This window comes from Metopolophium dirhodum, chromosome 1, assembly GCF_019925205.1.
Source record: "Metopolophium dirhodum isolate CAU chromosome 1, ASM1992520v1, whole genome shotgun sequence".
In the NCBI taxonomy this organism is placed as follows: domain Eukaryota; kingdom Metazoa; phylum Arthropoda; class Insecta; order Hemiptera; family Aphididae; genus Metopolophium; species Metopolophium dirhodum.
In genome coordinates this window covers 57,875,940-58,014,080 of record NC_083560.1, presented here as the reverse complement: position 1 = coordinate 58,014,080, position 138,141 = coordinate 57,875,940, and the positions used below count along the sequence as shown (strand labels likewise).

General features: G+C 28.9%; 3 protein-coding genes, 1 long non-coding RNA gene and 6 other non-coding genes across 13 annotated transcripts; 4 read left to right on the top strand and 6 right to left on the bottom strand.

The window, feature by feature from the left end:
• Positions 1 to 4,477: 4,477 nt before the first annotated feature.
• Positions 4,478 to 13,172, bottom strand: LOC132934102 (chitin deacetylase 1). 2 transcript variants are annotated; one of them, XM_061000377.1, is made up of 9 exons: positions 13,013 to 13,172; positions 10,451 to 10,589; positions 9,534 to 9,664; positions 7,000 to 7,149; positions 6,798 to 6,913; positions 6,207 to 6,508; positions 5,815 to 6,104; positions 5,503 to 5,726; positions 4,478 to 5,180 (listed from the first exon to the last, which is right to left on the bottom strand). In XM_061000377.1, exons 1-9 carry the CDS (start codon positions 13,074 to 13,076, stop codon positions 4,893 to 4,895), a joined length of 1,704 nt encoding a protein of 567 aa, XP_060856360.1. In that variant the 5' UTR covers positions 13,077 to 13,172; the 3' UTR covers positions 4,478 to 4,892. The 2 variants fall into 2 exon arrangements, with proteins under 2 accessions (XP_060856360.1, XP_060856361.1); XM_061000378.1 differs by lacking the exon at positions 9,534 to 9,664 and adding an exon at positions 8,927 to 9,039.
• Positions 13,173 to 42,371: 29,199 nt separating this feature from the next.
• Positions 42,372 to 42,443, top strand: Trnad-guc (transfer RNA aspartic acid (anticodon GUC)). The gene has a single exon. It is a non-coding gene; the product is annotated as a tRNA-Asp (tRNA).
• Positions 42,444 to 44,233: 1,790 nt separating this feature from the next.
• Positions 44,234 to 44,305, bottom strand: Trnad-guc (transfer RNA aspartic acid (anticodon GUC)). Its single transcript has one exon. It is a non-coding gene; the product is annotated as a tRNA-Asp (tRNA).
• A 1,620-nt stretch (positions 44,306 to 45,925) lies between these two features.
• Positions 45,926 to 45,997, bottom strand: Trnad-guc (transfer RNA aspartic acid (anticodon GUC)). The gene has a single exon. It is a non-coding gene; the product is annotated as a tRNA-Asp (tRNA).
• Positions 45,998 to 49,147: 3,150 nt separating this feature from the next.
• On the top strand, positions 49,148 to 53,242 carry LOC132937335 (uncharacterized). Of its 3 annotated transcripts, none has more exons than XR_009663654.1 (5): positions 49,148 to 49,406; positions 51,536 to 51,652; positions 51,757 to 51,999; positions 52,977 to 53,065; positions 53,130 to 53,242. It is a non-coding gene; the product is annotated as an uncharacterized LOC132937335 (long non-coding RNA). The 3 variants fall into 3 exon arrangements; XR_009663653.1 differs by having other exon boundaries at positions 51,536 to 51,686; XR_009663652.1 differs by having other exon boundaries at positions 51,536 to 51,999.
• A 10,848-nt stretch (positions 53,243 to 64,090) lies between these two features.
• On the bottom strand, positions 64,091 to 77,953 carry LOC132934065 (chitin deacetylase 1). Its single transcript, XM_061000341.1, has 7 exons — positions 77,652 to 77,953; positions 73,094 to 73,269; positions 72,143 to 72,292; positions 71,186 to 71,285; positions 69,872 to 70,193; positions 66,018 to 66,284; positions 64,091 to 65,159 (listed from the first exon to the last, which is right to left on the bottom strand). The coding sequence occupies exons 1-7, from the start codon at positions 77,710 to 77,712 to the stop codon at positions 64,598 to 64,600; spliced, it is 1,638 nt and encodes a 545-aa protein (XP_060856324.1). The 5' UTR covers positions 77,713 to 77,953; the 3' UTR covers positions 64,091 to 64,597.
• Positions 77,954 to 82,677: 4,724 nt separating this feature from the next.
• On the bottom strand, positions 82,678 to 82,749 carry Trnad-guc (transfer RNA aspartic acid (anticodon GUC)). The gene has a single exon. It is a non-coding gene; the product is annotated as a tRNA-Asp (tRNA).
• Positions 82,750 to 88,345: 5,596 nt separating this feature from the next.
• On the top strand, positions 88,346 to 88,417 carry Trnad-guc (transfer RNA aspartic acid (anticodon GUC)). The gene has a single exon. It is a non-coding gene; the product is annotated as a tRNA-Asp (tRNA).
• A 29,157-nt stretch (positions 88,418 to 117,574) lies between these two features.
• LOC132940333 (zinc finger BED domain-containing protein 5-like) lies at positions 117,575 to 118,578 on the top strand. The gene is made up of 3 exons (XM_061007864.1): positions 117,575 to 117,647; positions 117,746 to 117,920; positions 118,047 to 118,578. Exons 1-3 carry the CDS (start codon positions 117,575 to 117,577, stop codon positions 118,576 to 118,578), a joined length of 780 nt encoding a protein of 259 aa, XP_060863847.1.
• A 10,605-nt stretch (positions 118,579 to 129,183) lies between these two features.
• Trnad-guc (transfer RNA aspartic acid (anticodon GUC)) lies at positions 129,184 to 129,255 on the bottom strand. The gene has a single exon. It is a non-coding gene; the product is annotated as a tRNA-Asp (tRNA).
• Between the last annotated feature and the right edge of the window lie 8,886 nt (positions 129,256 to 138,141).

The following is a 138,141-nucleotide window of genomic DNA, read 5'->3' as shown; positions in this document are numbered from 1 at the left end:
TAATTAAAGGTTCAAATAATATTACTCTTGGCACCCAAGATATTTATTTGATGTATAGAAAAGAATAATAATTTGACCCCATCTATTTTAAATTCATTCTTAAACGCACCAAATTCATTAATTTTTTTTTTTACATTTATTTGAGGTATAGAAAAGAATAATAATTTGACCCCATCTATTTTAAATTCATTCTTAAACACACCAAATTCATTAATTTTTTTTTTTACATTTAAGTGTTAATAAACTGAACCAGAACAATGAATTTAAAAACTCATAACTCATAAGTAATATGTAAGCAAAATAAAATATTGTTAAGCATTAATAATTAGTATTAGTTTGGACATATTTTTTCTAAATCTAGACTTCTTATATTTTCTTTTACTACAGAACAAATAAAAATATATTATTAAAAATAAATAATTTATAATGACTTAATGAGAATAAAATAAAAATAAATGTCATTAGTTCCATCTGAAAATTCTTCAGAACTTTTTGTTAACATTTTAATCACAGATACAAAGTCCGTGTTAAATTCTTGACAAAGTTATTCACATGATATATTTGTACAAAATGTAACATTTTTTATAGATATTTTTTATTGAAAAATTATAGGTACTGTTTTTAAATGATTTTAAAGTTTGGATATTTTTTACTTTGATTAAAATTAAAATAATAATCTTAGTATTATTTGACATAAAAAATTTGATGTAAAAAATTGTTTTGCCTTTATTGTTGTTTCTATGATAATTTTGTAATTTTTTAATCCTCGCTAACATAGACAAATAAGCTCTAATTTATTTTGAAAATTTAGGTGCATACAAATCATAATTTATTAATTAATAAACTGTATAAGAATTATTTAAATTTCTACAATTCTATGTTGTAATAATGACTTTTTTCATTTTGACTTAATGTACCCAATTTATAATTGCGTTTGTAATTATCATTATTCATTATATTCATAATTTATGATTTATAATTTATATAATTTAGCCAAATAGCCATATACCTATTAGTTAAGAATAATAAACGAAGAAATAAATGAATAGTGAATAAATAAATGAACACTATAAAAGTAAAAAAGTACCTAACTATTACAGAATATACATTACATAGACTGAGTCATTAATAATATTTTATTGGATATAACTAATGTATAATATTATGCACCAATAATACATCAATTGATTATAATAGAGATTTGTCATCACTCCATAGATCAATGGTAAAATATTGTTGTTATGAACTAGGTACCTACTTATTAGCAAGTTACTATAGTTAAAATACCCAATGGCTAATATTAATATTTTTAATGGCAAGAAAGTTAATAAAAAAATACACTTGAGTTAGTAAAGTTAAGTCAATGTTCTGAACATTCAAAGGTTGACATTTGGTTGAATTATTAGGGGGGCTAGAATAATACAAAGTAAAGTGACCCGCAGTGTCTATACCCCCTCTCCGGCACATTACTATCATACACTGCTAATACAAATAATATGAGTATTGAGTATAGTAAGACATTTAATGACATTAAATAATAGTTAGTATATTGATTATTTTATCCTTATTCCTTATTATTATTTTAATAATAACGTTTCAACTGAACAGCAACTATAGACCTTACTTATTTAGATTTTTAAAGATTTTAAGCGTCGTTTGCTGGCTAAATATTTTACAATTTGGAAATAGGTTATAATATTATAATGGATAGACAATGATTAAAATTTAAAATTTGACCACCAGTGGGAACTCTAAGTTTTAAGTCGTTAAATTTAAAATGATATATTTAACTCTAAAAGTTTAAACTTCATATAAATAAAAGTATTAAGTGAAACTTGTTAAAAAAAAAAATATAGGTAGGTTGGTACATTTTAATCATATAATTTTAACCTAGATACCTTACTAAGATTGTTAAAATTGACTGAAAATGCCATGCTATTACAACGAACAGCTAATCTAGTTAAGGAATACAGTTGATTAGAGAATAAACTAATTACCTAGTTAAGTTGAAAAGTTTAAAAAAAATTATCTTTTCATTTTGAAGTTTATAGGTAGGTTATTTGTCTATTGACAATTTAGAATTGAACATATTTTGTTGAAATAAATAGAACTTGGACTTAAGATGATACTAAAAAATGTAATACAAGATTATTCATAAGTTTGTCTACCTTTATAAAAAAAAAAAATGTCTTCAAGTAAATCAAATTAAATTTTTATAAGCGTTTGAAGTTCATATTTTTACAATATTGGATATTCACTCAATTTCTCATGTAGCGGTTTTGTTATTTTATTGTTATTCAAAAACGAATAATTGTAGAATGTAGATACATGAAAATTGTTACTAAATGTTTATATTTTCATTTCCTATACACCATCAAATTTTGAAAATATTTTGACTCTTTTTGAGCTGTTTACGGCTATTGCCAGTTTTAAATTGTTTTAGTTTTTTTTCTATAAATATCAATAAAATTTTGTTTGTTGGGTTAAAAAGTGTGAAAATTTAATGCAAGGCTCCTGATATATTTTTACAATAGTGGTTGAAAAATATTAAAAATACATGGGCACAATTTTTTTTTTATGAATATTTAAAGTTCAAATGTTGACAAAATTTAATAATTATTTTGTATAGACAATAATTTATAAAATGTTCAATTTTTGTAGCTAAGGATTGAAAATTTAAAACAAGGCTCCCACGTAAACAGGTTATATATAAATTACTTTATTCTCAATAATATCATCAAATATACTTGGTAATATCATAGGCTGACTGACTCAGAATCGTTTTTCTTATGCAATGATATCACATCATTGAATTCAAATTTAACACCATCCATTACAGTGACCCACTTGTAACCTACTGTACAGCAGAGCGACATACTCTTACCCAATTTTTAATTTTGAATACCCCTACCTACTAAGAGTTTTAAAATGTAAGGGATTTGTATTCAAGTAATTTTTACGACGAATTTAAACAATATGTTCTCAGACATTTTATCGGATAAATAGGTTAGTTTATAACTTAAAACAAACAATTAGTAATAGATTGATACTTAAGACAAAATAATTAATGTTCGTATAGTGACAGCATGATATTTACATGTACGCGAGTGCTAAAGTGCTTCATCATTTCTTTTACACTACAGTCGCACACACTTGATTGCTTACCATGCACACTTTTACACGGTACGTATGCAAGTGCTTGGACAATTGCCTATATTGAACTCCTTAAATAGGTCGGTATTGAATCCTTTTAAGAGGACGCTACTCGGACATTTATTGTCTCCGTCTTACAAGTGCGTAACATACCAAATTTACGCTCAGAAGATCACGTTAAACTCCGTTAGTTTAAAAATTAGAGTGAATCGACCTGTTATGAAACTTGATGATAAGAACATGTTACGCACTTGTAAGACGGAGACAACACATGTCCGTGTAGCGTCCTATTAAAGTTTAAAGTCGTATCTTTATCTAATCTGTGAAAGTTGCTTGTGGACACTTTTTGTTTTTTATTTAGATTTAAATTAATAATAATAATAATAATAATAGATGGATGTATATAAGAATAGGTACTTACGAATTACGTTGTATTTCAGTCAAATGATATAATGTAAGTATATAAGTAGCTATATCTTGTTATTTATTATTACTATTTATAAATTGATCATCATTTTCGAAGCATTCTTAATAAGTGTTCAGTAGTCATCGAATTCGAAAAAATTGAGCAACACAACATTTAATAATTTTTTTTTAACATACCTAGGCAAATTATTGATGGTTATACGTTGTTGATTTAGTTTTTCGTCACGTAGGTATAAGGAAACTGTTCTAACAATAGCAGATTACTCTTATCTATTAAAAGTTGCAAATAGTTAATAGACTAGATTTCCAATCTATAATGGACTATATAGGTCAAGGCAAGGTTACATGTACTTATAACCTTTGTTTCCAGAAAAATAATCAACGTCAAACTAAATGTACCTATGAATTATACGTTACACGTTTCCTTAGACGGGAATAGGACATCGGGTCCAATATTATTGAAAGGGTTAACATTTAAAAATATCTAAATCGGTTGAAATTTTCATCAAATACTTATATTAGTATTTTCTATTCCCTATAGGTATGATTTTCATACTCTACTCAAAGGATAAAATGAAGGTATAGATGCATGTTGTACGCATTTCAGAAGCTAATTATTATTAGCAATAAAAAGTAAGTAGGTGTTCCTATAACTACAAACATGTACAATTTTTCATTGTCTTGAGGTAAATATAAATTAATAATTATTATGAATTATATCAATATTTAGGTATCCATTATTAAATAATTTATTTTACATTTGTTGGTGAAATGTTGTGATATTTATACTATTACACTATTATATTAGTTGACTCAGTTGATTCAGTTACAGTTACCAATCTAATAGTTTACCAATAATTAGGCGTGTTTGTTAATAAAATATTTTCAAAACATAAAAGTAAAAACAAAAATAATAGTTTATTGACACTTCTAAAATTAATTATACAATATATATAAAAAAAGTGCAATGATTTTTTTCAAATTGCTCGAATGCTACTGTATTTTACAAGGTATTTTTTCCTACAATTATATTAATTTTCATTAAATGAAACCATATAATTTATCAAACACATACAACAAATTTGTTCAAATGAGCAAAATTAAATGTAAAAATACAAAATTAGAAAAAAAATGAATATAATAATTTAAGTAAACTTATAATAATATTGTACTCATAATAATTATTAGAATATTATTTTTACATTCAAATTTACTTTCTAACGAATATAAACAATGAAATGTAGAGCACGAAACAGAAAAAAAATCACAAATTATATGTCTTTATTTTAACTGACATTGGAATTGAATTGTGACTAGGCGTAGTGATTTTTGTTTTTAAAGTTCAAGTGAATGTTCCGCTTTCTCCTCGTTGAAAATCCGTCACCAGTAGGATCTAAAATCCATGGGTAATAATTGGGGCATTCCATGCAGGTGAACAGTCTGATCGTCTCTCCTGGGAGTTCTCTGGTGGTCAATGGACAAGGATTTGATAGCGAGCAGAAGGGCTGTCCTTTGACATCGCATTTGCTGTTTTCGTCTTTCCATTCAGTGAAATCTCTCATATTGTCCAATTCAGTTGGGGTTTGCATCCATTGAATAACCTTTAAAGCAAGATACCATTAGGAATAAATATTTTTTTACCACAAAAATTTGTGTAACATTTTTTATTTTATTTTCATAGGTAGGTACTCAAAAAATTATCACTTGTATAGTTGTATAATTGTATATACAACGTGTTGTATTTAGTGAAAACTTTTAGGTAGGTAGGCTTAAAGTTATTACTTATTACTGTAGGCATATTATTACCCTAATTCCTTAGTTTATGTCACCATATCCAATTATTATTTTCAGTTAGGTATCTCACTATACTTATTATATGTCACATTATACGTCACATTATACAGGTATAAAACGGGTACTTACTTGCAACATGTTAACGAAATACACGTCGTTTCTCTTCAACATTTCTTCGATGAACTTGATCAGTTCATCTTTAAATTCTCGTTTGCTCTTAAGCCATGAAGCGTGGAAGTGTAATCCCAACGGGGCACGGTTGGTAGAGAAATGACGATTGAAGTTGTGTCTGAGTAAGCGTCCGAACTGTTCACCAGTTTGGATGTTCGAACAGGAATCGACCATGTGACAACCTATAATAACGCAATACGTACGGGTTGAAGTAAGTGAACCGCTTTTCTAAATACATTCGGGTTTTTTCCACCGAATCTAGTCACAAACCTGGCAGAGACTCGTCGAAAGTTGGGTCGTCACGTCTGTCTAGCTCGTTCATGACCATTTCCCATACCGGATGGCTTCGGCTAGGACAGTTCTGGGCGTTACCGTTACACTTGTGTGGCATCCTGAAGAACAGTGTGTATGGCCAGATAGGAACTCGGCCCAAGGAGGCAGTAATGGAAGCGTCGTAAACGAAGAACTGGTGTTCCATCATCTGGAACTGTTTGTTGCCACCGACTCTCAGGTACGGTGCACGGATTCCGACGATCGAACCGTCAGAGATGTTTGCGAATCTGTTTAAATACGGATTAAGATTTTTAAATTAAAAAACTTCAATGCATTAACACGCATTAATAAGACTTAATATTATATTAACACGGCAAGTATAGTATTACCTTTCTGTAATGAGTCTGGCTCCGGCCATCTCGGCTAACCAATCGTCGTAAGATCCACCGGTCCAGTATTTCGGATCATCTTTGTGTGTCAATGAGAATACGGCGATCTCGTGTCCTTTGCGGTGCAATTCTTGTATGAATGCATAATTGCTGTATTTGTGCGACACGAAGAACGTTCCTTTGATGGAACAACCGTTGGGGTTCATTCGGTTTGGCAAAGAGTTATTGAAAATCTCTTCGTACAAATCCATGTTGTCAACATTCACGGCACCGTTGAATGTAATAGTGATCAACTGAGGTACCTATATACAATTATGTAAAACGTTTATTAAAATCCAATTCGTTATTGAAATTAGCTAAAGACAATTATAATTGCCTATTAATTTGCTTAAAAAAAATAAGAATGTCTGTATAGTAGACTCCAATTAGTTAAAAAAAAAAGTTTTAATATTGATAATATTTTGTTAAAATAGTCTTAAATCCTGTGTGTTGGATATTAAAACGTTTTCCAAAAAAAAGGTTGAGAAAATAAATTCAAAATTGATTTAAGCATTTCGTTAACAATATTGTAATATACTTATATAGTTATACCTGACTAGGTTCCAATCCACCGGGTATTCTGGTACCGTCGGCCGAGCAGAAGCAATCAGGCAACACACATTGGTTCGGATCACAATCTGGCGCACGGTTCGGGTCAGTTTCCACGCCTAAAGTCACGAATATAAATTGTAAATGGTAATCGATCACGTTACAGTTCACCAGTTGCATAATTACTACAACCGATAACACTTACTGCAAGCGTTTTCATCAGACTCGTCCTTGCAGTCGGGTCTGTCATTACAGAAAAGATCTTTGTTTATACATTCACCGTTACCACATTGTAGTTGGTCCTTTGGACACACTGGTTCGTCTGTTTTCAAATTAGGTAAAGCTTTTCTGGGTTCTGAAAATAGTTTAGGTTATAGATTTTCAAACTTCATTTTATTTATGTTATATAATAATATTCAACGCCGATATGAATATTGTTAGGTACTATTTATAAGCGTTGGTTTCATCATTTAAAATTGTTCTTTAAATAAATATTTTGAAACATATTTTAACAACGATCTTGGTAAACTATGATCAATTTTTAATTTGATATATTCTTCAACTCCACGATAAAACATTTTATGGCGTTGAATATTATTATAACTGTAGGTACCTTGTAGTTATAAGGTAGGTACCTACTTAGTAATTACTAAAATTTCTAATTAAGAAAAAGCGATGGAAATAATTATAAGAAGTGTAGTAATATAGATAAATGATTACGCAAGAACGTTTTATAATGACTAAAAGCAATTTTTTAATTTTATGAAATGGAAGTTTTTACTATATAGTACCTAACTGAATATTTTACAAAAGGTACACACCACCAACTAATCCAACGATACAAATCTAATTTTATTTTCTACAGAATATTATAGTATATATTGTATAGTTTTTAAATAAATGTGTTATTATCATATGCATTTTCATACCAATCTTAATTTGGTAGTTAATATTTTTAAAAAAGGTACCGAAGAAAGTAACTATATATTCTTAGTCTGGAACTTATTGCTGTTAAATTTAATATTAATCTGTTTTGTAAACAGGAATACTGAAAGTGATTAAGTATTTTTTTAACCCATTGAAGAATATAATGTTCTTTTATGCAATTTACAGACCGGTTGGTCTGTTGCCATACCTTCGTGCTGTTAATAATTATCGTTTCGAAGAATATATAATAATATATTCTCATAATATCAAACACCAATGTCTAAAAAAACCAGAAATCGATGCACACTTTAAATCGTTCAGTCAATTCGATGATTCAAGTTTTGTTTTATTTTGAAAACTCGTTTTTAATATAATTATGTTTTTCTCTAGGCGACTAAATGAAACTGGATTGTATGTGATTACGTACCTGCCTGTATGTTGCATAAAAATATAAGTCACGTTCAAGCATGTACAAGATTCGTAATTTGATTGAATATCGTGATCTTAAGATATCTAAAGAATCTTTAGTCGTTTATTATGCGTTTGAAAAAAAAATCGAAACTCGTATTTATATACGTCAATAATTATTAATGGGTGAACTTTTTATTTTTTTTTGGTGCTGATAAATAACCTATAAATTGATATCAACATTTATTTAAAAAAAGTAAAACCTAATCTTGTAAAAATAAATTTAAACAATGAATTATCTAATTGAGTAACGTTTTGACAGTTTTATATAATATAGTCTAGTACTATAGTTAATTATTAATCATGATTCATGATGCAAGCTGTAAGCATGTTAGCGTTAGTCTTATTTCCTTTACAGAAAAAATTGTTAAAATAATAATAATAATAATAAAGCGCATGCAAAGTCAATAAGTAATAAAAATGATTTTATAATCGTTTTTAAACTAAAAAAAATTGGATAAATGATACCTATATAATATACTAAAGCTACATGCATCTTCTAAAAAAGAAAGAAAAACACGATTCCGGGATTAATTCTAAAAAAAGCCTACCTGTGTTTGGCGCACAGGTCTTTCAAAACTACTCAACTAATTTTCTTTGGTATAATAACACAAACATCCACATAGAATAATAGACATAACATATTATAATATGTTAATTTTTTTTTGTTTTTTTTTTTTGCAATGTACAGTTCACACTCTCGTCCTTCACCTCTAAACAGTGATATCACCACTTACTGTCCAAACGGTTACAGTTGGTGACTTTACCCTTCCAATCACACGTCTGCTTATCTACGTCGAATGCCAAACCAGATGGGCAAGTGATTTGTTTTATACCGGCTTTAGTGCACCTGAAGGAAAAAATGCGTTCATGCTATTTTTATGTTAAAAAAAAGACATTATCAAATTTAACTTAATTTCACTTTTTTATGACGTTCAATCGATGGTATGCTGAAAATTAATTTATTTTAGCCAAAACAAACAGATGCAATGCATGTAAGGTTCATATAAATAAGACACCGTTAAATATATATTTATAATATATATATAAAAAAAATATATACCTATCGACTTTATATTTTAATGGTTATGTTAGGTATTGTTAGTAAAAACAACGAACACGGGCAAAGGCATATTTATGATATTCGAGGCGATTATAATACTATGTAGTAGTGTCCTTAGTATGTGTATATAGTATGGATGTGTATTTCGAGCTGCGCAGACTTAAGATTAGAACCAGGGCCCATTGGATTTTTTTTTTATATTGATTCAAATAACAACAGTAGTGATGCGTATGTCGCTTAAAGCCCGTAGACCACCTTCTCCGGCCGTTCGTCGTACTTACTATCTAATTTGTCACAATTTTTCACACGAGTTTTCCAATCGCAAGTCTGACGATCAATGTCAAAAGCTAATCCTTGAGGGCATCGGACGCCCGCGAGACGGGTAATGCCGTTCTCGCCTGCTTGGTCGCACCTATTGTGGGCATCAATCATACCAATAAAACAAATACAAAGTTTTCGGACATGCACTGAATCGACCTACGCGTAATGTACAACTAATGTTTGGTAGGATTTACAATAAAAAATAAAAAAATGTATACCAAAAACTATTAATTGTTTGATTTAGGTAAGAATTATATTATATATTATAATATATAGTATTATAGTCATATAGTTGAAGTGCCTTACTAAGTATATATTTACGTTTTGATAAAACGTACACAATTGTCGCAGTGAAAATATTTTGTAAAAACAAAGCTAAATGTAAAAAATTGGTTTAAAATTTGTATATGTGATTATAGTGTGGGTAGGTATTATTTATTAGGGTCTGTATTATAGTTATTGGAATTTCTAATACCTTGGCATATTACTGTTTGTTTTATTATTAATTATTATTAAACATATATATTTAATTTTCTCTAACGACTTGCATTAAGTTAAAAGCAAAACGTGTATGCTGTATAAACTAAAAGATATTTTCAAAAATCTGATAGTATATTTGTCGCTATCTTGAGGTTAATCGATTGTAAAAACGACGTCATGGTAAAGTTTACGTTCGCTGTGCACGGCTATACGATGATGTAACGGAATGAATAATTATTATTCAATGTTTTCAACATTACACATAAAGTTATAACTTATAAGTGATTGACACGTCTATATATTACAAAAATATATTTGTTTATAAATAATATTATTATTTATTAGACACGAGTTTGATGTATTTATACGTATTTTGTTCATAGTCTTAAATATTTACCTTACGACGTCTCTACAGTCACCTTCGGTGGACAAACGAAAGTACTCATCAGCTGGTCGGTTTTTACACAGTTCATCTACTGATTGTTCGTCACCTTCGTCAGCTTGACGTTTCTCTCTTGGTGTCATAAACCCATTGCCTGCATAAAACGAAATTCAATGTTTCTATTATAATTTTATTTTATTTTATTATTAATGAAATTGATTTATACTAATCTTCAAACAAAAAGAGATTTTATTTAATATACGTCACCCCCAATAAAATAAAATATCACAATGTTCCACCAATTCAGAACTCCAGGTCATCCAGGTTTATTCGCAGTGCTAACGGTATGATTATACTATAAAATATGAATTACCTATTTTGTGTTTGTTGTACTGAAATGTTGCACTGTTGCAGGTATCTTATATTATTATACGATACAATATGAGCTGTTTTTAAACTTCGTAGGTGCACCCTCTCACACGGCTCACGCACAATGATGCACGGCCTGCAGTCGGGTCAGTATATTTATTGCGAAACTCAAAAACTAAGATCTCTGTACATTCATTCAGGTATAGTCGTATAAAGACACTTTTATACACAGTGTTTAAAGTAAAAAAGACTAACAAGAAAACAATTGATCAAGTCGCGACTGATCAAGGTTGGTGGCCGTTGGCGTCAGTGCCAATAACACGCGGTGAATAGATAACACAATAATAAATTCTAGAATATATCATAAAGGTACATACCGACAAATCGTCGATTATTATACCTATACTTTACAATATACCATATAGGTACCTACGTGAACATTATATTATGCGTATGTATTAATAATGTGTGTGTGCGTGTCGTGTAGGTACTCGTGTGTGGGTGTGTTTGACATATTATTTTCTATTCTGTATCAGCAGTTTTATACACACGAGTGTCGCTGTATTTCTCAGTACAAAACACTATAATAATAGTATAATAATAATACAGTTCTATATGTCTGCAGGTTGGGCTCATTGAACGTGTAGCGGCCAAGTCACGTAGCATGGCCGTGGTGCCCATTGTTCGGGCAACGCGCGAGTAAAAGGCGTTGGAAATCGTCGATATTACACAGGTGTATATTATGTGGTTCGAGTGGTGACGAAAAGAGAAAATAATCGGTCGAATCGCGCGTCATAAACACATCATATGCTCCCAGATAGACCCACTCAAATGTGTGTATATATACCTGCTACAGTATAATATTGAATATAATAATATGATATATTATCTCGTCATGTTCGATACATAAATAAATTAAATTAATACGTTTGACTTGAACCACTTTCTCGAACGACGAGGCGAATAAACCTGATATAGGTTTGCACCGAGACTCCCTCACAAATTAATTGCAAACGACGTCAATGGAAAAATGATTTATAATATTAATATCTGTACAAAATTAGTAATTACTCTCTGATTATTTTCTTACACGAGAAGAGCGTCGGTGTTTAATTTATTCAATTCGTTACGAAAAAAAATAATGAAATTCCAACAGAAGTCAATAATATACAATATCCAAAGTCATTCCGAGAATTTAAGTGATCACGATTACCGATGATTCGATCCAAGAAAACGTGACAATCGAATACGGGACACGCGGGCAACATAATGTTTTAATATAATATGGAATGTAGGACTTAATATTTATATCGAGAAAACATATAAAAATGATACCGTTAAATAGGCGAATAGCACAAAAAATACTGTTTATCAATGATGCAAATACGATAAAATGATAAATAATGTCGAAATAGTTTGAATACCTCTGCAGTACCTGCCTTCGTTTCATGTACCTACCTATACCTACCTATTTGATAATAACGGAGGTGTATAAATCGCAATTGTGCAACAAACAAACGAGAGCAACGAACTCGACTACTCTTATTTCACTCAGGAGTTGCTTTCTTTTTTAAACACACTTTACTGATACGCAAAATTTAAAATTTTCTTTAATACAGGTCATCTCAATATATAATTATCGGGCTATCTAGTGATTTTGTTCGTTGTGAATCGAAATCGATAATATGTTTAATACAACATTAATACAAACATTCGCTATCTGGGGGGGGGGGGGGTCGACGACGGCAAGTTTTATATTTAATCCTGCTGCACAATTCGCATGCACGATCTCCCTATTCTCTCTTTCTATACATATAATATATGATGTCTATCAGAAAGTCTCTCAGAAAGTACTCAAAATGTGTGTTTTGTGCTCGAAAAAAATGTCCGACAGAAAGAACGAGCTGGAGAGTAACGGACAGCCATTTGAACTCGTTTGGAGTGTACGATTATAATATACATAGGTATAGTCCACTATATTATTATAGTAAGTACCTATATACCAATACTACAGTGGCGAATGGTAGGTACCTATATCCACGAGGACTCTGTGGATTGCGATCGCAAAAAATCGAACATTGTAACGTCGTGTGCATATAGGTAGGTATCGCATTATTATTGCCATATATACAGTCGTCGTCTTATAATATTATATTTATAACAATATACATAAATATATATATGTTTGTGTGCATATTATATACTTACAGTTGTCAATGGCCTGCGACAGGCACATCAGGAGCGCGACGGCCAGAGCAGCTTTTCCCGTCATCGCTACTGCGTGTGGGTTCGTGTAATGAGCGACGCGGACCAACACTGTCGGTGTATAGGTAGATATCCTCGGTCCCGTCACGTTCTCTGCTAGCCGTCTCCCCTATCGAAACGCAACGTAAAATACCATAAGAACAAATACACGGGCGGAAGGCTGGTGGGGAAGCAGCTCGGTGGTCGATTTTCCTCCTGACGGGAGGTCTTTTTCGCCTCCCCCGCCACAACCGCTCCCGCGAATACGCCACACGTTTCGCACGCTGTCTCTGCCGCGCATGCGCCGCCAGCACGCGCACACTTTCACCACGGCAGCGACGACGCCTTGACCACTGTACAATGTTATTATTAGGTATATTATTATACGATCGCGCGGAGGCGCCTGCTTCGACGTATGGAGGGCTATAGCAGTTGCTGTAGTTGCTACTGCGGTTGACGCGATGTATAAGAGTATACTTATCTCATAGAGCTACATAATACAAACGACCGATGTTGGGCTGTAGTAAACCACAATAATGTAATTATTATGTATTTCAGTATTAGGTACTTTCCGAGTATGTATGGAGCGACTTGTTTTCAGAGTACAGTCATCGGGACTTATAAAAATATAATAATATGACCATGAGCTAAAAAAAAAATTATGTATTTTTCGAATAAAATAAAAATACGGTTTAAAAACGTTTAGCTACCAAACAGCATTTTGTAATGATAATAGTATTATAATAGTATTATAATAACGTTATTATATTAATATTATTCTTTATTATAATGTTATAATAATATTATTAAACAAAAAATTTCTGTCTGGGAGGTTATTTTGATATAATAGGTACTTGAATCATTGAAATATGACAAATTCAAATTTCAGTACTTATACAGACTTACCTACTGTACAGCGTACCTACTTTGAAAAGTATATTATTTAATATTTAAATCTGACACGTCTCTTATTGTATCTAACTTTGCCATTTTGTGGTTCTTTCGGTACCACCCGTATACAGATATTGAGATATGCGAATATATGTTACAACTCGAACACTATTATTTATAATAGCTACTTACTATACTATACCTAACGCAGTTACACACTTAGGAGTTATGAGTTACACACTCGGTGATTTTTTAATATAACGCAACATATAAGTCACAGTAGTTACACACAACATCAGTGAATACATATAACTTCCCACACAGCATAAAAATATATCCCAACTATGGTAAAAATATATTTTAAGGAAAATAATATAGTTGTCAAAATATTTAAGTTATATTCTTTGGCTAAGAAGTTAATATTTTTGAAAATATTTTATAAAAACATTTAAAAAACATTATAATCATATATTTTCAAAACATTTTTTTTTTGAAACTATATAAAAATATTAAGTCAACATTTTTATGCAACATGATAGTAAAATATTTCGTTATTATGAGAACAAAATATTTATACAATATTATTAGTCAAATATTCATAATTCAATCACTTTAAAATATTCACAAAATATTATTATTTACTGAAAGCTGTGTGGGATATTAATACCCAACATATAGGCAAGTTAATGATAATTTTCAATTGAGTTAAATAAAGAAGTTAAATTGATAAAAAAAATTTTAAAAATCTTAAAGCTAATGGGTATCAAATTTGTTTAACTTAGTTAAGTCAAAAGTTATACGGAAACTTACAATTAACTTATTTACTTAAGTTACCTAAGTTATTTGCATTTTTATTTGTTATTATATAAACAGCCATTTACCTATACATATACGGTTTCAAATAATAAAAAGTAAATGTTAATGTACCTAATATGCATTATCAATAATAATTGTATAATATTTATTATTTAATTATTTAATAATTAACTATTGCAGGCTAATAACCCTTGTGTTTGAAGCCTCAATAATACAAATAATTATAATAATTAGGTATAACAGGTACCTACGTAATATTCAAATAAAATAGATTACATATTGGATGTCTTAATCTAATTATGTATAATTGTATAAACATGTAGGTACTGGTCGAATACAATTAACCGATATATATATATATATATTAATATAACAATTATATATATATATATATATATATATAGCCTATAGGCTGATTTTATTCAGCATACCTACCTAAACTAAAAAAGACAAGGAAATAAAAAATCTCTAAAATTGAACTTAATGTGTACTGTATTATTTTTTTATAACCAGATGTAATACTTTAATGTGTTAGATTTTTGGATATAAGAATAAAAAATTAAGAAGTTATTATGTAAGTATTCTGGTGTTCGGTATTAATTTCTTTATTTTTTAGTTAGAAACTTAAGAATTAGTTAGGTACTTTTAAAAACCTATACTTGTTTACTATATAATATATTTATACGAGCAAACCTACAGCAGTACAGCATAATACCTATATGAATACCAGTATTTCTGGTAAATAAACCGTTGACGACTGGTACATATTATAGGTGTGCACACGGGGTATGCCGTATGCAGAGTATGCCGCTACATACTTCACGACTCTGAGAAAGGGTCCATTTATATCCTTCAAGGCACTTTTTTGTTCAATGAATACAATTTAAACTTATTTATAATTTAAAAAAATCTATTTTCAAAAACTTGACCCGGACGACGGAAATAGATATTAAAGAAGTTATATAATAGGTATAAACTTCAAAATGTTATAAATATTTTTTTTTAGAAGGAATAAGAGCTCAATATTTTGTTTTGTATACTCCGAAAATGAAGCCTGTGGACTGGGTACCTAATACCAATGTGCAGCAGGTAAGTGAAATCTAGGTAGGGAATACCTACTAAATAGTTCGTATAATATGCCTTGTGCAGCTCCACCTAGATAACTAGTGCCAATCGAAGATATTAAAAAACTTTCAGCGAATCACGATTGGGCATTTTTACCTGTTTACTCCAATGTTTGGAACTCGGTATATTATGGTATGTTCCTAAAATGATACCACGTTTGGGCATTGAATAATAAAAGAATTGTATAAGCCATATATGGCATATATGGCATATTATATAAATATGTTATAGCATACTAATTATGAGGTACCTACTAAAATAATACTTATAATAATTCTAAAAATGTGTAAATTGTGTTACGTCAAATTCGTATAACAATTAATAAATAGTAATCAATAAAAATATAAAATAATAATACAATTTATAATAAATAAAATATTGAAAATGTTGTGAAGTTGCAGATTGATTTTTGATATTGTCTGTGATATTACACTTTATCACTGTCCACTATAACTATCGTAGTCCCGCTGGCCGTTTCACGCGTGGTAGGTAGGTATATGGTTAGTTTTTGATTTACATTGTTAAAGTTCGTAAGTAGGTTTTATAGGTATATGTGACGTGAGACGTCGGTATAATAATACGCTTACGGCTTCATTATCATGACTGTTTAGTTTTGATTCGTGTTCATAATCATAATATATGATTTCTCAGATTTCTAACTTATTCTTATGCATAACTTACATAAAAAGGGTATATACTTGATGTACATATAATATTATATATATTTATTATAGACTATAGTGCATTAGTGCCCAAACGTGTTACGACTTCGGGGAAAAATAGTGTACAAACGTATTATGATTTTGTGCGCAAACGTTTTGTAGGACAAAACGTAACCTATATTTTACGATACCTATCGTCGATAGTCGAAACCGGCCATTGTACTGTAGGAACGTGGTACCTATAGTATACCTACTTAATATATAAGCACACGCTCGTTTTCATATTCATTTTCGGTGTTTCCTTAAAATATGTTAGTAGTAGGTATACAAAACACAGAGGTGAAATAAACGATAATCATTAGTGCATTAAGTGTACCTCGAAATTTTTTTTTATGATTTCAAACGGTTTGATTCGTGAAAACAGAAAAAAAAATGTTCGACAGCCATTAACTATTGTTTTTATACGCTTATAACTTGTCAGCTTGTCATGGTTTTTGTTTTTTTATTAAATTGCATTTTTATATTTTTCTCACAAAGCAGCGCGCGTTAATATATGTGATGGGCGAAACCAGTAGTGTGGATTTTATAATATTGCCTCTATCGTTTAATACAAACATGTACACCGTACATGACAATGAATAGGTATATAGTGAGTTATAGGTAAGTGGTAAGATTGTTTCCTGGTAGATGTATGCCCTTTTATCAAGTATCAACTAATAATAATATGTATATATATAAGTGCTACTAGTAACTACTAGTATATCTATGGTAATAACTAATATTTATGTGTTATGTCTTTACTTACTACCATGAATACTAGTCATGCAGGAATAGATACAAATATATAATAATATATATAATACACATATTACGCAGGGTGTGGTGAAAAGTGGAATAAAGCATCCATCTAAAAATTATGAATAAATTTGTTTTATAATAATTACATTTATGTAAATATGTAACTATTATCAATTTATAATTAATAATTAATATACAGAATGTTAATTGTTATTGACGTACTTACACAAAAGTGAAAATTACCAAATAATACCATACGAATTCCCTCAAATATCAGCTAATAACCTACTAAATTAATATTTTATGCAAATAATCTGTAGAATTCACAAATAAGAATGTACCTAAAAAAGTTGATTTTTTTCAGTCATATGATTTTTACAACCTAAATTAAATTTCCAAATACATAAATCAATAATTTGATATTTATACTTTTTTTTAATAAATGTAGGTAGGTATTTGTACATAATATTATATGGCTATATTTAGTCATTAGTCAATGAACATTAAGCTAATATACTTATCATACTTAATTTACTAACCTAACAATAAAATAATAAAATAAAATATTTGTGTTAAATATTGTTTACAAGTCAAGTCATTTAGTCATTATAATGTGAATCGTACAATTTATGTCAAACAACAAACACGTGTTTATATTTGAATATAATATATTACATCATTGTTATTATTTTAAGGTATTTTAGGTATCTATATATTTTTATACAAATACCGGCAACCTAAGAGTATAATACCTTAAATACCTACTCTACAGCGGAGTCGTGTAGAAGGGATTAGTATGGCATTATGTTAACATCAATTAAGTAAAATAAGTTAAATCAATAATTCAAATATTTTAAAATTAATTTTGATGTAGGGAAATTGAAAGTAGAACATCAGAAATTATGTACGTACATTTAAAAAATAAGCTAATGTATTATTTATACCAATCTGTATAGTTATTTTAAATTAATATAATTTAAAATTAAAAATAAGGAAGTGTTAAAAATAAGAATTACCAATATAGTTGCCAATTGAAATACAAAAAAAAAAACACGAAAAATTAGCACAAGTGTATAGGTAATTTTAGTCATCTCGTGTGTCATGCAATTAAATGTTAAGGTTAAAAGCTGAAATCGTAACAATTTAAAATATTTGTTAAATTTTCTGAAAAGGTTTCGAATGCGTCATGAAAATACCACTCAGCCACTCAGGGTCATTTAACTGCACGCTGCTGTATAAAAAAAAATCCCGTGATTTGTTGCAATAGACTATACAATATAGCTTTGCATGTTGTTAAGCAATTATAAAATGCACTTTCGCATTTGAACGACGGTTAAAGGGCGAAGGTAATATTTTTCGAGAGATAGTCTTCGTCATCAAATACCTACAGACCATGTGAAACGCATAAACATTATAAATTGTGTCAAATTATTATAATGCGCATAGCGCATTGATTACCCCAAAATATTAGCGAGTTCAAATCAACTTAACTACATAGATAAAAGATGAATATTATAAATAATATTTGAATTCATTTGAAGTATTAAGTCTTAAAGCAAAATGTAATCCATAGACGATTTGGTGATTGTGTTACAACATATTAATATCAGTAGAATATATTATATTATAACTATGTTACGTTAATTGTTTTATACTTTCATAGTCAATCGTCAATGTCTGTATCCAAATTTGTGTATTTTATTTTACTTTCACCCACAATTTTATACATAGTTTTACCAATTTTATCTACTTTCGTTTACTACCATAGTGCTTACCATACAGATACTTTCACATTCATTAATAATTTAGCTTATACGGTTTATTGATAACTAAAGTTGTAACTATAGGTATGTTTAATATTCGATTTGAAATTCGTAATAATATTAGTTGAAAATTTTTTTTACTAATTATGGGCGTGTTGTGTTGTACCCAATTACCTATTATATTCTATAATTTCAAAAGGTTAATTTCAAATAAAATACGCAAATAAAATATTAAAAGTATTAAAAATTTAATATACTGTTAATTTCATGGATGAAAACGTGTTTATAACCTTGGACAATAGGATTGTTTTTGGGCCATATTCAAATTACAACCATATATATATATTATACATAAGCGTTAGGGTATTTGTCGCGTGCATATCGTAAAAAAAGTGTGATTTAATCAAGTTTTTATAACACGTTTGGTGGTTTTTAGTTGAGATCGAAAAAAAAAAATCTATTAGATAACCGCGTAAAGTGTAAGATGTTAAAAAAAAACAGGATTATCATTATTATTATTATGCACAATATAACATAATATACATATATATATTTATAGGACAGGTATATAATATATATATATATATATATATATATAGGTAGTAACTATACTGTTGTTTGCATAAACACGTCGTCGCTCATTACCCGTGCACCTTAGTGCCATAGTGCTATATACTTATACATAATATGTGTTGCCCGCAAAAAGATATATTTTATTCGTTTAAGTTATCTCATGCACAATGGCAGTGAAAATGTAAGATATACATATAGGTAGGAACGTTCATATAACAGCGGCGGCATAATAATATTATAGTGGCGGCGGCGGCGGTGGCGACAATATCGGTCGGTTGCGCCCACGTGGTATAGGCCACAACGATTATGACGGTTGTCCAATATACAATAATGTTATTATAATATGCATAATGTACAGTATGTATATTGTATTATTATAGGTATATAATATATGTAGTACGCCCGTGTATTGTGATATGGCCGGCACTATTGTAGAAATCCTGGTCTCGACTTGATATTATGTCGTTTATATCCGTGCGTGCGGTCGTAGGTATTCATCAACATAATAATATTTTGTACGTATCTACCCACCTTTACGAAAATAATACGCGCGGTGGCTGCTGTGCATAGTGTTTCGAAAACGAGAGAAATGAAGAAAGAAAGAACGAAAGAAAGGAAAGAAGGCATAAAATGATAATGTATGAAATCATTATTTATAGTCGTGAATTTTTTTTTCGGAATTTTTTTTTTAGTACACACCATAATAATATTATTATATTATTATCATGGGCGTAAGGCCACCGTCGAGCGTCGTCATCATCGTTGACGCGATAAAGAATAATAACGCATGGCCTCCGACCTTGACAGGAAGATGACGAGCGAAATCATACAACCCAAACGAGAACTTTTGACGCGACCAGACGATTGCCCAACGAGCGTATTGCTTTTAATTCGATTCTCTCTTATATAGGTACACGACGAAACTCACTTTATATTATACGATACCAGCTATGTTACGTTTGATGTAAATTTATTATAATATTTCCATCGAATCGAGTGAAATTAATTAGACATACGCATATGGTTAAATATATATTTAACTCGTAATATTTATTTAATTTCGACAAAACGGGCTAGCCCAATATTCAGCATAATAATATTACAAGCACAGCCATAGTGTTTATTGAGAAACTGTACGTACTCTAATTTGCATTAAACAATAACCGCTTACATTTTCGTAATGTGCATATATGGATGAAATTTTTTTTAAATATTTACATATTTCTGATAGGTATTACTAGAAATTATTCAAATCAACTTTTGCAGACACGTATACTGTATACTGTATATTACATGTACTTACAACCTACTTACTGCCAAGTCAGTATGTCACGTAGACGTAATTCAGTTTAAATTTATCAGTTTAGTCAAGATTTTTATTGCATATCATTTACAAAAAAAAATTTAATTTGAATGATAATGTACCTTTAGCGTCACGTTCTGATTAGTACCTACATAATATATATTCTACCTATATTTAATTCAATAGAAAACGGAAAGAACATTTACTCATTAAGTATTTTTTCCGAATCAATAGTAACATTGATCTAGAAAGCATATTATTTATGGTACCTATACAGCTAGATCAGTAGATCACTTTATTTTATTGTCTACATTATAATAGAGCACAATGAAATTGCTAAAAGTAAGCATAAACATTAAACTGCCTGTATAATAGGTACATTGTTGAAGAATACAGCAAAATTTGAAATTGTGGCGATTAGACCAAGACAAATATATAAGTATATTTTGATGATGTTGCTTCGTCGATTAAAATTTAAGAGAATGTAAAATCGCATGTCACGCGTGTGGTGAAGATCATTTCTCATCACGATAAGAGTCAAGCGTGTAGAATTAGAAAAATCATCAAGCATAAAAATAAATAGAATTGCTTTGAATTCGTCACTTCGAGTAAGTATCGTATATATACCTACCGGCTGCTTCACTATCACTGTAAACAATTTTAAATCTCTGTTAACTTCACCATATAAATGTATACATAAGGTACTTATGGTATTGTAAGATTACCTAGTTTATGCTAGAATATTTGGTAAATTGTATTTTAAATTTCAATTTAGAAGTAATATATATAACACTGAATTAGAAAATAAAAAAGAACTTTGAATTGGCCAACTCTTGCCAATTGCCATATCGGACACATTTATAATAAAATTGGTCTTTATGGCTTATAATAATGCTATCGTGTTCAGAATATTTTATACAATACCTATGCGAGTATAAGGACATAAGGTGTATCTCATTACGTGGTCGATCGTCATGTCAATAAACTCCCTGAAACGAACATGTTTAAATCAAACTTGATACGTTATTTATACATATATATAATTAAATATAAAATAAATAACGCTCGATTACTAATTATAATTTTTACTCAATTATATCACATCATATCACGATGTAATTATATTAAAAAACCTATATAGTATTGTTTTATTTTTAAGCATGGCTGCTTAATATTTACAAACTATTTTTACATTTTTCGAAACACTGCAGCAGTTTGACAAAATATGTGGGGTAATTTTTTTTAACAACACACAACTAAACATAACATTTAATAAAAATATCTATAATTATTGCATCATGACAATTTTTTTTTTTTGATTTATATTGTTGCCCAAAAATCCCAATCCTCTAGTTATTGAGACTCCTAAATCACGAGTACCCAGTCATGTCTGTCGAAATTTCATCCAAACATACTGATAACGTGTTAACTTATACAAAAAGTATATCCTGTTTTCATGTATATAGTGCATATACTGTATAATATGAACTACATATACGATAGGTTTTGGTTATAATATACTGTGTACAATGAAATGTACCTATATACTATCATCTTAATATTAACGTTTTCGTGGTGTGTTTATTCACTAAAAGAACTACTTAAACAGCTGTGCAGACACAGAACACAGCGCGCGATGTTGGTAGTTTATGATCAATCGACTTTCGCCCGCTTCACCGAAAGTGACCGCGGCGGGCCGCAGAGAAACGGCGCGCGGTTTATCGGGGTTAACGTACGCTTTCTACGGGTTTTCGGGGCTCTCGGTCGGGTTAATCCGCCGCCGCTGGGCCCGTGCCTTGCTGTCGGATTGCTCCACTGTGTCGGGCGACCATACCTATAACAATACATTGATTATACCGGCATTTTATTATTTATTAATATAGAACCAGTCAACGAGTTTCAGTTTTATTTCTAAAAAAATTTAAAAATTTAAAAAAATAGTTTCCCTCCCCCCCTCCCCCAACCGGATTGTTCAACAGTATATTATATTATAGTTTAGAAGATTCAAAAATCACTGTTATATAATCTGAGAAAATATGTATATGTTTAATGCTATATTTCAAAATGTTCGACTTATAAAAGTGAAAGTCTTAAACGAAACCTTGATAGGTATAGATATATTATATGAGTAAAGAGGGAAGCACCAAAATAGCGTTTTAGTCTCATACACCTCTCAACTGTATATATTTAATCTAACGTATAGGTATACTTCTTAATACAAATTATGATCTCATAGCAGTAATTTATGATATTAGTAATAATAATAAAATTAAGTAGACATATATGACATAGGTGTATACTATATTATATACATAGATATGTGTTTATGTTGGGGTATGAGCAAGTTTACCTATATAGGTATATATATTTTATTGTATATCATGTTGCGGGCAAAGTGTTCATTCCGGCATTCTCTATAAAATACGTAGTACCTAAATACCTTCTATATCTATAGAATACCAACAATTATTAGGAAAAGTATAATAATATATTATATAAAATGACTAGATATTCTAGAATGCCAAACCTTAAGTTCCAACTTCAATGGAAGTGTTTAAAATTGATAAAAAATTGTACATAACAAACATGGTCAGATAAAAAACTCGTAGAAGTTGGCACTATACGATTCGAGTTCCAGTAGCCGGTGTATACAGAGGTCACGAAGACGATCGAAATGTATTAACTGTCTACTGTTGTTATAGAGGTAAACATAAAATAATACATAGGTAGTTAATAAATCATTCATATTTTATTATTTATTGACATTTTAATATTATTTTAGGGAACAGTTGAATAGTTAATGTATATTATCGTTCAGGAACTAGGGAAAGCTTTTTAAAGTCTTTATACTCAAGCCTCGAGGACTCAATTTGCAATATGTCATACAAATTTAGAAACGATGATTGACGAAGTTCCAATAGAAAATAAATTTGCTTTTTACCGACAATAGTAACCCAACAGTTTATGGGAACTGTCAACTGGACAAGGTATTTCGTCAAATGCACAATGTCAAAAGTCAAAATGTCAAACCAAAAAATGTTTTTATAAAAGAATTAATATTTTATGTAGTTTGAAAATGGCATGCATCAACACGCGACATAGGTACTGTTTGCTAAATAGATATATACATAATATAATTAAATAACATACATATTTCCAAATAAATTAAAATAATAAACATATTTCGATTAAGCACTATTCAACACTTCACATACTTTACAAAGCTAACATAGCATTGGAACTCTATATAAATACTAGTATAGTGTATTGAATGTCTAGACATAATTTAAAATAACATTAACATTTAAAACATTGCCCAATAGTAAATGAGATTCCATAGAATGCCTAGTATTTCTGCAGAAAGTCTATATTCAACACTTTGCCGATAACAAATAGGTATATAATATTTTCTAAATTATTATTTATTTAGTCAATACAATAATATATTACTTAAGTACCTATTGATTTATGTTTTAATTTTATTTCATTATTGAAGCGTCTAACAGCGTTTAGTCTTTACAGTCCACTTCATATATTATAATGCCATTTAAAAATATCAAAATATCAATTACCTAGATGATATTTATTTATAAATGAATTGTTGGGTTGGAACTCAGCGTCAAATATAGTTAAGTTTTTAATTACTATAGTTACTACTTACTACCATGGTCCATGGACCATGGCTGATTTATTATAATCGATTCAAATATTTAAGACTATATTATAATATATATGTATAAATGTATTATGGTATAATATAGGTAGATATTGCGGAATAGGTACAACAAACTGAACAAACATTTGAACCGTTAAAAATATTTTAGCAAAATAATAAAAATAGTAAGTAGTTGCATCATTTTTAACGCATCATTAATATAATAATATATGTTTATCAAGCAGAATATACCTACACCTATATCCTGCAGATAACCTTCAAGATTTAAATACAATTAGAACCTAATTATCAATAATTTTGTCGGGTAAAATATTGTCAAAAAACGAAAATATCGCCTGAATCCGCAAATCACGTACAGCCAGAAGGGTTATGGACTGTATACGTGGATGGTATAGGTATCTGCGCCTGTACATTTACCTATACCCATTTACTATTTTACTAAAAATAAATTAGCGTATACCCTGTAAAAATAGTAGAGCCGTAGAGGTACGCGCATTTGTATACCTGCACATAACCTATTTAAAAGTAATTAAAAACTAATGTGAAAAAGAATATAATATGTTTTTTAACCATGCCCTTAAACGGTTAAAATGAATGCTCATTTAGGGTTAGGAATTTCTGCAACAATCATACAATATGAACATATAAATAATAGTGTAATATTACTATAACATCAAAAAATCAAAAATGTATTTCACTTTTTGTCGAAAATAAAGTATTTTTTGTAACGCGATAAAATAAAAAAAAAACGTTTTGGCTTCCGACGAATAATTAGACTAGTCAAGTTGACGATAAAAATTGTACCAAAACAGAATCCAATTAGTATATACAACAATAACAAATCGTTCCTGTACCATGGTATTTGTGCACAAAAATTTACATAGTATTATATTCGTCAGACATGACATTTTTTAGGGGCCCGCGGTTTGGAAATTTTTTAAAAGCCATCACCTCGCTTATAAGGTAGTGGCGTTCGATTGAACATAATATTTTCTTTATAATTCCGTAGTGTATTTACCTATATCTAAATGGCTATAAATAATATAATGTACTATTATCGATGAGACGCGTGAACCTATACTATCGAACACTCTCCGTTGGAGCTTAAACTTTTTTGTGGATCGTATATATATTATATATAAACGAATATAATGACTATAATATATTATAATATGACAATACGCTTGTACAATATACTATATTATATTATAATATTATCATATACCGCACGATCTGTTGAAAACGAGAGTTGGCCAAGTGTATTATTACCGGGCAGACGAATCGATTTTCGGTTGCCTCGCGGGCGTTATGCTAATCTCACAATACTTATAAGTTATAATATATGTATGTGTGTGTGTGCGTTTATAGGTGTATAGAGAAGAAGTACAATATATATATATATATATATAATAATATTATAATGGCATGGACACGATTGACGCGGAGAATTATGTAGGAACGAAAACACAACCCGCCAGTCACCACCTCGGCCGCCCTTCGTCGTATTATATATTATTATAATATATACCTACCTACCTATAATGTTCGGGTTTTCGGGCGCGCACGAGTGTAAAATATAAGAGCTGGCCGACGCGTCGTCCGGAGACGATTGTGTGAGGTAATTTATTTTACCCGCAATATCGCGCGCATATCTCGGCCGCACGAAATCCGCCGCCGCCGCCGCCGCCGCCGTCGAGTGGGCGCCACGACCCGTACCAGGAGGCGATATCGGCGGCACGCAAGCACGTCGCGAAGACCGGTCGAGAGCGACCGTTCCTCGCTCTTACCCTTGATGATGATAATAATAATAATAATAATAATAATATAGTAAATATATATATATTATACGAAACAGCGCGGAGATACATACAAGTATACAACGAGGTAGGTACAGCCCGCTGTAGAGAGAACGTGTTGTGCGAGTTTTCACTTTCTCTTATTTTATGTACAATGTATATAAATAATATACATAGATATACACAATGGGTGTTTTATATAGCTACACGGGCAAGTACATAGGTATATACTATATACTATATGTACCTACAGGTGGGTAGGTGTACTCATAGTCTGTATTTCTCTCTCTCTCTCTCTCTCTATTTCTCTCTCTACGCGCATGTATATATTATCTTTTACTAATTCGAGTGCTCCTATCCGATCATCGTCGTGCATAGGTTTTGATCGATAAGACATAAAACACTCGACAACAAGTGTGCTACCTTTATAAATATAAATCGTAGAAGGCGCAGACGCGATTTCTTCATGCTATTAGACTTAGAAACTTCGCCGATGTATTATAATATTTAATACGTTGTTTGCAGTGTACAAATGAGCGATGCAAAACGAAAATAATAATAATTTGGTAGATATTATACAATTGAAGGTAAAACAATATTAACCCTAAATTAAGATAATGATATTATATACCTATATAGATACGCGACACGTCAAGTAAATTTTGAGTAGAGTTCAAATACCGCAACCAGGAAAGGAATATTTCGAAACCATATTATATATTGAACACAATAACAACTATTATTGATAATAACCACAGAAAAAATGTTATTAGGTACTCAACAGTATGTCGGTTATAAAACAAATTTTTTTCTAAAATATTTTAGGTAGGCAGTAGGTATACCTCCTATTCTGAAATATGTGCTATAATGTTCTAAGTATAGTATGTTAAGTGCACTATTGAAATTTTTATTAATTATTGTAGAATTCATCTTTCAAATTTTCAATTCATTTCATCATTTTTTTTATTTACTTATAATATAATATATTTTCTTTTTTCTTCTTCTTCTTACTGCAGGTTTCGCTGGTTTCGGCTTTCAATATCGGCCCTCAAAAATATTTTCCGCCATTGGTAATTACGTCCCGTACAAAAGTGTATACCTAAATTATATTACATTTGATCTGATTACATCCTATTTGATTTTGAGACTAAAATGTTATGAACACATAAAAGGCATGAAAATAAAAATATTTTATTTTTACCAATCTATGCGTATAATTATGTTATCAGCTCTTCGGGGCTGCAGCTCAGACGAGTCGAAACTTATTTTCAATGACGATTGACCGGGCATATTTTATTTTTCAGAACATAAACTCTTAATTTATTTTATTGATCAAAATACAAGTTTTGCTTCATAGGCCAATAGCTTTTTAAAATTTTAACTTCGACATATTATTTTTAAATAACATTACACAATTTATTTTTTAAAGATTTATTTTGTTGCAGCGCTGCATCTAAAATTTTAATTAAATAGGTACCTAATTAAATTATAATACAATATTTAAATTCAAAACCAAGAAATACTTTATTAAAAACATTGTATATAATAAGAGCTACCAAAATCTAATGTCATGACATTTAACTTAAGTTTATACTTAATTTTCGATTGTTAATTAAGTTTTGAAATAAATAAGTTTCATAAATCTATTCGTTTTTAATGGACGAAGATAATTTTAATATGATATACTAACTAAATATATGATTAATTTATTCAACTACCTACTTAATATAATATGCATGCGTTAGGTAATGCGTATTAGATAATTCACCAAATGTATAATCGGCATTAATCACGATTCATTGTTAAATTTCTTGAAAAAATCTCAAGTTTATGTTTTTCAATCGAACCTATGATGATGCAATAGAGGTTTGTTCTCAACCAGCGGCCCGCGGGCCACATTTGGCCCGCGAAGGAATTTTATTTGGCCCGCTACAAATTTAAAAAAAATATTAAAAAAAATTATGAACATATTTCTCATGATATCTAAAATATAAGAAAACAAGTCCAATAATTTGTTCCTACATACGGTGATAAAACAAATTATATTTATTGTATAGGTAATAGGTAGTATAGACTATAGGTACATCGTGGTATGCATACAAAATTGTGGTTTTTCGTATTTTTATATTTGGTATGGCCCGCCCAACGATATTTGTTTATCAAAGTGTCCCACCAAAAATGGTTGGGCATTACTAGAGCATTATAATTCAATTTTCAAACATCTTGTAGGTATATAAACTATAAGCATGTTGGTGGGCACGGATATCCATGTACATATCATATATGGATGCTGCATTATGATAAAAATCGGGAAGTCGATCTGCTAGTATAGTAGGTTATTAGCTTAACTCGTTATTGAGTAGGTCATTGAAATGAATATGTTAATTTTGGGTTAAATGATAATCAAATCGTTTAATATGAAAAACGATTTTAATATATATTTGAGAATATTTCATAATTTAATTATATCAGGTAGGTTTTTTGTGTTTTAGTAGTTATACCTAATGGGCAATGGTTGAACTAATTTTTGTTAAAAACATCGCATATTATATTACATTTATACGTTTATAATATATTAGAGAGTCAATACCTAGTATTGAAAATAATAACATTTATCGTTATACAGAATTAAAACGTTATACAAGTTTTGCGTTTATCGTTATTTAAAATAGTGTTAATCTTAATACCTATTAAATTTAAAAATAATAACTAATGCTGGTAGGTAATGGCCCGGATACGGAATATAATAATATAATCAATTCTTAGATTAGTTGCATGAAATAAATGTTTCTACGAAACCAATAGACCTTTTAAATAAATAGATTTTAAAATAGTTCGTTTTACGTTATTTTTCGTTTAATGATATTCTATAAATTACGTTTTGTTCAATGATATATAATATATTTTGTTAATCGTTATGTTTTGTTTTGCGGTATTTAATTATTTTTGATTATCACTTTCCGTTATAATAACGTTTACAAATTTCAATCGTTTTTCGTCAAATATAACGTTATAATTATAACGTTATTATAACGTTTGCAAGCCCTGAATTCAATACCACTGTAAGATTAACTGTACAAACTAATGTATAAAATAAACTATTGAAATGGACCAGATTTCTCACGTGTTTGTATAAAATTATAAATAATTAGAAAGAATAAGTAGATAAGTCAATTTTAGATTTTCGAGCAGAGCGTTAGGGATGTACTCGTTTACATATAATATATTATTGTTTGATTTTACTACGATGTGTGTCGAGTGATTTTTTTATTGCAGATGAAATTAATGAATAATCTTTAGTGTCAAGAGGTATGGTATAGAAAATTAGATCTAGTTTGTAAAAAAAAAATTTCTTGTTCTAAATTTTCATAAAAAGAATTTAAAAAAGGTGGATAAGTGGATGTCGCTCTGCTATCCAGTAGGTTACAAGTGGGTCACTGTAATGGATGGTGTTAAATTTGAATTCAATGATATAATATCATTGTATAAGAAAAACGATTCTGAGCGAAAACGGTCAGTCAGCCTATGATTTTACCAAGTATATTTGATGATATTATTGTGAATAAAGTAATTTATATATAACCTATTTACGTGGAGCCTTGTTTTAAATTTTAAATCCTTAGCCATAAAAGTTAAAAATTTATAAATTTTTAACTACAAAATAATTAATAAATTATAAATTTGATAAATGTTGTCAAAATTTGAACTTTAAATGCTTATAAAAAAAAATTGTGCCTATGTATTTTTAATATTTTTCAACTGCTATTAGAACGATATATCAGGAGCCTTATATTAAATTTTCACGCTTTTTTACCCAACAAATAAAAATTTATTGATATTTATAGAAAAAAAACTAAAAAAATTGAAAACTGACAATGGCCGTAAACAGCTCAAAAAGAGTCAAAATATTTTGTAAATTTTATGGTGTATAAAAAATGCTAATATAAACATTCAGTCAAAATTTCATGTCCCTACGGTCATTTGTTTTAGAGTTACACCAAAAACCAAAATCGATTTTCTCGAAAACAGATTTTGCGTAAAAATTCCCGTTTTTCCTTAATTTTTCTTTTGTTTTTCACGTCGCTTGTGAAAATTACTGGGAAATTTTTACTTTTGACCCCCCAAAGTACCAACTAGATCCACTTTCCTATCAGAAAAGTTACTATTGAAGAAAATCCAAGCACTTTTACTGTCCTAAAAGGTGATGACAGATACAAAAATAAAAAAAAAAAAAAATAAAAAAATAAAAAAAAATAAAAAAAAAAACACACATCATTGTAGAATCAATACATTCATCGCTTCGCTCAGAATCTAAAACACACATCATTGTAAAATCAATACATTCATCGCTTCGCTCAGAATCTAAAATTACGAAAAAACTGGAATATTTACCTGAAGGTATTTATATTTTTGATTATGGTTAGTCGATTTTTTTTTTATTGGAATTCAAAAATATACTTAGAGGTTTAATATTTTCATTAAATATTTATATTAGCATTTTTTAAACATGCGATGATAATTCAAAATATTTTGGCTCTTTTCTTAAACATACGTCATTATAGAACCACTTAAAACAATAAATGCATTGCTCCGCTTAGAAACTAAAACGATAATAATTATGTCTTCATACATACACTATTATATCTATAAATAGCACCTCTAAGTACCGCCTTCGGATGAATTACACACGCCTTATTGAGCAGATATAATTTCACACAGCAAAAATAAATTATATATATATATATACGAACTGTATATTATTATATATTATATACTCTTATACACTTTATTAACATAGGTGTTAACCTAGGGCCAATTGCGTCTATCTATATATATATATAATGAATATGTCTGTGACGGACTAAATCGTATTATTCAAATAATGTAATATATTTTTCTCAAATATAGTACCTATGTTGCGTAAACCCAACGACGGCGACGTCGCGGTTGTCGTCGGCGGACGGCGGCGGTAACCGATGAAACGCACATTATATACATTTTTTACTCCTTAAAATAATAATGATAATAATAATAATAATAACAATAACAATAGACGAAATGAATACGACGTGTCAGAGCACGTGTGTGTTGTGATAGGTAGGTACCTACTACGAGCGATGAGCAATTCGACGTGTTACCGGGGGCGGTAAACCTTGACAGCCGCCTCGGAGAAAGTACGATGTTATTGTGTACACGCGTATTATAATAATAGATATTAATACATTTATAATATATCACCGCCATTAGACGAGTGACGCGGCTTTTCGTTTTTCACCGTCGGTATAACGACCCCTCGCAGGCAAAGTGAATCATAAACATATATATATATATAATACGTAATATCAGTACCTACACATAGATATAAGTAACATTATTATTATATATGTTTATAGTCATAACGCCACGGAATTATAATATATAAATATATTATATAGTATATACATATACAGTGGCGTAAGTGGGTAAAAATCTAGGGGGGATAAAGCCCGATTTAGATATTTTTAAGCCCAGGGGCTTAAGTTTTAAATGAGGCCCATGTACAAAAAAAAATAATAATGTACCTATATATTATTGTACCTATTATAATAAATATATGTATAGATATATCGTACATAGCAATAAATAATGAATCACTTTATTTATAAATTATAATCTACAAGCTGTTTTCTTCGCTTTTGTTTGACAAAATCCTTTGATAATTATTTCGTTATTTATTGTTTGAAGAATATCGTTTTCAGTATCATAAGCGAAGTCAAATTTTCTTGGTTTAAGGTTGATCTATAATCTGTAATATTGTTCTTGACTCTTTTGAGTTTTGAAAAAGCTCTTTCGTCTGAACAGTTTGAACTTGGCTATAGTTAAATACATTTTAAGTACAATATTTAATTGGGAAATATATCAATATTAATTAATTTTCATTAAACCTTTTCCAACTATCAAGTATACTAAAATGTCAGTCTTTAATTGATGGCCTGCATAACAAAAAATACTCTTGAAACTGTTTATTTCATTTTTTTTTTTTGTAAATAATAAATATCTTCATCTTCTTTATATGTCAATATAAACTATAAAGTTCTTAATACTTTGTTCGATATCCTTTTCTTTACAAATTGTATCAACAATTGGAACACACAACTTTCTTTGTAACAAATAAAATATTGTCTGAAACAAACTTGTAAGCCTCAATTCGTTTGTCTAGTTCAGAGCAAAATTTATCGATAGTTATTATGTTGTGGGTTTCAATTCTAAACTTATTCACCATTTCACCACCATAATATTATGTGTGTACAATATTCGGGTAAATAATGTACACATTACATTTATAGTACTGTATACTGCATATTATTACGAATTATAATAAGAGGTTTATTTGACTTAATTGACTCTATGCCTGTATAATACGAAGTACTATTATACTAGTCTATTTATAGGTAGGTATGCACTATGTGGTTACAATTTATAACTATATTAAATTGTGACAAAATATATGGTCAGCAATAATCATCGATATTTTTTTTAGGTGATTTATGCAATGTTATAGCTTATAACGAAAAAAGTAATGGACAAATCTGAGGCCCCTAAATACATTCCAACTATCGAGGCCGGGGAGCTATCCGCCCCCCATTTTTACGCCGGGGTTGGGAGGGGGCAAAATTACTTATTTACCAATATCGAAACCATAGCATGGTTGTTTGTTTTTACACAAGTCTTAAAGCTCATTTTTTGGATTTGAAATAAATCACATGTAACTATAGGCTTATTATAGCCATATCGTTTAATAACAATAGGTGGGTATACCTAATGAGTGTACATTAAAAAATAAGGTGCTATAAAATATCTGGAAAAATGTTATGATAATCCTGTGTCAGGCTGTATTCATAATTCATTAAATGAAATTATTGAGTTATTTTTGTAACTGAGATTGTGTTATGTGATAACGTTGACAATACGTCAGCATATTATACAACAGGAGAAACGCGAGGTAATCAATGTACTATTATATATGCAATAATTAAAATAAAAAAATAAACATTAAAACATTCTTTCTTTGAAGATATTTATTGTTCCTATACATATATAGTTTCCCCCTTAATAATACCTTTGCCGCCTTCTAAAATGTTGGGGCCCACTGGGTCCTTCTCCCTTGCCACCCCAAAGTTACGTCACTGTACATACACGCACGTGGGCCCTGTGGCTTTCAAAAGTAAAGTCTCGAACGTTTAAATATATATTTTTGTAAAATTCCTTTTTTTTTTTACATAATTTTAAGTCATTGCAAAACCATAAAAAGTATAGCTCATAATTCTTTATGATCATAATTTTATACCTATGATTTTACATAATATTATTTTTTTGTAGCTACAATTTATAAGTTTAAACAGTTTGATTTTCGTTAGACCATTAATTTTATGAGTTATGTCTTATGTGATGTTACCATATAATTAAGTTTATTTTTATAATGTACCTACCTAGCATTGAAGACTCGAATTTTAAATCCAATGGGATTTAAGATAGGTGTGATATATTGTATGTAGTGACTATAGATAGGTACTAAATTTTGAAATATTATCGATATACCTATACAATTTTATTATATTATTAAATATTTTTCTATTTAATACAAATAATATATAATATATGACATTAATACTAAATAATATTATGTAAGTTATAGACTATAATAGCTTTGTAGTATTAAAATAGTAAAAAGTAGCCTTGGATCTTAGGATGTAATTTATTAGTCATATAATATTAATAATACCATTAAATCTACCAAATAACTTTCCTCTAAAAAAAAGTCTGTTCCGTAAGAATTGTTACAGAATAAGGCAAATTATTATCTTACATTGTAATAAAAAATTATACTTATATACTATATATAGGTATCTACTTAATAAGATTACTTTTTTTTAAAAAAAATGACTCATAATAATGATTTTATAAATCATAAAGATTAGCAATAATAACCATATTTAGAGGTCATAAATTTTGACTTCCTTTTTTTTTTATTCCTGCAGTCCTACGTAATATCATGGGGATTGAATTTATGGTAAATTGTAAATGCTAGTTGTTTAGATTGGTAATAAAAAAAATAATTAGTTTTAAAATTCGATTATTCATTTTTATAGAAATTAGTATTTGGTACTAATAATAAATAATAATCGACAAAACCACTTATTTATTAATTATATTATTGTATTAGATAGAAATATTATATTTATTATTTTGAATAATAAACTCTTGTCCAAGCAATTATTTTAATAATTTATTTTGATACATACTTATAGGTAGTTGCTACAATTCGATGAAAAATGATATAAAATGATTTGAGAGTTTGAGACCAACTATAAAGGGAATAATACAATAAGGGGAATATAATAAAAAAAATGATAAATAGGTACTATGTACAACATACATTATTATTAAATATTATATTAGGCCTATTTATATCATAAATCAAAATATTGTGGATTTTTTTCACGACTTTTTTACTTGTGTTTATTCGTGAATCAGTTTACATACACGTGACTTAATTGTTATAAGGTTATAGAAATCGATAGATCATTTAAAATAAAAAGTTAGAAAGAAATTTGCTAATATTGCATGACTTTTATAATGTACCAAATCAGATAATAATCAACTGATCGCTGTAATAATGTAATATTATTATATCACTACGTTTTTGCACAAGTGCGTTATGCAATTGAAACTAAGTAAAGTATAACCAGTCTATACATAATTAAATGGCACTATGGAACGGTGTTATTATTGTTTCGCGCTTTATTGTTTAATAATTATTAATTATTATTATTATAATAACATACCGCGAGGACCAGTGAATATTAACCCGCGGACCAGACAATAAAGACGTCTGTTCCGACCTAATCGTTGCATTAAAATATTAAGTTACATATATACATATATTATAGAAGTTCCGGTCCAATAACGTTCCGATATAGGTACGCAATTAAAACATATTTACACCGTTCATATAATATCCGGTAGGTAATATTTTTCGTTGCTACACGCGCAGACTCCGGCGAACAAAACACATGTACCTGGAAGCAGTCTGCATATACGTATAATATTATACCGGACTACCATAGGGCCCCGTGTGGGTATACCCATTACCCGGCTGCATATAATATATACCTATACAATAATCAGTCAAACGTCTTGCAGCTATCCGGTTTATAATAATAATATAATAACATGGTGTTTTTTTTTTTTTTTTTTTAGTGACTAGTATTGGGAATGAAAACGACTGAGGTTAAAAGTAAAAGCAGCCGGACGATGAAATCAACTCCGCGGTCTGTTCAACTCTCATTTTCACCCGCCAACCCGTCGGAATGTTTTACGTTCGGTTTATATACGTAAATACATTATATATTATTATTATGCTGTTGTTCATTATATATATATATATACACAACACGCAGTATGTATGTATGAAAAACATATTTTTCTTCCTGATCGTATAATAAACTGGATCATTGTGTACGTGTTTTAGACGAGACAACGAGTCTATTTTTCCCCTTCGACGAAATGTCGTTGTTTAACGGATCGTTTGATCCGGACTGCTAAATTTCAGTACAGCCGTGGCAGTTTCACAGATACCTACTCGATCGTATAATAATAATAATAATAATAATAATACGATAATATGTATCACACGTTTTGGGCACGTGAAAGAAAAATGTGTTACACACATGAAAACGCGTGGGTATTGTTAGATTTATTTTTCTAAGACGTACAATCACGTATACGCACTGTATATAATATTTATAGCTGGTGTTATAAAAGTGTCACAATGCTTAATATAATATTATATTCTAGTGAAATTTTTTGGGTACAATATATATAATATCATATCGTACCTACATTGTGCATTATTATACAAATAGGCGTATAGCAATTCTATAAAGACCGTAAACGAAATATAAAAAAAAATTATGGCACTATATTATTATTAGAATTACTAAAAACAATTAATATCACTTTGCGAATATTTTAAAAATAAACGTACGATATATTTTTTTAGTATAATGTGGTCATTTAGTAATGAATAATCTATAAAGATCCATAGAAAATGGTGTTGATTGAAATACAACAATTAATTCTTATTCAAAGCACTAGATTTATATAGGTCAGTTTATAAATGTGGGTAAGTCCTTAAGTATTGGAAACGATTTGATCACTTATTCTGCCCAAAAAGTATCTAAAACTATCTATACCGGGCAGGCTGACAATACCAACTCAAAATTGTATAATGTTTCAAATTCTTGTTAGAATGAATTGTTTGATAAGTTATTATTTCATCAGTTTATGCATGAAAAGAAAAATTATGTAATTTTAAACATATGTAAAAATATAAATAAATAAATAAATATTATACATATTAATATTTATATTATAAATAACCCGTGTTCTGTGAAGTCGCTAAACTTTATCATTGACTATTGAGTAGGTCACTTTGGTGCTAAATTTTAATTTAATAACTCATTGCATATTTGATATTTGCATACGAAAAACGATTCTGAGCAGAGTAATGTGTCAGCAACTATTACTAACGACTAACGATATTTAATAATTCATACATATATATTATATATAAGTAATTTAATCTTTCTATAACTAATAGGTACCTAGGTTAGCTAAATGTTTACAAAAACATTCAAAGGTATTTACCTACAAATTACAATGTACATCCTGTATATTATTATCCTATTAATTATTAAAATATTATATTATCTATTTATTAATGCTATTAACTTATATAAGTCAATACTCGGGCTTAAAGTTGCATAAAATGGAAAAGATGATCCCTATACTATTTTGAAAAATATTTTAAAACCAATACATTCATTGCTCCACTTAGAATCTAAAACATTTTGAGAAACAATTTTTGTAATAATGTAATTAATAATAATTATTGAGATATATTTTTTTTTAGATTCCTTAATAATATGTGCATAACCTTTAAGTTTTATTACATATTTATATATTTAGTATAAAGAATTGAAAACTAACATAATTTATTCAAATACATAAAAAATTTTTATGGAAATACTTTATTGAAAAAAGGTAAAAATATTAGATAATTATAAGCCATTAGTATGATATTTTTTAATCAAATAAATTGGTGAAAATGTCAAGTCTGCCTTGGATTATTTCCTGAATATTCTGAAATAATAGATGAATAAGTAAAATCGATGATGAAACGTTTTATTGTAAAAACTAGGTACTGCATTTTTAAAAATGTCTTGTTAATTTGTCTTTACGGAAGTAAAAAAATTACAATTCATAGTAAAACACTAAAATTAATATAAATATGCTTTTACTACACTCAAAATCGAATAATATTATGCTTAAAAAGATAAATAGAGTTTAGATTAAGTTTATTGTATGAAAAACTAAAATATAAAAAATTACTAAAAATGTCGGTATTTATATAGTTGTTATTTTTTAGTGACTGGAATAAATAATTTATAAACATAAAACTATGTCTACAATTTAAAAATATAATATAAATACTTAGAAACATTCATGAAGAGGATATAGTTAACTTTTTAACTCCAATAAAAATCCGGTAATGAAAAAATATATTCCGGTACAGATCATAATTTCAATTTTAAACGTAATAACTAGACTTAGACTTCGCCCATGCATGATGCATATTGCATATTATATGATGCACACACATAATGTAATAATAATATACTAATATACAATCCCTCTATCATTAATATGATGTGGTTTTATTGAGAATAATTTTATTCATGGTCATGTTTATTGAAACATTACAGTATACAAAATTACGTCAACGTATTTTCCATAAGATCAGATATTATATTAAATAACGATTGCTAATATCTAGTCATACCTCCATGTGCTTTTGTCGTTTTTACTAATTTGGGGGTATAGTTCATGACATAATATAATGATTAATAAATAATAAAACATCAATATCCATGGAGCACTGAGATGAGAGAATTGGGATCAAGGCCCAAGTTCCGTTCTCTGTATCCTGTTTGGCTAGTTTTTCTTGCAGTGTCTTCTGGTTGAAATTTTATAAGTTTCGTTTATTTATGTTCATTGAACTTTATTCGCCTACCTAGCTACTACAGAAGTTTGGTGATGATCATAATAATTTTATTTTGATAATAAAAACATTCTTGACATACCTATAGCTGAAAATAGTACAAACAAATAGTTCGACAGTTAGTCAATTACATATAGATACCTCGTACCCATATCATATATATATACTATATAGTGATGTATAGATGGTAGATTATATAGGTGAATTTAATATTTCAGAACATAACAATATTACCTAATACCAATTATATGTAAATTATAAAATACAATGGAAAAAATATCTTTTTCAATTAATGGATGCGATGAGTACCTACGATGTATTTATACATAAAACTTAGAAACACCCTCTGATGATGAAACGTCTCTCCAATCCCCACACAGAAATTTGATTGGCAAAACCTATGTCAAAAGTTTCCGAGTAGGGGAGATAAAATTCAAACTAATTACGTTGTTATACTAATTAATATAGGTACCTACAAAAAAAAATTTGGGAAAAGTTGTTGATGGAGGGGTGTCTGGGGAAACGTAGGTACATTTTAAACAAATAGTTTGGACTATTTTATAGTTGTATAAGGATAATCTTTCTTGTTTGTATTTATAAATTCAAAATACTTCAGCACAAAATATAGTTGAATAAGTTTTCTAATTATTTAATTTTGTATACAACGAAAATTAAGATTTAAGTCTAATGCCTAAGCGTTTTCGTCTTTCATCAGCAATACTCCCGTTCTATTTTTGTATACGCATAGAAAAGTTTGTATTATTATTATTATCTTATAATGTAAATTCTAATCGCTGGTGCCTGGTAAGTGGTAGGACACCTACTGTGTCTTATGTTGCAACCTAAACGGCAATATAGGTGAGGGATAAGTGAAATACAGGCTACAGTTTTTCTCTGAAGCGAATGTATCATATTTTCATTTAGGGTTAAAATAGAATAATAAATAATTACATTTCAAGTATTTAGAAAAAAAAAAATTGAGGTTGGTGTTGGTTACCTTGATGGATTCTGAGATCGTGATGAATAGAAGTTTATGCCATAAATAACTATAAAATTATTGCGCTTCATTTGAATACTACACAAATATTATTTGGGATAACCTATACTGTGTCTCATGTTGTAATCCAAACGGAAATGTAGACGAGAGGGTTAAACTGACCTACAGTTTTTCTCTGGAATGAATGCATCATGTTTTCATTTTAGGTTAAAACTTAAAATTAGAATAATTAATCAAATTCTCTGTATTTAGAGCTAAAATTGTGTTTGGTGATGGTCACCTTGGTGGATTCTGAGATCGTGATGAATACGTCATGTTCATTCCATTAATATCTTTAAAATTATTGCCCTTCATTTGAATACGAAACAAATATTTGGGGTAACGTAATAATTATTTTAAAAGAGTAGTAATATAATTTTAGTATATAATTACAGTAAAATATTACCGGCAATATGGTTGTGTGACTTGTGAATCATTAAACGTTTTTAAAGCGATTATAAAATATCATAGCGTCTGCGTTTTATATCATAAATCATAGGTATAATAATATGTTGGATAATATCAACATGATATTATAATTTCTAATATACATACTATATTGTAATTTAATATATATTATATTTAATGACAGTGCAATACTACAACGATAACAACTTTAGTGTTATGAATAATATAAAGTTAAGTGGTATATTCAACCGAAAAGTACGAACAGTAGCTACCTATATTTAATATTGATTATTTTACCCATTAAATATATAATTGTGTTATATAATGTAGCCATCGACTGCTCAACAAAAATTATACATAATATAATAAAATAAAAACTAAATATTGAGTAAAATGAGTACTTACATGGACTGATTTGTTATGAACGTATGTAAATTATATAATTTATTATCATTATTAAATTAATAATTTGATTTCCTATTATTTCTATAATTTATAAGAATTCATTAAACATAATTATACACGTCTGCATTTTCATTTCGGTACACTATATCATAAATTACTTAATAATGTATAAATTATGTAAGGGAAATAATTAACTATACGATTTTAAAATCTTTTAATGATGTGGACATTTTTTTAAGTATTCCAGACCTTGATAGTCTATAAGTTTCCTGAGTCACAATATTGTATCTTTAGGCGATTATAGTATTTTTTTCTTTTGGAAAACAATCTATACGACAAAAGTGGATCAGACAACGCCCTTTACCCTTGAATTCAATTTTTATTATACTTAAAATAAAAATGACTTCCTTGTGCTTAAAATATTAATAGCTTGTTCTTATTTTATACGTATGAACTAATTTTAAAAGGAAAAGTTATCCTGGATAACGCCAAAAAATAAAAATTAAATAAGCATATATGTGTACAGTCATTTTCGAACAAAAGTCAATTTTCAATTTGAATATCACTATCCATTATAATGTTGATTAATTATATAAAATGAACTATCTAAGTGAAAATAGAAAATTTTCTGCAATCCTCATTTTATAGTTTGTCTGGGTTAAACAAACAATGTATGTTTTTCAAACATGTATTTAATTCATTTTATCTGTCCATTTACATTATGAATCTTAAATATGATATTATTGGTTATTAAAACAGTTAAGATTTAGTGATTTTATCAAAAATGTTTTTATTGGTTAAATAAAAAAAAAGCGGAAAAGTGGGTGTCGCTCTGCTGTACGGTAGGTTACAAGTGGGTCACTGTAATGGATGATGTTAAATTTTAATTCAATGATATAATATCATTGTATAATGTATACCGTGTACGAAAAACGATTCTGAACGGAGACGGTTGGTCAGCCTAGGATATTATTTTATATAATATTTATATTGTTATTATTAATGTTTTTATTATTAATATTTATATTAATATTATTATTGTTATTATATACGGTATCCGGTAGGTTAAATCAACATAATATTATTTGCATATTATCATATTTAAATATTTGTATGTGTATAATATACTTGAGAACTTCCCGTTTGCCTTAATTTTGTTTTTCCTGGTGCTTTTGAAAACTATTGGGAATTTGAACAAGATACTGCTGAAGAAAATCAAAGAAGTTTTACTGCCCTAAAAGGTGATGACAGACACACAAAACACACACATCATTGTAAAAATTGCTCTGCTCAGAATCTAAACGATTACAGTCAAATTTAGAAAAAGTGGGCAAGTGAATAACGATCTGCAGTACATTAGGTGTCTAGAAGTATTATTTAGTGTAGTATATTACCTATGTAGTCTATGGAGGTACCTACAAGGTACCTACTGAAGTTTTTAAACCATAAAAAATGTATAGCCACCATATCTGCATAGTTCAAACTATTATCATTGATTTTAAATAGGTGCCTACTACTTACTAGTAATTAAAACAGTGGCGTAATTAGGAATTTGTCCTGGGAGGGGATATACATTTTTTACACACGAAATATTAAATTTTCAAGTACATTGGTATAATATAATATATAATATTATGAAGGCTCTGGGGGGGGTCTATCCCCCTCATCACCCCCTTAATTACGCCCCTGAATTAAAACCAATGCTATTATTATAGCAATAATCCATAATAGGTTTAGGGGCATTTACTATTAGGTTTTATAATTCGAAATTATAATTTAACCGAACCATATTAATTTTATGTGTTGGTTTTAAAAAAAATGTTAAGCTATTTTTATTATATTATTTAACAATTAATGGCACATTAGTGTCATTAGTGACATAGTACTTAGGTACATATTATCTAAAGTATATAACTAATAATGAAGATCTTATATGAAAAGCCATTTAATTCACAGTAATCTTCATAGTCCTCGGTAGTATAGTGGTAAGTATCCCCGCCTGTCACGCGGGAGACCGGGGTTCGATTCCCCGCCGGGGAGGAAAATTTTTTGCATTTTTTTTTATTTATTCTTATTTTAACTTTATTCTTAGTTGATGAAATTTGATATAATATTATCACAGTTATTGAATCAGATTTATTTTATTACACCATAATGATTACCTATCGTAAACTACAGTGTTACTTTTTCAAGTTCTAACTGATAAGTAGAGTAAATTGTTTTGTGCAAACGCCAGTTAATTATTTCGTGTTATAAAAAACCAACATTTCAAGTTGACAATTTTTGCAGTATAAGGTTTTTCTTTTTGAGGTATATTGAATTTGTACTTACTTTTTTAATAACATTTATCAAAACGACAATCAGTTCTTAAACTACTTTATTACTTGAAAGCGTCTACAGTTCACACACCGCTACGGTAGTTGCGGATGGATTGAGTGTATTTGCTCGTACCGACGATATTTACTGTTTATCGTTATTATTGTTTTATTAAGCGAATCTGTTAATACAAATTTCTTTTAGTGCATAACGATCGTTTTTTCTGAAAATGATTTTCTTATAAAAATATGTTCTGTGGCCAGCCTTGGTGTATTTTTTCATTTTTGAAAAAAAACAATAAAAACCGTATTTTTTGTTTTAAACAGTTTATTTAAAATAACTTAATTTTAATTTAATATGTAATTTACCTATATGCCAATGTGCCGTGTACTAGTATATGTTCCACTGTTTATTTATTACTTATTTTAAATTTTAAAAGTATTTTATATTTATTTTAAATATTTTCTAAATGGATGTTTTGTGTGGACAAATATGTATCATATGTTTACATATATGATTTATGTATTATTTATATATAATGCATGACTATTACCCAAGGAAAAAAATTTTAAATTAAATAAAATTAAAAAAATAAATAAAATTATGGTAATAGATATAATTATTTAATACTTTAACTTAAATTCTGACTATTCTACTATTATTTATTATTAATAATAAACAAAAAAAAATATATATATTTACTTGGATTTTACACTGTTTTAAACATTGTTTTATTCGTTTTAAACAATGAACAAAACATGTTTTAAACATAATTAAAACATTGTAAAATCCAAGTAAATTGATAAATAATTAATAGTTAATGCTGTACACCTAACCGATTAATCAATTGGTATATAGTCTTGTGCAAAGGCGGAAATCCATTAATTTTTTTTTTTTTTTTTGGGGGGGGTGGACTAAATTAACTAAAAAATAACCTTATTCAAATAATATGATAGAAATTGAAACATAAACCTCATTGCGTCGCATATTTAATTCAATTGAATCATAACGCATTTTAACATATTATAAATACAACAACAAAAGGCCGTTAAAATACTATAATTTATTAAAGTTAAAATTGTTCTAATTTTTTTTCAAATTTATTTACCATGCAGTCATTGTCAGTATGTTTTACAATATCTTTTTCAATATTAACATTTTTTTTAATAATGATGTAATATACTATATAATTATAGTGAATCTATATCATATATTTTCACATAAAACACGACATAATTTTGTGGGCTATTACAATATTTCGGGGGCTAAGTCCCCCCCAAGCCCCCCACCTATTTCCGACTATATGGTCTTATGTTATAACTTATAACTATTAAACAATAACAACGAATAGTAAAAATAGATAGACGGATAATGATGGACGATGGTGATAGTAGGTACCTAGACATGCTCTGTATATCCGGTTACTGTAGAATTTGAATATAGAAACATAAAAATTAAAAGTAATAATTTATAAAAAAAATATTACTTTCCATAAAAAAGTGCAAAATATTTTCCTCCCCGGCGGGGAATCGAACCCCGGTCTCCCGCGTGACAGGCGGGGATACTTACCACTATACTACCGAGGATTATGTTAAACCTTTGAATTAAATGTCTTTTCTTCATTTTGTGACATAACAATATTATACAATGTTGTTCGTTGGTGTAACATAATATTTTGTTATCTACTTAGTACTTAGTACAACTTTAGTAGTTAGTACCTAATTAATAGGTAATAATGGCTGAACTATAGTACCAAAAACATCGTAAATATAATATTATAAACAATCAAAATGGTTATATTTCGTTAATTCGTTTAAATATCAAATTTAGAACTCCAATTTATTAATGTCTATAAAAAAATCGTGCATATGATGATCACCTATAATTGATATTTTTAGAATACTATGGGATCATCTTATGACCTTGTATTACTTAAATGTTCAAGTTTCTTGACTAAGTAGTAAAACATGTATTATCATTATTTATATATCTGATGATAACATAATATTATATTATTATAGAATATAATGTAATATAATATATGTATTGATTAAGGATTTTATACGAAATCAATACATATTTTATCGCTCTGCGTAGAATCTAAAATAAAAAATTTTCTTTCTGTATATAAAACGGCCTATCAAAAATTGATTTTCTTTAACTTTTTGTTAGTTTTTTCTAAAAATTACTGGGAATATTCCAACTTAAGAACGTATACCACCTAAGTACAAACTAGATCAAATTTGTCACTAGAAACATTATTTAGATGTATTATAATAATATTATGTACCTACATAATTTTATATTTTTTTTTATATTATGAAAATATAATATGATTTGGTTTTAAATCCCTCCCAAAAATGTATTCCAGCTGCGGCCTTGCATACGAAAAATGTTTATCGGCAACGATTAACTCATCTTACTAAGTAAGTACATAAGTATATTTTTACTACCTATACATTACTATTATATTTCTGATATTTTAGAAATTTTTTTTGCTTTGCGTATAATATGCTATCTCTTATTAGTAACTTATAAATAAATAAATTTTTACCGAAAACATCGCGTTTATTAGAATATTATAATAGTATATTTATATAATTTATTTATGTCATTAGCTTTTGAGTTAATTTTGACACACGAAAATGACTTTTTTTTCATAAAATTATGTTCTGTAGCTATTGGCGGATTGTACATATAGTTACGACTTACGAGTTAAGTACCTACATATGAAAATATTCAATTATTTAGTATATATATGAATAATAATATAACAGTATAACTTAAAAGTACTGGTACAGACGTACAGTTGTTTTTAATTTTCGAAAAGTATTAATTTTGGACTTGCCACATTTATAAATAATTGATTTATTTCATTATTTCGATTCATTATTAAATGCTTTCATATGTTATGCTATTTTGGGCTGTACTTAACCTCACTCCTACTAATAAGTAATAATAAAGCATAATATATTATACAACCGATTTATTAATTGGTATAAAAGTGGTACATAATAATATTTATATTGACTATAAAGCAAATAAGTAAAAAATATACAAACAGTTGAACAACGATGGTGATAGCTGGTACTTAGGCATGCTGTGTACATCCGGTTACCGCGAATAGAAATATAAAAATTGAAAGTAATAATATTATTATGTAAAATAAAATATTATAATTTATTAAAAAAGTGCAAAAATTTTTCCTCCCCGGCGGGGAATCGAACCCCGGTCTCCCGCGTGACAGGCGGGGATACTTACCACTATACTACCGAGGATTATGCCTAAACCTTTGAATTAAATGTCTTTTCTTTATTTTGTGACATAATAATATTATACAATGTTGGTCGTTGGTGTAACATAATATTTTGTTATCTACTTAGTACAACTTTAGTAGTTAGTACCTAATTAATAGGTAATAATGGCCGAACCATAACCCTTTTAGATTTTGTAAGCAGTATTATTCGATAGGCGAAATAATCGTACTTAACTAATGAATATTTGAATAGGAAGAACGATCATGAGTTAGATTATATTACGAAGGATATTTTATATTTTTTTTATGTTACGAATTGTTTGTCAAAAACATCGCATATTATTTATAATATGCGAATATAATAAGTAATAACTTATAACTAACATATATTTGTTAGTTGTTATTTAACTGTTATTAATGAGTAACCGCGTACAATGTGATTTGTCGTAGTAAATATAGGTAGTGGTATATTACTAATATACCTAAATAGATAAAAAATTAGTCTAAATATTTTAATATTTGTAAAAGTTCAAGAGTTGTGTTGTTCATTCAAATAGTAATTGTCGTTAGAAGAAAAATTATTATTTTTTGTAAAATACATATTTAATATTCAAATTTCGTCAAACTTCAAATGTCTATAAAAAATAATTGTGCTAATGAATTATCGATATTTATTTAGAATAGTATAAGATTCCCTTATGAAAAAATGTGTGTTGCATTAGCTTAAGCTATTAAAATGGAATGAATTCATTTTAATGAATTTTTAACTACAAAATATTTTTTTGTGATTTATACAAATAATTACGCTAAAATTTGAACTTTGGATGCTTATAAAAAAATTGTGTCCATTTTCGATATTTTTATATTGATATAAAATTATAAACACAATTTAAAAAGAACGTTGTATTAAAATCTCCAGCTTTTTGAAAAACAAAAATGTTATAATTATTTATAACTACAATTAATTTAAAAAAAATCAAAAATTTCATATGTCAATAATAACATAATAAGCACCAACAATATTATGTATAATTGGTTGTAGTGATTTGTAATAATGTGTGTTTTTTTTCCAAATGAGCTAAAATATTTTGACAATTTTACCATGTTTAGAAATGGATGTTTAAATATTCGGTCTAAATGTCAGTCTCTACGGTTATACAGTTTTTGTCGTAAATATTCTCGTTGTTCCGTAATTTGTGTTTGTTTATACCGGTAACATTGAAAAGTATTGGACATTTTTACTTATGATTCATCCAAAGTACCAATTGGATTAGATTAGCTACCAGAAACCACCCTCAAGGTTGAAGATTACAGCATTTATATTTTTTACTGCTATATACTAAAGGTGACGTCAGTGTCAGTAAGACACACATGACATAGACATACTGCACAAGAAACGCATCTTTGTAAAACCAATACATCAGTCTTCTCAGAATGGCTGTTCTCATTTGAAAAATCAAAAAATAAGTTTGTATTGCTTCGTGTCACTTCTTATAAGATAAATTTCACAATAAATGATAATAAATATTATGGTTTTAAAATATAGGCATATACATATACCAACTTAAAATACCAAAAAATTAAAATTATTAGAATAAATCGGTAGTTAGGATGTTTGGTGCGAATTAATCTGTTTACTACTTTATTTAAATGTAGCATAATATATTTTATAGACATACTAAAGAATTATTTTTTGATTACCTACTTTGTTTTTAAGTTAATAAAATAAAGGATAATACCAAAAAGTATTGACAAACTTTCTCTGTTCGGACTCGTTTTTGGTTTTTTCAATACTTATGATTTGTACGTGATGTGGTTATTTAATAATTTCTATATTATTCATTTTCATGTCATACAGTTATATGAATACTATCACGAGTATCGCGGAAGTTATTCAAGGCTGGTTCATATACATTCAATACAAGAATGGTAATGTGATTTTATAAAAATATAATATAATATAATACTGACAGTATTTTCTAAGAAGATAATATTAGTGATGTCTATAGTGGGGGAAAAAAATGTTTCTATTAAGTAGAATTTGATTTAACTTATCTATAATGTATACCTTATTATCTATAAGATAAAAAGATTTGGTTTTAACACTATTGAAATTCATAAAAAAAATGAATTGTTAGTATACTAAACAAAATGTTAAGCTATAGAACAATTTAAATAATTATAAAATCAATTATTTAATCAATATAATATAATGTATTCCAGTTTAAATGTAATAGTAATTTTATTCATAAAACTAAATAAAATGTTAATGCTAATTTATTGCTGTATTAATTCTATCGTAACAATAACATTCTTATGATATATTATTTATACATAGATAGGTACATGATATTATAATAATATTTCAATATGGGTAGCAATAATTTTCAGGTGACTTATATTATTAACTTCTTATCTATTTTTTATTGTACAATAGTGTATTATATACTTTCTCGTGAGAATCACAAGTTTAATTTACTCCCTGAAGCAATTGCATGACCTCACATCATTGCAACGATTGAGTAACTATTGCATTTTAAATAATTGTACTAGATAGACTATAGATCACTATGTTATGTTGTGGGTGTGTCTTTTATAATATGAATTTGTAATCAGTAAATTATATTCGATAAATCTGTTTAAAATATTTCAACAAAAGAAAATAAAAGACCCACTGTTTTTCTTTTGATTTGATATACCTAATACAGTACAATGTGTTATATATTGTGACCTGTAAATTATTATTATTATTATATAATATGATGAAATCAAAGTGTAGGACTATATTATAATATAATTTCAGTTAAAAAAAGGTTTAAATAGTTTTATTCGTAACCGAAGTACGCAGCAACAATTCTGACCCTTGCCTATAACAACATTCACACATATTATTATACTATCAGGTACTAGAGTAGTCGAATAATAATTCAAATAAACCGATAGGCATATAGTTATCTCTATAAATTAATATAATCACGTGTTCATAGACGAGACCAACTTTTCGGCTTGCCTATTACGAAAATTCCGTTTCTGATCGAGAGAAAAATATTATTACTCAACACAGTACTCCTCCTTGTTGCGTCTAATGGATTTGCCACGGCCGTATTAAAAAATAAAAATGCATTATATAATCTCGGGGTCAGTGTTCATCTCATCGCGTGGCGCACAACGATCGAACAATGCACGCAATAGAACTTGTAATTATAATTAGGTATCGTATCACGATAAAAAATGTTTTATTATCGTGGAACGGCAAAACAACCTAACCGTGCAGACGTATCTAATAATCGACGATAATAGACGCGCGGCGGTCAAATCAAACAGTAAATATTAATGTATGCGAGAAAGTTTATTTGCACGGAGAAATATACGCGACGATTCGATGATTTGTACTTGGTTTGATGTGTCTATATTATACTGCGGATATAAAGGTAGCTATAATATTGAACCAGATACGAGCTATTATGGCTCAGTTGGTATCAGTTATTACGGATGTAATTTATTGTAATTTGTTAGTGATTTGGCTGAAATAAATAATTAAATATTGCATTAAACGTACGAAACGATATTATGTGATTTAAATGGAATAAACAGTCAAAACGCAAACAAAAAATAATTATTATAATATTTTGTACGTAAAGCAGTTACCTATGGTTCATTGCTCATCTCCCAATAATAAGCAATTTATTGTTTGCTATAATATAATATTGTATTACCTACTTAAGTAGTTCGAGTCTCGCGATCGAATTTTAATAGCGCATATATGTTAAAATAATATAAGGTCCGTCAGATAGTAGCATACTATCATTTTATAACACTTATAAACTATAGTTTCCAGTAATAAAAAAATATCGTTTAAAAATATAATGATTGGAGTTCAATATGCTGCAAAGTGCTTTATTTGTTGGTTGCTCTAAATTCTATTATAGAATGCATTCCAAGTACATAATTTGTTTTGTGTAGAAGTTACTTTAAAGGTGAAACTGTTATTTGGCATTTTAAGTGCATTTTTAGTGCATATATTTTTAACACATTAAATTAGTGTTAGTGTAAATTAGAAAATACAAAATATTATGTCAAGAAATACCTGTGGTTTTCATAATATTTGGTTTAATAGTTTTTAGGTATTTACCATCCATACCAAATGTCAATCGTTTTATATACGAATATGATAACGTCTTTATATATATCCATTGATTATCCGATGTGGTCAATATTTTTTCAAATGATTGGGACTCAAACAAATAATAATTAATTGGTCATTTGAAGATACATCGCTATCGCATTGTACGGATAGGCACGGTTTATTTATTGTGCGTGCCTAAGTTTAATATTTTGTTTTTATTTATTAATTTATTATTAACCTACTAGTTTAGTTAAGATAAAAAAGTGTTAAACATTTTAAATTATTAATGCTGAAAGTTAAAAAACTATCGTTTTTTTATCGCTCGCGTAGTTGCGAGCTTAAATTCTCATACTCACGTGTTCTTCGATCTGGAGCCAATAAGTAAAAATCAAAATAAAATTACGTAAAAAAAATTGAAAAATAGTTAAAATAGTTTTATAAACGTGTAAATTCAACAACATAACATAAAAAATTGAAAAAAATCCAAAAATTGCAAAAAAATTCACTTAAAAATTTAGATTTAAATTTGTACTCATATGAAATGCATTTAAAACGTGCTTAGCAATAAATAGGAACAGTTGCAGAAAAATTACTAATGTAAGAACATCCATGCCCTAGTTTTGATTTTTGTTTATTTTATTAGAGCATTTTTGATATTTTTTAGGTCATTCAATAATAATTTTATATATTGTCATAATATCTCTTAACAATATAAAATATAATATAGCAGATTGATATACCTAAACATTATATCTATACAATAGACTTCATACATATATATATATCGATGCGTTATAATATGCATAAGCGATAAGCCACTCAGTCGAGTAACAAACAAAAATGTATCTAAAACGACCGTTGCACACCCACACACACACAAGCTGACTATTATGTAGGTATATTAAATGCGTAATATGCGTATACATATTTTACAAGAGAGAGAAACAGAGAGAGAGAGAGTGAGAGAGAGAGGAGAGTAAAAAAAGGTAGGTCACTATAATATTATAATACACTATATATAGGTACGGTAAGTATATTCATGATCAATTGCGTGTGCTGAAAATGCGTCCGGAAAAAAATTAACAATAATATATAATATGCGGCGAGTATACCTGTCCTGTACCTATTATATATATATAGAAACGAGCATAACGTATATACATATAACGCGTGTATTATAATATAATATCATTATATTATATTATGTGTCTCGTATTATCTTGTCCTGGGCGCCACGTGAACTTGGCATTCGGCCGCCGCCGTCGCCATCCGTGGACCCGGCCGCCCACGACACGCGCGACTCGTCCGACCCGTTTGACCGCCGCCGTTTAGCTTTCTAATTATAATACGCACCTATATATGTATACATAATATACACTATACATATTATAATAATAACAATATTATTATTATTATTATTATTATTATCATTAGGTATTATAATATATATTTACGATCGGATGGAAGCGAAAACCTCCGGTGCAGACGCGGATTTCTATTTCTCCGGCCGAGAGGCGCAACACGTATTATATACCTACATGCATGATTAAGGTATATGCGGAGTCCGCGGGCCATACAACCGAAAGTGCGCGTGTGTTTTATATATACTTGTATATATGTTTTTTATACATATACAATATCACATGTGCACACAGGTACTTACGCCGCCGCCGCCATTGGCGAGCCCGTCGGCCCGGAGTCAAACCGCATTCCGCCGAGCTGAGCCCGGACGCGCGTGTAAGACGAACATTTTTTATTTTTTTTTTTCCAAACTTCTCGACACGACTTCAGCGGTGGCGGTGCTGCAGATATTCCGCTGGGGACGACGACGTTTCCACCGAACTATCTGCAGTCGGAATATTCGTTTTCGACGATTATTTCGTATTCAAACGAGTAACGTAATATATACCTACCTAATGTATTCGTATATTATAGAATCCATTATAGAAACATTGTAATACTATACATATAGCTGTATTACCCGCGACTTTGCCCCGGGTTAAAATTAATCTATCTTTCCATCGTTTTCGTATCCATATACCTTATATATGTGTCTACCTACACAAAAAATATGCCCAGAAATTAAGAAAGCAAATCATGATGGAAAATCATAAAAGTAATATCATTGTAATATTGGCGTGTTCATGAGTTTTTGATCTTAAGTTTATAACATAAATATGTTTTTGGGTTGGGTACAGAAATTTTTATTTTCTAACCGATTTTGTGTAACGCTTTGTTTATCACCATAGAAACGTAACTAGGTAATAATATAATATACAATTACATTTTACAATTACATTATACATATTTATGGTTCATACATTTTCTTCAAAGTAGAAATTATCGAGTAGCGTGCAGCTACATTTTTTTTCATCATCGTTCTTAACTCGTTGAAATACATAATATTATGTGTTTTAAAATAAAAAATAAAATAAAACGCGTGGCAACTAAAGTTAATTTGTTCTAATAACAATATTATATAGTAATTAATACAACTAATAAATTTAAATACTTTATTCTTGTAATTTAATTTAAAGTAAGTAAAATTACATGCTGGTTAAAAATGCCATTGATCCATTGCCATAAGTAATGTTTTTTAGTATAATATATTTGCAAACATTTTTACATGCCATAATATCTTTACTAATAATAGTAGTAATATAATATCATATTATATTACTACTATATTATTAATATGTAATTGATGGAAACATTGGGAACCATTTAAATAAACAAAAAAAATATTCGATTTCCGTGAACCTACTAAATGCACGTGTGAGCAACCCTACAGCAACCGCAATGGTTGAAAAAAAGCTATAAAAACTCCTAGAGTTTCAAGGAATTTCTATTGATATAACTATTTTATTGAAAATAGTCCTATAGGAGTCTATAGAGGACATACATAATGAAGAGTTTAACGGAAAATTCACCAAAAATTAAAAACAAATACAATGTTTACTACAAGTTAGTATAATAAACAAAACTTTTTTGAAATATAAAAAATTAAAAAAAATATTTTTTATTTTAGGTTATACAAAATTACAGAAAAACGTATCCAGAATGCTCGAAAAAATCCACGAAGATTCAATTTCCATAACTTAAATGTATCTTTTATATATATTGTATATATTTATGTAAGACATATAATTGTATTCTTATATAATTAAAAAATATAATAAAATAACCGTAATAAAATCAATATAAAATCAATTTTACCTAATGAATTAAATAAATTATATTTTCCAATTTTCGTGCAAAAATACTAGATTTACAAGAAATTTTAATATATACTTTTTTATAGAAAGTAATTAAGGCTATAATAAATGTTCAATAGTTTTCGAGAGGTTCGTTACACTAGCACCACAACCTAAACTATTTTCTTCAAATTTGGTTCCATACTTTAGTAACCGATTAGTAACCATTCGTAACCGAAAATTTGGAATTCGTAACCTAAACCAAGTACCAGGAAAACCGGTTTTCCCAACCGGATGCTGGCGTAACGTTACACCAGCATCCACACATTGAAATATCCTACTTAGGAAGTTCAAAACCAAACTAGGTTTTAGTAACCGAGTAACCATTTGTAACCGAAAATTTGGAATTCGTAACAACATTTATTTATATATTTTTGTTTTATATTCAGTAAGAAAATTAAAAAATAAAAAATATATATAAAAATATACTAATTTAAAATTATGAAAAAAATAAAGCTAAAAAATAAAAATATTTTATATATTCATGTTAAAAAAACTATCCAAAATACTTTTGATCAAGGATATGCTTGTATATACTTGATAAAAATATATTCAAAGAGTATATTATGGACTATAATATCAGCACCCCGTTGGGAGAAACGGTTTTCCTGGTACTTGGTTTAGGTTACGAATTCCAAATTTTTGGTTACGAATGGTTACTAATCGGTTACTATAACCTAGTTTGGTTTTGAACTTCCTAAGTAGGATATTTCAATGTGCTGGTGCTGGTGTAACGTTACGCCAGCACCCGGTTGGGAAAAATGGTTTTCCTGGTACTTGGTTTAGGTTACGAATTCCAAATTTTCGGTTACGAATGGTTACTAATCGGTTACTAAAGTATGAAACCAAATTCGAAGAAAATAGTTTAGGTTGTGGTGCTAGTGTAATGTACCTGTTTTCAAGTTAAATTGGAAAAACCACAAAACTACCCTCTTTGATCATTTTTCATCCCTCTTGCGGCACGGGAAGGAGATAAGTTATCATAACCAAACTCACCAAAAATTATTTTCTCATAACACTTAAAAAAATAGGAGGGTCCTGCATCAACATTTTTAATTTAAAAAATAAGGACCACCCTAATGCATATGTATAATGTATATGGATTATAATAGTTATTTTATTTTATGTAACGAATGCGACCTTAAACACAAAAAAAAATATTCGTTTTTCCGATTTACAAATCCCAGCATAAGGCGCTGTTTAAAAATATACAAAATTAAAAAAAAATGTCTTCTAGGTGCATATCCTCGTGTATAGGATTATACCTATGTACCTACCAAATTTGAAAACCACGAGTGCGATAGATTTGGCTGTGTATCGCTTACACACACGAACATAGCCTTATATTAACATAGATATATTTTATATTAGACAACCGACGTGGTGTTATGGACATGGTGTTATGTTTCAAGATGGCCGAAAATATTAGATAATTTTTAAAACCGTTTGGACTAATAATTTATAGACAACGAATCATCCAATAATAATTGCATTCTTCCATTTAGTGCGGCTGCAATTTGCAAAGAAGTCCTGAACTCTTAAAACAATAAATATTATAAATGCATCATGTTACACTCACATAGGTACATGACACAATAATACGAGCCATAAAAATGCATGTAGTACATGTTACTTACCTACCTATATAGTTTATATTTTTACCATACATGTTAACTTCTGGTTGTAGCATCTGCCATAACCTTCAAAATGTATTGCACAATATAAGTAAATAAGTGACTGTACCTATATGTACATTCAACCAAATGTGCTCTTTTAGTAATCATTTTTGTGTAATGAGTAATGACAATATTTTATGAAGGATTTGGAGAATTTTTTTAAAATACAAATTATATTATTATTATATTATATAAATCATTTAACTATACTGAATAATTCACGTGCAGTCTACAGTAACAGTGGTTGGCAAACATTGTAACTCTATATTATGTATGCCAAAATTATTATCACATTATTACATATAATATAAGCTATTAAATAACAGTTTAAATACGATTTGAATGTAAAAGTAGTAAGTATATAAAATTGTCATAATTTTATTAATTTCTATCTATTTGTTTGCATTTACTGTGATAATATCATAATACAACATCAATACTATTATTAAGACCACGATTGCTAATAATATTTAAATAAAATCGATTCTTGTCCTAGTTTTCCCTTACACTTAAATAAACTTTGGGATTTGAGAAAATTAAAAATAACATATTAAAAGATACCTAAGTATTTATCGATTTTCTATCATAAAATGTGGTACATACAATTTATTGTTAATGCACTCCTATAATTCCTACTATACCCAATACAATGTTTACGAAATACAGATAAGTGATTACAGATAATAAGAAAATCTAAAAAAACAATTGCTAAACCATCATCCCATCGCTTAAAATTTAAAATAGTTTTCAACAGTTTTCACATTTTAACTTTCTATATATACCAGCGGTTCTCACCCTTTTTATATTCGAATACCACCTACACAGTTTGAACATTTTCATGTACTTATACCACTTGTCCGAATAACTTTTTTTTTTAATTATCAAAAATGAATTCGTTATTTTACATGTTTCATCGGAGACTGAAAAATTATGATAATATAAGCATTTAATGTATAAAAAGAAAATTAAATTTGTACAATTGTTACTAATATTATTATTAATATCAAATAAACTAAATAATATTTATTGTGATAATGATCCATTTTTTTTTATAAAGAAAAATGCTCTTAGCTTACCACCTACGATCTTTCCGAGTACCTCTAGTGGTACGCTTACCACAGGTTGAGAAACGCTGGTCTATACTGTCTGACTTTATCGTGTACAAAAACAGAACTTACAAATTTTGGTCTTCAAATTATAGGTACCTAACTTCCTTGAGAGTTGCGGCTTACGTGTATATGTGTATTGTGTAGGTATAGATATATACATATTTTTATATTAAAATATGTTCAAACAAAAAATATTTTTCCAAAATTTGTTTAAACAAAGACACAGAATAGAAGTTTTCTGTTATTTTTTTAGTTTAATTATTATAAAAACAACCTCACAGGTTCAACTAAAGACTTATGTACAGCTCGTCTGGTTTAATCATATGAGCTACTTATTGAATTTTGAAGTACTTACCGTCAGCTTATATTTCGAATCTGCGAGTGGAGTGATGGATTCTTTATGAAACTTTTGTACTATTTTTTTAACATTATCACCAAAAAGATCATTTTTTATTAAAAAAACATACACACACACGCCGCTGCAAAATCATGTAATATGGTATTGTTATTAATTTTGTATTAACTAATTTTTTTAATTGTTAACATTGGAAACGAATAATAACTATTATCATAAACTGGTTATTCGAATACCATAGATTTTTTATAAATGTATTATAACTTATGAGATAATACAACTATATCGTAATGAATGTAACATTTACTTGTTGCCAATTTTATTTTACTGCACGTGTTATTTAAATACCTACCAGCTATAATATATTATATGGAAATATTCAATATACAGAAATATATGGTCAGTGACGTACTTTACAGTTTATATTATGTTAGACAGAAGAGACTGGATAAATATACTAATGTCAGACTCTAGTCTCTAAGTGAGGTTATTTTCTGTGTAAGTGCGAACAATTTAAAATATCCAACATTTTGTATAAATTTGTACTAACATCTGCAGGTCGTCGATTACTGATTAGACAACCACTGATACACACGTTGTACTTGGTAGATACATAAGTCTTAAATACTAACATATTTGTAAAATGATATAATCACTTAGGTACATATCCACTATATTTCGATCAAATATAGTTTGGCAAACGTAACACGTCTTATTAATAGTATTCCTTTATTATTGAATTGCATTGGTGAATGTGAAAATAATAGTTTTTAATAAGGCAATAATACAATATCGTCGATATTGTATTTTAGTCGGTTCATTGACATTTGTTTGAATAGGTACAGCTGGTCGTGACGTGACGACTACAAATGGGTGGTCAGCAAGTGGATCAAGAAGAAATAAATAAATATCAACAGGTGCAAGTATGGTTTGGAATAGTAATTATTTAATACAAAAATATGACAACGGCGTTGTAGCTTAATCACGTATTTAGAATACAAATTTTTTTTAGATCGAAAAAATACGCATTTGTTTTATCAGCAGATCAAATTTTTTTATTAACATCAGTTGTCTGTGTAAAATACGTTTTGATTTATGATTGCTATGATATCAAACGATGTTTGATAAACATTAAGATTTGAGATAACATTGTTTTCAAATATAATAATAATTATTGATGGTTTAAACAATGTAGAAACCGAATGTATATAATATTTTCAATATGTACCTATACCAAAATAATTATAAAATATGTTTTAAATGCACGAGGGAAAAAATACTGGTGTGAAAAGTTAATTGTTATGTACCTTACAACATTAACTAAATGTTAGTATAATCATTGATTAATACTATGACCAATTATAGTATAATAATGTATTGAAAACAAAAATGTATATTTATTTAAATATATTAGGTATAAAAATATAATATAGAACAAAATATATAATATACTTATGTAGTTATTTAGTATCGTAAAATACAATTGCAATAAACAATTGTAAAAATACAATTTGTATGTTCTTTAAAAATAAATACATATTATGTTCTGCATCGCCTTCGTGACGTTATTGTACTATAAAAAATTTATTACTATTCCTAACAACACGCGCACTTGGGTGATATTGACCTGTAGATATTTTCCCTTGATCCACTTGCTGACCATAATTTGTAGTCGTCTCAAGCTATATATATTTTGGCCAAAGTCAATGAACCGACTAAATCTAATAGTCTATGCAGTGGTAATAATTAAATAAATAAACTACAATTCAAACTTTTATTCTTTATAATTAGATACCTATGCGGATATGCAAATTAATGACATTATTTTATTATCACTTATAATAAAATTAAAATAAATACGCGCCGAACAGGATAGAATGTGTAAGTAGGGACGTATCTATTATATAAGTACTCGTATGTGTCCATTGAAAAAAACTAGTTGCAAATATTAATACGATAATAACATTTTAATTCAAGGCTTGCAAAAGTTATAATAACGTTATGATTATAACGTTATATTTGACAAAAAAAAACGATTGAAATTTGTAAACGTTATCATAACGAAAAGCGATAATCAAAAATAATTAAATACCGCAAAACAAAACATAACGATTAGCCAAATATATTATATATCATTAAACAAAACATAGCTCAAAACCTAATTAATTATAGAATATCATTAAACGAAAAATAACGTAAAATGTAATTTATAGAATAATATCATTGAACGTAAAATAACGCGAAACTAAATATTTTTAAATCTATTTATTTAAAAGGTCTAAATTGGTTTCGTAGAAACATTTATGTCAACAATCTAAGAATTGATTATATTATATTCTGTATCCGGGCCATTACCTACCCGAATTAGTTATTATTTTTAAATTTAATAGGTATTAACACTATTCTAAATAACGATAAACGCAAAACTTGGATAACGTTTTACTTCTAAATAACGATAAACGCAGAAATTGTGTAACGTTATAATTGTAAATAACATAAAACGGAATTTTTTTTTCAAATGCAAGCCCTGTCTTAATTACATAATATAGGTAGGTACGTCATGTAGAGTTTGGCATAAGCATTGTTTCTTTGTTAACGTTTACTGTTTTACACTTGTACCTATACACTTGTACAGTGCTATTTTATAGTAAATCCTTCATTAGAATTTAGTGCATTTGTTTATAAATAAATTAAATTATATTTAATTTTTAATTTTTAATTTTAACTAACCAAAACAATTTAAATATCCACTAAATAACGAGAACAATATTTTAGAACATTTCATGTTCTCCTAACGTAGGTATAGCGACTACAAGTACACGATTATATTTGACATTACTATTGTAACGATTATATATTTTTAAGTGTTGATGGGAATAACTAATATTCAATTAGGTATTCAAATAAAACGAAAACAGTTAAAATATAATTTAATGATAATAATATAGTTTTTTTCGGTTGATACATCATACATCCATACTTAATTATTTATTTTAAAATATCGGAGTGTTTGGAAAAAAAAAATTCTACGCCAATGTAGTGAACTTTATTGTTATTACTTATTCAGCGTTTAAGGTTTTAATCGTTAATTCATTCATTATCATATTCAAACACTTGATTTTACAAATATTTCTAACATAATATATATTATTATTATTATTACTTTTTTTATCTTTATAAATGATTATAAAAACGTATAAAACGAACAGATTAATTTAGCACCCGTTTACTGAATAACATTTTTGCATTATTTCGTACGTGTGTTCAAACGGAACGTTTTTATTTTTACGAAATACACGTCTAATTAATTAATAATATGTTACCGAAATTCACTAACCAAGTGAGTCACGTAAGTATAATATAAGAATAATATGTGATATCAGCAGACGGCAAAAAAAAAACGATTAAGTCACTTTGCTGTATAGTATGGAGTATGCATACTATTGCATACTATATTTTACACGTCAGATGTAAATGTGCGTTATTCAGAGCGAAGAAGATCCTGCAGTCATCCTATGTATCTATATAACTATCTGGGGAAATTTTATTTTATATTTATATTGTGTCGTATACGTCGATCACGGACGTGCACAAATAAACAAACGAATATTATTATAAGCACTTTATTGCACTCGGATGTCCAGTGGTAATCGAGTCACACGATCACCACACTCTGACCCCTTTTCTGTTCTAACATGTTCCTTATATCTTAAACTTAAAATCGAATAAATATCGAATAATATCGATTGACCTATGATTAAGTTATACTTAATTGTTATTATATTACATAATAATTGTTGTCTTAACCTAGTTACATGTAACAAGTTTAATGTTTATAGAATTTGAATTGTTTTGGTATTTTACTTGTTACCTATAATTATTTTCTTAACCTAGTTTTCATGTACTAACATTTCTTATTACTACATACTTTTAACTAATACCTGTATTAAACGCTTAATACAACAATAAAATTGTAATCAATATTTTTTTCCCTATTAGTGATAGGTACAGTAATATAAGATAAGTAAATAAGTTTAACTTCATTTCTTGTCATGTAATATTTATACAGCTGAAAAATTACTTATCTATCTATATTGTAAAAACTAATGCTTCTTTCTTTCTTTATCCGATATAGACGAAAAAACTACTGAACCGTTTTCAATAAATGACAAATGTTATATCAAAAGATTCCTTGAGATTGGGTGAGGAATGAGGATATTATTGTAGCTTCGTATTTCGTCCCATATAGGTCCATATACATTAGGGTACCCCACGCATGAATTTTGCTTCGGCTCACAAAAATCGAAAATTTTTGGTTATATATTATATAGGGTTGCCATTGGTTATACGAATAATAAAATAGTAATTATTATGTTTGGATGTAATTTTCTGTATTGTATTATATTATTTTGTTTGTGCTATTATTCTATATGAAAGTAAAATTGAGTATCACTTATTGGCTATTATACATACAAATTGTATAATATTAATGGTTATTGGTATATTGTATATTCATATATTCATATATTCATATATATTATATATGGTTATTTATGTATGAGATTTATATAAGTACTAAAAAACTACTTGACTGATTTTGACAAAAAACATTTAAAAATATTTCAACCGAATCAAAACAGAAATTATGTATAGTCGTATAGATAGATTATATAATAGACGGTTGGCTAATAAAGATATATAATTGTCGGGTTATATCTAAACAACGCATATGCACATCCACATGGACATTGGCAAGACATTTTTCACACATTTTATTTGGAACCCCGGATGTGTAAGAGTGTTAAAATAGAATCCAGGAAGCTTATAGATGTTAAATTTAACGCCAATGTACTTAAGGGTGGCTTACTGGCTTATCCACTATTAATAGTATTAATTCATAACTGCATATTCTTGTAATTCTTCTTGCAATTAGTAATACACATAAGAAAAAAAGTTACTTTTTACTATTCACCAGATGGATTGCCCTTATCTGGATTTCATTTATCCAATTGGCCACGCGTCTTGTCTTAAAAGTTCAATGTTTAAGTCCTAGCTGGTAACTATATTAAAATTAAAAATTGTTTAAACAAAATAAATAATACGTTTTCGAGATTTTAACGATTTTAAATAAATAAATTTAAATTTAAATTTAAATTAAATTAAATTTTCAACCTTGTTAACAAAACACAACAATTTTTTTCAAAAAATAGAAAAACTAAAAAAGTTGAAAATTCTATATTATGCTTTTAAATAGTTAGAAAGAGAGCTGTAGTTTTCAAGTATTTTGAAAAATATACTATGTCTATTATCTAGAAAACGCTAATATAAATATTTGATGACATTTTCAAGTATTTACGCCTTACAGTTATTTGTTTTTGAATCACAACAAAATAAAAATACCCATCGATTTTGTCGAAAAAATGGTACCTATTCAACAAAAATATTTCGTTTTTCATATATTTTTTTAGTTATTCCCGGATATTATAAAAAGTATACTACCAGAAACAGTCAAACCTCCATTGAAGTTGAAGATAGAAGAATTTTTTCTTCTATAAAGAGACGCAACACTTTACAAAAGAAAGTCGATTAATTTTGAATTTTGAAATGTCAGTGAAAAAGCACCGGAAATTCCCCAAGAAATTAGCTAAAGACATATAATTGTTAGGACATTTTAAAAACGCTCCCATTAAGTGTAGGTACTCAGAAAAAAACATTAAGGGGTTAATGTAAATGTTAATATCCACGAAAATGAGTTTTTATTTACCGCAAAAACGCCACAAATCGAAATAAGGTAGTCTTGAATTTTGATGTCGGTTATTATAATTGGATAACTCAAATAACATGTACTGTCATAATATAAAGTAAATATAACTCTGTAGCTTTAAAATGTATCTAAAAATTGAATGATTCAACACTGACACAGTGACCCGTCTTTTTGGTACTAAATGGCAAAATGAAAAATGATATTATTGAATTCTATAGAGCGACATTTTTACTATTCGAAAGTAGAAAATGAATGCATTTTGAGTATAGTGGCCGTTTTGTTCTAGAGGTTCGTTATATAGGTACAGTCTTCGCCACCGTATTATAACTATATTAATATTATTGCACTCATTATAATATTGATTTACCTATCTATATAAAAAAAACAATTATTTATCGTATGATAACTTTGTACTTAGGAACTCCGGTCTCCGACAGTCCGACGTGTCTTTTTAAATCCAACCAGACATATAAATAAAAAGAAGAAAGTATGAAATAATAATGTTCATTATTTTTCAGAAGTCACAACTCCGCCGACACTCGACCCACTTATTGATTATAATTATACCGACGAGCTGAATATCATGATGTTTGAAGTATTATTTGTCGTGTTAAGAACAACTTTTTCATAATCGAGATTAATGTTTTTGTTTTCACTTCGGAAATGTCGTATACGGTCCCCGTCGAGAAAAAGCTAGTCCTCGCACGTCAAGGTTACGCGTAATAAAACAATAGGTACATGCCACGTAATAATATATAATATATAATATAATATATTATCTAGACGAGTATAATATATACCTCACAGGTCACAAGCAATACTTACATTATTAATAATTATTATGCTACGCTTCCTCGTCCGTGTTTGCCGAGAATACTCACTATCATACTATACCCACAGTACTCGTGTATAGAGCAATAAACCGCAATTTTTTTTTGACAATTTTCGATCGATTGAAAGTCAATCTAAATATTGTGCATGACGTTTACGTGTGTCTAAGTATGTGTCACTCGTATTATTCTCGAGAAAGATAATTAATAATACTTAATAATAATTAATTAATAAACCCTTTGAAATAAGACGTATAGGATCGATGCATGTGCATACTTATGATGCATTGTTTTACATCATACGCACAGGATGAGGGTATACGATTGTTTAAAAATATAATATACTCCAGAGACAATTGATTCAATAACACTTTTATTGTCAATTGTTCGTAACATTTCGCCGTGAATTCCTATGAATATTATAACTAGAAAAACTAAACACGCGTGCTAAACACAAAATCGATTTCGTAAAAGAGAATGTTTTAATAGATATGTTCTTTTCGAGAAGAAAAATCTCATATTATATTTTTTGAAACGATGACTCATGCTCGTGAATCAATATCATTGATACACGTATAATTTCTTATGAGAAAAAATTAAAAAAAAACCATTTAGGTATAGAAGTAATATTTTGCAGAAGACGGTTAAAATTCAAAATTACGTATTAAACATCGTTTTATACTTCATTTACCTACAATATAATACTTAAAATGTTTAAATATTTTTGAGATTTGAGGCACTTTTAATCGTTTTAATTCGTGCGTATTATTCGTATCATGTTACATACCTGCATGGCTGCATGCAGAGTTAATTGTTTGATATTTTGCACGTACGTACCTATAATAGTCCTGTACATATTATAATATAAAATATGTGCCTGTAAAGGCGTTAAGTCATAGGACACTCAGACTTACCTGCATTATTTCATGTAATTTGTAGGTAGGACGCCTATAGAATGAAAACAAAATAAGTATAGCTTTGCAAAGAAAATCACGAAACAATTAAATATTAATATAATTTATTTACTATCTATAGATACAACGTTTCATTAATTTTTACAAAAGTACCTAACTGTTTTTTTTTCTTGAAAAAAGTTCTTACAATCAAAGTAAAAAAAAATTAATTAATATCGATGTTTGACGATTATTACAATATAAAATAAGTAACACGCGTTATGCCGCCGCATAATGCTGACGATGTAGTGTGGTTATGAACGACGACGACGACGTCGTAAACAACAACAATCACAGTTAATTGAGAAACCCGATACACATAATGAACCTATAGAATTTTGTTGATGAAATAATTTTGTTTGGGATAAGAATGACAGAGATGCTTTGTCTCGACAGCCAGATAAAAAAAAAAAACAAAAAAAGAATAATAAGTAAAACAAAAATAAAAGCAATAATAAAAATTCCAAAAAAAAAAAATAAAATATATGTTGGATTGTAAAAAAATTCGATTAATGAGTGTGGGTGTGTGAGATCGGGGAACAATGTGCGTGTGACTTAGAAGAAACCGTCTCCGGTGGGGTCGTTGAGCCACGGGTAGTTGTTGGGGCACCTGACGCACGTTTGCAAGTTGATGGTCTCCCCGGGAACCTCTTTACTGGTCAGCTTGCACGAGTGCGGTACCAAACAGGCTTGTGGTCCTTCGACCACACACTTTTCCCTCCATGGTTCGAAGTTCTTCACCTCGTTGATGATCCTTGGTTTTTGGATCCATTGGATTACCTGCGTCATGGTGACGAAGTATACGTCGTTGTGGTTGGCCAGCACTTCATCGATCCAGAACAGGAACGCGTCCAAGTACTCCGGGTTGTTCTTCAGCCAGGCGGCGTGGAAGTACAGGCCCATGGGTGCGCGATTTTGATCGTAATGCCGGTCGAAGTTGTGGTTCAAAAAGTTGTAGAACTGATCGCCGGACAGGATGTTGGAACACGAGTCTACCATGGCACAACCGGGCAAGTATTCGTCAAAGCTAGGGTCCTCTCGCCTGTCCAGTTCGTTCATCACCATTTCCCATACGGCGTGACTACGAGTCGGACAGTGTTGCAAGTTTCCGTGACATCTATGAGAATCAAACATTGTGGCTGTGAATAAAACTAATTCCGCACGGACAAACTACAATCGATGCGCTTTCATTTTTATAGATCGAGTTGGTAAAGAATGCTCGTAATTGTAATAGTATTGTGATAGAGTGATAACCTTAAGCAATGTGATCGGGATAACATTATAATAGGTCGTGTGGATTGACCGTTAAAATTTGATTTCAAATAGTCTAAAAATACTCGAATGAATAATAAAATCTGATCCTAAATATTTATTCATTCATAAAAAAAAAAATGTTAGGTATGTTATTATAGAGCTGTTTTAAACCCATATACAGAATACGCCCGCTAGTCCTTGAAACTAGACAACTTTCGCTGATTGAATAACATCTTGTACACTTGCAGTATAATCAATATAGTTGACTAGAAATTTAACATTCCATTCTACTTCCTACTACCTAAATTGAAATATAGATTGTTCTAAATCCCGATACTCTAACAAGCCGAATCTTGTATCCGGGAAGCCAGTTCATATTTAAATATTTTATATTATATTACGCAATATTAATAGAAAACTAAAAGCTGATCATAATGGCTTAACATGTTATTCTAGTTCTAATACCACTGTTTTAAGCGTCGGAAAGTTATTATCAGGATAATAATATATACCTATTTGTTACCTGTTTACGACATTACAGTAGGTACAATTTATCAAGCCGAGACGTTTACGAATTTATCGAACACAAAATAAGCTCGGAGGTAAGTCAAAAATAATTATATGACTATTCTATTATAAGTAGCGACGGAGTTGCTATGAATCTTCATAATATAAACATATGCGTACTATATGTAATATTATTATTGTGTACACATCTCACCTGTGGGGCATGCGGAAGTACATGGTGTACGGCCAGAGGGGTGGGTTGGACAGGGGTGCAGTGATGGACGAATCGTACAAGAAAGCCTGTTCTTCCATCATGGTGAATTGGTTGTTGCCTCCCACGCGCAAATAAGGCGATCTCAAACCGACAACGCTGTTGTCTGTAAGATTAGCGTACTTTTCGGTGATTATGCGCATACCAGCCATTTCCTTGGCCCAGTCCTCGACGGTGGCGTTGCTCCAGAACTGTTCGTCGTCGTTGTGCCTGTAACACGCCAATATAACGATCGTTTAGGACGAATGTGCTAAAATGTGCTATTTACACATCATATAATAATATTATATATACGACAGCGGTCGTGAGCAGGAAAATTATTTTTGTATCCACACTAAATAGTCATATCAGTCCCATAGGATCAACCCCGTGAGCAGAAATTACAACTGATTCGTCGGGATATTGCTATAATACGGGGATCTCCGTAATATTATCGTAATATTTTATTAGAATTATATCGCATTATAATATATAGTTTTTATATATAAACATGATTTTGATTGTTATAAACTCATAACCAATACAAAACATGAATACCTATAATAGATTAGTTTGCTGATACAGCCATACAATAGGTACTTAGGTAAGTTGATTGTTCTAAGTCTTAAAGTATGTTTCTGAATAAAATGGAAATATTTACAGCCATATCCCTTCACATATAATATGATAGTTTATGCTTGTTCTGTAGTCAACTATACTTCAGACTGTATCTAGAATTCTAGAGCCAAATAAAACAAGTTACAACTGTAACAAAGTTTAGTTTCAGTATTATTTGTTAAATTAATTTAAAAAATACTTCAAATTTTCATAACCTAACCTAACCTAACTAAATGTAAGAGGTTTTTTAAATTTTAAATTATGTTTTTTCATTTGGTGGTACATTTTATGACGCTTCGACCACAAAACCAGAATAACCACAAATTAACGAGTTATGACGTGATCAATGAAAATAAAAGTTACTTATTATACTTTGCATTTTGCTTATTATGTCAGTGACCTAATAAACCTCGATCTTCCGTCTTTCACCAAATGTATTTTTTTTTAGTAAATTTACAAATGGTAGAATTTATTATATATTAATGTTTTAAAAATAATTTTTGTGTATTTAATCCTTAAATATAATGATTATAGATTTTGAATGTAATAATGCTCACTAATTTATCATCACATGTATAACAAAAGTAATCCATCAGTTCAACAAATTAGAACTATCGGTAATAAGTTTATAAAAAATTGTATAATAATTATATATTTTTAAATAATTGTAATATAAAAATAATTCCGTGAAAGTTATATTGTACACCTAATCACTGTTTCATTTCCTAAACATTTTCGAGAAAAAGACCAGATACAAATAATAGTTATTTATGTATCAATGTAAGTATAAATAATCTAAAATGACTTGTATTACGTTTTTTTTTTTATTTGACAGTGAAAATTGTATTATACGAATTGTCGTAGCCTTGAAAGGTGTCACATGTTGTTGTCAATGTGTTCCAATGTTATTTAAAGTCTCTACTTAAAAAAATGGATGTATATTCTATTATGCTATTGACTTCAGGTTGATTGATCGATCAATAACCTGCAGTAATCAAGGTTTATTAGTTATCTGATTGTATACGTCATTAAGTTATTACCTATTATATTATTATATTATAATTTCCGTGGCTTATCCACCGGAAAAAAAGTTTTATTAAAATAAAAATGAAGAAGTGGGTAATTTGTCTACCGACGTAAAGTTTATAGATACTTTAAAAGTACAAGTTCAATAATAGTTATACAAATTACAATAATCATCAAAAAATAGTTGTTCGACACATTAACGCAGTATAAAGTGAAATTATTAGTTGTATTATATTACGGAGAGTAGCGACATCTTAAATACAGTTTTGAACTCTTTAAAGTATAAATAACTAATAAGCCATATTAGAATGTATTATTGTTAACTTTAAATCAAATCTCCGATAGCTCAAATTGTTTTAACGAAGTCTCCCGTTCGGATTCCAACTGTCGTACATTGACTTGAGTTCACCACACACAAACACACACACGCGCGATTCTCCACATTATACTACGTAGTTAACACAAACGAATTTCAAAGAGTTGTGGTTTTGAATGTAATAGCAATAATAATAGGTATAAATAATAGGTACCTGCGCGTCATACGTTTCAGGAAAAAATTAAAAAGTGTTATTCTTTTCGTGTTATACAACTTATACGACAACCGAAAAATGTGCATATTAAATCGTGTTGATTTCACGGAAAAGGGGAAATATAAAAATGTATTACTCCAAACCGTCAACGGATGCCGCGTAGTTTAATATCGAATAGATCCTCTCGAATGTGTTGTGCACTTGTGCAATACATTCCTCGCGTCCAAGTCGTACAGGTTTGAAAGATACAAGTATATAATATAAAATCAAATAGGAGATATACATATACATTTTTTTTTTTTTGACACTTACGTCCGAACCATTAACATTGGATTAGCAGAAACGAGAAAATAGACCGCTAAAAAGAACTTGTCTGACATGTTCATACCGGTTTTCACACGAACACATTACCGTCAGTATTATTTCAATATAATATGCAAACGGATACCACATTTTCTCGGCATTCTTGCGACCGGCAGACACATCGATCGGAATGCTATTACATATTATCAGTATCGTGTACATAATATAATTTCTCGTGCACTTGGATTACGCAACTGAAACTGCCGGCGAGAAGGTGTCCTTGGTGAACATTTGTCGTAAATTAAGTTTTAAAAAAAAAAGTGAATTTCATCGGTCTTTTAATCGAAATTTTATGAAAATATTTAAATATTGTGACTGCAGGTATCGTGCCCGGCCGCGTAACACGTCCCTCCACAATTAAATGCATAATGGCATGAGGTTATAAATAGTGTGCTTTACACCTATAATACATACGACGATACTTAATTATTGAAAACTTATTAATTCAAATTTGAAATTTTACTCGCCGATTAAAAATGTATTATAAAAATAAAAATGAAGATGTTTCATTGCATTGATACAATATAATAATACTATTATATAATATAATTTAATTAATTTTGATTATTATTCATATTGGTATTATTATAATAATTTATAAATAATGATTTTTCACCGAATCAATTCCATTCTCTTTAGTTGCATTAATTATGGTTAGGTACCTAACCTACCGGATTATTACATGATGGTTTTTACTTTCCAGTTTATCTGTTATAGTACTTACTTTCACGGCTGTTCAAAAATATTAACTATATTGCTATCGCGTAAAATATTGTATCGGTTAGTTAGTGTTAGTGCCGGAGAGACAATATAATATTATAATATATTCGACTGGAAAGGGAAACGAATAAATGTATTCCGAATCGTATAATAGGTTTATGGATATGACGTTATGATACTTGTACAACAATAATTTGAATTTTAATATTTGATCAAAAGACATAGGTATAACGAACGTCTGAAAAAAACTGTCGTCCCGAGAACCGGATTTTTAGGTACCCATGTGGCCATGTAGGTAGGTATTTCACATAATTTAATGATATATTATCATTACTATTATGCCGTGTTTCTATCCGGACTTATTCGCAGCTTGTGTTTCACAATAATATTATTTAACCGGAACAGAAACACGTTCGTGCGACTCGGACAAATGTATATAATGATAATAATAATATGACGTATGTTTGATTTCGAAAAAATCTCTCGTGAAAACAAAATAATATATAGGCATATATTATTATTATTATTATTATAGGTAGGCATTATGGGTTAGGTACGTACGTTATCGAGTGCACTGCGATTTCGTGTCCTTTCCTGTGGGTTTCTTGCACCGCCGAGTAGTTGGTGTACTTGTGCGACACGAAGAAAGTGGCTTTGATGTCACACCCGTTGGGGTTCCTGCGTTTGCCATTGAATATTTCCTTGTACAGTTCGATGTTGTTGTTGTTGATAGCATCGTCAAAGGTGATCGTAATCATCTGAGGGACTTCCTTGGCCGGCAAGTCGTTTGGTATTCCGGTGCCGTCTTCGGAGCAGAAGCAGTCGGGTAAAACGCACACGGCTGGATCGCAAGGCGGCGCGCGATTAGGATCATTATCGTTATCTGTGGGGAAAAAAAATAATGAATTAATTAGGTGCTGCCGTCCATTATCATAGAGCTTATTGAACCGAATATCAATTTTTGAATAATCTCCAGCAAGGCTGTGCCATGATATTATTCACAGCTTGTTGTACAATAAATTATATTATAGTTTTATGTAAAATAAAAAAAAAACGTGATAAGTGCAACACTATAATGTATTATAATATTATGCGTTGATAACATTTTTAATAAAGTTCGTGTCTATAATAATTGTATATTTTTTTCAACTATCTCAGGCAATCAGTATTTTTTGTGTTGGAATGTTTTTTAAAGATAGATAATTTCACATACTATGAGAAGTTTAAAACTAAGTATGATTGTCAGAAAAATGTACTAGCGTGCCATTTAAAATCTAATATTATAAATGTATGAGATAAATCATTCGGCTATTAGGTTTATCAAGTTCTTACACCAGAAAAAAATGATTGTAGTATAGTTGAACATTGGAATATATTTGAAGGTTAACACTATTCGAAAAATAACTTCGAAAAAATTTTTATATTGATATACAAACAAATTAATATATTTCCTCAAATAACTACGGATAAATAATTTATGTTATGTACAAAACATTTTCCGACTTCTATGATTTGGGATAATTGATAGCGATCAATATATTATATTAATCATTAGTGTTTATAATGTCAGATGGAAATTTATGATTTATACGTTCAAAATAAGTTGTTAAATTTTTAGTTTTGTCAAACTATAAATTAAAGATTTAGAAATATTTTAGGGTCTAAGATCAGTAATAAAAGCCAATGATAAAATCACAAAGACTTAATAAACCTATAAAGGTATACCTTCCAACATAGTATACACCTAATAAATTTTTAATAACTAAATCATATGATAGGTACATGGTGTATTAATTATTATTTGTAAATTTGAAATTAACTATGATTTTACAGGTAACTCATTTCGTGTAATAGTAATTATTAATTCATACGAACCACAAGAATTTTCATCTGAACCATCGGGGCAATTCTTTTCACCATTACAAAATAGTCCTCGTTCAATACAAGACTTATCACCACAAGACAATTCTCCGTCCTATAGTAATGGGAAATATAAACGTATATTAAAATGTGTATACATGTGTTGTACGTAAGTGTATATTGTATTCTCTATGTAAAATAATATATAATATGATAAAGAGATAATCATATTCGATTATCAAAAGGCAAATATATTAATGATATCATATGTATATGCTTTTAGAACCCAAGTGCGTTACGGTGATAGATTGTTTCAAATGTTTTATTATTTTATAAAAATAAATCGATGAAAATTTGAAATCACAAAGATTATTATTTTCTATACTATAACAAGACAACCAAAACAAAATGTACTAAAACGGACTCAGTTTAAATTTCCCTATTTACGTGTACCTAGGTTAGGTATTTTCAGTTAGTGTTGATAAATACCGGAGAAACTACCGAAAATGAGCACCTCAATCGATTATTAGGTCTCCTTTTTAAGTATTCAAATTTTTGAAATTTTAATAGGATGTTTCTTGGAATTATCTCACATGCAGATATTTTAGCGTGTTAATATCTACCTATGATAAATGTAAATAATATTGAAAGGAGCTACTATTAATTATTGTTGTTGAAATGTATGTACAAATTTCCATTGATATTTAGCTGTGCGTATCGAATACTACCTAGTTGTATCATTATAAAACGTGTTTAGATTTAATTTGAACTCTGAAAACCGAGTTGAAAAACTACTCGAGGATTAATCACTGAAAGACCTTCAACATCAATGCAGAACTGAAATAATAGTTTGGATTATAATTATCTAACGTATCATCATTATCTATAATAATATGTAATCGTAAATCGCATGTGTACAACAATGATATAAGCACTATAAATCTATACAAAAAATAATCCTTTATCTAATACCTGACACAATGGTTCGTCTGTGAACAATAAAGGTTTGACTTTGCGCTCTTTATTCTTCAACTTGCAATTCTTTACTGCGGCCTTCCAGTCACATGTTTGTTTTTCGATATCGAAATACAAACCGGCAGGACAACGAATGGCTTGCAATCCCTGTAAAATGTAAATAAACGCATTGATATAATATTATTTTGCCGGAATCCGTATAATATACAAGTACATTATGTCGTGATTTACTATATTTATTATTTATAAATAAAAGTTTGCGCCCAGTAGTCAAAATGAATAGGTGAAAATATTCTGATGTATTTTATCATCTCACGTTTAGGTATTTTTTTTTTATTGAACGCTACAAGTTTTTAATAAATTTATATCAAAAGGTACACTAATAATTATTGGTGAACCATAAACATTTAAAATAGAAAATATATTTTATTAATCTATAAAACATCAGGTACATGTAAACTGTATTACTAACCATTGTATCATAGGAATACTAAAAATGCTTATGTGCTTTCTCAGTCAATAAGTATTTATAAATTATTTTTTTACAAGAACAGAAAAACAGAAGTGACAATCACTAATGAATAAAGATTAGGTTATGCAAACACTGGACCAAAATATTAAATACCTATAATACGTCATATAATACAACCTGTTAATTTTTTCAATTTTCAAAAATAATAATGAATAACTGAGTTGTATAGTTTATTGTATATAACCGACTTACAGTTTATATGATTTAAGTAATCATAATACCTATCTACAAATTTTTAATTAAATGTGTGGGTCACTGAAATTCTGAAATTATAATATATATATATATTTATATTCATATATTTTTTTGAATTATTTACGAATTAAATACAATTTTTATTTGAATAAACTCAATGGATCTATGTCAGTTTTATACAAAAAAATAGACATTTTTAAATGCAATTCCGTTTTACTTACCGATGATGTGCACTGGATGACGTCACGGCAACTGTCACCATCTTGTGCAGTTAACCGAAACCATTCTCCTGCGTCTTTGTCTTTACATATTTCGATCTCAAAACTTTCCTCTTTTTTCGGTTCACTTGTTGACGCTTGTTGACGTTTAATTCGTGACAATAACGAATCACAAGATCCTGCGAAAAAAAAATAACAAATTTGCTAATTAGTTAAAACATAGGCATTTTCTAACTAAGGTCTAACCCGTCAGAACATCAAAACAAACTTAATGTTTAGAACAGACTGAGTTATATATTTTAATTGTAACTAAATAATATTCCTATTTCATATATTATGAAGTAGTTTCATTATAGGTACGTTACCTATACTAAATAGTTTATCGTTTGATTAAATAACACACAAACCAAAATATATTTTGTTTCTTGTTTTGTTTTATAATCTTTATTAATCTTACCTACATCACAATATATTACAATATACAAAACCAATAACTGTCATAAAAATGTTTTCATATTATTAAACTATTTCAATATTAACACATTTATGTAAGTATTATAACATGAAGATATATTTTATGATATTATTAATAATTTAGTTATATACTTTCATAGATATGTGGTTAACCCATAATCGTAAATTTAATGGTCTGTGAATACTAATTAATTAATTTCAAAATTGTGTAATAAATGTATTTTATACGTACTGCCAACATTTGGCAAGCAAATAGTTGCTATAAAAACTAATAATAAAATAACTTATACTCCGAACATATTTTTATAGATTCTGAATTCAGTATGAAAAACAAATTTTAGTAATTTTATGTTATTTATTAAGACATAGAAAAAATTATTTAAAAAGGCAACTTAACTTTAACTTTTAATGTATATTTTTATTATTTTGATAACTTTAAACTTACATTAAGTAAATCGGTAAATTATGTTTTTGAATATTATACTTAGACATTATAAATCATTATCTACCTAATCATAATAATCAATAATTTGTTAATAGGTTTTCCAAAAATATTTCACTTCAGTGTATTGTCAATATTATTATGAACGTTTAATGTATGTTAATATCAACTTGTTTAATACTGTATAAAGCAGCACAAATATTTACGCTTTAATTGTTATATGTTTACTACACTGATGATTATATATTATACATTTTAGAATATTAATTCGTATTACGTATTTTATTGTACAAATGCTCAGTGTATATAATATTATGTTTAAGATATCAAAAGTTGTGTTGGTGGTGGTAGATGGTGGTTATGGAAAATGCAGTATTGCCTCACTACCAAAACTGCAGCGTGAGACTCGTGAACATAAATAATTATAAATCAACGAAAAATTATTTGGACGTCATACTATTACGCGTTACACACTTACACGAAAACAAGATGGATCTTAAATCAAACTGAGATGTTAGATAGGCGCCTATACACGCGTTGCCTCGTTCCAAAACGATTACCTATATTTTTCTCGTTTGGCGAGGCTAATATTTCATAATCATCGAATCGAAAACACCGACGAGCGTAATAATAATAATAATAATAATAATAATAATAAGCCTTCGATAAGAACAACTGCTGCGTGTTAGGTTAGTCGTTCGTGTCCGTAACGTTATACCTCCATATAATGTGCAGTAGCCATATAGGTATTACGTAGGTACACGTTTTGCAGTCCGTCGCAGACAAGAAGCTTTGACTATAGGCAAATGGAACATTTTAAACGCATTTGTTGTGAACCGTTAACTATCCTGGTCGGATACGCGTGTGGGGTCGGAACTATATGGAATATATAGGCACGTGAATGGTTTTCGGATCGTTTCATATAATATAAGTGCCTATGTCGTATATATATTATAATATAATATGCCTTCCGGTGTCGGCTCGACCGCGTAATGTTGATGAACTTGGAACGTGCACGCACGACCTCGTTTACTCGCACGTCATAATATTATCTACGACAACACTGTGCGTTACCTTGCACATATTCTGCAGGCATATACCCTATCTATGCCGGCCACAACACTGCCGCCGTACGTGCGGATCACAAATTATTACGAAGTATTGGCGGGTAGGTATACTGTTGTTGTTATTGCACTATACGATATATTATAATGTATTCCACTTTCACGCGACCGGGTCGGACGAAATTTGAAAACGGCACGCGTGCGCGCCGAGTCTGTCGACACACGACGTAGGTATATATAATGTATGTTATTTTGCGCTCGGTCCTGTCATAATATTTTATCGTCGGACAGGGCGGAAGGAAGGAAGGAAGGAAGGAAGGAAGTGTGAACGGGGAGAAAAAGCTCTAGGACTGCGTGCGCGTTCTACTTTCTATAATAATGTACCTATATTACGCGCGTGTCCGATCTTAACGCGACGACGTGACACTTTGTTGTTCGGCGGACGCTTGCGAGAGGACCCTTTCCATACATGGGCAATATGGATAATACGTGTTGTGATAAAGAGAGGAAATAATTATAACGACCAGGCGAATGTCGGCCATAATAATATAATATAGACGAATCCGAGTTCGTGTCCCGATCGCGGACGCGACTCGTAAATAATAATAGGTAGGTAGGTAGGTAGTTAGGTAGGTATGATATCGAGAAAACAAATTGGCGGTGGTATGTACATGGAAATTGTAAAAATCAAAACCGATCGGATATCAACCGAAGTCGCGCAGTTTTTGATGAGTTTCAGAAAATGTTGTTTCGATACGATGGGGTTGGGGTGAAGTAGGAGAGTCCACCGGGGACACTATAATATTATAATATATTTAAATATTGCCCGTGTCGTCGATCGCTCGTGGGCTCGCTAGTATACGTTTTCGACGCACAAGGGAAAACCACACGCTTATCTAAAGAAAAGCGACGAAAACCTACGCGGGGTAACATCCGGGTATCGCGATAATAGTATTCCTGTGTGCAGCACACCTATTTTGCCACGGGAATTCGAGTGAAATCTTTTTTAGACACGGTTGTCGCCCACGGGCCATTATCATTATCCATCAGCCAATACCTACTGTCGCGCGAGCAATATAATAATATATAATAAATATAATATAATGTTTAGATCGTAACTCAAATTGCTATTATAAATTGTATTGTATACGTCCACTGGGGCGATGACATACGTTTAGAGTTTAGACTATATTATATTATATTCATTCGATGGACGCACACATACACACACCTGTATTATGTTTATATATTATGTAAATGTTACGTGCCATGCAGCGACAATGGAGTTCAATTTTAGCGAGTTAATTTTTTCTAAGATTTCAGTTGATTTATAAATTTTTATTCAGTGGGCGTCACGACTACGCACATCATCATCTGTACTATATACCTACTCGTTGAACTAATATAGGCGGCCATTTTTTTTAATATTTTGGTATTATTATATGCCTACGTATATTTCTCGTTAAGCAGTTAAGTAACTTCAAACATTGCGTTATCCGTGTCATCGTAATATGATTCAACTATTTGCAACCTATATAGTCTTTGTATTTGTGTGTGCATCTTGGTAATAATAACATTACATATTGTATGTCGTTTGAACTTCCTAATTACATGTAGTTAATATAGACATGTAATCATTGCTTGCATGTGAACATTTTTATTTTTATTTGAAACAAACAATCTATACATTATTGTATGCACAATAAGCTTATGTGGTAAGAGTATTACAATGACTTGAATTTTTGAGTTAAGAAGCCACCCATTGACGACACTTAGCGCATGTGAGCATAAAAATAATTTACTGTTGACTAGTTTTCAAATATTGCACACACACATATTGGTAGGTAATATAAGTTACAACTAGAATATACATAAAGCTTGCTGTTTGTGAAGTTATACGAAATTTTTAATTTTCTCGTAACTAAATTTACTTATTACTGTAAAAATTATAAGTCAATTAGTGAATAGTGATTAAAAATTCCAAATAAACTCTCTTCCGAACGACTATATTATGATTTATTATTATTATATATATTTTTAAAATGTTATAATATTAAAAATTATATAATACAATATTATAATATTATGAACAGAACGCATATTTTATCTTTTAGAAGAAAGTACAATTAATTTAATTACAAATATATCTTTTTTATAGATAGATTATAGAAGGAACAACCGTGTTTGAGAAAAAAAATGCCCTATACTTCAGCAGTGCACATGCCTTTCAAAAACGCAGTTGTGTACATCCTTTTATACGGCACTGCTGAGTGTTATTATTTTCAAAAAACCCTCGACAAAGATTGTACCGTTCCTACTATGTATGGCACCCGACACATAACAAAACATCCTATAATCGGGTTAACGAGAGACTTAAACGCTTTTTTTTTTTCAAGAATCATTTGACCATTGTCCAATACCTGTGTGCACAATATTATATAGTTATGTTTGTTTAACGAATTCACCGGAAAGATCTCCAATACCTGATGATGACGGCGTTACACAGGTGAGTGTTATATTATAATATATAGGTATACATAATTTGTGATAGAGAATTAATGATTAAACTCTAGTTACTTACCCAATGTGATGAGACATGCGATCGCCAGGAGCCTGAGTGAGATTGACATGGTAGTCCTCATGACAGACTGATGCGAGCGCACAAGCACTTTCGTACAAACAAACTGCACACGACCGTGTGCGTATGTTTGTGTGTTGCCGGACAGATACTAATTAAACGAAATAATGATTATAATACTACCAATGAACTATAAAAATTTGATATTTTTTTCTATCTGTCTCTCGAAAATCAACGTTTACGACTGTCCGCAACAGTGACGGACGGAACAAGACTCGGTTTCACACTTGGCTGCGGCGCGTCAATTTATTGTCTTATATACGCCGGGACGCATTTCACCGGGGCGTTACACTCGTCGCCGTACCGACAGGTAGAGCCACTGATCGAGCAACAGTCGTGAAAGTCTTGCTGCGTCCTATACGCGTATATTATAATATCGACGTGCGAACGATAATGTGGCACTGAATAATATAATGTCGATATTAGGAACACTATATCAAACATTATTATAGAAAAACATTTTTTTTTTTTTTTGCTAAAAACGTTTTTAGGCAGTTTTTTTCGAACATATCATTATAAGTGCAGCTGCAGGCAAATAAAATATAGTATTATGAAATGCATCACAGAAATGTACGCTCGAATAGGCACTCACAAGATTGCTTCAATGAAAACGTAATTATAATTTTACACGCGTGTATAATATTTAAATTGAAAATTACTATGTTACCTATACTATGTACAGCTATGTATAATATGTTCTTAGTTCTTCAATCTAGCCAATTTAGTTATACACTAAGTCTATTTTTTTAATATTAGCCGTAGACATTTTAGATTCTGAGAGGAGTGAGAAGAGCATTGGTTTTTTTAATTTTTACAATGATGCGTGTTTTTTTTTTCGTCTTTGTATAATGATTATGTTTTATAGTAGATAAATTAATTTGATACTCATCATCTCCGAAGGGGGTTTCTTGCAGAAAAAATGTATCTAATTGGTACTTTGAGTGGGTTAAAAGGAAAATGTCCAAGTACTTTTCAAAATAATCGTCGAAATTACTAACATTGTAAAATTGTTATGCAGTTAAAAATGTATAAAAATTTCAATTTTAATAACCAAGTAATAAGTATTGAACATTTCACATTATCTGGTTCCTCATAAGTTGTTCTTACAAAACTTAAATGTCTCAAACAAAACAAAATATGAACAAAGCTATTGAATATTAAGACGAAAATTGTAGTTGTATAATTTTATACAATTTTATTGAAATTCAAAAAATATTATTCGTATAGGGACTTGAAATTTTTACTTTTCGTCATCAGGTACATGCCTATTATTATTGAATAGTGAGTAATGACTATACACAAGGAATTTTTCAAAATATTTCGATAGGCAATTACTAATTTTATTATAATAGCTATTTGTACATTTGCCATGAACCTATTCACATCGTTACGTTCGTCGGTATTGACTTAAAAATTATGAAAAATTATAGCAGCTAGTAATATTATATTCAAATAATTGTATAATAATAATTTTAATATTATATAAAATAATCAGAGCAATTGGGTTTTTTTAAAATTGAATTGCGCATTGAAATATAATATAACTATAGTATAGTAGCTAATCTATAAGTACACGACTGTTGAACCATTAATTTTTCTTTTTCCACTTCATACTCTGCAGTTGTATGTGTTGAGGAGGCGAAAGTACCTATCGTTCGGCCTCCCCAGTCCCCTCGAATTATTTCAAGGGCAATTTCACCCCCTTGCCATTCAATTGCCACCTATACGTCAGAATATATATATATATATACATAATATAGCTATTACAATATTAATACATTTACACGTCTATAATAATATTATAATATAGCTTTTAGCCTTTTCGTGTAAGGTGTCTACATTCCCAGCGTGATATATATACTTGGGCAGGAAAACGTCGATTCGTTATCACTGGATATAAATTCGTTCATAGTAATATAAGCTAGCTATTACGACGGGGTTACAGTTTCACGGGTCTGCAGTAAGTCAGCATAGATAACGCATGGGGGTAATATCATAATATTATAGTTTCGAGGTGACGTGTTTTCCATTTTCAAAAAAATGTTGCCAGACGTTATAATGTGCGGCTGCAGTTAACGTCCACGCACTGTTTGTAGACTTGATGAATTAATATATTATCGTATCTGCAGAAAAAAATTGTTTTCTCCGAACTCGGATACGTGTTGTAGGTGTATAATAATAATAGTATGTATAGGCGGTACTCGACTATTGTTCGATATGTTTTCGGCATTTTAACACTCGCGACACGAAAATATTATTATAATAATATACCTACAACGAATGAAACACGACACTGTGAGCATACGAGAATTTTAATCCGTGATGCGTATAAACACGCACTGATTTCATTGTATACAGAAAGTGTATGTATGTCGCATTAAGTTTATATTATTGCTTAATTTACAGAAAAAAAAAATAGCTAGGTACGAATCTGTCCATCTACATCCACTGTTCACGCCTAGATATGATGATTGTCATCGATAACTGCGACAGGTTTGTTAAACATTATCGAACCTGGATAGATATTTTGTCTTTTTACCCAAATAAGTCGTGCGACGAACCGTGAACAAATATATTATTAAAATTTGTGAAATTTTGCGCTATACAAGTTCGTATTTTTACAATATAAATGTGTGTCTTTCCGCATAGAGATCACTATAGAAGGGAAAATGCGAAACTCTGCAATATATTCGGAAAAATCAATATCCATTATAGAGAAATGACAAAGAATCGAATGGAGTGGTAAAATTTTCTTGGATTGCACAATTTCCCGTGTTAAAAGTCCTTCAAAGTTTAATGCGCAAGACGCACCATTTCCTTCGACAAAATCAAGTCAAAACGTAATTTCCATATTACATCAAATGTAATTCATCACATGGCCCTGTATCCAATAAGCTATTCAGTGTAACTCACACAACGAATAAAGCAATAAATACATCTCTAGTTCCAAAGTATTTTATAGAACTTGCTGTTTCCAGATTGAAGCAAAGCGTACTATTTCCACGAAGGTACCTATAACAAATCTACTTTAGTCCTTATTATTATTTTTAGTAACTGTTTATTATTTAATTTTTCTCTGGCTCGTTATTTTATTTTATATACTAGACACTATTTATATATTATTACAACTGATAAAACACGACTTTCGTTCCTGCAACCTTCCTGGCATTATATCGACAACAACATTCGCGCCAAAAGTGCGTAATAGGTTTTTACGTGCATTCTCAGAAATGAATACCAATAAGTCGTAACCTATTTTTCTTTTTTAATATTTTCAGATATCTTAAAAATATTTAAGCTGGTAAAGCTGAAAAATGCTGGTAAGTTAATAACCGCTATGCAGAACAGTAGGTGTATTTGTATCTCGTCATTCAGTAGGTCACTGTAATGGATTTGTTGAATTTGAATTCAATGATAAATCGTTGTACCAACATGAAAGACGATTCTGTGCGGTGACCGTCTGTCAGCCAATATTTTGAAGGATAGCTTATATTCATTACTTACTTTTATTTACTATGAATAATTTATTCTAGTGGTTTTTTCCAAAAACATCGTAAATATAATATTATAAACAATCAAAATGGTTATTTTTCGTTTAAATATCAAATTTAGAATTTCAATTTATTAATGTCTATAAAAAAAATCGTGCATATGATGATCACCTATAATTGATATTTTTAGAATACTATGGGATCATCTTATGACCTTGTGTTACTTAAATGTTCAAGTTTCTTGACTAAGTAGTAAAACATGTATTATCATTATTTATATATCTGATGATAACATAATATTATAGACTATAATGTAATAAAATATATGTATTGATTAAGGATTTTATACGAAATCAATACATATTTTATCGCTCTGCGTAGAATCTAAATTAAAAATTTTCTTTTTGTATATAAAACACCCTATCAAAAATTTTTGTTAGTTTTTTCTAAAAATTAATGGGAATATTCTAACTTAAGTACGTATACCACCAAAGTACAAACTAGATCAAATTTGTTACTAGAAACATTATTTAGATGTATTATAATAATATTATATACCTACATCTTTTTTTAAGATATTTTTTTTTATATTATGAAAATATAATATGATTTGGTTTTAAATCCCTCCCAAAAATGTATTCCAGCTGCGGCCTTGCATACGAAAAATGTTTATCGGCAACGATTAACTCATCTTACTAAGTACATAAGTATATTATTTTTATTACCTATACATTACTATTATATTTCTGATATTTTAGAAATTTTTTTTGCTTTGCGTATAATATGCTATCTCTTATTAGTAACTTATAAATAAATAAATTTTTACCGAAAACATCGCGTTTATTAGAATATTATAATAGTATATTTATATAATTTATTTATGTCATTAGCTTTTGAGTTAATTTTGACACACGAAAATGACTTTTTTTTCATAAAATTATGTTCTGTAGCTATTGGCGGATTGTACATATAGTTACGACTTACGAGTTAAGTACCTACATATGAAAATATTCAATTATTTAGTGTATATATGAATAATACTATAACAGTATAAATTAAAAGTACTGGTACAGACGTACAGTTGTTTTTAATTTTCGAAAAGTATTAATTTTGGACTTGCCACATTTATAAATAATTGATTTATTTCATTATTTCGATTCATTATTAAATGCTTTCATATGTTATGCTATTTTGGGCTGTACTTAACCTCACTCCTACTAATAAGTAATAATAAAGCATAATATATTATACAACCGATTTATTAATTGGTATAAAAGTGGTACATAATAATATTTATATTGACTATAAAGCAAATAAGTAAAAAATATACAAACAGTTGAACAACGATGGTGATAGCTGGTACTTAGGCATGCTGTGTACATCCGGTTACCGCGAATAGAAATATAAAAATTGAAAGTAATAATATTATTATGTAAAAAAAAATATTATAATTTATAAAAAAAGTGCAAAAATTTTTCCTCCCCGGCGGGGAATCGAACCCCGGTCTCCCGCGTGACAGGCGGGGATACTTACCACTATACTACCGAGGATTGTGACAAATTGAGCGAATTTACTGTCTTTTCATTATCATTTTGTAACATAATATTTATAATAAGAATTGATAGTACCTACGTACCTTTTTACTATGAAAAATACGGAAAATGTAGAATGTCTGTCATAATATAACCGTCGACCTTCCTATTCTTTATACTCATTATGCGTAATATTAAAATAAGTACTGTTTTTATTTATTTCTATTAATGGCATTCGTACCTATTAAAAGTGTGGTAGGTAGGTATGGACGCGTATTGCAAGACACCGCTATTTTCTCTGTGCAATTTTATTTTATTAATTTACCACGACTTTTAAAATTGATAGTCTGTAACTCTGAAACTACTTGTTAGAAAAATTTCAAGGGCGATATCTATACCGGAATTAAATTTATACTGTAGAATCAGCTAAACAACAGTAAACTGCTTGTAATATTAAACATATGTTTTCGTTGACGAAAAATCGTAGATATATTACGAGAACAAATAATAAGTTTTTAGGACATATTATAATTATACCTACTCAATCGTTGAAGTAAATGTACAATAATATGTCCGTGCTGAATATGATGGTACTTAAAAGACGACAAGAGCGATAACTATTAGATTTTATACTCCACATAGATGTACCCGGTGCTCGACTTGGCAGAATAAAGTAGAAGGACTCTGTTAACTTTTAAAAAAGAGCGCCCCCATCACTTGTTAAACGTTATTGAGCCGTGGGGCATACCCCCCCCCCCCTATCCCCTAATTATCCCTCTTACATAAACATCCCTCTATCATAAACAAAATCAATTTAAAAAAAAAAAATACAAGTTAATATACATAACGTTATACTATTACATAATATAAGTAACTATTATAATTTATAAATCCACGGTTATGAATTATTTCGTAAGAGAGATTATGATGGTATCTCCCACATTTTGATAAAAATACAGAATGATAAAGCGTCCTGTGCGTTCCCCTCAAAAATAATAGTTGGGGTACCTACTCTAAAATTTCTGAAAAATTAGTTGGGGTACTCCGTCCATTTGCACCCCCCCCCCCCCCTACCAAGTCGAGCACAGCTGTACATACAATACTTTTATCATAAGGTTTATTGGATCTGAAAGTAATAAATAATATACAAATTAGGTATATTATAGTATAGACTATAAAGGTATTATATTATCCAATACATCTTATACAACTATTTGGTCTGCTCGAGACCGTTCGGAGATGCAGGAGAGACACACGGTGAACCGTTGACGATAAATTAATTTACAAACAGACGCTGACGACAACAATAATGATAATATTATATTATTTTATTAAGTTACCGTAACCACGATTAGGGGACCCGAGCGATTAGACGACAAGCACACAAGTAAACTGAGTTGTCTATCAATGAAATTCGCAGGCGTTGCACGGCAGTTCGAAAAAAATAATATAATAATTGTTTGCTTATTTTAGCAGTAGACCTGAAAAATAATATCAGACGTTACGCTGGAGCGTATTTTAAGGAGTAATATTTAGGCATTTCATACGGCGTACTTATAAATTCTTTTGACTGTGAAATAAACGAATTTATTTAGTATGTGCATTGATTTTATATTTGTATAATATGTATAATCAATAGTACGTAATCAATATGAAGTGTGTAAATCCGTTAAGGCGCCAAAATACGAGTATGATAATAAATTATACTTGTATAATACAATTTTTTGTACGGAAGTCTTATATAATACATAAACTTATTTACGCGCTATAATACTTATGTAAGACGCTATAAATATTTAATACTTATAAAATACTATTTAAATTATTTCACAAAAATGGATGAGTATACTCATGGATAGTCGAATTATGTAATTTCAAAAGGTATTACATATTATATTCTTTTAGAAAAAAACCATCTTCTTAATATTAAGTACCTATTTTATTTTATTGTACCATAGAATATGAACTTTTATGTTTAAACGAAAGCATATTTTAAGTTATACTAAAAGTCATATAGGTAAGGCCAACACCTAACGGAAATCAATGAATAATTACAGAACATATTATTTTTCTAGAAAATGAATTCTTAGAATCGGACTATTATCTAAATATTTTAAATAATACAAAATTGTTATAAAAAAATTGTTTTTGATAACAATAAAAACGTTATTAGTAGAGCCTTTTAGCAATTTACAATTTAGTGCCTTGAATAGTATCCATATATGCATAATACTTTTGTTACAAATATATTAAAACATAAACAAAAAAATAGGTGTTATTTATAATTGTATATTAGAATAAAATAAAATAATGTATAAACAACTTTGAATCAAATTTTAAAAAAAACTCACTTAATTTTGTCCTAATACCTAGAGAAATATAAAATTACGTTTTTGTAAATATTTGGGTGTGTAAATAAAAGTTAATAAATAAATGGTTCGCTATACTGAATAGCTAATAAACAATTATATCCAATATTAACTAATTATCGCAAAAAATCTAAAAGAAAAAAACCACGAGAATAAAAACCAAATATGTACCTAGGTATTATGTAATTTTGATATTATATCTAATATAACTAAATTTCATATTTTATTATAAATAAGTTATTATTACAAATTCGGATAAATAATAATATTGTACATTATTATACTAATAACATTTATATTTATCTTAATTCTTAAGTTGCATTAAAAAAATTATAAAAAAAAACAGGGAACTTGATCTGCTAATAATTAGTAGATGTCAAATGCACCTTATCATTGAGTAGTAAAACGATTTTGATTGGAAACGGTCTGGCGTTAGCCTAAATTACTATTTCCTAAGAAATAAGGATATATTTTTAGTAGAATAGGTAGGTATAAATGTGTAATATATTATTGATATTGCAAGTAGTATATTTATTTTAGATTCTAAGTAGAGCTAAGGATTCCTCTTGAGCTTACCGAAAAGTCAAAAAATATTTATGAGTTTGAAATTAAAATTTTTTCGTCATCGGATATTTTATCGTAAATTAATTGATGCTCATCGAACGATTTTTTTATTTTACTGTAAGTAATTAAGAAACGAGTAATCGTTGATACTTGAAATTTTCACAAAATGTTTATTTTATTATTTTTATACATAGTAAAATTTTTAAATTATTTTGGATGTACTTCAATAAAATATACATTGAAAAAATCAAAACCGTTTTGATATATTTTATTGATGGGGTTCTATTGTTATCAATAATATTGATTCGTGTATGGGATGCTTTACTTGTATACTATACATTTTAAACTGCATTACTACAATACTGTATGTATGTGAGTATGTGACGATAGTATTGTTAGCCTTATTATGTATAGCCCCCGAAACTTTTTTTCTGGTAACTTCATGCTTAAACAGCCATACAAGTAAAAATATATGTAATAAAAAGAATACCTATGAGGCTATGACAAAGCCATATAAATAACACATATGTATTTATTTTTCTTTTAGTGGTGTATTTTGTGGTAAATTGTTATCAAATGTTATCCGTTCTATAAATATACAAATAATTATAAACTATATGTACTCACAGTATAAAAAGAGCTTAAAAATTGCAAAAAACTACTTTAAAAATGAATCCCGAAAAAAAAAATCAATATGATAATATAAATAGAGAATTAGAAAAATCACAGAATATAAAATACTTTCTAATTGCTGTGTTATCAATACTATAACAGTTTTTTTCCCATTTTACATAGGTAGGTACCATGGTTTGCAAACGTTATAATAACGTTATATTTGACAAAAAACGATTGAAATTTGTAAACGTAATTATAACGAAAGCGATAATCAAAAATAATTATAATACCGCTAAACAAAACACAACGATTTACAAAATATATTATATAATATCATTAAACAAAACATAATGCAAAATGTAATTTATAGAATATCATTGAACGAAAAATAACGCAAAACGAAATAATTTAAAATCCATTTAATTAGAAGTTATATTGGTTTCGTAGAAATATTTATTTCATGCATACGGACATTAGAATTGATTATATTATTATATTCCGTAATCGGGCCATTACCTACCCGCATTAGTTATTACTTATTATACATTTAATAGGTATTAAACTATTAACACTTTTCTAAATAACGATAAACGCAAAACTTGGATAACGACATAACGTTTTAATTCTGAATAACGATAAACGCAAAAATTGTGTAACGTTTTAATTGTAAATAACATAAAACGGAGTTTTTTTTCAAATGCATGCCCCGGTAGTTACTATAGGTTTTATAATATAATATTAATAGTAATTATATATTATAATCATATATTAACCGTGTTTCAGAAAAAAATATATAATATACATTTTTATTGAGAAAAATCTGTACAAATTAGCATAATAAGTAAATTATATGATAGAATATAAGTTATGATCACTCCGCTCAGAATCTAATTCTTAAATACACTATCGATCATTGTGCTAACTGTGAATGTACTACGGCTGATATATCTGTTAGATGTTATATTCATATTTTTATTATTTATATTATATTTAAACTAATTTAAATTAATTTTTATTTTATAAACGGATCATTTTAACAATTTTACCAGCATTAAAGCTTCAGAACATCATAAATTATAAAATTGATAACACTGCAAATAGATAAATATATTGTATATTATACTCTATGATTTAGGTATACCTACTAAAACTATATTTATTTATTACACATATTATATTTATCATAAATCTATTATATTGATTATATTATAATCTTGTTTTTTTTTCTTTGGTTTTTTTCCGTATAGGTACCTCTAAAAATGTAGAAATATAAAAAAAGTAAATTGCTAAATCAAAGATTATAATTAGCCAATAGGTACCTAAAAAGTACATGCCACTGCTGACTTAATAACCTTGTATCGATTTTACCCATTGTAATAATTGTATTTTTTAGATTGTAAGTAAAATGTTTAATAATTAAAAAAAATTCACTTTTTATGTGATTTGCGAATGAAACAGATTTTGGGCAGATCAAGTAAAGCAATGTTTTAGATTTGGGACATTCAGAAATAATTTAATTTGCATTTTATTCTACGCCCTATTGGCTATTATCACCAGGGCCGGCTTTCTTCTAACTTACCAATCATTATTAATTTCCTACATACAATAATGTAATGTGCCTTTACCGGTTGCCGCTTACATGGGCGTGCTCAAGGGGAGGGGGGAGGGGGGAGGTTTAGGGGTTCAACAATCAAACCCCCATGGACACTTTTAGTCTTTACAAATATATTATAATATGTACTTAAATATTATAGTTGCAATAATTTATTGGGAACAAATATTGTTTAGCGCCGACTTGAATTTTTCAATTTTTTTTTTTGGAAACTTATGTATTACAACGAATTAAGGACGATATTGCAAAAATTAACTGCCGGAAATCATTAGTGCTTAATAGTTATATTATAATAGTTCATGATTTTCGGTGTTGTACGCATTCGTAAAATTAAAAATATATTACGCTGACATTTTACTCACATGATATCTATATTATTAATATACCTAATATCGTTACAAAATATTATGAAATATATAACGAAGAGACATTAAATTCTAAGGTCTCATCACAATCCTCGGTAGTATAGTGGTAAGTATCCCCGCCTGTCACGCGGGAGACCGGGGTTCGATTCCCCGCCGGGGAGGAAAAATTTTTGCACTTTTTTTATACAATTTTATATTTTATTTTACATAATAATATTATTATAACTTTCAATTTATATGTTTCTATTCGCAGTAACCGGATGTACAGTGCATGCCTAAGTACCGGCTATCACCATCGTCATTCGCCTGTCTGTATATCTGTTGCTATTTTTTTTGTTTGAGTAATAAAATTACTACTGCTTAATGCATAACAATGTAATAATATATAAATATATTTATGTTTTATACTTATCATTTCATATACGATTAAAGATATATAAACCAGCTATACCTGTCCGTTTTTTTATTTGTATATAGGAACTTACATATTATTACGATATAATTATATATAAGATAAATTTAAGTTTTCCTCGTTACATAATACGTGTATATGACGACCAAGCAATTCTGGTGCATATGACGAGTGACGACGTGCCTCTATTTAGTATTTAGTTTCAGTTATGAATTATGATATGTATTTTTAGCGTACCTCTTCATCTACACTACATTAAAAGTAATGTGAGTTATGACGTCGGAATTTTACAATTCTCGTTGGTCCAATTTGAAATCTTGAAAATGAATAATTTAAATGACAAATCACCTATATTTTATTACATTACACGGATAAATATTAAATAATAATATTATGTTAATTATTATACTATAATTATGATATTTTGGTATAATATAACAATAAAATTAAAAAATAAAGATCCACTTTTAGAATAATATGAACTAAGGTTTTTTAATTAGAGATTAGACTAATCGTTCACTTATGTGGACTAGTTCGTACCTGTTGATAAGTTCTTAATGTTGATAAAACTACTAGAAATGGAATTTATAAAAATGCATATTAATTATTGAAGCTGATATATGTTAATACTTAATAACACAATACTCTCATTTTACTGCTTTATAGGTATATGCAAATCAAACTGAATTTAAAATGTATATTTGAAGGTATCATTCAATTTAATATAAATTGATTAACTGTTATTATAATATTATTGATTTGTTCAAGACTTTATTTTATATTATTTAAATTAATTTAATATCTTATTAATTTTAACACACATTTTAATAACACATTTATTATTTGAAATATAACAAATTAATAACAAACGTGATAATTTTATCATATAGGTACAACATATTGAAAATCAGCACCAAAAATAAAATTTTAACGAAAGCATTTTGAGGTGTAGGTACTATTGTACTAATACTATAAAGTATAAACATTCGAGTAGCCTTTGATATATTTCGAAAACCTACATGAAAGTCCACGTTTTCCATGAAAAGTTCGTTGAGGGGCCATTAAAAGCTGATGTCTGGCCGGCAAAAATCTATACCCGGCCTTCGAATGTCCACACATGGTTGTATGCTAAATAAGTAAATAATGTACATTATGTTAGAGTCAAAGTTGTGTTTTATCTAGATTAATTATCTAGATTGGTATATTTTTGTCTTTTATCTTATACAGATAAATGGGAAATATGTTATCTAAGCTATTATCTAAGATAAATAATTAATATTTCTATTATAAATTATAATTTATGTTAATTAGGTATTTTATATTTTCTGATTACAAAATAGTAAATTTATATTTAAACATAATAGGTAAAATTATTATTTTAACTATTACTTATAATATGTGTTAGTATTATAATCAAATACTATAGATTAAAATACGAGAAGCTCTGTAGAAACCTGCTGGCGTCATAGCGCTTCAAAATGTATGTGATTGCCTATTCAGCCCCTTTCTCCTTATCACTTTTATGTACTCGTTAACTAATACAAATAATTTGGCGCCATAAATCAATAATATAAAATAGGTATTAAAATATGGATTACTATTATATTATAATGGGTATTGGGTACAATATACATTGGTACATATTTTGTTGTGTGCAAAATACCAAAACAATAATTATTAAACAACATAATATTATATCAATGAATAATGATATCAGCATTAAGATAATTGATTATTTTTCCATACCTTACGAAATTACTCTAATAAAGTAATAATTATTATTGATGTAACAGACAAAAGTGAGAATAATTCTCAAGTCAACCTGGAAAATACACACATAGAAATGAAATCGTATCAAAATGCCAATTTATTATATCCATTTAAAAACACATTGGAATTTGTAAAAAAAGTTACGTGTATATTTAATTTAAATATAGTCACTTTTGTTAAAAAATAAAACCGGTTCGAACAGAAATAATAAAAAATTTTGATATTGTTTGTAAGCCATTAAATATATGTGATGCATGAAAGACCGAATTCTTAAAAAATTTTTTAAATGTATTAATAAATAGTTTCATAAAAAATAGCAATAACAACATTGATGTCTTCAAAATGCATTCAAAAAATAAAAAATTAAAAAAAATTGTTCATTTGTAAATCAATATATTGTATATTAATCAAATTGTAAAATTTATATTTTTACCTATATTGTATTATATTATACACCTAATTATTAATTTAACATATTATATCATAAATACAAAAATATTGTTCATACATATTTTATAATGTTCTCATACCTAAGTTCTATTTCTTTTATTATTTTGTATTTATACATTGTACATAATATTATGACTTGTAATGATGGTGTACACTATTGTAAATATTTAGTAGGTACCTACATTTTTTATATTGTTTTAATAATATTTTATATTAATCTTTATGTCACACATTTCTCACTGTTCATATTTTTTAGTTAGTATAATCAATATTTTGTGATAATTATATAATTATTTTTTCACAACTATCGATATCATTAAAATGTTTAAAACTTAAGACCCATATAACCGTGTAGAACTATATCAAATTATTGTGAAAACAATAAGCTAACCATCAAGTATTACTCTATGACATAAACCTTGTTTTAGTAATCTAGTGTCCATAATCCATACAGCCATACACTTGATACAGGTAAATGGTAATGATGTATTGCACGTTTTATTATAAACTATGTATATATTTCTATATTTTAACACTAATAACACTATAATATTAAGTACCTAAAGGCTAATGGACTATTGGACTTAATTTAAAAATTAGAAAAAAGCTAAGTAGTTGTTCTTTTGTACTAATAACTTATCAGTTAATAGTTATCAGTGTCTAAAAAAGAAAAATTATGGGCTTATATAGACAACCTACTATATTTAACTATAATATGGAGCGCTACAGTGTCCCCTAGCAAATCTAAGAGCTTCCCGTATTCTAATCTATAGTATTTGTTATAATTTATAATTTATAAATATACCTATTTATATTTTTCATTCTTAAATTATTAGATATATCAAGTTCTTAGTAATAAACTAATAAACGTTTTGGGTTAACTACGTGTCTACGTATCAGCGTCGTATTCGCTGACCGCTAACACTATTATACCCGCATTCTGCAATTAAAATTTGAAACGATCACAAAATAAATTGTTATTGATTAATTATTAATAATAGGTATAATAATAAAATACCTACAATACTAATTTTAGCATTGGAATAACATCTACATGCTCTTAGTGTATATCTATATTTTATTAAGGCGGCTCTAGCCTCCTATGTGCTTATTTAATAATTTCCTATCACTTATTAGTTATTAAATATTGTTACCGGAATTTTAAATACTGAATATTTATATAAACCATTTAAATATTTTTGTAAATATCATTATTATTATTTATTTCTATTAAAAAAGAAACAATACATTTGATTTGTATTTTTACTTTAATTTATTTGAATTGTGTTCATTAGGTAAAACAATAATGAATTATTAAAAAAACATAATATATGTAAGTATACAGAAAATTTCAAGTCGAAATAATTTTGAAGTTTTGTTTTTTGACATCAAATTTTATGGTAATTTCAAAATTGCCCTTTACTTAATTTAAAAACATATTTTTGAAATGACATTTAATTGACTTATAAAATTACATAACTCACAACTGTTATGAAATTAAGATGTGTTACATAATATTATGAATTATCTAATATACTTACACCTACTTACACGTTTTATTCACCTCAGGTTTGTAACAAATAGGTAGATACATATTAAAAAAAAATTTTATCTTTTCTTTTATCTGGATAATACATTTTGATTTTTTTTCTTTATCTAGATAATTAAATTATTATGTATCTTTTATCTTTATCTAGATATTTAAAAAATTATCTTTATACAACACGGGTTAGAGTATTAGAATGAACAATTCTGTAAAAATCACATATGTTTATTAAAATATATAATTTCATTTGTTAATTTTTGTTTAATTTATTGAATTAGGTACATAGAAAGTATTTTGTCCACAGTTTAAAATCAAAGGTGGACTTATTATTATTTTACCGTATATACCTACGTAGCGTCGCTTATTTTATAAGTCGGCCAATAAGGCCCAGACAATATTTCATACCAAGTTAAGTGCCTGATTTCGAATCGTTATAACGCCTAGATAAGAAAAACAATTATTATTCCTCATTATATTTGCCATGACCGATTTGTACGATGAGTTGCCTATGGTATCCCCTTATAACTCGATGTAAATTAAAATAAGAAACAAATCTATGTAGGACCCTAAATTTGATAATTGGTTAAATTACTTTAATATCAAAAACAACAGAGTAAAATGGATTTAATCTGAACGTACAATTGCCATGTTAATGTTAATAAAACTTGTAAACATTAATTAAAATCTAACCATTTAACGAATTATTAGTAATTAGTATGTAATATGTATATGCACTAACAATTCATATTATACAGTTTCATCGTTAGTAATTAAGTTATCAAAAACAGTTCAAATATTCACTATTCTAGTCGTTTATCATTCAAACCTTGGCTTGTTTCTCAACACCCACTTCTCACACTGACTAAAAATAAAAATCTTGGTAAATACAAATTCAATTAATTTCATTGGAAAAATTCAAAAATTATTCATGATTCATGGATGTATAAAACATACGTCATATTTTATATTTTTAAATATTTTATTGTTATTTTTTTTTTTTTTGATAATAACAACTTTAACGTTAATTGATTGAAGTGTATTGGTACGTAAACCATGCCAGGATTATTATCTGGGTAGAATGGTATAATACAAAATGCACCCTGTTTGTTATCAGCATATTTTTATGTGAAATATACAACTTTAAATTTATGACGGACAACTTAAGTTAATTTTTGTCCAAACTAATTCAATACTCATTTTGATTTATATTTTTATATTTTTCTAATATAAGCAAGAGCTATTATGAAATACCTATATTCACTGATATTAGTCTAACCTTTTTAATAAATATTTTTTAATAAAACTAATAAATAAATGGTAAGTAATAAAAGGACTACAAATTTAATCCATAAAACTCATTATAGTCATAATATCCACAATTGTATATATTAATTTAATATTTAATATGCTTAAATTTACAATTTTTTTCAACAATAGTTATCTATTATACACTTTTATGTGAAAGAATTGCACTATAGTAACAGTTAAAACAGTGACTTCTGTGTTGGATGGAAGAGTTGTTTGAAAACGTGTTTAAAATGAATGGATATTTTTATTTTCTTCATTTTAAAGACTTAAAAGCACGCAATTATAAAACTAAAATATATTTGAACTTATGATAAACAAATACATTTTTGTTATTACTATAATATTGTATAAGGTATAAAAACGGGAGCATATACCTACTACTAGCGTCCGAGATTCAAAAAGGGTCATAGACTATATTTCGCGTCCCGGTATACTTTTTTTTATAACCTAATTGCGTTCCGAATATATTGATATAATCGATATCAAAATGTTAATAAAAAAAATACATTGATGTTTATTTCAATTTATAATTATAGAAGTATAAGTAATAAGTAGGTAATTTAGGTATAAAATTCAAAATAATAAAAAAATCCATGTTTTACATTTTGTTATGATAGTAATAATCATAGTTCAATTCAAATATAGTATAATATAATTCAAAATAATAAAAAAAATCATATGTTTTACATTTTACGCACTCATACACATTATACTGAATAATGATATTCTTATCATGGAGCCGAACTGTCCTCATCCCACAAAAAGTGAGGTTTATTATACAATACAGTTTATGAACTATCGATTTCAGTAGATAATATCAATAATTATTATACAGCCAACTTGCGTCCATAAAACGGGACGCAAGTCACCGTTTAAATATACTACCTGTAAAATGTACCTTTTTTTGGGATGCAAGTAACATGCAAAACATATTAATCCAGATATAAGGCGTATTATAATTTATAACACTTGATATAAGACTGAATAGAGAATTTAAAAAAAAAATTATTTATATTGAAAATTTTATAATAATGTATGAAATAGAGTTATACCTATTAATATTTGGTGAACATTTTAGTTTTTAAAACTAACTAAAATGACAGCAGCAGATATAAGGATATCCGGTGAGCTTTTAAAAAATGAATAAAATACAGATTTGGTAATTTATTTTCCAATGAATGTATTCATTATGGCTGTTATTAAAAAACCATTTTCGATTCTCTTCTAAGTATACAAGACATGTTAGTGTTTATAAAAAAAAAATCGTTTAAACAGTATTTTACCTTAGGAGGTTAACTTGGGAGCTATACCCCCATGCGATCTCTACGTCTTACAGGTTATCGTTTCCGCCAAAAAACTCGATTTTCATTTCCGCCAAATCTAATAAAAAATTTCAAATTTGAATATTCAAAACAACGTATACATTCAAATTAACAGTTGCGCCTTAGGTATGCAAAAACCTGTAAGATGTAGTATAAAAGAACGATTGATCTGTACAACAAACGCAATAGACGATTACAAAAATAAAACAATTTCAAGAATGACATTTTTAAAAAAGGTATGCTACAATTATTCGAAATAATAAATAACAATTTATAACTATATTACTATATTATATATCTTATATTTATTACGATATTTTGGCGGAAACGACCGACGCCCGTCTTACAAATGCATAACATAGCAAATTGTAGTTATGTCCAGCAGATCACATTTAGCTCTGTTAGTTTAAAAATTAGAATGAATTGACCTTTTATAAAATATAGAAGTAAGAATATGATCTAGTGAAGTAGTGAACCTCATACGGTTTTTAGATTCTGAGCGGAGCGATGAATGTATTGATTTTACAATGATGTATGTTTTTTTTTATTTATTTTTAACTTTTTTTGTGTTTGTAATCATGGTTTGGGGCAGTAAAACTGCTTCGATTTTCTTCAACAGTATCTTGTTCGATGGGAAAGTGAACCTAGTTGGTGCATTTATGAGGTCAAAATTTAATTTTTAACAGTTTATACACCATAAAATATTCAAAATATTTTGAATGTTTTCGGACATTATCAATTTTCAATTTTTTTAGTTTTGTTTTCTATGAATGTCAATAAAATGTTATTTGTTGAGTAAAAATGCGTGAAAATTTAATACAAGGCTCCTGATATATTGTTACAATGACATACATTGAAAAATATTAAAAATCCATAGTCACATATTTCTTTATAAGCATTTAAAGTTCAAATTTTGACAAAAAGCGTAAAAATTAAGAAAATGTGCAAATTATGTTGAATTAGTATTCATAAAAATATTTCTTTTTAAATCTAAGATTTTAAAATGTAATACAAGATTTCTTATAAGGTTATCTACCTTTATCAAAAAAAAAAATATTCATAAGAATGTCAAATTAAATTTTTATGAGTGTTTGAAGTTCAAATGTTTACATTGGATATTTACTCAATTTCTCATGTAGCGATTTTCTTATTTTGTTGTTATTTAAAAACGAATAACTGTAGTCACTTGATATTTATATCATATGTTTATTTTGTCAATTCCTATACTTGATAAAATGTTCAAAATATCTTGACTTGTTTACAGATAAGTTCAATATTAAATTTATATTTATTTGCGAGAGGGTAACAATTTATCAGGAACCTTGCATTAAATTTTCACGCTTTTTTACCCAACAAATAAAATTGTATTGATATTTATAGAAAAAAAACTAAAAAAATTGAAAATTGACTATGTCCGTAAACAGTTCAAAAAGAGTCAAATTATTTTCAAAATTTTATGGTGTATAGAAAATGCTAATATAAATATTCAGTGAAATTTTAAGTATCTACAGTCATTCGTTTTTTTAATTACAACAAAATAAGAAAATCGTTACATGAGATATCGAGTGAATATCAAATGTTGTAAAAATATAAATTTCAGACGCTCATAAAAATTTAATTTAAGTTTCTTGTAGACATTTTTTTTTTGATAAAGGTATTAGGTATAAAGGTATTACTTATAAGTTTATCTTATATTGCATTTTCAAATCTTAAATTTAAAAACAAAAATTTTTATGAATTTTCAACTCAAAATAATTTGCTAATTTTCGTGATTTTTCCGTATTTTGTCAAAATTTGAACTTTAAATGCTTATAAATAAAAACTGTGACTAAAGATTTTTAATTTTTGCCTTTGGAACAATAACCTAGGAGCCTTCTATTAAATTTTCAAGCTTTTTTACTCAACAGGTAAAAATTTATTGATATTTATAGAAATAAATAAATAAAAAAATTGAAAACTGACATTGTCCGTAAACAGCTAAAAAAGACTCACAATATTTTCAAAATTGTATGGGGTATAGAAAATCGAGTGAATATCAAATGTTGTAAAAATATGAATAATCTTGTATTACATTTTCAAATCTTAGATTTAAAAAGAAAAATTTTTATAAATTCTTAACTCAAAATAATTTTTTAATTTTCTTAACATTAAATGCTTATAAATAAAAACGCTGACGAAGGATTTTTAATTTTTTTCATCTGCCTTTGAAACAATAACCTAGGAGCCTTCTATTAAATTTTTTTAGTCAATAAATAAAATTTTATTAATATTTATAGAAGAGAAGAAAAACAAATATTTTGTTTTTCCTAGGTCTTAAAAAATTTATTACGCATATTAGATTCATGACGTATTCTTTTAATTTGCATTGTAAATTCATCCTATTGAACACACTCAAGAACTAATCTAAATTATAGATTACGTATTATTCTTATATACCTATGAAATGTAAGAATATTGTTCCTACCTATTATAAAAAAAAAAATGTAAAAAGGCGAAGTACACAAATTATTATTTAGATTCTGAGCGGAACAAATAAGATACATTAAAGAATGTATTAATTTTATAATGATGTGTGTTTTTATTTATTTTTGTTTCTAAAGACACTTTTTAGTGTTAAACAAGCCGCTGTCCCCTATGCAGTAGGTATTCACTTCAATAATAAAATAAAATAATTTATTAAGATTGATATTATGTTAATAATTAAAACACATTTTATCTGGGAAAGTATCATATAAAGAAAATGCAAGTAATAAACCGGTACCAGGCACTAAATATGTACATGGTATATATGTACATGGTATACTTAATAATTAATATTAGGTACCTACATTGGATATAGGAATTACCCTAATTAGGAACACACACATCATAACATATTATGTACCGGGGACGAACGTTGGTTGGGAAATGTGCTAATGTTGGTGATTATATTATATTATATTTAACTAGATGGATTTTATTCATATATTTTCTTTTTTTATTATTCAGAATAATTCAATGACGGTTTTGATAAATCGTTCAATATCCACATCTGATTACTTCTAAGCGTGTGTGTTATTATGTATTTGATTTTTATATTATTTTTTTTAGAATTTCTACTTTCTACCTTACCTACCTAGTCAATTTAGTATTGGTACAAAAATAAATTAATTTACGAATATACTTATTATAAATTATAATATAATTCAGTAGAACCTCGATTATTCGAACTAATTGGGACCGCACCTAGTTTGGATACGCAAAAGTTCGGATATTGGAAATATAAAATAAAAAATGTTTATAATATTATGTATTAATTATTTATTATTTGTATAATTAAATATTTATTATTATTATTAATATTTTATTAGAATTACATTATATTATCAGAAATACATTAAATTATTAGAAATACATTAGGTACATACATACATACATAATTAAATACATTAAATTTATTTTATTTATTATATTTTTTGACATAATTATCAATACCTGTCCGATACGAGTTTTCATGTTCGGATAACAGAACGTTCGTATACGCTAATTATAGTTCGGATAATAGAGGGTTCGTATAACGGAGGTTCGGATAATCGAGGTTCTACTGTATGTTTATTGATATAAGTACCAACTAATATATTGTGATGACCAATCGTGATAATCATCGGTTTTTACTTATTTATATTATCCCACATATATGATATTATGTTATAAACTATATTATAAAGAAAAATAATATACATAATAACAATAAGTGATATAGGTATTAAACATAATGTTTGATCATTATTTTTGGAGTGCATGAATAGTTTTATGTGTGACTACTGACTAACAAAATAAATGTGTAATTAATCAATATAAAATATATATTATTATACATAATTTAATGTTAAGTTAAATTATTTAATTTAAATTAATTAATGTAAAAAACTTACAAGGAATTTTTGAATACAGTTAGTTATACTTATACTTATGTGTGGTTGAGTTGCAAAATTACTGTAGTCTCTAAGCTATTAACTATTAAAAACGGTATCATGTACAATACAAATGTTTTTATAAACGGCCCTCTTGTACTGGCAGTACGATGTTACTAACATCATAGCCCCATAGACTAAGCCCCCCCCCAAAAAAAAAATTCTAGTTCATACAATTTTAAAATGCTATATTGCAATGGTCTGCTTGCCTTTAATATATTCAGCCCTCCAAAGTCAAAAGTTGAAATTACGCCTATGCATAGCCCGCAAGAAATGTTTAGTTTAGGCACAGAACAATAGGTATTCGACGACAAACCAATACACGCACGTATTATCAGATGTGGAGGTTTATTGCACAGAATGGCTTTGTTTATATTTAAACATTAATTGAACGTTTTGTTGACATTGATTTGTCCAATTGCCTAAATCCGAAGATCCAATACAAAAATCCGTCATGTATGTGTCAACTCTGGTGCAGACCCACTCCATTTAATATTATATTACATTAAAATTGATATTTCGTACATTTACAACAAATAGGCATTAATACTTGTAATTGAAATAATTGATATTCTAAGCTTTAGATTCTGAGCGAAGCTATGAATGTATTTTAAACACAAAAATAAATTAATTTACGAATATACTTATTATAAATTATAACATAATATGTTTATTGATATGAGTACCAACTAATATATTGTGATCACCAATCATGATAACCATTGGTTTTTACTTATTCATATTATCCCATATAGATGATATTATGTTATAAACTATATTATAGAGAAAAATAATATACATAATAATTAATAACAATAAGTGAGATAGGTATTAAACATAATATTTGATCATTATTTTTGGCGTGCATGAAAAGTTTTATGTGTGACTACTGACTAACAAAATAAATGTGTAATTAATCAATATAAATATACTATTATACATAATTTAATGTTAAGTTTATGTTCGTAGACCATAATATATTTTTTGATTGTAATATACTACAATATTATTTTATAAAATTGATCTTGTGACCTTCTATTATCGCTTGGGTACGCTCGGTAAACACATATGTTAAGCACAAAATTGAATACTAATGTCAGTTTCTATACAACGCAATAAAGTAATAGATAAATAATGGTTTTAAAATTTGATAAAAATAAAAAACACACATCATTGTTAAATCAATACATTCATCGTTCCACTCAGAATCTAAAAGTATTCGAATACATATTATTCTGAATACTTTTTTTTAAGTATTCGGAATATATATTTGAAATACTTTTAAAAAGTATTTTACCCAAGTCTGTGTAACATGTTTATTCTTTTTATATAAATTATACACAATAGTTTTTAATAAACAAATTAAAAAAATAAAATAATTACAGGGGAAATGTAGGTAACCATAACTGCTTAGCTATACAGTAAGTATCGAGTGTACCTAGTCATTGAGGAGTAAATCACTATAATGTATACTGTGTTCAATTTGAATTTAAAATCATTGCTTATAAAAATTTGATTCTGATCGAATATAATTAATAATATAATAATTCATATTGTAATTAAAGTAATTAATTTTACTAGGTACCTATTATACTAGTAATACAGGTAAGTTAATTTATTTTTTGCCGAAAATATTGCATTTAAAAGTGTTTTTTTTGTGTCCCTACGAATATTATAATAATGTATGTGTTAAAAGTTACCGTTACGTTTCAAGTACCGAATAATATTTTTAAACTGCAATCAAGAAACTAAAATCGTCACTCTTTACATGCAATAAATCAGAGTAAATTACACCTACAAGTGGGATATTTTGTTCTTTATCAATACCTATCATTATATTAGTAAAAATATTTTTATCTTACAGTAAAAGGCAAACCGTGGTTATATATATCATTATTGTGTTGTATACAAGCGCGCCCGCAGGATAAAATCCCACCCGGGGCAAGATAAAAATTACATATAATTTAATTACAGCGATATTGATATTAAAGTACCTACATACAGTTAAAATTCCCAAGAAGGGCAACATCCCCCTTGCCACCCCTGCGGGTGCCCGCTTGGTTGTATACTCGTATATTATATAAAACTATAGTATATTATATAGGTAAGTTATATAAAATATAATATTATTATTATCGTTCTGCTTTCTGAAAATTCCAGAAAACTGTCCGACTCGGCCATTAGAGCAGACGGGTCATAGTAGGTGGTATTTTTTTTTCCCGTGATATCGAGGACCGGAGAAGGAACCAAAAGTAGGTGATATATAATATGATATCTTACTGTATGGCGTCGCTTTTACCGGAAGCAACACAATACATATTGTGGCACAGGCCGATCGGTCATTTTTGGGACTTTGTACCTAAAGGTACTGCGATAACAATAAGACGCCATGTGCGTCACGTACTTATTATTATATTATTTCGTCGTGTCGTACCACGGATGCACAGAAAAAACCCTTGGTCGTACTTATGAATTTGTATCTTGAAGCAGTTTTATTTGTGTCCTTCACGACAAATGTTTTTCGGCCGCCAACTGCCAAGCCTTGTGGTATACACACACACACACACACATATATATAACAAAACGGACAAAAGATTTGTTTCGGCGAAGGTGGGTGTTCCGCAGCAGCTGCAGTCCATCGCCACTAACCCCCCGCCCCCATCCCACGGAACACAACTACCTTACCATATTCCATCGCAGCAGCTGAACTACACATGCACACCAATATTTACACCATGCCCGAACGACCGATTTCGTTACGATTCCTCCAGGATATTAAATAGTATAATATACATTTTATCATTATAAAACCTAAAAAACTGGTTATACACATAATATATATATGTTTTTTTCGTTTTGAACCGTCAACAGAGGAGAGTCTTTTTGCACATCACTACTCCTCTGCTGCCGTCGTTTACTGATGAATAACATTTATCACACGTTCACGCACAATAAATCACATACAAATATACATATCATGAACAAATAACCAGGAAATTGTAGACTGAGCTTCGTCACCTAGTAATGCCAAGTCTCGTTTTTTGCTCCTATTCTCGGCCCGATGACGCACGCACTCGCCGGCCTGACATATAATATATTATTACGGTTAGATTAAAATTAAAATTATTGTATGATAACTAATAATTCAATAAGCATCTAACGCGATGATGTTTGTATTATAAATTATTATTATGAGCATTTATCACTTGTCGGGAGAAGTATTTGAATTCACGTTCAAATTATTTTTATTTTTGGTAATTAAATTACATAACTAATTCCTTATCAAAATTTTAACTAAATTATTTTTAAGTTACTTCTTTTTTATTTGGTTAAGTTACATTACTTTTGTGTTTAAAAAGTAACTCAATTACAATAGAAGTTACTTTTTTCAAAAATATCACTGGAGCTTAATAATCATGTTGTCAATACAACAATACATAAAGTCAATAGGTAATGGCAATTAACAATATGAAATTATTAACAAATACTCATTTTGCTACACTATTATTATTATAATTTTTTTTTTATTGAACTTTAGCCTGGAAAAACTATGGCCGTTAGCTGTTGTAGGGGTTTATGAACTGTGGTTGTTAAGAGTAATAGGTGTTGTAACGGTTGTTACGATAGGTATGCAAGCACGTGTATGCGTAGCTAGGTTTTTACTACTACGGATCTGGGTGGTCACCCATCTGGGAACTAATAGGAGCGGACGTAACCTACTCTCAGTCGTAATGCACAACTGGTAGCAGCCAAACCACACTTTTATTATAATTATCGATAGTTCCAACAACGCTGTATGTGCAGACGCCGAAACCGAGGTGAGACGTCCACGACATTACAACACAGAATAAATATAATAATTCCATCATAAAGTAACACTTTATAGTCAAATAGTCAATAGCTATAAAAAAAAATATTACAGTTCAGACAACTTAACCTATAAATTATAATACTTAAAAGTTATATGATATATTTTAATGTTTACATACAATATTATCAATACGTTCTAAAAATGTATTAAACCAAAAAAATAACGAGTAATTTAGTAATAGTTACTACAAAAAAGTAACTTAAATTACATATAAATTACTTACGATAAAATGTAATTAAATTACCATCAAATTACTTAAAAAGTAATTTTGTTACAGTAACTTGTAACTTAAGTTAAGTTACTACCCAACGCAGCGTGCTATATCATAATAGCCCTCTCCAGAAGTTACGACACTGCTGGGAATGAACCTATATAAGTATATATAATATTATATAAGCGGCGATGTGACGACTACTAAGTACATGACTTACATAAATCCTTCAAATGTGATCTAGACAAAGGTATGACTGCGAGTCTGATTCTATGGGTTAAAAACACATAGGTATTTATAATAGTATACAGCTAGGTATAGTTAGGTAGTAGGTAGTAGTAGTATATATATTGTGTGTGATTAATTATTTTGTATATTTTTAAAAATGCCTATCATGTACTAGCTCGCATCTTCATATTAATTTACGTTTACTTCAATAATAGTTTTAAATAATTAAATATATTATTATTAACTACAATAAAAACCTGCATGGCTACATAATATAAACATAACGATGCATATAGACTTACTATTACAGATATTTTACATAGTTTAAAAATGTTCAGACGCCAGGGTTTTTTAGGCATATTTTAACGTCAAAACATCAAGATAATTTTGAAAGATACTCTTAGTCCACAATAATGATATTATATAAAAACATAGTATTTTATAGAGCTGCTCACAAACGGCCATATAAATATAGATACCTAGTGTTGGTAATTTATCCTTGTTTATCTCGTTTTTTTTTCAAGCGCATGGTTTCTAAAGACCTAACAAGGTACTATTTTAAGTGACGATTTATGGTTTTGTCTTGTAGTATCGAATTATAATACTACCTAACCTGTACTTACATTATAAAATTAAGACGTGTCCTTTAAAATACAGCGTCTCTAAATTACACTAATACTATATTTTTTAGTTTTAAATATGAAATAATATTATATAGGTAGGTAATGCATTTTATATTAATGTGTATAATTCGTATAATAGTCAATAGAGAATAATATTTTAATAACCGTATAATAAAATATGTTCATGTTTCATAGAAATATTGTAGTAGGTATTTAAAAGAGAATACAAAATAATTATTCTACCATAAAATATTGTTACACTCTAATACTCTAAATACACAAATTGTATTATAACGATTCGATTAGTTAGAATGGTTAAAATACCAATTATATTATATATTTCGTTAGTTTATCTACTGAGTGCTTTTAAACTTGATATTAATTCCATAGTATTTTTTTATCTTGTTTTAATTTTGTAATAGCACTACAACTGCAGTCTTTAAAACTAAAAACTAATAAATGTCGGATGATGTCTTAATTTCAATAATATATATTATCAGAAACTACCTACTGTTATTTTCTTTTTAATTTACATCAACTAGGCATGTATATGAATTCACCCAATAAACCAGTACCATTTTTATAATGGTACTCGTATTTATTATACCTATAGGTCAGGAGTCACCAACTGGTGAACCACGGTCCACATCCGGACCTCAGACACATTTTTTTACGGACTCTAATGGCTGCGTAATTATAAAATATATAATATAGTTTTTACATTACATTTTCATAATAAAAAGACGAATAAAAATATTTTCTGATATTGTGAGTATATATATATTATATACGTGTCTCCTTCACGGAGCGTTACGTTGAAAGCCCATCATAGGGGCAAAAAATAATTCCGAGAAGTTGATTGATAGTTACGTTAGTAACGTTAGACGCTCGGGTTGCTGTGTTATCGTACGTAAAAAAACGATATCTAAGAATTTCCAAATTACGTTTTATTACAATTTAGTAGGATTGTTATTAATTGTTGATGTGTGAAGAAAGTCATTGGGTATTTAAATGTGTTTTGGACCGTGGGAAGTTTGGTAAGTTTCAAATCGGACCTTCATAGAAATGGTTAGGTTAGGTAAGGTACCCCTGCTAGGTATAGTAGAGGGTAGAGACTATAATATTTAATACGATAATAGCGTAATCGTCGCGCCGTACAATACGAATTAAATTTTAAAAACAATATGGCGGCATCCCAGACAGCAATTTTTTGTTTAAAAATATTATTACAACATTATAATTACGAACAATATTAATATAAAGTATTTTAATAATATTATAATATTATCATTACAGAATGCTGTCTGGGATGGGTCTTATTTTCGTGTAACCGTGTAGGTATACATATATTTATGGAGTGTATTACACAATATTTTCTGGTGTATACAGTGTGCTTCCTACAGAGTGATTGAAAAAAAAAACATTAAATTATTTTAATTACTAGCTCAAATTTATTTTTTGTTAAGGGGATTCCACACCGTGATTTTCTGTTTTTGTCTAACACACGCGCGAAATAGGATTTTTGACGGATTCTTTGCCAAATATATCAATTGATCTAATAAATCCCTACCAATATAGGGAACTTATGGTTCAAATTTCAAGTTAGAAAAATTAGTTAGAAAAAAAATATTTAGCTCTTGTAAATTAAACCTATATCAATTATTTCAATTAAAAGTATTAATGCATATTTGTGGTGAATGTACGAAATATCAATTTTAATGTAATATAATATTAAATGGAGTGGGTCTGCACCAGAGTTGACACATACATGACGGATTTTTGTATTGGATCTTCGGATTTAGGCAGTTGGGCAAATCAATGTCAACAAAACGTTCAATTAATGTTTAAATATAAACAAAGCCATTCTGTGCAATAAACCTCCACATCTGATAATACGAGCGTATATTGGTTTGTCGTCGAATACCTATTGTTCTGTGCCTAAACTAAACATTTCTTGCGGGCTATGCATAGGCGTAATTTCAACTTTTGACTTTGGAGGGCTGAATATATTAAAGGCAAGCAGACCATTGCAATTTAGCATTTTAAAATTGTATGACCTAGAATTTTTTTTTGGGGGGGGGCTTAGCCTATGGGGCTATGATGTTAGTAACATCGTACTGCCAGTACAAGAGGGCCGTTTATAAAAACATTTGTATTGTACATGATACCGTTTTTAATAGTTAATAGCTTACAGACTACAGTAATTTTGCAACTTAACCACACATAAGTATAACTAACTGTATTCAAAAATTTCTTGTAAGTTTGATTATGCATTTTTTAAAAACTTAAACTTACTAGAAAATAAAAAAAAATGTTTAGGTACTCAAGGCAGCAAAATCCTAAATATACAACTGATCAAATAGAATTCTACTATCAGAAACGCACAAAAAAAAAAAAATTTTAAAACCATTATTTATCTATTACTTTATTGTGTTGTATAGAAACTGACATTACTATTCAATTTTGTTCAATATGTGTTTACCGAGCGTACCCAAGCGATAATATAAGGTCACAAGATCAATTTTATAAAATAATATTGTAGTATATTACAATCAAAAAATATATTATGGAACTAAACATTAAATTATGTATAATAATATATTTATATTGATTAATTACACATTTATTTTGTTAGTCAGTAGTCACACATAAAACTATTCATGCACTCCAAAAATAATGATCAAACATTATGTTTAATACCTATATCACTTATTGTTATTATGTATATTATTTTTCTCTATAATATAGTTTATAACATAATATCATATATGTGGGATAATATGAATAAGTAAAAACCGATGATTATCACGATTGGTCATCACAATATATTAGTTGGTACTTATATCAATAAACATATTATATTATAATTTATAATAAGTATATTCGTAAATTAATTTATTTTTGTGTTTAAAAAAGAGATGGTTTAGTACCAATACTAAATTGACTAAAAAGTGTCTTTAGGAACAAAAATAAATAAAAACACACATCATTATAAAATTAATACATTCTTTAATGTATCTTATTTGTTCCGCTCAGAATCTAAATAATAATTCGTGTACTTTGCCTTTTTACATTTTTTTTTTATAATAGGTAGGAACAATATTCTTACATTTCATAGGTATAAAAGAATAATACGTAATATTATATAATTTAGGTTAGTTCTTGAGTGTGTTCAATAGGATGAATTTACAACGCAAATCGAACGAATACGTCATGAATCTAATATGCGTAATAATTTATTTAAGACCTAGGAAAAACAAAATATCTGTTTCTCTTCAAGATAAATTTCCTAAAATTATTACTTGTCATGTAAATAAAAAAAAACGATGAATATTATTTTAAATATCATAGACCTAACCTAACCTAACACTATTGAGTTGATATATTATATTTGTGATTTTAGATTCTGAGGGAAGCGATGAATGTTTTGGTTTTACAATGAAGTGTGTTTTTTTTTATTTATTTTTTTGTGTCTGAATGAAAATGTAAGGCAAGGCTCCCGATATATTATTACAATATTAGTTTAAAAATATTAAAAATACATATGCACAATTTTTTTTCATAAGCATTTAAATTTCAAATTTCGACAAAATTTATCAAATTTAAAATTTAATAATTATTTTGTGGTTGAAAATTTAAAACAAGGTTCCACGTAAATAAGTTATATATAAATTACTTTATTCACAATAATATCATCAAACATACTTGGTAATATCATAGGCTGACTGACCGTTTTCGCTCAGAAACGTTTTTATTATATCATAGAATTCTAATTTTACACCAACCATTACAGTGACCAACTTGTAACCTACTGTACAGCATAGCAACATCCACTTACCCACCTTTTTTTAATGTTTTTAAACGATTTTTGAGTATATAAGTTTTATCATGATTCATGTTATATTATAGAAAATAATGAATATTAAGTTACCTATAACTAACTACATCGGACAGACTTATCCGATAGTGGAGTGATATATGTTCTACAAAGTGGTATGGCGGAGCGATAACAAATAATTACCATACATTATAATAATGTTATTTTCAAATGTGTTTTTTTTTCTTCACTTAAGAAAATTAAAAATAATATACCATGCCTCACCGGACGCATCGGATGAATGTTTTTTTTGAATTGCTTTACATTAGATAAACGATAACATTCTCTTCACTGTTGAATATGCCTAAATTCACTCGACCTTCCCCGAACACGTTCCATAATGTATATTATATTATATTGTATAGGCTTTTAGTGTATTATGTTTATTACTTTGGACTGCCAGTGACTAAATAAACACACGTGTATAGACGGGGCGTGGAATTTAAGTGGCGACACACAGACAGGAGACGGCGACTCGAGATGACAGGGGTTAGATAATATATTATGTTGTTAATGTTATAGACGGAATATAGTTATTTGGAAATCTTTCTTTTTGAAAGAATAAAAATACCACGACCCGCCTTAAAAATAATTTATTATTATTGTCGGTACCGGGGTTTCTGGGATGCACTATAATATTGTGTTATATTTAACGAACTATGGTTATATACTTATATTATGTTAGAGTCTATACACCGTCTTCTCGGTATATTTTTTTGTTGTTTATAATAGCATTTCGGTACCCGGACCTTATCGGCATAATAATATAATATAATGGGATGTTTAGGACGTGCGACTCCCTCCGAGTTCCGATAGGACGGACTGCCTGCTGTGGACGAATCACCCACGTTGTTAGTTGTCGGCGCACAACATTTAATCCAGCTGAACAAAATATTATATATTATAGACACGGACGAACCTACCCGGCTTAAATCTACCATACGATATTTTGAGACATATATGTGACGAACATATATATGAAATAGGCATTTTAATAATATGTTTGGCTTGGTGTATATATAACAGATATATTTCGGCTTCCGATTCCCAAACCATCAAACGAGTAAACTATGGACACTTGCTATAAAAGTTTATTTAAATTCTCCTTTTGGTGACCACGATAACGAGTACTGCACAAAAAGATAATTAAACAAGGTCCGGCAGGATTTACAATCTAGAAGGTCACTTTATTTTTGAACAACCACGATTTAAGATATTATGGTACTGAAATATAATAAATTCGATATTCAAAATAGAACAATTTTATTATTAAAAAATGTTAAATGACTGGTCGCAAATGATCAACTACCCCGCTTCCGTCGTTACCATCACCTTTCGTAGTCATTGCAATTTGGTTGACTCTGCATGCGTTGACTTCTGCTTCATATGTAATAATAATTACTGGATAATATGATATTTTTTACAGTCATGTATAGTATATATACAACAAATATAATAAATTAGGTTAACGGCGTACTGCGATAATACGCTCTCACGGACACCAAATTCCTATTATAATGTGCACCGCATAGGATATTAATCGATAAGGGGTTTTTACTAGGCGACGTTTAAATAGGTATATTATGAAAAAAAGACATAACATTTACAATTTGTTGGTCAAATTTAGTATTTTTAAAGTATGTAAGCATATAGCACTATTTTGTAACTCAAGTAAACATATTGCATACCCAGTTTAAAAAATGATTATTCAACGAGATAATGAGAGTTAATAAATGAGCCGCCCATGTTGTTAATGGTTTTAATAACTTACGATAGTCCTTCAGATTTTTCCATATTCCTAAGTACCTATATATGTATATCCCTACGACGATGGTATTGATTTAAAATCTATTATATCTTGTTATTGCATACATATTACCATAAATTATAATTTAGTAAAATTATTGAGTTCGCGACTCACGTCGTATTGCCGTATAAACCAAATTTTATGAAATTTACCATAATATAGTTACATCTACTGGGGGACGGAGTGGCCGACCCAAGTTCGATACCTCGGTCGTGGGCGACATTTTTCTTCGGGCAAGTCGTGGTGTCCGGAGAACAAGTGCCGCCATCCCCCACCCGGGCTTGGCAGATACCTATGGGTGCCCAAATTAAAAATGTTGCCAAAACAAACACACACGTGTAAAACAAATCTTCAGTACTCTCCCCTACAGTACCACAGGCTAATGACCTAGTAGTCAAAGCCTTAATACCCTAGTAATAAAAAAAAAAAGTTACATCTACTATAAAAAAAACTAGAAAGTATATCAAAATTATAATCACACCAGTGTCATAAACACAAAAAAACATATTATTTAACAATAAAAGAAAAACTTCCTACTTAATTTCATAATATAACTGTATTGTTTTATCATGCATAATAATTTTAATTCAAGGCATAAAATATTATAACGTAACATAATATTGCTACTGACTATAATCATGGGTTATTTTAAAACGACATGAAGTGGAACGCTACGTAAGCTTGAATAAAATGCTTATTGAATTTAATTTCCAATACAGGAACAATTTATTGTAATAGCCACTAAAGACAAATGTAACATACATATTTTTTTTACTTTTTTATTGTTATAAAACTTATAATATATAATAGTTTTTAAATAAAACATACCATTGGTAAACAGATTGTCTTAAATAATAACATATTTTTTTAGTTTTAAATTGTTAAAACTCTATGACATGATAACCTTTAATTAAAATAAAATATAACTTTGGTGAACAGATTATCTTAAAAAAAAAATATTAACACAACTTTTGACCTTTAAATTATTAAAAAACTTATAACATAATATCATTTAAATAACATAAAACAAAATAGGTGCAACAGTGTATCACAGTAAGTGACTGTTACATTTGTACCGATTCAATATTTTTTTAAATACTTAAATATTAGAAAAAATACTGACTAATTAGAGAATTCAGACCAGAACCAACAAAAACTACATAAATTTTGGTGTATATCAAAATAACTACAGTCAAACATATAATACAAATCCATACACAAATAAAAAATACAGAATATGCATCAATACTCGGCACATTTCTATACATTTAAAAACGATAAGACGTACGTATAGCACTTGCCGTCTGCTGATTCGCACACAATGTAAAATAAAATACAATAGTCATTATGAAATGTTAAGCTGAACGTTTTCGAAAAAAACCTACCAAAAAATAAATTTATTTTGACACAGCTAGGTACCTACTACCTAGCTACACGATATTCGTTCCAAATTCAATAAATAATAAAATATGGTTTTGCAGAAGGTAGTTAGTATTACCTGAACAGTGCCGGATTTAGCGGGGGTGCAGAGGGTGCATTGCACCGGCCATCGGGGCCTCAAGACCAAGGTTGTATTAGGGGCCTCAGGTTGAAGTAATACATTTTCTAACTTTTTCTAACTTTTATTATAAAATGAACAAACTTTATTATTTTAAGATGTTACTGACAAGTGGCAATCATTTATTTTGGATGGCTTGAATTTTAGATAATACTATTTATCATTGTTATTCTTTGTTTTACATATGTATTTGTACACACATTAATTATAGTATAATATTATAGTATTATTTGGCTGGACAAACTAATAATATAACCGTGGTTACATTTATTTATTGTTTAATATAAACGGATTATGATTTACAGACATGTCTTGGTGCAGTGTTATTGGTTTTGGATATGTTATTTTGTACTTTTGTCAGTTTTATTTTTTGCATAACTACTCTATTTTATTAATTTCCATTTGATTATTAAAAATATAAATTAGGGACCTACACTATCTTTTATCGACTTTTGAAAAAAAACATGTCTAACAGACAATTTGAAAGTAGTGCGTCTAAAAGACAGAGAAAAATGTTTAAAACAATGAATTAAAAAAATATAAAGAACAATTGATAAATAATTTTGTATTTAATTCAGGTCCGAATCCTCCTTTAAAATTGAATGATGTCGACCATAGAATATAAGTGTTGTTAATTTTCAATAATAATGCCTATAAGTCAATACCTTAAGCATTACTCTATACTACTTAATTATTATTTAAATAGGTTACCTATGTTTATAACTTAAAAATTATTATAAGTATGAAGGTATGCTTGCTGATATTTTTACAGATATGTCAATATAATATAATTTTTATTACTTTATGATTTTTTTTTAAAGTTTTTATTTAGTAGTTGATAAAAGTATGAGATTTTCCTATTATTTTAAATATGAATTGTATTAGTTGTATTATTTAATTTCATTATATGTAAAGTTAAATTATTGTCGCTGTGATGTATTAACGAATAATGGATATGGATTACGATTGGCCATAATAATATGTTGTGTATTAGTAAATGTATTAGTTTTAAATAAGATTAAGAAAAAAAAAAAACCAGTGTTTGGAAAGAAAGTCGTTCATGAACGCTCGTTCACGTATCGTTCACTAAATATGAACGTGAACGCATGAACGAGCGAGCGTTTATAAACTCGTTTTTTTTTCAAATAGAACGTGAACGTGAACGACGTTTATATATTTAATGAATTTGAACGATATTTAAGACGTTCAAATTTATTTATTATTTAATAAATATTGATTGATAATACTTTTATGATATTATATAATATTATACTACGAATTATAAAAATAAAATACATGCAATTCCAGTGAGCACGCCTGAACATAAAACAACAATAATATTATGATTTCCACGGTTTTGTATTCGTACATAAAAATAAAAAAAATGAACGCATTCATATTTTCAACAAACGTGGACGTGAACGTGTTCATTTGAAAAAAATATGAAGATGAACGAGAACGAATTTATTTTTTCAGTGAACGTTCCGAACACTGCTCTATAAACTAGGTATAAATCTAAAAGTGATGCCTATCTACAAGTTTTTATTCAACGGCGGAATCGCCATAGTGTGACCAGACCCTAACAGTGCATTTTGTCCAGCCAATATCATCATATTATATTATAAATTATAATATGTAAGTAGGTAGGTACCAATTACCAAGATATTATGATCTTTTATGTAAAGTCTTTTATTAATTTACAAATTGTATAGGTAAATATGTAACAAAGTGACGTTTCATAAGCCAGGTACAAACTTAGATTGTTTAAAAAATGTATAAATGAATTAATGCATTTAATGGTAATAATGGAATGCTAATGCATATATTCATCATTGGCGTGCGCACAAGGGGGGGGGGGGGTGGGGGGCAGGTGCCGCGGCCTTTGGCTTTTTCTTTAATAAATGCATTTACATTTTACATTTTACATGACAACATTATGTCATCAATAAATATTATTTTCTATGGAGGTTACAATAGATATTGACGGGGAGTATCAGTTTTCAACTTGTATTAAACGTGTATTCTAATATAGGCTGACCGACCGTATTCACTCAGAATATTGTAAACTCAGTTTGTGTGCACTGATTTATCATTGAATACGAATTTGATAAAATGTAATTCTTACAATCCGTACATTACAACGATTTACTCAATTGCGAGGTACATTCGACAACTAAAATTGTACAGCAGAGTACTCAATACCTTCCCCCTTTTTTCTGTCCAAATTGTAACTCTCTTAAGTTAATAATATAGAAAAGTTACTTTTTACTTTAAACTTAATTTGTGTTTTTCTACAATAAATCGACTAGTTAAACGAATTTGTGGTGTAGTTATATAATATACTATAGTATAGTATAGTATAGTACAGTTTCATGTGCCTGTTACGCTTTCACGTTAATTTTGAAAACTTCGAACTTGCCGAACACCACTGGCCTGTGCTGCAGATCGATGGTGGCACCATCCGCCCGTCCACTAGTGGTGGCTCAGCCTGCAGGTGGGCCACGTCAGCCCCATTTTCCGGAATGTCTTGGATATGCGCATTCGCGTAGTGCTCGCTGCTACCGCAGTACATCCAGGCCGACCGCTTGACGTCTCTGGGGGTCAATAATTTTATTTGTAATTGCAAATGTGAATTTTAGTGAAGCACTGAAACTTAGTTTCGTATTTCCAATAATATGCTTACATAAGTGACATAGTATGCTCACTTATTGAAGAGAAAAAGTTTATCATGACGTTGATATGAGTCGATTTTCGATATTTTATTTTCAATGTCTAATATTTAGCTCTAAAACTCGTGGTATTTTACTTATTGAGTTTAGTGATTAAAATACCAATAATTTACTTTTATACTGTCACAGATTAACACTTGCTTAACTGAGATTCTCTTCTACAATATTGATAATAGGTGTTTTACACTTAAACCGCTCAATAATCCATATTATTGAAATACAAAAATTAATTTTAATACCTAGTATTTTTCCATACTATTGATATTTAATACCCCTTAATATTATTTTTATAATCAATTAATATACATTAATATTATTTTACATTTTTAAAAGTGGTTCTTTTTTCTGTGTTCTTTTTTTTGGACTTTTTTCCAGGGTTCAAACTGAACACGTTATTTCGTATAATAAGAGGTTTTTTTTTCGTGTAATAATATGTTAGTTTCTTTGAATTGTATGAGATATCTTAGGAATGTTAGATGGGTCGTAAATACTTTAGTGGCAACAAACTGACGGCCGAAGACGGTTCGGTTTCACAAGGGTGGATTATAAATTGTTTTTATTATATTATATATTATAGTGGTAATATTATTTGGTATTCGGCCCAGCTGCAGCGGTAGGTGTTAAAACCGGTCTTCGGAATTATATGTTGTCAGCAGTGCTGCGGCCGTTTTTTTAATGCATTATATTATATTTATAGTTATATACCCTCATCTCAGTATATTTTTTTTTCGGTTTCATAGCATTCCGGGAACATGATCTTCAACATAACTTACAATGGCTATAATACCGAGGGTCCGAGTGTCTTACCTGCAGGCTGCAGCCCGCCGAATGCATTGTTACAAGTATCAAACATGGTCTACAAGGCTAAAAGTGGTTCGAAAAATGTGATTTCCAAAAATATTAAAATATAACCAACTTGAATAATAGATAATAATGATAATTACACACAAATAAAATTCAAAAAAATTATCAATGTATTGGTAAAATAATAATTAAAAAAAAAAGTGGGTAAGTGGATGTCGCTCTGCTGTACAGGAGGTTATAAGTGGGTCACTGTAATAGCTGGTGTTAAATTTGAATTCAATGATATAATATCATTGTATAAGAAAAATGATTCTGAACGAAAACGGTCAGTCAGCCTATGATATTACTAAGTATATTTGTTGATATTATTGTGATTAAAGTAATTCATATATAACATATTTACGTAGAACCTTGATGTTAATATTATAATAACGTTATACTAATATTATTCGTTATTACAATGTTATAATAACATTATTAAGCAAAAAATTGCTGTCTGGGTACTTTCTACCTTACCTACCTAGAAAATGTAGTATTGGTACTAAACCATCTCGTTTTTTAAAAACAAAAATAAATTAATTTACGAATATACTTATTATAAATTATAATATAATATGTTTATTGATATGAGTACCAACTAATATATTGTGATCAACAATTATGATAACCATCGGTTTTTACTTATTCATATTATCCCATATATATGATATTATGTTATAAACTATTTTATAGAGAAAAATAATATATATAATAACTATAAGTGAGATAGGTATTAAACATAATATTTGATCATTATTTTTGGAGTGCATTGAAATGCAATTTATCCTATTGAAGACACTCAAGAACTAACCTAAATTATAGATTACGTATTATTCTTATATACCTATGAAATGTAAGAATATTGTACCTACCTATTATTAAAAAAAATTGTAAAAAGGCAAAGTACACGAATTATTATTTAAAGTTACTAGAAAATTGGAAAGAAAATCCAAGCACTTTTACTGTCTTAAAATGTGATGATAGACACAAAAGAAAATAAAAAAAAATTTTTAAAATTTAAAAAAATATACACATCGTTGTTTCCACATCGCTTCGCTCCGAATCTAATATATTTTACTTGGATGCGTTTTGTCTATGTTCCGCGTGAGCCAGAGCTAGAGAAAGATAATTAACATTGCGCTGACATCCGCTTAATGTTATATTATTCCCATATCGATATTTTTATATTAGATAGTATAATAGCTGTATACTAAAATAATACGATACATATTATGGATTTCATATTTACTGTGGTCTGTGATATACTTTGACGAATACAATTTAAAGTTTAAAAGTTATAATATGTATTATTATTTAATTATTTAATTTGTTATATTAGGGCTATCATATTTTAAGTCCCCCCCCCACATTTCAAACCACAAACGGCTACTATTTTAATTCATTCGTACTCGTTATCATGGTAATGTGATATACAGGTACGGTTTAAATTTCAAGGCATACTCAAGCGTATTAGTGTACTAAGAGATTCACATTAAGCTATTCCGTTTTGTGGCCGTCTAAATAGTATCATAGCTTTATCTTAGGCAGTTAGACGCTCGCCAAAGGAGCAGTGTCATTGCAGTACCATTGCGGCCAGGTTATTGCAGTGGGCATGCAGTAAGTCGTGGTCGTTTTTTTATATCACTGCATTGATGTGCGCCTTAGCTTAGCCAAACTGGTTAGTAACCGTTGTTTTGATAACGATGCTGCAGGACTGAGTATTTATAATAATTAATTTCGTTATCATTTTTATTTTTTTTCGGAGTTCTTTGATGTATGAAAATCGAGTAGTTTGTAAGATATAACTGATATAAGTAATTAAAGTTTAGAAGAGGCATGTAATGGAGTAGTACAGCAATACTCCGCTAATTTAAACTTTAAATACTTAAAGCCCACATTACAATAGTTTAACGATTGTAATACGGGCACTTAGTTGGTTAGGTTTTAAAATATGTACAATTACATTAAATGCTGTGCATAATTTATAATTAATACATAACTCGTCCAACATTTTCATATAGATCGAAATAATCTGAATAATATTGTACTTCAGAATATGAAATAAAAATGCGTTTGATGTCATTCGAAAGAATATATACTTAAGAACGAGAACGATAAAAATTGTAAATATATAACGACTTAAAAATATTATCTTATAGAAATATTTTCAAATTTTTTTTTTCTTAAATGAGTAGGTATCTTACGTTAAAAGACTCACCATGTACATAATATGTATTGACATAATGACTGAATGAACAAAAAAAAAAAAAAAATACGGTGCCTTATCGGTGGATCTCGGTTTTATAGTGTAGACCAGCGGTTCCCAAACTGTGAGGCGCGCCTCCCTTGGGAGGCGCAAGCTTTTGGCAGGGGAGGCGCGAGCCGCGTGGTAAATATTGATATTTTTGAATCAACAATAATTTTGTTGAAATGTCATAACTATTCCAAACAAATATTTCATACTGATGAAAAAAAAATAATAATAAACCAAATTACTCTATAGAATTGCTTATCTATGTATTATAAAATCAATGGTATTACTAATATAAAGTCGCGTTATATTCGTACAATAATATACTTGATTCGGTGATTTCCGTAAATGTCGTTACAGCATTATCGCATTATCGATAACCGAATATTATTGCGTCTACCCTACCTAATAGTGTAGAATTGTAATAAGTAATGACCAATATTAATATATTTGTACGGCAATAGCAGCAGTAGTCGTCGTGAATGAACCGTACGTAAGGTGTATTCGTCATTTTCGAATTGCGCATTATCAACTCGTGTTTTATATCTTTTCTGGAAAAATGGAAAAATTTCTTAATATTAAGAGTACAACCAAGCGTTTAAATGAAGACAACAATAAAGAAGAAAATAAACGTAAGTTCAGAAAATACGATGATAGTTATTTAGACTTTGGTTTTACTACATAAAAACAAGGCCTGTTAAAGCAAGGTTCTTTAAAAAAATATGTGAAGAAATGGGAGCAGAGCATACTGCGTTACTGTTTTATTGTAATTCTAGATGGCTATCAAAAGGAAACGTACTAATACGAGTGTTCGAACTTAGACAAGAACTTTACACTTATTTGAGTGAAGAAGGTCATAATGATTTTAACAAGTTTATTGATAGTGATTTTGTAATTAAATTAGCGTATTTATGTGATATTTTTGAAAAACTTAATATACTCAACACATCTTTACAAGGTAAAGAAACTAATATTCTGCAATTATATGATAAAGTGGTTGCTTTTATTAAAAAAATCGAGTTATGGTAAAGGAAACTAACCGAAGAAAACGGTAAAACCACGTGTTTTTCATTTTTAAAAAGTTTTCTTGAAGATAATGATCTTGAATTACCAATGAGCTCACTAAACATAATTTCTGATCATCTGATGACTCTTAAAAATCATTTCGAGAAATATTTTCCAGAAGACATCGTACAATACAATTGGATTAAAGATCCATTTAGTGAAAACCCTTTACCAAATTTCACAACTACTGAAGAAGAACAATTTATCGATATTTCATCTGATTCTTCGTTACGAATGAAATTTTCTTCATTTTCACTTTTAGAATTTTGGAGCAGCATTAAAGATGAATATTCTGAAATATCCAACAAAGCTTTGCGTGTACTACTACCATTTGCGACATCGTATTTATGCGAAGCAGGCTTTTCTGCAGTTGCTGTATTGAAATCAAAATATCGATCAAAACTTAATATTGAAAAAGAAATGCGTGTGGCTGTCACAACATTGCTACCTAATTTTGAAGAATTATTAAACAGAAAACAAGCACATTGTTCACATTAAGTTTAAATATTAATACGCATTGTATTTTGTAATACTTTTAATTGAAGTTTAATAATATTTACTGTTAACTTATATTTTCATAAAAATAAAAGTGTTTGTATATTTAAATACTATAAATTTTGTAATTTAATTTTTTATAGGAGGCGCAATTATTTTTTTTAATTTTTAGGGTGGCGTGAACTTAAAAAGTTTGGGAACCGCTGGTGTAGACACTGCAGGGTTTCTCATATGTAAATGTTTTTATTTATTATGTATATAATATGTAAGTATGAAGTATTTATTATATATATAATATCGTACTCAAAGCGCATATATATTTTAAAAATAGGGTCTCTTTTGTATGTACACAATAATAATATGTTATATACGATTTACCGAAACAAGTCGGTTTTTAGCTGCTTCAATCTATACGTTTTTATAGAGACCGGTGGTGTCTCGCACCACATGAGGTTTTTGACGGATATTATTGAACGCCGCCGGCCGCAGTGGGCGTCGACGCACAAATACATTTTGTTCAGACGATATTTTCACATACACGATTAAGGGACGCCAATAAGATATATAAATATATACTTATAGCTATAGAAAAGAAACACGTGTACACAATGCACATAGTATATTATATATATATATGTATTGTATAAGATATTCTATCCCCTATGTGGAAATGTAGGGCCTCTCACGTTTGTATCCTCTGACGAGGGTTGGTCGTCCATGCCATAAAATATGTGTGTAAGTGCGTCCTAAAATGCAGAGCATCGCAGACAATATTATTGATTTTAAAAAGTGTATATTGTGTAAAATTCATTATATCCTTAAGCATTTAATAATCGGACGTTAATAAAGCTAACGTTTTAATAGTCGTAGGTGTTGGTGATGTACTTTGGCATTTGATGGCACGCGTCTCATCGATGTACCTACGCCCCCGGCCCGTTCGTTTTGGTGACCTCAACGCACAGTGTTTTAAATTTAAAAAAAAAGGTGGGTAAGTGGATGTCGCTCTGCTGTACAGTAGGTTACAAGTGGGTCACTCTAATGGATGGTGTTAAATTTGAATTCAATGATATAATTTCATTGTATAAGAAAAACGATTCTGAGCGAAAACAATCAGTCAGTCAGCCTAAGCTGGCAAAAAGTCGGTATATATTATAATATATTTATATGTATATTTTTTCAACCTAATAATTACAAATAAGTTTCCTGCTCGCCTCACTAGGTTTTGCCTCGCAGCAAAAAAGTTATAGAAAATAATGTACCTAATCTTTGAAATATCTAATTGTGTAAATATACAAAATTTTATGAAATTTGTAACACAAAACATTTTGGACTTTGAGCGGAGCGATGAATGTATTGATCTTACAACGATGAGTGTGTTTTTAGGGTTCTGTATGGTAAAACGGGATCATATTACTAACGCCGTGTCCAAACTGAATCCGGCGAGTGGGTGCGATTTCTATTCTGACCGTGCTGTTCCAATTGCGTCCGATGCGGCAAAATACAAGCCGTTTGGTTTTCGACGCATCGGACGCATTCAGTTTGGACACGGCGCCGCTGTTCGCCCGTCCGTCCGTCTGTCACCAGGCTGTATCTCATGAACTGCGAAAGTTGAAATGTTCACACATGATGCATTTCTATTGCCGCTATAACAACAAATACTTAAAATCCGCAGAATGTATAATATAACTGCAGTGTTGCCAACGTCAAACGTGTATTATATCACCGGTCGGGTCCGAAATGGACCATTGGTGGCGACGGGGCTGGCGGCGGGCTACGGGTACCCATATACCTACGTCGTGCCGTGGTATCTTTGGATCTTTCGCAACCATTACCGCGGTGTGCGATAAGTAGTCGAAAAATGTTTCAATTTTAAATCTTGTTCAATGGGAAAGTGAATCTAGTTGGTGCAATGGGAAGGTCAATATCTTAAAATTCCCAGTAATTTAAAATCGCCGAGAGAAAAAAAAATTAAGGTTAACCATATATATATATAATATACATATAAAAAGGTTAGGTTAGTAACCTAGTATAGTTTGTACGCAATATATATAAATAGTAAATCATATATAAGTAAATATAAGTAAATACGTTTATTATATTGCGCGCGCATCCTATTTTCACATTACTACATTATTATTTTACTAATAAAATAATAAATTATAAGTTGTGCGGTGTTGTGCGGTGTAGGCACCATTATGTTATATTATTGTAAGAAACCACGTCGACGATCTTACGAGATCCCTTTTTTCGACGTTAGGTAGGTAGGACGTTATTGTGTATTGGAGATCCGGCTGCGAGTTGGCCAATACCCCTCGTGTATAATATAATATCATATATAGGTACCTTTAGTCATTTTCCACATGGGTATACATATAATAGCTTTCTTTCGATGTTATTTTAAAGAGGGTTCTGCAGCTATATACGTATCGGCTGCACCCGTCCCCGAAAAAATATATCCTGCGAGCGATACACCGACACTGTACAGATATATAATAATAATAATAATAATAATACGTACCCACACGTAAAAACCTCGTAATTCTGCTCTCGCGTCTTTTCCGGCCGTCCGTCTGTCCATCCATTCATCAGATCGGTTTTGTGCGCATGCCCGACGTTTTCGTGAGCTGTCGTTTCCCGCCGCTCACATGCAACACGCAATACTTTTAATTTTTATCATTACCTACGCGCTTACCCGCACGTGTGTGTGTGTGTGTGAGCGTGTAATAATCATATCCCAACCAAAACACTCCGCCAAACTCCGTGTAAAAAAAACGCCGAGTATAAAAAAATAATGACTCTAAAAGTTGTGATATCATTTTATAGCTCAAAATGGTCTGCTAAATAATTGAGCTTAGCTTGGTGACTTTAAAACACTTACAACAATCAGTTATACACTGCCTATATTAATGATTGTAGACTATAATATTATCATTATACATACACCTATACTCATATAGTATTTCAGATTCTGAGCAGAGCAATGAATGTATTGATTTTACAATGCGATGTGTGCGTTTTATTAATTTTTTTAATTTTAATTTGTGTCTGTCATCGCCTTTTAGGACAGTAAAAACGTTTAGATTTTCTTCGACGGCATCTTTCCTGATAGGAAAGTGAATCTAGTTGGTACTTGGGGGGTCAAAAGTGAAAAATTCCCAGTAGTTTTCGCGCAGGGGGAAAAAACGAGCATTTTCAAGCAATCGGTTTTTGACAAAACCAATTTTGGTATTTGGTATGACTCTAAAAAATATGACCATAAATACATGAAATTATCGCTGAATATTAGCATTTTCTATACACGATAAAATATTTAAAATATTTTGAATTGTATTGATCTGTTTCCGGACATATTCAGTTTCCAATTTTTTTAGTTTTTTTTTCTATAAATATCAACAACCTGTTATTCTGTGTCAAAAAACTTGAAAATTTAATAGAAGGGCTCCTAATACATTGTAACAATGACAGATGAAAAATATTAAAAATACACAGTCCTAATTTTTTTTTATAAGCAATTAAATTGATCATCAAATATACTTAGTAATATCATAGACTGTCTGACACTGACCGTCTTCGCTCAGGATCGTTTTTCTTATACAAAGGTATATCATTGAATACAAATTTAACACCATTCATTACAGTGACCCACTTGTAACCTACTGTACAGCAGAGCGACACCCACTTGCCTACCTTTTTTTAGTTAAAATAGGGAAAAAAGTTTTAGCTATTTCAAACTTCCATAATAGATTAATTAACTTATAAACTTATTCAAAAAACTTAAATATTAAATATATTACGAAATTATATAAGTAATAATTACGCATAATATGTTGTAGATAAGAATTATGAATATTCGTTATTTTAGCCCCCAAAAAAAATTGCCAATTGTATAAGGAATCCAACCATACGTATTAAAGTATAATATATAAGCTCAAAATAATGAAAAACTACTGATTTTTTAAATCGATGGAACATTTTGATCACCTTTAATAGAATAATAATACATTATAATATTATATACCCATATAGGTAACCTATACCACATAATACTGATGTACATAGTTATAGTTAAGTTCGTGGGGAGAGAAAACCCGGACCCGGACTTGAGCATAGTATAGGTATATAAGCTAACCTAATCCAACCTGTATACATACGAATGTGATGCACTAATGTTAATTAACTTCCTATAGTAAACGTATAAATATAAATGAATTCGGAGTTTCGAAAGGTTTTTATTACGTACACTACTACACTGTATAATATAAATATAATATTTTTAAATTTTATATTGTAATCGTTAAGAGGATGTCCCACTCGCATGTGTCGTCTCTGTCTTACAAATGTACAACATAGCAAAAACTGTTTTGCGCGGGACATCTTTTATAAGCAAATGAAAAAAACCAAATGTTTAGAAACAAATAACTTTTATTATTGTATTTATGTTATTTAAAATATAGGCACACTGTAGCATAGATAATTTTCTACCCTATATGTTCAGACATTTTGTAGCCACTACTACAAACACAGAAAGATAAAAGTTGTCTCGCGCAAAACAGTTTTTGCTATGTTATATACATTTGTAAGACGGAGACAACACATGCGGGTGTGACGTCCTCTTAGCAAAAATAAAAATCGATATTTTTCGTTTAAATTTCCAATATCAACATTTTAACTAAATGCTTACAAGAATAATAGGTATGTGCTTATCCAGCTATTCATGGTATTATAACAAATAGTGATGTAGGATCATGTAAGTGAAATGTCAAATCTTTTGTATATAGTTGGAGCATATACAATAACATTCTTCTATATTATAAATGATGATACAATGAAATGTGTAAATGGCATGTGTGCGTTTTGTCGATATTTGGCCGGTCAAATTCTCGGAATAGATGGACGAGCCGATGACAATAGCAATGCAGACCTTATAATGTTATAAGTAGGTACCTTGTATGTTCTATACAATTACAAACATATTATAAAAATGAATAAACTGCGTTTAGGTTACCTACCGATACTGCAATACTACAAACTATATTTTTATGTCCGTAGGTAGGTTTTATCTATACAAAATATCAAAATAAAAAAAAAACTGTTGAATTAGTTGGGTATACTTTATGATTCTTAGTATAGTACTAAAGTTAAGTATTCATCATTTGTACACTGTTCGTCTGTACATAATTGATAATATATATTAACAAAAAAAACACTAGACAATGATTAATCGGAATTATTATAATAACCTGATATCCGTCTAAAAACGCCTAAAGGTCAGACAGAGGATAAACTCCATAATTTTTGGAATAACAATTGTACATCACTATTTATTCGAATAATAGTTATTCCTCAAGCTGTATTAATATTTGAACAAATCAAATCATTATTTGGTTAGTAATAATAATAATTATAACCTTCAAATGTAAATTATCATATAAATTATTTCAGACTCGACATTTTTCCATCCATAAAGACGAGTAACGACCATAATATTATCTAGTTTTGCTTTTTTTTTTTAATTAGGTAGGTGTTTTATTACGACACGATTAGACTTCCACAATATGGAAGATTAACTATAAATCATATTCTATGCATATGTTTTAACCATCTAATTCGAATATTAATCGATACATAGGTATAATTTACTACACAGTAACGAGTGCCTAAATAGTTCTTAGCTAAATATTAAAATTTGTTTAAATTTAACCGTCAGCCAGCCATTAAAATTAAAGGCTCTATTTATTTTATATATATATGTAAATAATAAATATTCCTCTAGGTTTTCAATTGCGTATGACAAAGTACTTTCGAAGTGATTGAATAAATAATATACAAATTAATGAATAAGATGATATTATTCCTAGTTAGTAGTTATATATATAAAAATATATTGTTTTAATAAATTGTTGTGAATTCATTCCAATATTATGTAGGTATTATTTACTTATGGAAATACGCTTATGTAAACAATACTGGTTGTACGACAATCATCATTGGGCATAGAAAAATAGTTTTAGATAAAATACTTAAGTCGCATCGACGAAGCTGTATTTAACAAAGTTGTATATTATAAGGATTTTTGTTACACGTTTCTGACGATCTGTACGCGTCACGCGACCGTCTTACACATAGAAAATTATCGCATTTATACATAAAAACTATAAACTATGTGTCTATATAAATCAACTATGTTTTTACAATAAGAAAATTAGAATATTAATTGGTACAAAGTAAATAAACATATTTTTTTTATCTGGAAGGTAGTTCACTTGACTGGATTAAAAACGTTGTATTAAGAGAATGACTTACCTATCATCTGTGTTGTATCCGTCTCACTAACGTATAACATACCAAATCTACGTCCAGCAAATACAATTTTTTTTATCAGTGTATATACACACGTATGGCATAGACAATTTTCATTCACTAGTTTCAATAGTAGGTATGCTGTTGGTTTTGATATTAGAGTGAATTGACCTATTATCAAACTTAAAGGTAAGAACATTACCTTTATAATATCGTTATTTAATTTTTTACAATATTTAAATTGTTAAGTGAATTATGAGCATTTATAAATATTTATATATAACATTCATAACATAATAAAATATCCAAACTAAACGAGGGAACACAGATATTATGTTCTTACTTTTAAGTTTGATGAATTCACTCTGCAGATGTTTAAGCTATAACACCATAAAATTGGAACTGCTGGACTTACATTTTGGTATTTTAGGTATGCGTTAGTAAGCCATATAATAATATCGATTTTAATATTCTAATTGTCTTATTGTAAAAACATAAAAGTTGATTTATAGTTTAGTTTCCATGTACCTAGGTATAAATTCGAATAAGCGATAATTCTTAATGTGTAAAAAACAATATGAATCTAGGAAAAAAATCCCCGGAAAAAAATGTTGTATGATAATGTTATAAATTATATTATCATAATATTGATAAACCGGTACAGTACTCTTTAGTACTTAATAATATTACAGTAAGTAGAATCTCAATCAGGCGAATAGAATAGTTAAATTATTTAATATAATGTTTTAAATGAGTTAATATTTTTAAAATTAATTGTATTCCTGTTTATGAATCCTATCATCTTAAAACATTTTTTAACTATAGTATTAATATGTAATATACTACAATTATTATCAATTATATAATTATATTACATATTATATTATAGTTATTATAGGTAATAATATTATCTAAACGAGAAAAAGCAAACACACTACAATTATTTATATTTAGTGGGAGGTAATTTTGACGAATCCAAGTAACACGTGTGTAGATTTTACTGTAAAATTAAAGTATCGGTTGGCTTTTATACGAAATCGTTCTATTCGTGAAAAGTTGTCCATTTCATAAAGAAAAACGGTAAATAATATACTGTGTGTCCACAAAAGCACTTACACAGTAGTTTTAAATATAAAAATAAAAAACACTTATTTAAAAACACGAACAATTTTACGTAGATCACGTTAGTTTAAAAATTGACCTCATATAAAATTTAAATGGAAGGTTATTATCTAGAATCTAGATTCTAGATAATATCATAGGCTTAAAATATATATTTATTTTAAAGTGAGTTAAAATGAGTATTTTAAGATGTACAATTATGTATATAAGTATTTGATTTGGGGATTCTTTTCCGGGATTTTTTTCTCGATTACCCATAATATATAACTCTGCTATAATAAAGCATTGTGGTTATACCTAAAAGATTCGATTATGATCGATTGTCAAGCAATTTCACTAAAATAAGTATTCGTTTAGCATTAAGATTAATATTAATTATTAATTAACATAATATGTCGTAAATGAACAATTAAATAGATACCTACATTTTTTAAAAGATTTTTCTACATATTTGTTGCATATATTTTAATAATTTTTAATGCATATTATTATATGGCATATCACGGAGCATAGCATATTACTTTTTATTGCATATAAATCAGTGCATCAATTAGTATACTACATTAGTATAATATTACTATACAAAACAGCAAACATGTCAAGAGACATAACATTTACGAATTATGACATACCAAACATGACTGTGAGCATGATGTGTCACTACATATATTATATCAGCTGTATTATATTAATTGGAAGTTAAATGGAATGTTTTAAATAATTATATATTGATTTCGAACACCAAATGTGGAATAATAAATCAAACCTTTATATTAATATTATTTGACAACTTACTAGCTGTATTTTTGATGAATAAAGTAAAATCACACTTTACAAAAATGATAGAAAATAACATAATTGAGGGTATGCCAAATTAATTTGTCTAATATTCTCCCAAAACTATTTAATATACATGTAAATACATTATTTTTTTTAACTTCTAATTTTTTTTAATAGGTGATATTACTCTTAACATAACTCAAAAATCATGAAAACTTTTTTGTCACGCCTGCACCGAAAGTTTAGTTTTCGATGACGGTTGAAGCATAAGAAAGTGACCTTTTTCTGTCCCAGAGGGCGGTAAAGTGGGAATCCATAAAAGTATTGAGCTCAGATATCACGCGTATCCTCTGCACAAATAGACACTAAAATCTATACTACGGTAGTACGGTCCTTATAAAACATAAACTTTTGGTTACATCTTATATTCATATTATAACCTCCTTGAATGACGCGTAAACATTTTTCTTTCATGAAATTGTTTTCGCATAATAATTTGATTGTTGCATAGATCCCCGCATCATGCATTACCTTTGCCTTGATTACATTTTTTTATTCTTATTTTATTTTATTTTAATATAATAATTATTATTTATACTGAAATCTATACCACGATCCATACAAAACATACACTTTTGGTTACATCTTATATTCATATTATAACCTCCATGCATGACGCTTAAAATAAATAAAACCAAGTCGTTTCTTTCATAAATACCTATTGTTTTCGTAGAATAGTCTGGTTGTTGCATAAATCCCAGCCTGAAGTACCTTTGCCGTGATGGCGCGATCAATGAACGCAGAGGCGTGACCAAAAATAGTATGTGTGGCTCGTGCGGGAAGGCAATTTTAGTCATGGGCGAAATAGGGCCTCCCTCGCCCGCGACTGAAATATCTATGTAGCGCGTCGCGCGTGGGCCTGAGAGAGAAAACTAATATTTCGCTGACATCCTCTGAAATGGGTATTATAATATATATGGCAGTTTTGTAATAACTTTACTCAAATACTTTTGGGTATGATTATATAAGCCCGTACTCTCGTAGTTTTATTATCAAATAAGTAATTGTACGTTAATTTTGAAACACTATATTATTATTAATATTTATTTTTGGGTGGTTTATTTTCCAAATCATGATTTTTCATCTGAACATATAAAATTATAATGTACTAATGTTAATGACCTGTATATTATTTTTAATAAATAATAATTGGTTAGATAAATATGTTACTAGTTATAAGGTTACTTTGTATAATATGTTATTTATACAATTTATTAATTTGTAAATATGAAATAACTTTGTATTCTTGTAATTAAGAGCTCGTATACAATTTTTATCAACATAATTCAGTGAACTTTTATGTAAATCATATTAGTGAAATTCTAGTTAGGGGTAAAAAGTAACAAAATATGTAAATATTTAGGTAATTGGTGATATTGTCCACACATTTCGAAAGGTGCAAATTATATAAACGCGGGGCCTTGCCAAATGGTTTCAGCGGTCGTGGGTAATAATATTATTTGTATTTGGTTGCATAAAGCCATAAAAGACGAAGAAAAATGATATAAAAAGTTACAGTAGAGTTGTATTTACGATTTTTATTACGCACGTTGATTGTGAATAGTATAATGTATTATTATATGTTTTGTGCCAGGTTTTATACAGGTGCAATTAGACCTACATTTTATGGCGTGCTAAAATTGTAAATAGCTGACAGAAAATTAATTCTCATTTCAGGCTCCTTTAGAAACATCTTTAAATTAGATGAGTAATTTAGATAGCTAGGTATTATTTATATTGAAATAGTATTTACTTTTTTGCTATATTTTCCCTACCTATAGTTTATTAAAAATACTACATTTTCGTGGTGAATTACTTAAATTGATATGGCGGCACCTATTTTTTTTTACAGAACGCTCACCATCCTAATTTTATATTAACCTGTAGCTCTGCCGATTTTAAGAAAATAAGATAAATTTAATTATATTTTTCATCGCCACTGATATTCGTCATATACTATATATTATATTATACATATTAGTATATTACATTATTACATACTATTCATTCATGCGATACAGTAATACAATATATTAAAAAACAAAAAAAAGTCATTACCTATAAGTTATAATAAACACAACATGTAGATTCCAATATGTAACTATTAAGGATTTATTTATTTTAACATAAGAGGCTCATAAAAAATATTTTGCATTTACGATTAGTCTTACAAATCACAAAATCTATTTTTTTGATGAATGATTTTGCGTAAAAATTCTGGTTAGTATTCATAAGTTAAATTACAACTAGTAAGAAAAAAAATTGATAATTTTCTTTTTTGGCCACTCAAATGACGGCGGTTTTTAATGCAAAAAAATAACGTACTTCAACTAGCAAAAAATTTTCCTCCCCGGCGGGGAATCGAACCCCGGTCTCCCGCGTGACAGGCGGGGATACTTACCACTATACTACCGAGGACTGTACAGTTATGGTAGAATTATACATCATTTCATTATACTATAGGTACTTTCTTATTTCAGCTATTTAGTTTCTGTTATAATATTTTAACATTACATTGGTTGTTGGTACAATGTCGGCGCATTCACTAAACTCAATGCAACCTAGGTACTACATGGTATATACAATAAATTACATTATATTAAGATTTATAACACCATGTTAAGATGTGATGAGGACGTCACACCCGCATGTGTTGACTCCGTCTTACAAATGTACAACATAACAAAAACTGTTTTGCGCGGGACAACTTTTCTCGCACTATATTTGTTGTAGAACTACCAAATTTTCACAACACGTAAAGAAGAACTTTATCTGTGCAACAGCATGATTTTTTTTTACATTGGCACTATCCAATCATTTTTTATAAGCAAATGGAAAAAACAAAAAACCAAATGTTTAGAAGTAAATAACTTTTATTGTATTTATGTTATCTAAAATATTGGCACGCTGTTGCATAGATAACTTTTTAGACTATATGTTCAGAAATTTTGGAGCCACTACTACAAACTAGAAAGATAAAAGTTGTCTCGCGCAAAACAGTTTTTGCTATGTTATACATTTGTAAGACGGAGACAACACATGTTACACCCGCAAAGTCCTCTTAACATGTCCGTCTGTTATCTGAAGGTTGCTCAGTGCTCATACGACATACCACATGCACACTCAAGGCTGTATTTAGAATTATGCAGCTCGGAGCACTCCATAGGCGCAACTTTGGATATTTTTCTAAGGGGCTAAAATTATATCAGCAGTACAAACCCGAATAATTAATATTTTAAACCAAATTATGATTAAGAACTTTGAGGGAGGTAGCTTAGCCAGGGTCGTTAGTTCATGTACTAAAAAACGCATAAATTAGCATGCATTTATGCACTAAACATTGGATAAATATGTATTGAAATATGTATTAAAAAATTCAAAATTATGAATTTATATGCACTAACATTTTTAATTTATGCACTCAAAATATGCATAATGTGAAAAATCAAGACTTGGTTAAATTTGATCAACACTTGGTTGTCGGTTGAAAGAAAATCTGCACAAAATGCCGTTACAAAATGTTTTAAACGGTCAACAATAACTGTTTGTTATTCTTTCGGTAATGTTTAAGGTGAAATATGAATAATTTTTGTTTATCATATATGGTATGGCATACGAGTTACGAGATACGAGTTAAGAGGACGCTACACCCGCATGTGTTGTCTCCATCTTACAAATATAAAACGGGGAGCTTACTGTTGGAACGCGGAACGGTTTTTACCGCCCATAAATTGTGCCAATGTGCTCAGGACACTACAAGTGTCAAATATCCAAGTTCCCGGCAACTTGCACCCTCCGTTGTCCGGCACCAGGTCGTCCGCCGGTGGCAAATTTTTTTTTGCCGTTTGCCAGCCGGTTGATGTGAACGGGACGTGCGTGATCGCTCACGCGTTGTGCACAGTGCGTCAGTGCGTGCTAGAAAACCTCGCATGAGCACGAGTTTAAGATAAGTTTACATTTGTGTGACAAGCAAACCCACTAGATATATAACAGTGAGCTTTGTGATTGAAGTTTTGTTCGTGCGCGTGTCTCCATTGTTGAGACGTTGTTGCCACTTGCCGTTGTGATATTGTCCGAGAAACCACGTTTAACTTCACACCTATCGAATGGCCGCCTGCTCATATCAACCGGACCCTTTGAGTCCGGCTTGTGCGTGGCTGACGGCTGAACCGAACATCGCGCTCGTTCCCGTTCGGCTGTGGTACAGCCCGGCGTTTCACGGTGCTGTGAGGATTTGTCCGACGTCGCCTAATGGAGGAGCCGTCAAGTTTAACCTGATAGTCGTCGAAGTGTAAAGTTGTCGCCGAGTCAGGTCATTTTTTGCTTGTGTATATTATAATGCCTACACCTGTTCGTGGGCCAATTATTATTATTGTTTGTATTAATGTATATATTTATTAGTACGTAAGGATTAAGTTCTGGGCGCCCACCATTACAAAATAATTATTATATTATAAACCTTTGTAAGAAATACAAGTGTTTCCATCTTGCAAATTATAGCACCACTATTTTGGGTAACTCTTCCCGGTCTTGTCCACAACACAATACGCGAGTCGTTGCCGACAACCACAATATTCGTAGGATCGTTAGGTATTCTCCCGAAGTTCTGAAGTTGGTAATTTTCTATTTTTACGTATACTCATATCGTTGCGGTTTACCACCGCGCACCGGCGCTTTTAACGAATTTTGATTTTATTTTTAAAATCCTACGCATTTTAACGAATTAAGAACAGCACATTAATACATAATAATAAAGTATATTATACTTATAAAGTGACAAGTATACAGTTGTAGTCGGTCTTTAGTTATTTATACAATTTATACCGAGAACATAATATTATGTACTACACAATAATATAATAATATATAAAAATTATTATAAAATTTTACTTCTAAACTATTTTACTACTAATAAAGATGATAAGATATTAAAAAAATGGAATGAAAATACTAACATTTTTTTTCCGGGACTCGACCTACCTATTACCTTTTTTCCGGGACACAATTTACCGAGATAAGGTCATTTGGGATCCAATTTAACAATCTTGTTTTTATTATATATATATTTATTAATTCATGAAATTCAACGATAACTTGGCGTCTTGGCATGTAGGTGCAAATAATGCAAGCCCGTAGTAGCCTAGTTCATCGTATTTACTATTTACATAATTAAAAAAAATTAAAAGCTATTTAACAACATTGTGGGACGCGGGTTAACCCGATATGTCCGGGCCGCAATAAACGGAAAACAAAGCTTGAAATCTTTTGCAAAGACTATGTAGGTACGTGTCTACGTATAGTTTTAATAGTGGAAATAATGTCATAAACAAATAGTCAGTTGAATTATACAACTTGACTATTAGTCGACTTTTAACTTAAACTTAACTTACATTTTTCTATATTAACTTAGCTTAAGGAGTTTAAAAAAATATTTAACTTACCCAGCCTTGATGATATATATAATATAATATACATGCTACCTTGGTATCGTATAATTTGATTCTTAACAATATTTTTTTAAAATTTACAAAATATTACAAAATATTTACATGTGCAGGTATGTATTTTAAATACATGATAGTACCGAGAAAGGTTTAACGATTAAATAAATCACGAATACATCATAAACAAAAGATATAATTTTTTGACACCCTAAATAATTTTCCTGTAGAGGCATTTGCTCTTTCGTCCTCCCCTAAAGGCGCCACAGAGTGTTGTATATTGTTGTGCTTTTATTCCAATAAAGATGGAGCATAGGAGCAAGTCTTACATATGCACACATATGCTTTTTTTCTTCTTTTTAAAAAAAGGAATATACAATTGTAATTTTAAAGTCAAGACTAGAAATAATAATATTTTATGTTTTAAAATACTTACATACACAGAGACTATAACATTTAATAATGTTGTATGTGACTTTAAAATAAAGAATGCTATAATTAATATGGATGGCGTAATTGGTTTTAAATTACAATTCATAGCCCATTACAAGTACAGTATGGCAATTAATAGAAATTGTATATGAATAGACATATATTTTATGGAATTACTTTTATTCTTAAATTATCTCGTTATTAACGAGATATTAATAAATAAATTAGAAATAAAACTGTATATTATAATATGCTCGCGGTGTAATGTGTAATTGCTTTTAAATTTCAATCGACGGGTGCAGTGGAGAAATTTATAGAAATTAGAATCGTAAAGTAGGTACCTACGCATAGCAATATTTGTGTATATTATTTTATTCCTATGCGATTTAACAACTAACATAATATAAAGATTAAATATGTACTGGCATTTAAAATGAATCGTTTTTTTGAATATATTTAATTGAATATAAGTTATAACTATGCATAGTGTTAATAAGAATTTCTATACGCGTATATAGAAATAATTTAAGCATTTATACTATTAACTTTTAACGTCATAGTATTATATATAAAAAACGATTGATATAAAAAAACATTCAAACACCACTCCTTATGCATTCAAATGTGAAATAGGAACGAAGTCATTATATATTGTTATTATATTATTATATTTAATACGATTACAATAATGTAGGTAAAATGTAGGTAAAATGGAGGTAAAATTAATTAAGTTATAGATGAAATCGAATAAACGAGAATTATGTTTTTTAGTTATAATGTTACATGGGGTTTGAATTTGTGTGTATTATACTTTTATTTCGAATAATCAAGACGGAAATCTAAGTATTTATATTATTGAATAATTTAAACATAATAATATTAAGCTACGGTTTCCAGGGCCATAAGGCCCATATATATTACCATAAGGCAGGATAGGCAACTGCCTACGGCCTCTGTTATTAGAGGGCCTCAGGTTTTTAAGAACATTTTTTATTTTTTTTAGAGTACTACTTTCATCGTATAAAATAAATATAAGAAACATATAATATTTAAAAAAAAAAAAAAAAAATAATTAATCCTTATCAGTGTAAAATGTAAATGAAAATAAATAATAGTCTATTTTTAAGAAGAAAGAATTGATAACTTAGGTTTACTATCAATAGAAAGCGATTTTACATCTTCTTTAAACTTCGATGACATAATAAATTAATCTGCTTTAAAAAAAGCAAGAAAAGTAATATTATAAAATAGCTTATTAATTATTTCTATTATAAATATAAAAATGTATTGTTTATTATAGTTAATAAATAATATAAAAAAAAGAAATGATTTTTTTTGTTTTCAATATCAATAATAAATATATAACATGATTTAATTTTATTTAAAAATATTTATATACAGTAGAATCCGCTTATTCGGGACACCATTTAAAAGGGGAAACCTGCTTAATGAGGACATTAATGATAGTCCCGAATTAATGTATTGTTTGTAAAATTCTTCGGTTAATCGAGACAGTCTGGATAATGGGGACAAATAGGTCACCGCCTGATGTGTCCCAATTAAGCGGATTTGACTGTATAATAATATATATTGAAGCTTTGATCAAGACGTCTAACTGTTCAAGGTCTGGACGCTGGTACTTGTTTATAGGCCATCGGAGAACACATCCAAGACACAGGTAAACATTTGTTTTCTTACCTTTTCTGCTTTCCGATTGTGTCTTATTGTATTGTAGGTTTCAGCGTTAAATACACCTAACCTAACCTAACCTAATATAGTGCATATCTATTTTAACATTTTAAACACAAATTGGTTTTTACTTGATTTAAAATCTAAAATATTTAAAAATGTCGTTTTTAATGACTAGAAACTATGTAATAAAACATTTATATCCTTTTTGAAATAATGAGTCATAATAAAAAAATTATATGGTTATAGGGCTTCGAAAAATTCTGCACCCGGTCAGCACTGGGTAATGAGGGTAAAATATTACCCCCAACCCAGGTCTTAGATTTTTCTTGCAATTAATTATTGTTAATTCAAAACATACTCCTAATAATATCAGAAAATAATATATCTGTCAATGGTGACAATGCAGAGGCTGATGTTAAATAAAAAAAATTTAGAATAATATTATTCTATATAATATATATATATAATTATTTAAGACGTTTGTATCTTGAGTAACTGATTATATTTTATATACTCTACGTGAAGAACTAAAAATTATAATTTTATATTTTACACAATACACAGTGCACTTTTTCATTGGATATATTGTATATACTTATTCATACCAATATCAATAACTTATATCGTAATTCGTAGTGTACTGTGTGTCTGTGTAGGTCTAGGTACACTAGGTCCCTATTAATAGTGTCCAAAACGTTCACTAAAAAAATAAATTCGTTCACGTTCACGTTCAGTCCTTGAAAAACTAAAATCGTTCACGATCACGTTCTTTCAAAAAATAAACGCGTTTATTGGGTCGTTTATATATTTTTAATTTTTTTTTCAAGAATCGTTTGGTACCTGAAGTCAATATAAAAACCCAAAACATATACGACTCAACCCAAAAATAAAAATACAATTTAGACTTTAGTGTTTAGAGTATATACAATTTATAAAGTAACTGAATTATATTTTTAATATCTAACACATTACATTTTAATAAGGATTTTCTAGTGATAAAATTAAGTGAATACTATGGCACTATGCTCACAGCCGAGATACGGGACTAGGTCGCCTTAGAAAAGTCAGCTTCCTTCTCAGTTTTTTTAATAGTTGAAAAAAATCTTTTCGATTGAAGACTTAAATTTAGGTTGAATTGAAAAATACAATTGTAATTCCTAATATATTCAACTGAAACTATTCAAATATTACAAAAACAGTAAATAGGTACATGATAAATAAATAATTCATGTTTTATTTTATATGTTTTATAAATAAATTGAACGTCTTAAAAATCGATCAAAATCATTGAAAATATAAACGTCGTTCATGTTCATGTTCTATTTGAAAAAAAACGAGTGATGTTCACGTATCGTTCACTATAATGAATATATATGATATAATATTATATTATATGAACGTGAACGCGTGAACGTGCGTTCATGGATGACGTTCTTTTCAAACACTGATACAGTATATAAGTATACAGTTAGACACAGTGACAGTGGTGTGATCAAATTGTTTGAAAGGCAGGTAGTATAAATGTTGACTATTTTCAGACCACGACGTAACAAAACAATTGTATTGTACCTACGTTTATTTGTTCAGGTAAATAGATAGGTTTACTTATATATATACTATAATAATATGTATACAGCATACTATATGTGATATTACATATGTAGATATATTTAAACACGAATACAGAGCAGCGTACTACACTACTTTTCCAACCAATATTTATTTCTAGAATAAAAAAATAATATCTCTATACATTTATATCAAATTATTCTATTTATTTTGATTTATTTTGATATATATTTAGCCCGAGGAAGCCAGATATTGTAATTACTGTTTTTACCGTATATCTAAAACATAATATTTAAGAAAAATAAATATATTATTATAATATTGTTATTAATGTACATTTTAGTCGTCGGTATTAAAATAAATAACTCTCCGTCAACTATATTATCTGTACGACACTCAACAGTAAATAATAAATAAGTAAGAACGAAAATATTCTATGAGTTCCATGGGTAAGCACCGTAAGCATTATAACTATACATATTCAATAGAAGCCGACGCCGCTCACCGTGTGTGAGTGTGTTTATGGGACGTGTTTTTTTCCTTTTTCGTTAAGATTAAAGAATAATATACTGTAGGGTCGCCTGTCTGGGTGGTATTATTATAATTTATAACGAATGCTTGCGCCGCAGCGAGTGCTGGCGACAGAGGGTCGGTTCGGCAAAGAGCCTTACATGGAATTATATTTGAAAATTACCCCTCAGTCAAGGGGATCGACTATAAATTGTGCACGCCTGTATAGAATGGAAACAATATCGTCGGGATATATTTTATTCTGACAGTTTAGAAAACGATTGTTATCGAGTACCTAAGGATACCTATATCGATGCTCGATTGGCGCCGCAAAGACGCCTGCGTGCTCAGGTAGATAGACAGACAATATATGTATATGAAAGTGGGTAGTGAATGTCTGTGATTTGTTCGTCGAATACAGGGGAAAATTATTTTTACCACCGAACACGATTTTATGTACAATACCTGTACCATTTCATGCACCGGTCGTCTCCAATGGAAGTGTAACTGTGTACATTCATTGAAATGTCCAGCCGTGCTCAGGACGACCATGGTTACCGTAAATCCAGTGAACATCGCCACATTTACGAAAACGACGTAGTGGAAATTTTAAATTTAAAAATGAGATAAGGAAACTCCATTCATCGTACATGTACATTTGCTTAGATATACTCAAAGTTAAAAGGAATTGGTCCATAATTATTACAACTTCTTATAATATCACCAGTCTTATAAAGAGGAATAATTATTGATTTTTAAAGGTAGAAGGAAATTCACCCGTTACAAAGCATTTATTGAAAACAATAGACAATTGTAGTGAGAAATAAGTTGCTGTTTTTTTCATTATAATATTATTCAACAAATTAATCGAACTGGCTGCTCGCGTTAAGGTGCGATGGTGCGTTATTTAGAGCAGCTAGTGGCTATAGAAATAAAATAAAAATATGGGAAACTCATAGTAAAAACAAAATAATAAATTGTTCTTACATACATAGGTAGTAGGTAATATAGTCTATATTAGTAGCCACTAGGTACCTGGTACACAAAATAAATTTAATTTTGATACTGATGGTTGATACTTGATTAATTAAGATTGTGCCTACCTATATTTATATATGAGCATAGGCGGTCCAGAATTTTACTTCAGGTGCAGCACATTTAATTACACATTTAATACAGAATACACATCATACATTCGAGCATTCCTATACATATACAACACTCACATACACACACATATTACATATATAATATATTCTATATACATTTCATTTCATTTTCCTACTTGAAATTTGAATTTAATTTAATTTTTATAAACAACTAGTTTATTAAGTTGTTATAATTATTAGTTATAATAGTTGAAATAGATGCATAGTTGTTTTTACAGAAGTTGTAGTTGAGCCCTACAAGCGCATCTAGTAGTAGACAATGATTCAATGTTTTAAATGTATGACCATTTATTTGATCATGATGCAATTATATTTTCTAAAATAGCATATCTTGTAGGACTTTAGACAATTATTCTCCCCGGTAAAAAAAATGTCGTACGTCTGTAAGACGGAGATAACAAATGCATGATTAGCATCCTCTTAAAAATTCTTAAAACTTCTGTATTTGTTTACCATGAAACTTACTATTATTTTTATGAATTACTTAGTTT

Coding starts and splice junctions, on each gene's coding strand:
- LOC132934102 (XM_061000377.1), bottom strand. CDS start 13,076: ATGACGGGAAAAGCTGCTCTGGCCGTCGCGCTCCTGATGTGCCTGTCG. Junction 10,590..13,012: donor GTCGCAGGCCATTGACAACT/GTAAGTATATAA, acceptor CGTTTTATGCAG/GCAATGGGTTTATGACACCA. Junction 6,914..6,999: donor GTCTGATGAAAACGCTTGCA/GTAAGTGTTATC, acceptor TCGTGACTTTAG/GCGTGGAAACTGACCCGAAC.
- LOC132934065 (XM_061000341.1), bottom strand. CDS start 77,712: ATGAGGACTACCATGTCAATCTCACTCAGGCTCCTGGCGATCGCATGT. Junction 73,270..77,651: donor CGCATGTCTCATCACATTGG/GTAAGTAACTAG, acceptor TTTTTTTCGCAG/GATCTTGTGATTCGTTATTG. Junction 70,194..71,185: donor TTCAGATGAAAATTCTTGTG/GTTCGTATGAAT, acceptor TTTTCCCCACAG/ATAACGATAATGATCCTAAT.
- LOC132940333 (XM_061007864.1), top strand. CDS start 117,575: ATGGAAAAATTTCTTAATATTAAGAGTACAACCAAGCGTTTAAATGAA. Junction 117,648..117,745: donor CAATAAAGAAGAAAATAAAC/GTAAGTTCAGAA, acceptor AAATATGTGAAG/AAATGGGAGCAGAGCATACT. Junction 117,921..118,046: donor GATTTTGTAATTAAATTAGC/GTATTTATGTGA, acceptor GTTATGGTAAAG/GAAACTAACCGAAGAAAACG.